This window comes from Limanda limanda, chromosome 13 (genome assembly GCF_963576545.1).
Source record: "Limanda limanda chromosome 13, fLimLim1.1, whole genome shotgun sequence".
NCBI lineage: Eukaryota > Metazoa > Chordata > Actinopteri > Pleuronectiformes > Pleuronectidae > Limanda > Limanda limanda.
In genome coordinates, this window is record NC_083648.1 from 17762620 (window position 1) to 17898153 (window position 135534).

At 42.3% G+C, this 135534-nt stretch overlaps 13 protein-coding genes across 14 annotated transcripts; 6 read left to right on the forward strand and 7 right to left on the reverse strand.

Annotated features, from left to right (window-relative positions):
- The first annotated feature begins 1990 nt into the window (after positions 1-1990).
- bcl6ab (BCL6A transcription repressor b) lies at positions 1991-8165 on the forward strand. Of its 2 annotated transcripts, none has more exons than XM_061083997.1 (9): positions 1991-2031; positions 3742-3913; positions 4477-4698; positions 4790-5668; positions 5776-5900; positions 6031-6198; positions 6318-6448; positions 6537-6674; positions 6809-8164. In XM_061083997.1, the coding sequence occupies exons 1-9, from the start codon at positions 2001-2003 to the stop codon at positions 6950-6952; spliced, it is 2010 nt and encodes a 669-aa protein (XP_060939980.1). In that variant the 5' UTR covers positions 1991-2000; the 3' UTR covers positions 6953-8164. The 2 variants fall into 2 exon arrangements, with proteins under 2 accessions (XP_060939980.1, XP_060939981.1); XM_061083998.1 differs by lacking the exon at positions 1991-2031 and adding an exon at positions 3602-3644 and having other exon boundaries at positions 6809-8165.
- Positions 8166-10931: 2766 nt separating this feature from the next.
- LOC133017526 (transcription initiation factor IIB-like) lies at positions 10932-15877 on the reverse strand. Its single transcript, XM_061083633.1, has 7 exons — positions 15837-15877; positions 14755-14894; positions 13668-13801; positions 13086-13232; positions 12186-12315; positions 11399-11680; positions 10932-11065 (listed from the first exon to the last, which is right to left on the reverse strand). The coding sequence occupies exons 1-7, from the start codon at positions 15875-15877 to the stop codon at positions 10932-10934; spliced, it is 1008 nt and encodes a 335-aa protein (XP_060939616.1).
- Positions 15878-18604: 2727 nt separating this feature from the next.
- Positions 18605-23252, reverse strand: cmpk (cytidylate kinase). The gene is made up of 6 exons (XM_061083883.1): positions 22988-23252; positions 21663-21809; positions 21063-21215; positions 20873-20949; positions 20451-20547; positions 18605-19319 (listed from the first exon to the last, which is right to left on the reverse strand). Exons 1-6 carry the CDS (start codon positions 23129-23131, stop codon positions 19278-19280), a joined length of 660 nt encoding a protein of 219 aa, XP_060939866.1. The 5' UTR covers positions 23132-23252; the 3' UTR covers positions 18605-19277.
- Positions 23253-24491: 1239 nt separating this feature from the next.
- fam78ba (family with sequence similarity 78 member Ba) lies at positions 24492-26770 on the forward strand. The gene is made up of 3 exons (XM_061084994.1): positions 24492-24823; positions 25111-25390; positions 26528-26770. The coding sequence occupies exons 1-3, from the start codon at positions 24492-24494 to the stop codon at positions 26768-26770; spliced, it is 855 nt and encodes a 284-aa protein (XP_060940977.1).
- Positions 26771-29154: 2384 nt separating this feature from the next.
- On the reverse strand, positions 29155-35353 carry LOC133017528 (UDP-N-acetylglucosamine transporter-like). The gene is made up of 7 exons (XM_061083634.1): positions 35149-35353; positions 34911-35065; positions 33921-34043; positions 33617-33791; positions 32337-32455; positions 32045-32178; positions 29155-29275 (listed from the first exon to the last, which is right to left on the reverse strand). The coding sequence occupies exons 1-7, from the start codon at positions 35351-35353 to the stop codon at positions 29155-29157; spliced, it is 1032 nt and encodes a 343-aa protein (XP_060939617.1).
- A 6763-nt stretch (positions 35354-42116) lies between these two features.
- On the forward strand, positions 42117-44922 carry imp3 (IMP U3 small nucleolar ribonucleoprotein 3). Its single transcript, XM_061084027.1, has 7 exons — positions 42117-42330; positions 42854-42961; positions 43517-43591; positions 43694-43773; positions 43950-44001; positions 44152-44224; positions 44427-44922. Exons 1-7 carry the CDS (start codon positions 42194-42196, stop codon positions 44451-44453), a joined length of 552 nt encoding a protein of 183 aa, XP_060940010.1. The 5' UTR covers positions 42117-42193; the 3' UTR covers positions 44454-44922.
- Positions 44843-48074, reverse strand: sec22ba (SEC22 homolog B, vesicle trafficking protein a). Its single transcript, XM_061084025.1, has 5 exons — positions 47900-48074; positions 46495-46604; positions 46168-46328; positions 45933-46079; positions 44843-45418 (listed from the first exon to the last, which is right to left on the reverse strand). Exons 1-5 carry the CDS (start codon positions 47972-47974, stop codon positions 45264-45266), a joined length of 648 nt encoding a protein of 215 aa, XP_060940008.1. The 5' UTR covers positions 47975-48074; the 3' UTR covers positions 44843-45263.
- Positions 48075-48146: 72 nt separating this feature from the next.
- On the forward strand, positions 48147-56136 carry LOC133018622 (uncharacterized protein C1orf21 homolog). The gene is made up of 7 exons (XM_061085029.1): positions 48147-48238; positions 48333-48510; positions 50600-50741; positions 52575-52654; positions 53585-53655; positions 53792-53855; positions 55165-56136. The coding sequence occupies exons 3-7, from the start codon at positions 50651-50653 to the stop codon at positions 55201-55203; spliced, it is 345 nt and encodes a 114-aa protein (XP_060941012.1). The 5' UTR covers positions 48147-48238; positions 48333-48510; positions 50600-50650; the 3' UTR covers positions 55204-56136.
- A 734-nt stretch (positions 56137-56870) lies between these two features.
- On the reverse strand, positions 56871-59120 carry tsen15 (TSEN15 tRNA splicing endonuclease subunit). Its single transcript, XM_061085028.1, has 4 exons — positions 58965-59120; positions 58792-58873; positions 57975-58110; positions 56871-57890 (listed from the first exon to the last, which is right to left on the reverse strand). Exons 1-4 carry the CDS (start codon positions 59022-59024, stop codon positions 57698-57700), a joined length of 471 nt encoding a protein of 156 aa, XP_060941011.1. The 5' UTR covers positions 59025-59120; the 3' UTR covers positions 56871-57697.
- A 550-nt stretch (positions 59121-59670) lies between these two features.
- On the forward strand, positions 59671-65097 carry LOC133017529 (procollagen galactosyltransferase 2-like). Its single transcript, XM_061083635.1, has 13 exons — positions 59671-59689; positions 60101-60251; positions 60796-60906; positions 61028-61145; positions 61736-61870; positions 61961-62165; positions 62395-62514; positions 62821-62894; positions 62985-63091; positions 64000-64132; positions 64240-64367; positions 64468-64674; positions 64812-65097. Exons 1-13 carry the CDS (start codon positions 59671-59673, stop codon positions 65095-65097), a joined length of 1794 nt encoding a protein of 597 aa, XP_060939618.1.
- Positions 65098-70077: 4980 nt separating this feature from the next.
- zgc:153115 (uncharacterized protein LOC768186 homolog) lies at positions 70078-73404 on the reverse strand. Its single transcript, XM_061084954.1, has 2 exons — positions 72639-73404; positions 70078-70959 (listed from the first exon to the last, which is right to left on the reverse strand). The coding sequence occupies exons 1-2, from the start codon at positions 73135-73137 to the stop codon at positions 70715-70717; spliced, it is 744 nt and encodes a 247-aa protein (XP_060940937.1). The 5' UTR covers positions 73138-73404; the 3' UTR covers positions 70078-70714.
- Positions 73405-74974: 1570 nt separating this feature from the next.
- LOC133017530 (serine/threonine-protein kinase pim-2-like) lies at positions 74975-80404 on the reverse strand. Its single transcript, XM_061083636.1, has 8 exons — positions 80362-80404; positions 79721-79815; positions 79559-79606; positions 79231-79452; positions 78496-78676; positions 78212-78385; positions 75105-75162; positions 74975-74984 (listed from the first exon to the last, which is right to left on the reverse strand). Exons 1-8 carry the CDS (start codon positions 80402-80404, stop codon positions 74975-74977), a joined length of 831 nt encoding a protein of 276 aa, XP_060939619.1.
- Positions 80405-100180: 19776 nt separating this feature from the next.
- Positions 100181-103195, forward strand: LOC133017531 (serine/threonine-protein kinase pim-1-like). The gene is made up of 8 exons (XM_061083639.1): positions 100181-100391; positions 100951-101045; positions 101181-101228; positions 101336-101557; positions 102067-102247; positions 102354-102524; positions 102638-102719; positions 102901-103195. Exons 1-8 carry the CDS (start codon positions 100181-100183, stop codon positions 103193-103195), a joined length of 1305 nt encoding a protein of 434 aa, XP_060939622.1.
- The last annotated feature ends 32339 nt before the right edge of the window (positions 103196-135534 follow it).

The window sequence follows — 135534 nt, forward strand, 5'->3', positions numbered from 1 at the left end:
CGAGTCTGATTGTCTTTCTGCCCTGATTGTTTATATTTATGCGACAGAGGCAATCCTCAGTGGAGTCACAATTCTCTCGCTCTAGTTCTCCATTACTGCAGTCCTACTGGATAAAATGTTGTTCTATGTCACTTCATTAAGTCTTTCAAAAAGTAATAATTGATAGAAATACTGCATTAGTAAGCTACACTGTGATCACATGCACAAAGCTGAAAGAAAACTCTCTTCACCATATTCCCAGATATTGTTCAACATAAAGCCTGCATATGAACCCGGTACAGCATAGACTAAGGAAGCATGTTGCATAAGGTACAAATTCCTGAGCAGTTGCCAAGGAGCTGGTGAGGAACAAACCACTTTACATGAAGGAAGACAGAAATAGTCACAGATACATGATAAGGACGTAATAATTAGGTCCTGCATTGAGATATTTAGCAGATGACTCACTGTTAATCACGAGCAAGTCATAAAGAGAGTGATCAGGAATATGTCATTACACACTGTCTGATCTTAATGATCTTTGCATTATTGTGTGCATGCCACTCATTCATGCATATCCAGGCGCTTTTGATTAGGGGGTTATCTCAAAAGGTCTTGTTGGTTGTTGGTTGAAGGGCAGTTTGTTTAGTGATTTGTTGACTCAAACGCAGGGTTGCTACTCAGAGTTTTTTAACAAGATTCATGCACAGCTGGGACGGCGAGACAGGAAGTGGTGGGAACATATATGAGTGCAAGTAAGCCTTTATGGGGGTTGAGGACACAGACACACACACACACACAAGTACACAGACACACAACATTGCACTCCTGAGGACATTCATTGGCATAATGCCTTCCCCAGCCCCTTACACTAACCTTCACAATTAATGCCTTACCCTATCACTAAAAACAAGACTCAACCCTCAAACCGCCCATTGAAAGTGGCCAGACATCACTCTCCCAAAATGTCCCCTCTCAAAATGGTCAAAAATGGTATCTGTACAAGTACACACACACACACACACACACACACACACACACACACACACACACACACACACACACACACACACACACACACACACACACACTCCTATCTTAGTAAGGACACTCATTGATATAATACATTCCCTAGCCCCTTACCCCAACCTTCACCATCCAAATTGAAAGCCTAAACCTAACCCTAAAACCAAGTCTTAACCCTAACAGCACATTGAAATAGTGATGACCAGTCAAAATGTCCTCACTTTCTGAAAATGTCCTCACTCTGGAGGGTCTTTAATGACCCTCACTGAGGTATAAGGACAGGAACACACACACAAGGATGTGAGATCATTGACAGTAACTAGTGTTGCAGGTTTTTCCCAGAAGGCCAGCCAAGTGTTCAGTGCAAACATATCTGACACGTAATTAAAGCACTGACAGAAATAAAGAATTTGCACGACTCAAGGTATCAAATATTGAATGACATTAAATAAACATGAAATGTGTCACTCCCAATAGTTCGTCATCATTTGAACTGGGTGAAACATGGCTCCTGCGTCTGAAGCAGTTTTTCAGAGTAGGGAAGTAAAATAACAAATCAGACTCATGTGTCAGAACTAACCAACTAATATTTTGGATTATTTGAAGATGACTGACTTTTCTCATATGTTCTCTGGATCTCGGGCAGGTTTACAGAGACAACATGTTCTCATGTTCCCCTCAGTATTTATAACTCGGTCAGCTGACCTTGCATTTGGAGCTATCCATTCCACGGGGAAATGAGCATACGTCGAACAAAAAACTCAACAACAGCTAAAATGGCGAGTACACACCGCAACAAACATTGAAACACGTCTCAACAGTGATGTTTATTGCTCGGCTGTGTGTTGTGTGTAATGTTACACGCGGCGAGGCGGCGAACGGAGGCCCGCAGCCGGGAGCGGCTCCCCCGCGCTGTGCAGAATGGTACGGTCCTCTGTTAAATTTCCGAGAATTGAGCTGCTGTGTTTCTTAGAACTGGATTCTCAGAACTGGATATGCACAGAGTTTCGAGGAAACTTTTACAAGGTGACATTTTTTCCTTCCCATTTTCTCAGAATTAGGTCAGAAGTGTAGTGAAGTAGCACGCGGGCTCATGTGGCCGCTCCGGCTGCTCCGGGGAGACTTTGACAGCTTTTAACCTTTAAGTGCTTTGAATAACATGTTTGACTTAGAAGTGAAGTAGCAGATTTGAAAGTTGTGACTTTGTTTTGCTTCTTTTCCTTGACAGCCGGGCTTTCTGTGCTTGTGTTTGAGTCGAAAGTGCGACTTGGGGTTGTGTGAGCTTTTGGATTCAGCTGAACTTTTTTCAGCCACACGTAGTTTTTAAAAGAGCAGCGAAATGGAAACATTTAGCCAACGCAGCTTTAGTTTAGCTTCAGCTTGGAGTCCCTTCGGCTTCATGTATGGATGTTGTGGGTTTTATCTGACGTGTGTTTTGGAAAGTGAGGGCGGGGTGGTGGTAGCGATCGAAAGTGGCGCAACAGGACCTGGTGGGTCTGGTTCACAGTCACTTTGCTGATCTTCAAACAATCTTAACCCTTCTCTTAAAGTCTTCCAATGGCCTAGAAGAGCCGACGACTCCTGCCAATTACCGTAAACCCGAGCGCAGACATGTTGTGGTCGCACTTACAACAGTTGTGCGCACTTTCGCCGTATTCTCAAGAAGTTGCAGCGGGCTCGTGCTCGCTGGCGCTCGGCCGAAGTTACGCAGCAAACAACTAATCGCTCCAGCTAAAGCCACGTCCCGTTTAAACCCCCCCCTCCGCCGCCGTGGTCTTAAATGTTCGAAGGGTTTGGAAATAACTCTCTGCCTGGGCGAGTTGATCTGCAGCGGGGAGTGAATGTTAATGGGTTAAACGGGGATGAGGGAAACAGGAAACCTCGCTGTGCACTGGCAACCTAATCTGAGCGGCCAGGACGGAATGTGCTCAACGTCAAACACGTTTACTACTGCAGCAGCTCCCAGTCTGCTCCCACTCAGGCTGCTGCTGCCTCAGACTCCCAGAGACACAGAACTCTGCTGAAGAACAAACACTCCATCATCTGAAGTCGTCTTTAAATGCTCTTTTATGATCTTGTAGTTTCGTCTTTTTGTTGTTGCCTCTGAAATGAGACTGGACTTTGTTCTAACTTTAAAAGAACAGATTTGAAAAGAAATCGCAGTTTCGGGGTGGGGGGGTAATAATTTTGTGTGAAAAACATTGATCATAGGTAATTACACAGACATTAACGCCCAATAACAAGAAGCAAGGCGTCGCTCCAGGAGTCTGTTCACCTCCCTTTACTTCTCTGTGCGATAGCGCCACCCTCGGGTAAAAAGGAGTCAAGACACGTTGGCTCCAGAGCTTGTTGTGATTTTAAATCCTGAGGGCACGTGGCTTGTGTTAGAGATGAGTATGAGCCGGAAGTTCTAAGACTATAAATTATCTTATATTTAAAAAAGTTATTTATCGATTCTTTTATTTGTCTTTAAGACGATTACGTCAGTGTATTATACACTTTTTCTCCAAATATGTTAGAAAGCCTTAGTTTGTTTTATTGTGTATATAGTATTATTTATAATTTAAGTTATGTCACAAAAACAGAGTTTTGTTCATATTGGCTCCAACATACTCACATTTTTGTCTGCATATTACAGTGTGCGTATGTTTCAGTTGTTTTTATTATTAAGCAGTAGATCCCATTTACAGTCACATGTGATTCACACTTTATTATTGACTTTTTCCCCGGCATCAGATTGTGACAGCATGGCCACAACGGCAGATGGCTGTATCCAATTCACACGCCACGCAGGTGACGTGCTGCTCAACTTCAACCGTCTCCGCAGCAGGAACATCCTGACGGACGTCACCATACAGGTGGACGGGCAGCCCTTCCATGCTCACAAGGCCATCTTGGTGGCCTGCAGGTACGCACCATCATGAAATCTGACACAGGATAAGCAATATGAATACGTATGGTTATTTTGAGCCTGTCAAAGAAATGTGACGACACCGGCGAGCTGCGGTGCGCCAATCATGTGACATACATTACGTGACATACCTCACTCTCCACAGCCATCTATATTACACACCCACCTCATCTGGTGGTCTATTTAACCAGAGAGACATTTCCCATCAACCCCTCTTGCTCGCAATGCTGCTGCAGTATTCCCACCTGTTGCTTCAGCCCCTCCACCACCCCAGCATCCACGTATAGGCTCCAACGGGTCATTCCCATCATTCCTGTGTAATCATATGGGGGAGTGATTAAGTTGGAGCCTAGAAGCCAAACACTAAATCTGTTTTAAAGCTGCAATAAATGTCCGAACGTGAGTTGTCTGACTGAACTAGAATTGTGTTACATTTTCATAAGATTGAGCTCACTGAATAAACGCCCTTGTCACAGTCACACCTTCCTGAAAACTGATCCAGACTTGTGCAATCTATACTTTACAGATGATTAAACATGTTGTCTCTTTCTCTCTTACAGTGGCTTCTTTTATTCCGTATTCATGAACCCAGCGAATGCAGACCTAAGTGCCATCACCTTAGACCCCAAAGTGGACCCCAAGGGTTTCTCCATTCTGCTTGATTTCATGTACTCATCCTGTCTGAACCTCAAAGACAGTCTGGTCCTGGCCACCATGAACACAGCCATCTATCTCCAGATGGAACACGTGGTTGACACCTGCCACAGGTTCATCAACTCCAGGTAAAAGACAGCAGATTATGTAATTCAACACATTCCCTTGACTTGCTCAAACTTGAATGAACCTGACTTGCAGTTGAATGTGTTTCTGCAGGCATCACTCTCTCGATATGCAGCCTGGAGTGGTACAGACCAACTCATTACATCTGGCTGAGGAGATCTCTGGATCGAGGCCTGCCGATGAGAAAGAGCCAGACTTCAGAAACAACCACATACCAACCATCTCCCCTTTCCAGGAGTGCCGGGGCACCGTTCCCAATGTCTTCAGGGGCATCAACACGTCTGGCTCCTATCATGTCTATGGTGACATCCAAGGCCATGATGGGAAGTTTGAAGACCCCCATAAGATTACAACCCTTCCCAGAGGTGGCTCTTTGTCCCAAACACAATGCTCGCAGGTACTCAACACCAACATAGCTCACAGTGAATCCACCACAATGCTCTCTCACCCAGTGCCATCACACCCCAGTTGCCCCAATAATATCATCCAACCAGCAGGAGACCACGAGAGCAATCACAGGCCTGCCGCTCCAATGGAGGAAGAAAACATTCAGCACCCGCAAACCAGTTGCCTGAGGTTGTGTCCGGGCTTTAGCAAAGGTGTGATTTGTAGCCCTCAGAGCCCACTGAGATCTGACTGTCAGCCAAACTCACCTACCGAGTCCAGCAGCAGCAGAAATGCATCCATGAGCCTCAAACTGCCCTCGGACTACCCAACAGACACCAAGGCCCGCAACTGGAAGAAGTACAAGTTCATCGTCATGAACCAAACTCCTGATGAGAATGAAAAAGAGTCTCAGGGAGGCAACGCGGAACCCATATCCCTGTCCCCAATGCTGAGCCCCTGCAGGAGCATCGGAACAGGTGGAGACAGCGAGGTCCATTCAGACGAGGGAGCCAGCGAGCACAGAGAAGACATCCCCAAGTCCCAGAGTGCTGACAGCAGCGGCAGCAGCACATGCAGCAGTATCAGGTAAAACTACATGTCAATGTCGAAACAATAAATTAAACACACTATACATTTGTTTAATATGATACGAGAACTTCATATGAACTTAATGGTCTTCCTTCTGTGTGCAGTCACCGCAGATGCTCCTCCTGTGGCTGTGACAGCCCTCCGCGAATGGAGATGGATCACCTGTCTCCAGACTCCTACAGCAGAGAGGAAACTACCAAACTACACAAGTATTCCTCCTCCAGCTGTGGTACGTGCAGACACAAAGTGCCTTACTGTTGTGGCAATACAGAATCTGTGGGGTCAAAATGGCTGAGTCTACTTTTCCCAATTAGAAAGACTTCGCACAGGATGACTCAGGTGACTTTTTCTTTCCACAGAAAACCACACCTTCTTCTGCAATGGCTGCGACTTCAAGTTCACAGATGAAGATTCCCTCAAAGATCACATGGTCCAGGTCCACAGTGACAAGCCATACAAGTGTGACTGCTGCCAGGCCGCCTTCCGTTACAAGGGCAACCTGGCCAGCCACAAGACGGTTCATACTGGTAAGTAATTTACGGTTAATAATAAAATGAATAAGGAACTGTTAGTTTTTAATGGTACAATTAAGTGGACTTTAGGGATGTGACTGTGTTATTAAAAGCACAACCCTCTGATCTTCCAGGTTCGAAGCCGTACCATTGCAACATCTGTGGTGCTCAGTTCAACCGACCAGCCAACCTCAAAACTCACACCCGCATCCACTCCGGAGAAAAGCCATACAAGTGTGAGACGTGCGGCTCTCGATTTGTTCAGGTGAGAACAGCCCGATCTCTAATAAAGCTTTGCACAATCTCAACCTCCAGTTTGTATATATTTAATGTGTTTTCCATTTTCCTTCCAGGTGGCCCATCTTCGCGCTCACGTGTTAATTCACACCGGAGAGAAGCCGTACCCTTGCGAGATCTGTGGAACACACTTCCGCCACCTGCAGACACTTAAGAGCCACATGCGCATTCACACCGGAGAGAAGCCTTATCATGTAAGCTGCTTTGTCGGTTTCGTCTCCTAAGCCACTGTGTCAGCGATTAACTAAAACTGTTTGTGTGTAGGGGGAGGATTAAAATGTCCACGTGCAAAGTGGTTGAAATTAATTCTTTTCATTTTCCTATTTAGTGTGAAAAATGTGACCTCCACTTCAGACACAAGAGTCAGCTGAGGCTTCATCTCCGACAGAAGCACGGGGCCGTCACCAACACCAAGGCTCAGTATCGCAGGACTCCCAGCAGCATCGCCACAGGCCTGGTGACCTCCTGCTGAGTGGGCCGCAGTCCTCCTATGTGTCATTTCTTTCCCCCCCGTTTAACGTAGGCCACCATGTTGTCAAAAGAGTTTCTATTTTTTTTCGAAACAGAAACATAAACACGTATGCATTTGTAAATGATGCATATTACTTTGTGTAAGCTCTTCAGTATTTGGTAGCTCTTAGTTTAAGATTGTAGAAGTCCTTGCTTCCGTTGTGAATGTGTTAAAGCAGAGTGTACATTTTTGAATGTGATTCTGAGCAGGTATTTCTCTATTTTACAAATTACGTAACTGAATGTCAGCATTGAAGGACAGTCCTCTTTGTCATTCGGATTGAGAATCACTGTTACAGTTCTGCTTTCGATTATGGTATGAATTTCCCCAACTAATGTGGTCAAAGTTCATGCCGTTACTCAGTCTATTTTTGTAAATAAGATAATATATATTTCCACATTGCCATCTGCTGGCAGAGTACGAATATATTGACTTGGTTTGTGTCACGCACAGTGAGCTTCACTGACTTGATAACACAAGGGCTTGTTATTTTGCCATTTCCCAGTTTGCGCTACATGTTGTTCATGCACAGATTGAGAAAATTGCTTTGTACATATTATTTTCTCATTATTTTTAGGCTTTTGTTCATATTTTGCACATACTCATAATGCTGTGATTCATATATATTTTCATACTTTTCAAATATTTCTACTTTAAATGTTGACCCGTTGAAATTGTTTGTTCAAACCCCAATGTCCAGCACCTGCTAAATTCTTATTTATAGTCTATTTTTCTCTTTTCTGTACTTAATTCATTTTGGTGCTGCAATGATCCAACGTTGCCACAGGATCATTAAAGTTAGGTTGTATTTCATCTAACCCTATGTTTTATAGTGCACCTATATGTATAAGTGTATTCATAGTGCCTTACATTCACACTTTTCTATTGTCAGACTAGCTATTCAAGCATTTACAGTTTGGTAATACGAAAGATATAAGCTGCTTTTGTGATGTTGCATTTGGTACTTTGCCTTGTCATTGTTTGTATGCATGTCAGGTACTAATGTTATGAAATCTGACAATCTGTTGTGTATCGTTCATAAGGTGCAGATACACTCAAGCTAAAACGCTCAGGAATATTAGTAATATGTAAGCAAATGTCTTTGCAACTGCAATTTACATACATGTATATGTGTGTACAATATATATATATATAAAAATATATATATATATATTTAAAAAATGAAAATAAACGTTTATCATGTAGCACTGTTTCCAACAGCATTGTTCATTGTTTGAAACAAAAAACCTTTAAGTATTTGTATTGGTCACAGGCTGAACCCTCTCTCTGACTCCCCCTGCTGTTCAATCAGTGTGTTAGCAGACAAAAGGAGGAGATGAGTGAAGTTAGTTGATAGAGTGAATGGATCCCAGATTACATTGAAGTCATCGTTCTGTATTTTAATTGAGGCAGATCATATTTCCATTGATGTGTAATTAATTAGTAGATTTGAATAGATGAGATGTGGTATTGATGGCCTTCCCTGATTTCCAGTTCATCAGGATAGCTCAGCTCACACCAAAAAGCCCTTGAAAAAAGCTCCACTGTTCGAGCCCAGTACAATGACACTTCCTCCTTTGCACCATGGACGCGTGCTGTGGACAATTCAAGAAGCGCAACATCTATGAAGTAGCCACTGTCGCCGAAATAGTATATGGGGTGGTTTCCACCTTGTTGCTATCATCTTTTTAGCTGCAGTTAGGCCAGCCAGAAATACGCACTTTGAGGATTTCGTGAGTTTCAGTTGAGAAATATCATTTAAAATAAAAACAGTTGGGGACAGGGGGATAGGAATGGACAATAGCAATGACAATTCACTCTGCACTATTCTCCAAAAATGTTCAACCCCTAGGCATTCCCAAATCATGTGGAAAAAGGTGCCCACAGTGCCAGTAGTACATAGTGTACAGTTCGGATTATCTTTAATTTTCATGCAGTACAGTTTACGAGGAGTCATGTATGTTCTGTGAATGAAATTTAGATGAATCTGTTGGTGGTCAGGGTTTCTGGATGACTGTATGACTGTCTCCCCAACCCCATCCCAGCTGAAGTCGAGGTCAAGGTCAGGAATATCTGCCCGCCAAGATGCATTCACTGGCAGAGTACAATAAGATTTTTCAAGGAAATAACGATACAGTTTAGATACAATTTTTCTGGATTCCCGGCCCTGATGCAAAAGTTTGATTAAAGAGTGTTCCTCCAGTGGACCTTGCCAGGGTACACCATATGTTTTCATGGCTGTTCTTAGCTGCAAGTAGAAATAAAAAGTGGAATGTTGCAAGTTGAACCGGAATGTGAGCTCTTCAAAAGAGTATAGGCCTCTGTCCCCAAAAATATCACCAAGGGAGTGAATCCCCTTGTCATACCACTGGCGACACTGACCAAACTTAATTGGAGATTTACCCATCAACAGACGATCATTATAAAAAGTAGGTGAATACGGGTTCCAATTAGATAGAATACCACAAATGTTTTCCGCTGCCCTCCAGACTGCTAATACATGAGACACAATGGGACAATAGCTGACTTGAGATTTCTTTAGGGGGAACATTGGAAAATAAGATTTCATTTAGTTTCAATGGACGAACCATATTCTCCTCCAGTGTTCGCCATGATGTCTCGATACCCTCGTCAAACCAGCTGATCAGAGGTCGCAGAGTGAAGGCCCAGTGATATAATTTGGGGTTAGGCAATGAGAGACCCCCGTCAGCTCTATCTCTTTGTGCTGTGGATTATCTGAGACGAGGACGCTTTCTATTCCAGACAAATTTAGAAATGATCTGCTGGGCTTTGACCCAAAAACGTGGGGGTGGTGACAAAGGCAGCATTGCACTCACAAAGTTAATCCGGGGAAGCACATTCATTTTAATAATAGATACACGAGATCTAAGATAATATGGCAGCGCGGACCATTTATCAAGGTCACGGGTTATGTTGGACAGAGTTTCTTCATAATTGGACTTGACAATGGTCTGTACTGATGAGCTAATCTTAATTCCCAAATACTTAAAGTCGTTGACTACTGGTATATTTGTAGGTAAAGCTATGTTTCTCATTTGGTCATTCAGAGGTAAGAAGGCTGACTTTGTCCAATTTATTCTGTACCCTGATATCTCACTAAAACATTGGAAAATAGATAAAACATCAGGCAGAGTCTGCTGTGCGTTCCCTAGATATATGAGGATGTCATCCGCATACAAAGATATGTAATGTGTGGTCCCGAACACAGTGATAGGAGTGATAGCTTTAGACATCCGGATTGACTGAGCGAGAGGCTCCAGAGAGAGTGCAAAATTAAATATTTAATCAATAAAGTTAAAGATTTTATGTAAAAAATTTGTTTTAAAGGAAACATATTATGCCCATTTTACCGCAGTTGATATGGTTCATTCGGGTCTTAAAGAAAAGTCTGAAACATATTTTGATCAAAATATCTAAAGCAGCCCTCCTCAGATTGACCTGTTTTTCCAGAGTTTTTGGGACGGTATGCTAGATACCCAAATTAACGTGTAGAAAGAAGCACTACAAAAGTGGAATTTTATAATATGTCCCCTTTAATGTTATTTAAACCATGAGCGGATGATGATGCTTTACTGAAAATCCTTTTTTTTTATAATATGTTTTATTACAAACTAACAATCTAACTTTTTTACTAACTAACATTTTTTATGTATACAGTATGAAACCAGCCTAAAATTTGCAAGCATCAAGTTACATATTCTCACTTGGACATATATACAAAGTACAGTATATAAGCACAAATGAGTCTGCAAGCTAGTTTCTTTCAGCACTGGAATGTGTCCATCTTATTCCTGTGAGAGTGCCTAGATAAAGGGCCTGAAGTCTTTGGAAGAGACAGAGGAGAAATCGCCCAAATTCAAAACATATAGGATTTATTTTTTTTAAAACATGAGAAAAAATACTGTGCAAAAACAGGTCTTCACAGCTGAGGCAGCTTGTCCAGGGGCGTGTCGAATATGAAGCCTGGAGGGAAAAGTTCCGCAGCTTGCGGGTAGATGAGTCGGTACGACTGTCTGATTGTGACGTCTGCGACCCCGGCGATATCTCCGATTTCTGTGGAAGGTTCAAAGACAAAGCTGAAATGTTTGAACAGCAGTAAATCTACTGACTTCTAATGCATTTCCAACGATAAGTAAGTGGAGAAACATCATTCAGAGCCAGGGTCTGGATCTTCTTATAACCTCATAGTTACCAATGCCCACAACTTTCCATCTGTTTACAAATACATAGATTTACTATAACATGTACTTTACAGTTTTTCCTGAACCTGTTCACCCTTTATTTGGACCCTTCCCACTTTCAAACTGGGAGCAACCTTTTATTTTATCTATGAATTGTACAGATCTGTCTGTTTCACCTCTGGTCTAAACGCAGATCAACAATCACCTTTCTGGTTCTTCTTCTCTGCGGAGGCCTGGGAGGCCATGTAAATAGCTGCCGCGGCCACAGAGACGGGGCTCCTGCCGGGAACCAGGTCCAGCTCCACGGCCTTCCTGGCAATATAGGTGGCTGCCATCTGCACACGCTTAGACAGCCCGAGGTTTGAGCAGAAGCGGGACATGAAGTCTCCCGTGGTGATTAGGTCCACGCTGGTCTCCAGCGCCTTCAGGATCAGCTTGAAGCATCTACCGATCTCCTTCTTGGAGATTCTAGAGACGGCACAGATCTCTGGAGAGAAAACGAGGAGATCAGGGGAAGACATTAATTTGGACTGAGAAAGAAAACTGATTGTCATAATAATATTCGCGTTTTTCGAGGGGCTTTGTCCTTCTGATACTTCCAAGGCAAGGTGAGAGAAAAGAAGAACATACATCCTTTACTTTTATTTAATTGATTTTTTCAAACCATACGGTCATAGTCATATTTAGTCAAAGGAGTAAATTCCTTCCTTATTTCTTTATTAACAACATTTTCTCTTAACTAAGGTGAAATAAGTATTTATAATTTTAAATTAACATAAGTAAATGCAAAATCAAGATGATGGTTTCCCGCCATTAAATATGAATTTAAAGACAGATGCTAATTCTCAAGCATCTTCAAGAATTGTGGAGACGTGTTTGCATAAATGAAGAAGAGGCAGAATTTCTTTCTAGTGTTGAGAAATGGCATTCTTCAAGAGCAGCTGTGACTTTAACAATGTAACCGAACGATCAATCAAAACGATGATTCTGACCTTTAAAAGTTCTCGGTACACCTTCTTGTCTGCAGGCGACATAGAGACAAGCCGAAGCAATGGCATCGTTGGCTCGTCCCCTCAGAGTCCTCTGATCATACACCTGCTTGAATAAGTTGTTGGTTCTGTCCTGCAGAGCAAGAAGATTATTAACAGGAAACTCATTACTAGCTATTATTAGCAAAAGCCACAACAACAATCTTCTTGTATTCAATTGTGTTTTCTTATGAAACCCAAAATAAGAACTTCAATTAACACAATATTACAATTTGCGTCTCTACAAATATCCACTTGTCTTTTTTATTTCAATTTAAAATCACAATATCCTTCACATCATTAATGTATATTTCCTTTACATTATATATGTAAAGCAGGACATTTACATCACAGAACACACACACATATGATGAGAATGAACCCTTCATGAGACACAGACCCCAGATTAAACAGTTTTTGTCACTTCCAGCAGAGACTTCAGTCTCCAGGGTTTGTCTATACACTTATACATTCCTACTAAGAATTACATAATAACCACAAGTTTCTGTTTTGTTTCTCTCGTTCACCATGTTTCTTCCAGGTGGCTTTCGTTTCTCTCACTAGCTGCTTTCTAAGACATACACTTAAGTCGGGGGATTCCCCAGGGGATTCCCCGCTGGAAAACGAAAGCCAAAAGATCCCGGTAAGACACTCAGAAGAAACAGACTTAAATATCAAGAGAGTTGTGATGTGAATGTATAAACTCCAAAGTCGATTCTCCTTATTTTCTCCACAGGTCATGTCTGAAAACGTCTTCTCTATGATTCAGCTGACCTTGAACATGCCTGTCGCTAACAGAGACACATCTGTGTTGTGGTATCGTCTGAACCAAACCAGGCAGAGAGAACAGTGACAGGAACTTACTATGATGTTTCTTGGAAGGTTGATGCGATCTGCCATGGTGCTGATCTCTTTAAAGGTGTTGAGCATGGCCCGGTTGGAGCTGCTCATGGTTTGCCGGTTCCTGTACTTTGATTTTCCAAACTCATCAAAACTAGCTGCACCAGTTCCCTGTGGTGGAAACAAAGAAAGTTTGTTCTTAAAAAATATTGCAACTGTATTTCAAAAGAAGCCCTCATAACTCTGAAGTTGTGTTTTACTGGTTGTTCAATAATCGCCTTTTACTGGCTTTACCTGCATAAACACGCTAAGTATAGAAAAGTTATTACATGCATATAATGCAAGTTGAACAGGAAAAAAATTTATTGAATAATCCAGAAAAACAAGGGATCTGACACATATAAAATACCTTTAATTTTTACATTCTTTTGTATTTCTATACATGGCTTTGGAATTTGAGTCAGTTAAGAAAACTACGCCACAACCTCTAATCTTAACAAAAAATAATTAAGAGTAATTCAAATCACTGAAGGTTTTCTCACATCTTCCCAATGATTAAACTTGCAAACACAGAGGTCATGGAGCGACTGTAACTGTAACTCTCACCTTGCTGATCATGGTGGTGAGGTCTCCTCCACTGAGCAGTGGGTTCTCGGCGTCTCCCACTCTGGAGGGGTCTTTAAGGTCTTTGTCATTAGAAAACGTCCGCCACTCTGAGCCCACATCAATTACACGGTCCGCTGAGGAGGAACCATTTGGTCAGATGAAATAAAAGAATAAGTCCATAAGTTCATAAGTTCATAAGTTCATAAGATCATAAGATCATAAGATCATAAGATTATAAGAATAAGAAAGTTGAACTTTAAGGAGGCCCAAGTTAAATGTTTTACACATGAATTCTAAGCAGCTTTGATTTGCTGAATGATTATAATGAAAGTGTTTACTTCACTCTGGATTAACACGTTTTCCCTTTGCAAACACTATCCAGAGTTTTTAATACATCAGTACTTAACTTTGGGTTAAACACAAAACGTCAGTCTCGTTTGTCCCCTTTCAGTCTTTTGTATTGATCAGGCTAAGTTGTTGATCAGATAGTGATAACTTTGTTTTCCTTGATGAAAACAAGGGATGAGGTTTCAATTTCAAAGATGGAACAAGGTCACTGATGAAAAGAACAGATTGTGTTCAAGTTCCACAAATCACCGGCACAGACAGTCTGTGCAAATAAAAAACACATTCACTCTGTTCTTTAGTTTGGCTCAATTACATCCCTGTGGAATTATTAAGCAGAAGATTGTGCAATACTCAGCACAATTCCCTTCTGTGAATAGGTGAGCCGTTGTTCGAGGTCTCAAGTTCATGCCTTGATGCTAAATGGTATTTTAATTACTTCAAATTCATAACACTTGTTGGATCTCAGTGTTTTTCTGGTCTTAAATGTAGAAAAGTGTTTCTTCATATTATGTGTTAAAATATTCTCGCCTTTGGTTTAAGTGACAAATTGCAGCATCAGGTCACTTATCTTGCTAAAAACGATTTTACTCTAAAGGTGACAGAAGATTAAACAAAATGTCAATAACGATGTGTATTGATTATCCAAAATAGGAGAGAAGACACCACTGTTGACCTCCTCCTTCCTGTCCGTTTTGACGGAGTGCTCTCTGATTCAAACGTGTGTGAGGTAAACACTGACCTACTACGAGGCCGCATTCAGGACATATCATGTCCCCTGCTCTGTAGTCCTCCACCAGGATGGCATCAGGGTGGTTAGGACACTGAACTCTTGTAAGGGCCAGAGAATCTCCGCTGGAGGAGGAACACAAACAAAAATCTCTCAATGTACGAGAAATACAAGAAATGGTGGAAAATGAAAGGTTGGGGTCTATAAAGAGAAAAACTAAATTAAAACAACCATGGTTCTTTTGATTTACCATTAGAGGGTACATTTATACATTAGTGTCAAAATGTCCAGATGTGTTTAACTTTCCTTTCCCCTTTTTCTTACTGATGACAAATGTGTGGATATACCACACCAACCACCCTTTACAAAAAAAACCTGCTTTATAACATAATCAAACATATAAACATTATTTACAACTGTCTAAATCGACTCCTGGTACATACCGATTTTTACATATATTTCAATAGCTTCTATTTCGTGCTTTATCCTTCACTTTATTGCGAAAATTTGTGTGTGTTACCTAATTAAGCATTCATAGGCTTGATCCATATGTCATGAATCGAGATTTACCACCCTGTTTGAGTAAAACAAGTCAGCACATAATGGAGATGCACACTTATACATCTACCTGAAGATCAAGGAGAACAAGGAAAGGATGTCATTTTTTTCTCTTAAGTATTGTGTCCTCATATTGCTTAGTAATTCTGTTTTTTGAACTGCATTTAAATATAAAGTGATATTACTGCTGCATACATGTAGGCTATATTACAGATTCTGCTGTTAAAAAACTTTGAGAACATCATTATTACTTTGTACTGCATTACCATCTGTAGATTTCAGGTATTTCCATATGTATATTGATGTAGCCTATTGTGCATATCTTTATCTGATTCGATATCTGGTCTTTTTCTGCAGATATGCAAATCAGATAGTTGTTTGAATATATTGTTAGTTTCCATTTATCTGCAAAATTTGTAGAAAAGGTCTTTCCTTCACTTGTCTTTAGTCCAGCAGCTTAGGGTTTCGCGGTAGAGACAATTTCAAGGTGTGTTAGCTCATGGTGTTTTATATTACAAATACTAAGTCAGTTTTACTTTCCGATCCACAGAACCGTCTCAGGGGAAACGATGTACATGAATCTGGTACACACGAATGTGGTAGGACAGTGATGTCAATGGAACATGATGCTTAATGATTGAAACTGGAAAACTGCTTTCTTTTCAATGAGTCACATAAAAAGACAGAAATTTGCTATGAATTTACTCCTCTGTCTGAAACGATGTTGGTGAGAAGCTGTTATTATTGTATCATTAGCCAATTAATGTTGTTGCCTTGTTAACTTCAAAGATCTTTTAATATTGAAGTAACTTTAACTCGGTCCTTACTACAATACCTTTGCTATCTTTGACACATGTAAAACCTGCTGTTGATGCGTTACTGCAGCTCTGTCGCCCTTTTTAAGGTTCCATTATTAACATTTACCATCACTGACACCATATGTCATAGCAATAGACAATGTTTATTGTGAACAGCTTCGTTTGTCATTTGTCTATATGCACTGATGCTTTTACACCATAAAAGTTAATAACTCATAAGAAATAGTTTGAAGTTGAAGGAGTAACACTAAGTCTATTTTAAATGTTCTTATGGATGTTAGTGTGTTATGATAGTAAATAAAAGTGTAAATGGTTTATATGCAATTGGAAAGCAACATTTTGTGAGTGTCTCTTTGCTGTCTTGAAAGACAAAAACACTGAATACATTCATTCAGCCTGGAGATCATACATATAAATGGAGAGTGGGCCTTGTCCTACCGTTACTAAAAACGTTGTTCCTTTGTACAGTTATAATAAATTGCTACATGAGCAGTGGCATCTCTGTGCATAATTTCTATCATGGAGATATTCACCATCCTATGTAGAATTTAAGGCAAGGACAAACATCTACAATATTCCTTTTGTTTATCACAGTTTAATCAGGCACAGTATCAGTCACATTGTAACTGATGTCTTTGAGTTCTTACCAATCCATAGACCTCAACATAATGGATCTAATAGATGTGGAGCTTTTCTTGATTCAAACTACCACAAACACTTGTGGCAACTGCTTCCAAACAATGTGGTAACAGAAGCAGCTGCCTTTAAACAATGTGTCATCAAAGGCAGAAGCAGCTGCCTTTAAACAATGTATCATCAAAGGCAGAAGCAGATGCCTTTAAACAATGTATCATCAAAGGCAGAAGCATTAAAAAAGTGTGGAATCGAAGGCAGCTGCGTCCAAACAATGTGTCATCAAAGGGATCTGCATTAAAATAGTAATTATTAATGAAAACCCTGGTACAAGTACATCAAAGTAAAAATGTGGAATATGGCCAAAATGGCCACTAAATGCAAAATAGCAGGCTTCCTGTTGTGTTTTTCCAATTTTACAGACTTTTTTGTTTGTCTGGTCATGATACACCTGTATATCGAATTTTTTGAAGAACGGTCAATGTGAACACGTTCCAGGGGTCTCAGGAGTCTCGGGGGGCACCGTTGAGCCATTTTGCGACACCCATTGAAAATTCCTTCAGAATACGTAAATTTTCACCACTTTCTAACTTTCTGCAAATTTTGGTAAGAAGTTGAGCATGGTAAAGCCCTCAAAAAGCCAATTCATTTGCCTGAATAATAATAATCCTTACAATTTCAATAGGGTCTCACCTGACACCTTTGATGTCAGTGCTCGGGCCCTAATAATTTAAATATAAGTGGCAGTTTCCTCTATTGCCTCCAATGTCAGGATTCAAGCTTTCCCTTACTGGATTTTCGGCAGCATCTCACCAGCAAGCTAAGCGGTCCGTAGAGGAAACTTTCTCCTTTTCTCACTGCAGTCAACCTTTGCTGATGTTGTGCTTGTGCTTGTGTGTTATGTTGGAAAATCTGAAATGTACAGTGATGTAAATTGCTTCTTCAAAGATCCGGCTTTAAACAAACTCCGAACCAGCCTGTGCACTAGCCCGGCACTGGCACAACATGTATGCAGGCTTGTGTCTCCCTTACCTGTACGGATTCGGCTTGGGAAGTCAGAGTGAAGTTATTGAATAAGTTGGATGTGTGGCGTGATTTTGGCGAGAATACATAGTATTAGAGGGAAATTATTGAATTTACAATTCCTGAAAAATATGCAATGAATGTCAAATAATTATGTACAGCACTCACCTCTGTCATAGCCTTCAGTTTTTTTAATTGAACCCCATAAAAAGTGTGAAAGCCTTGAAATTACAGCACCCTTGTAATAACAGTAACCATCTATAATACATTTTAAAGCACTTTCTAAATAAAAAGAGAGTTCATATTTGAATCATTGTATAAATTAATATTAACTGAATACCAGCCATGTGCAATAATATAGGAAATTGTGGATGTGATACATTAGAATACATCCAGATGCACCGTTGTTTCCTTTGTTATCTGCTCATGATAAACCTTATGGATACTAAAGGTCTCAGTTCACAGACTTTATATAACCCGTTGTGAACATTCTCTCCCCCATGTAGTGTGTTTTATTTTGTCTTTATACATTCAGTAATCATCAAGATATTATCTGAGTATTTGTTTACCTTATTTGATAAATGTGTCATCTTCTCTAGATATAAACTCATGGATCCACTTTCTCAGACTGTCCAGTGACGCCACCTGCTGGTCGATCAGGCTGTAGGCTTACGTGTACATGCATGTGGTTTTGTAAAATCTTGTGCAGATGTTGACTTGATAACATTTCCCGATGGCACTATATGTTTATAGTGAATACAGTATATTACAGGGGGAATGTGTACAAGAAAGAAAGCGAATTCTATAAACAAAACAAAAAGGAGAAAAAGTCACAGTTTCACTTTTGAGATTTATCATCCCTCCTTCAAGAAGATACAGTACAGATTTGAGAGAATATGTATTTTGACCTGGCTGTTTTCTCTAAATGATGAGCCAGGATGAATGGCTCTGAAGAAGGAAATAGGGGTGTCAAATATTAAGAGCCACTAATCACACAGATGGAGAGTACCTAATAACTCCACATGTCATACAAGCAGTTTGACTGATGTATGCTTTTTATTTGAATGACCTCTCTACAAAGTCTGAAATTGTCGTCGTGAGCTAAAACAACTATTTGGTCTGAAACAGTACGGCTCCTTCCGATGACATCATTTTGACGAAGTGAAAACACAAATACCATAGAGACCTCCCGCACTGTAAGTGTTCCTCTAAGCTAACGATACATTTTCGTTCCTATGCATAGGCCTCAGACTATGATGAAAGATGAGCTGTGAGATCCCTGAACATGGATCACAAGTAACTGCTAGGCATGTCAACTTCTGACTCACACCAATACAAATTAAACACACACTCAAACAGAGTGCAGCAGATATAAAATACATGGAAAACAAAAAGTAACCAAAGTAAAAAGTCATATGAATGGACATGAACTTGCTATAGTGAACTTGCAGTTGGTTAAAAAGAAAACCAAAAAGGTGAGTGAATGTTGGCAGTTGGGAAGATTCAGTCCTCTTTGTCTAGGATGGCTTTCACATCAGCGAACACCTGCAAGAGAAAAACAGGGGGAGGGTCACAAACAGTAAATGATATTTCAGCTTCAATTGTTCGAGTTCACAAAACACATCTGGAGTCTGAGCAAATTAATTAGTTGACTTCTGAGTCAAGCAGATCGTTAATGGTAAACCAAGATGTTTTTCTGAAAAATGTAATAGATGTTTACTTCTCTGATTGTTTTTTTTCCTCACTACAAAAGGTTCTTAAAACAAATCTACTAATTTGTTGCTTTTTAACTCTTGGATACACAATGATTCTTACTTCACTTTTATGTCCTTTCTCAGTGTGTGTTACCATCACACTGGTGTAAGTTATGCACAGGACCATGACTGGGTTCCAGTTGTAATGTCACGAAATGTGCACAACTTCAATTCACATACAAACTGAGCACAGAATAACAGACTTCTCATATAATGAGGTTGAAAAGTCTAAGACAACTTTCCACCACTTCCAGGATGTAATCCTTGTGCCTCAAGTGACGTGTACTGTATGTTGATTATTATCTACCAGTTCATGAAGTCAGAAAACACTAATTTTGAGGTGAAATTTGCCGTTAGCTGGTGTCTTTTTTTCCAGTGAGAATCTACTTTATTTCCGGAGAGAGGTTTTTCAGTTGGAGTAAGAGCCTCTAGTGGCCACATGATGAACTATCTTTTCACTTAGGCTGCATCATGCACCGAGAGCAGATTTCTCTTCCCTCTGCCTGGTGGATTTTCCTCAGTGCTGCAGTGATGCTGCTTAGCCTGAATTAAGAGTGAGTCCTCTGTCTCCTCCTCTAATTTGACTTCCTGAACTTTGTGTCCAAAATCTTTTGGAATGTTGGACTGATGATGATGAAAACCTGGTAGATTCTGAAATCTAAAAAAAACTAAAATCCTTCATGTAATGTCTCATTGATGAAGTTAAAATAGGACTTCCTTTAGCTACATACGTATTTGGGAAAACCTATCAGATTTCTCAGGAATGTTCAAGTTTAAGGAGAGGCATGTTTATGTTTTGTTGCCCTGAATGACAGATTTGGAAGTAATATGCTCATTTGCTTATTTCCCTCCTATCATCCACATGCCTTTCAGGGATCCATTGTTGCTGTTCATAGATGCTACAGCCACATTATTTACGCACCTCATCCACGGAACGAGAGGCGTCTACTTTGTGCACCTTGCCTTGCTTCTCATACAGTTCAATGATTGGTCGTGTGGACTGTAGGTAGGTTTGGATTCTGCATCAAAGAAAAATGTTCCTGGTTATTGGGGTCAGATGACACAGGGGACTTTGAGGAGACACAAAATAGGTCATAAACACAAGTGCAGGTAGCGACAGTCGGAGACAAGTGGGTCTGAGAAATCCACACTGATCAGATATGATTGTTTTACTTGACACAGACAAAAACAAACGAGTACATGAGACTGATTCTTGAAAGTGGAAGGAAATTATTCGTAAAAACCAGTGTATTTATACTCATGTAGGTATTTGTAGCTTAAATCTTGGATTCAACAGTGATCAGGTCTTCAGTCATGTGTTTTGCTTGTGTCTCAGGACTGCACCTTTTCTCCAGACTTTCTCTGTTGTCATCTGTGCGTCCACTGTTCTTCCCTCTTTCTAGACATCTGTCGATGCAGACCTGTGCACAAACCAGATCATGTCTTCAGTGTAAATTGTCTCCTTGGGATATTAGCGCAGCACTTTGTATGCAACTGAAAACAGATGTGGGGGTTTTAGCTTTCCTCGACCTACCTCGTTACCGCAGTCAAAGAAAAGCACAAATTTGACGTCTGCTTTGCCATCCATGACAGTGTTCCACCCCTGGAGGTTGTCCTCATTGCGGGGGAAACCATCGATGAGGAATCTGAACTTTTCCGCATCATTCTGCATGGTCTCTTCCATCGCCTTAACAAACAGGGACAAAACGAAATTTAGCCCTAATGTCAATTCAACCTAGTCTGCTGGACATGTCTGTTGGACATGTCTGCGCTAGAAACGGACAGTATTACGGTGCTGACAAATTAAAATAAAACTATGGCTACTATGCAGGCCTGAGCCCTTTTGCCAAGCCTATTTCAAAATAGTCTAGAATACATACATTTTCACCACTTTTGAATGTTCTGCAAACTTTGGTGACTTTGAGTGTGTTAAAGCCCTCAAAAAAGGCAATTAATTTGCCTGAAAAAAAATAATAATCATGGTCGGTGCTCAAGCCCTAATTAAAAGCTTTTTTTAAACAAAGTGGAGTTGCATTTGGTTCTGAGTAAATAGTTGGGCCCCAGTGCTCTGGTCTGGATTTATCTCGAATTAAACAAACACAAACTGGATCTGCAGCCAGTATCTGATACATACCTTCCTGAGCAAATTGATGGTGATCTCCACAGGGACGATTTTACCTTCCTTGATGTAGTTGGCAATGAGCTGTCCAAACTCTGACCCCTCTCTGGCTCGCTCTGCTCTCAGCAGGTCCCCAGCTGACAAATGAGTGTAGCTGTAGTTCTAAGAGACAATTTTCACACATTAACTCATGTGAAAAAAAAGCACCTGGACATTATTCATCAAGTGAAAGTAACAGTCATGCTTTTTTATTCATGTTTGCACAATGTCCATTTGTACTAAGACTGAAACTCCACAGTGAAGAGGACAGCTTTTTACACACAGGCTAAATCCTCCCCATTTACAAATCAAGAAAAGTCACTCCTTGTGTGCAGAATGAAAAGAGCCTCTATGCATTGCTGCCATTCAGGCCTAACCACTGTATAGCAAGCACAGCAGCCAACACCCTTGGACGTCTACGGGCACTGGTAGTCTCTCTTATAGGAGCCATGACTCACACATACACACACATACTTTCAGACAAATATCAGAGCAGGATTCTTACGTGCAACCTTTTAAGATGGCTTGATACAAACATGCTGCTTCTCTAGTGTGGTGTGTGATAAAGTGGGGGAAAATGTATGAATGTGAGCAAATTACATCATATTTATACAGTCATACACTCTACATGGGCACTTTTTAAACTCTAATCTTGACTTATGTCTCATCATCACACTCGCTGAAGCTGTGGGTAGAAACTACAACACACACCTCAAGTGTTGATCTGAGGTGTATCCTGCTGACGTGTGTTTGGGCTTTTCCATATACACGCCCATAATGAGGTGAAGGTTCCTCGGCCAATAAACCCTGACCACTGACCATTTCATAATCTCCACAGCGAAGATAAGTCACTGATAAGGTTACAACGGGAGGCAAATGTCAACAAATCCTCATCCTGTTGGCTGTGGGTGTAGCTAGTAGGCACATTCAAGCTATTTACACAGTCACACTGAGCTAACTGGTTTTATTTGTTATTATTTCATGAATTCAGCTGATAAACATGAACTCAGAGAGAGTCTGGATACGATGAATATTTCAAATTGCTCTTACTAGCTTACAGCGGCTTGTAAAGCAGCACACAGAGTCCAGCCTGTGCGGCTAACTAGCTAGCAGGGGAACACTTGTTCATTTTAGAGGACAACCGGAAGTGGGTGAAATTTAGACATTGCCTCGTAAAAGAGCCGCAAAAAACATCAATAACTACCTAAATATGAACCACACACTACTGCCATCGTGCCCCAGTCGTCCCTAACAACGACAACCCACGGTTCACATTGTCCTTTTATCGCCATCTCTCGTACCTCCACGATGTTGGAGCACTGGGTCCCTTTGCCGGCGCCAGGCCCGCCCAGCACGAACACAACCTTCGGCTTCATCACCAGCGACACCGGGGCCAACGAGCTCGGCAGCCTCTGAGACACAGCAGCGAACAGACGGCCGATCATACACCAGCGACCACCGGCAGCAGCGGAGGACTCGAACCGGCGGTAAGGGGCTGAGTGAGTGGGGAGGTGGAGGAGGAGGGACGTGCAGGGACAATCAGGCTGAGCGGACCGGTGAGTGCGTGTCGGGAGGAGGAGGCAGCGGAGCGTCGTGACACCACTTCCGGTGTTGACCCCGGCGACCAATGGGGATCTGACAGAGGCGTGACGCGTCATAACCACGCCCACACAGGCGTGTTGTGTTATTTTTTTTACGCAGCGGCCGGGTGACGCCCCTCCCCTCCCTCTAGCATCAGCACCTCCACTCCCCCACAGGGCGACCCGCCAGGAGCCGGAGGAGGAGGATGCTCTCCGGACCGTGATGCTCTGAACATCCTCCAGGGGGACGACGCAGCGACGCACGGCCGGCGGGTGCACGCTGAGGATCTCGCCGCACGTTCGATGCCGCCTCGCCGACTCCATTCATCCCGCACCATTCATGCTTCCCGGAGAATGGGAGCACACACCGGGCGGACCACATCACCACCAGCAGCAGCAGCAGCAGCCCTTTGTATCGCTCCGCGGTGTCCGCTGTGAGGACCGGCCTCTCTCCTCCTGTGGGTCAAAGTGATGGAGAGCCCGCGGTCCGTGTGTTGAGGTAGCGCCGCGCGGATGTCTGGCTGAGGACCACGCGAAGGAGGAGGAGGAGGAGAAGCCGAGCAAACAAAAGGGCAACCAGCCCCCCCCACCCCATCCTCCCCATCTTCCCCTACCCCCCCCCCCCCCCTGCCTCTGACGCACCTGGCTGCCCTGTCGCCACCTGACATGACAGCGCGGAGCCGGGAGCTGAGCAGCAGGACCGACGTGGGGCACCGACGTGCAGCCGGACGAGTGGACTGGACACGGAGCCGTGGAGCCTCCGGACGCCCCGCGGAGCAGCAGCAGCAGGAGCAGGAGGTGCAGCAGCAGCAGCAGGAGCAGGAGTTGCAGCAGAAGGAGCAGGAGGTGCAGCAGCAGCAGCAGCAGGAGGTGCAGCAGCAGCAGGAGCAGCAGCAGCCCCGGGGAGGCCGGATTGCAGTTTCTGGGGACGAGCGCCAAGGGCAGTGCGGCAGTCAGCAGGCAGACCGGGGGGAGGAGGCTGCGGAGATCTGTGATACTCCCCCCCCCCCCCCCAGACCCCCACTGCGCTCCCACTTCCATACCATCACATCCTGACAATATGATGCTGGGCGCCTCTTATGTTTGATCAATGGTGACTGTGATACCCCTCCCCATCATTGTCTCTCCCTCCCCTACCCCACCACCTCTCCCAACTATCAGTGATGATGGGTATTTGAAATATTAGATCTGCTCTTCAGGCAAGGGTGGAATCCGGAGGGGACTGATGTGCATACTGGCCAGGTACCATTTGCTCCCCTCTCTGGTTTTGCTCCTCCTGCTTGTCGCCTGCACCATGGGCTGTATTCAGAGCATTGCGTGCAAGCCCCGCATCAGGCGGGAGAACATTGTGGTGTATGAGGTGTCAGCCTCCATAGACCAGTGTCCCACCATCATTGAGGAGAACTCCCCCATTGTGCTCCGGTACAAGACGCCTTACTTCCGGGCCTCAGCAGGAGTTGTGATGCCACCAGTGCCCCGCAATGAGACCTGGGTGGTGGGCTGGATCCAAGCCTGCACCCAGATGGAGTTCTACAACACCTATGGCGATATTGGGATGTAAGTGTTAAAGAAAAGGCTGACACACTTTAACTTCTCATATGTTCATGAACTAAGTCAAAGCTGAGCAGAGAACATGAAAAGAACATTCAGTGTTGTGTACCAGTAAGTCGACTCTTTCTTTTTGTAAGTGAACTCATCCTCTCCCTTTTCTCTCTTTTTGCATGTGTCTGAAGTGTGTTTGGATGAGCTCAGCTCTGTTTGTGAGGGTTTGGGTAACATCTTGTCCACAGCTCTGCCCTAAAAAAGCATCTCACCCTCTGTTCCCCCTCCATCCACTGCCGCAGGTCCAGCTGGGAGTTACCTGAGCTGCGAGAGGGTCGAGTCAAGGCCATCAGCGACTCAGATGGCGTCAGCTACCCCTGGTACGGCAACACCACCGAGACGGTCACCCTCACCGGCCCCACGTCCAAACCGTCCCGTCTGACCGTGGGCATGAATGACAACTTCTACCCGAGCGTGACCTGGGCAGTCCCCATCAGCAACAGCAACACGCCCATGCTGACCCACATCACCAGGGACCAGAGCTTCATCACCTGGCTGGTAGCCATGAACTCCGTCACCAAGGTGGGACAGACAACACATCTCAGAGAAAAAGAAGGGGGAAAAAGTTGGTTTTCACATGCATCAAACCAGTATTCTGATCGTTTCAGAAATCACAGTGTCACAAATGCATTTTGTCCAGTTTAAATGAAGAACTCTGACTGTAGACTACATCTGAAACAGCTTTCACAGCACTCACAGACCGACTGTGATGTGATCAGCTCCTTCTGCACTTTTCCTCTCCGGTGTCACGTAATACGGCCTTGAATTTGTCCCTCAAAACTCAGTCAAGGATAAATTGTGTATCAAAAGGGCTTTTAGTGATTTTTGTACTGTCGACTGTTAGATTCTTTTCAGTGTTCTCAATAGTGTTCTCTTTGTTGATGCTTAATAAGTTAGGAGCAGGAAAAGAGCACGCCTGTCTCTTTGTGTGTTCAATACAGAAATCAGTGTTCAGAGGTGAGAAAACTGGCATTAAATCACCTATAATCAAATTATGTCAATGTGTCCACTAAAATTACCTGATGAAGGTAAAGTGATAAATCATTTAGTAGGAAGCACGTTAACTACACATATATGAGCTGTTAAGAACGTTCAATTGAAGCTTTAAATAGAACGGTAGTAGAGTTTAAGGCCCAACCACCCCCTTATGAAACCTGCTTTTAAATTCACTACAGCTACAGATATTTATTTGGATCTGCACCATTAACACACTCATATATAGTTCCTTAAAACTACTATCTGAGAAATCAAGATAAATGTTGAGAAACATTTTATCTCACAATGTTAAAGAAAGGAAAAAACAGGTACTGGATCTGCCCTCTGATCCGGATAGGCACCAAAATTTAATGGGTTCTCCCCTGAGCTATATCGCATCCTTCCACCAAGATTTGTGGTAATCTGTTTTAGAGTTTTTGCGTAAACTTGTCTACAAACAAACCAACCAACACACACACCGACAGGGTTGAAAACAACAAAACACTCTTACCCCTGCTGTGTTCTTAAACGAGACAGCATCATGCAAACACATATACGCAACACAGGCCATATCTGTCTCAGTCATCCAGGTCAAGGAGTTCTGCAAGTGTAAACATAAACACAGGAAACACGGACCATATTAACCCATTCATCTGACCATTTGATATCGCTCTTCTCCTCCAGGAGCGTATTGTGTTGCAGACGGTGCGGTGGCGGATGCGTGTGGACATAGCTGTAGAGCCAGACATGCCTCTGGGCTCCCGGGCCTCACTGATGGGTCGTTCCTTCCAGGAGCAGCCACACATCCTCAACTACCAGGAGCCCATCCCTCCCAACGCACTGGGGAGGCCCAACGCCAACGACGCCCAAGTCCTAATGTGGAGGCCACGGAGAGGGGCTCCACTTGTAGTAATACCTCCAAAATAACAGGGTCATGAAGCTGCACGGACAAAAAAAAGTCTAATTGTTCCCTTTTGCAGAAAAGTGAGGGTCGGGAAGCTTGATTAAGTCTGTCAAAGAGGAGAGAACTGATGGTTTCACTGCGCTCAAGACGCCAGCTGATCATAATACCTGAGAGATTCTGGTGGAACATTGAAGCAAGCTGGAGTGGATATTACTGTTTGGATCTGACACAGAATGGTGCCATGGGGAAAAGGAGGCAGTGAACTAGTATCATGGGCCTGGAGCTGGGCTGAGGCTTGTTTGGTCCCTGGAAAGTTTTGGACTGCTTTGAGAAGACTGTTTCTAGATGTACCGCGGAGGTATAAGTCCACAACCAGAACTGCATCCTGCATCCTTATGTAGATCTTATTGCATGAGAGATTGAGAGACAAAAAAAACTGTTGTTGAGAAGTTTAAGAATAGCATTTGTTTTCTACACCTTGATACGTGAAGACATTTTGATTGAAAAGTCAGCCAAAAAACCCTGCGGCTGGTTAAACCTTGTCAGCGCCAATCAAGGCCTTCAGAACTCTCCAGAGTAACAGGATGTATTCAGACCATTTAAGAGACAAAAGTATTATATTATTATATATGGATCTTTTTAGGTTAAGATTTCAGTCATACATCGATCAGATTGTATTAAGAACATCCACCCCAGGTGATCAAATGTGCTGTAGTTGTCACTGGAGTTTTGCTAACACACCAAACTTATGCACCGACATGTTCCAGCCTCTGTAGTGCAGCTGATGCTGTTGTATTCAGGTGGGTGACACAGCACCAGAGAGATGAGCTGGACCTGTTACCACTTTAAATAAATAATGTCAGCTATGCTCTAAATAAGTGTGGTGTAAATGACTTGGAATAGTGCCATACAGCAGATTTAAAGCAGGACGGTGCTGGCTGCCGCGGCCACATCGTATATATGTCACAGCTGGAACAGGGCCGAGCTGAACTCAGACCAAGGGCAGATTTGATGTGGTGATCGGGTCATGTTGCACTACAAAGTTACATCAATCTTCCTACAATCAGGGAATCTAAATGTACTCTTCAAGTTGATAGTTTCCCTGATGTGGAATTAAACATGACTGAATTTATTAATTTGGATAAGTGCCATTTTCTATCGCTTGCTACGAGGTCGTCTCACAATATCACCCCGCATCGCTGACGTCACTTCTTTTTCAGGTTTGTACAGATAAGCATTGACGTAATCTGTGACACTGTCTGTCCACTGGCTCAGTCCAAGTGTCCCCCTGCCACTCCGCACACAAATCACATGACCCGTCCTCCATCTGTGCCTCTCTCCAGGTTCGCGCCTCACCTTCCCATCTGCTCGCTCTGTTCCTCCTCTTCCTGAAATATGCAACCCTAGAAAGATGACAAAAAACTGTTTTCTTCTGTCTAAAATCTGTTATATCTGTCTGTTTCTGCCACGTTAAAATACACAGAGGTTAAAATAGGTGATATTAATTCAGTGGGTCCACATTTATCGCTGCGCCGCTGCTCATCCAGCCATCTGTTGCTATAGAGACTGCTTTGGTTTTTCTGAGAGCACTGCAACTGGAAAAAAACTGTTCAAAATATTCATGGGTGTGACTTGGTCTGTGTGTGTATGCATGTGATCGTGTGCACCCTCCCTTATGCACACACACACACACACACAAACAATTTCAATCCATCCATTAATTTCACTTTGATGTAAGAAGAAAGGCAGAGCTCGTTGTTTCAGCATAAAAGAGACCTTATAATTTATGCAGTTGTTCCTGCATAAAGACTTTTATTTTGCATTTAAATAACGAGTGCGTTTGATATAAATACACAGACTGTGAGCAGCAAGGTCAAAGCAGTCGTATCCCATCTCATCTCATCTCATCTAAAAAGGGACATTCAGCATCTTTGAACAGAGGTAACCCCTCCTCTTTGCAGCAGGCTTGCTCTTCACTCCACCACTAGATGGAAGCTCTGTCAAGGATTTGTCCCTTTTTCATGGCTGCATCATCAACACCCTTTCCCTTTTGTAAATACATGATCATTTTACTCACATTATACACACTAAAATATTTCCCCTCAGACATGTCCCAACATTCATGTGGCCAAGGTTTCCTCAGTTTGTTCCTGCTGGTCCCTTCACACTGCATGAGTAACTTGTTTTCTGACATCAGAGAAATACATCTACAAAGCAAATGTATTTGACATCATTGACTAAGAGGTGTGATGGGACCCATTTAGTCGCAACAGTCTCCAGTTGTAGGTGTTGGGAAGTAACAGGTTTGATCACCTCCATGTTTTTACTGCATCCTTCATTTCGGAATACTCTTGTATGTCCCATGTCATAGAGTTCCACTCCTTCTATGCTTGGTGGTGATTTTCTTTCAGGTGGGACAGTTCGGTCCGGTCTCTGCCTTGATGACGCTAACACTTTGCGAAGGTTTGCACTGGTAGCTGTACAGAATGGTGGCGGCCATAACCAGCGTGGTCCCAATGAAAAATAGTCTAAGAGGACAAAGAACAAAAAGAAGAGAGACAAATAAGACGCATTAATAATTAATTCAACAAACAAACAAACAGCTGTGCACTCAGTCTACAGCCATGAATGCTAGTGAGGTGGCACCAGAACCTAACCCTTCCTAAAAGTGAAGCCAAAGGGTCTCGATTGCCACCTGGTGGCCAGCTGCCTGAAGCCTGCCTCCTTGTCGTAATTGGATTGGACCTTGACCAAACAAAAAAGTCAAAGTGCACATAAAAGATGGTTTTGGTAATTCACGGTAGTTCTTATCACACTGGTGTTTGTTTCCCTTTAAGTTTGGTTTCACTCAGCTATGTCATGTGATCAAAACTGAGACTGACTTGTGATTGGTCGAGTGGATCTGCAGCACTATCCCCTCATCTCTACTGGGCTGATTTTGGCTCCAAATGCACAAGATGGCAACGTTTATTTCAAGGATATTTTGGCTTAATTTCTAGATAATGAGAGGAAGTGGAGATTTGTCGTCCATCTTTAAATACACTCTATGGCAGTGGTCGTCAACCCGTCCTTCGCGAGCTACCGGGCAATCTCCCAGTTTTCACTGTCGATCCCCCAACTCTCTGGACTCACTGGCTGTCGTCAGATCAGCTGTGTGTCAGTTGTCTGTGTGTCGGTTGTTTGTGTGTCGGTTGTCTGTTTTTCACACGTGCTGTGTCCGCTACTGGCGGTGGAGTTGCAGGTTTATGTCCTGCCTTTCCTTCAAGGACAAGTTGGTTTATCTACTAAAGTAAATGTCAGGACAATACAAACAAGTGGCTTCAGAAGGTGAAACGCTGGAGTGCTTTTACTTTGAAACAGGTTCGGAAAGTGTTGTAAATACATTTGTGTCATAGAGATAAACATTGAGGTTCGCAGCAGAATAAACAGAGAAAATGATCTTTCACCTGAGTTTTAAGGTTTATCTGATGAATTTAAATCGAAAACAAATGGTTGCAACACTTTCTGTATGCCTTTTCAAAATAAAAGCACTCCAGCATTTCTGTTGATGGAATCCATTCCTTTGTTGAAAACAAGTATTTTATAATGAAATATTTGCAGGAGCGGAAGATGCAGGGCCTCATACTGTGTAGTACTGGTATTTATTTGAGTACAAAGGACTTCTTTCATACTGGGCAATATTCATATTTGTGGCCATATTCAAATCGAAGCCTATATGTTAAAACTAGGGCTGGGCAACAATTAAAAGTTTTAATTGCGATAATTTATTTTATACGCAAAATCCAATAATGAATTAAAAAGTAGTGTATAGCGCAATTTTATTTTCAATGTTATGCCATATGAACGAAAGTGCCATAACATTTGTTGTGCAAACACTTTTAACATCAGCATTTAATACAGTAGCAGTTAAATAAAATATTCAGTGTAAATCTCAACTTAACAATGTTATCAAAGCAAATACAAAATTAAAGCTCAATGCCACTGCCAGGGCATTAATGTTATCCTGTTCGTTATGAAAAATCTATACTCCTCCCTGCGTCTAACGTAGTCTGCCGAAGCCTCGCTCCGCTCGCTGTTTCGTTGAGTGATTTGCTGATATCAACTGTGTGTGTTGCATTTAGGTGATATTTTAGACTGGAAGTACTCCGGTGATAAGAAAATTCACCTTGGCAGTGGCTACAAATTACTTTGGTTCTGTCGACTCCGCCGTCTGGAAGAACTTTAAAATTAAAATGGCCATGTAAAAGCTCCGTACCCTTATCCATGGTTATTTATCCGCCAATTATTTTCTTTTTTCCGGTTCCGCAGCAGTCAGCAACAGACTTTCACAAAATAAAAGCCTGACTTTCACAATAAAACCATAAATAATCAAACCTGAGTTAATGCGAGATAAAATAATTGTCTGAGTTAAATAAGTGATGAGTTAACTCGATTAAAACTAGTTAACTTGCCCAGCCCTAGTTAAAACATTCTGCTGCAGTAGCAGCTCCTCTGCAGAACATGCTGTGGAACTCAGAAGCTATATATTGTGCATTGTAAATATGAATAGATATTAATTTATATTTTGTGCATTGAATAGAGAATGTTGCACAAATGCCCTCCTTTGTGTAGATTTATTTCTTGTACATTCAGCCTTTAACAGAAATTGCCAAAAAATTATAAATATGCCCATCCTAAGTGGGTTTTTTGGAAGATATCAGGGTGGTTGATCTCGGCTTACGTTTTGAATTAAAACGTGATCTTGGGCTCGAAAAGGCCTATGGGTTACACTAAGGCAAAACTGTGCTTAGCTAATTGCCAATATTAGCATGCTTACATGCTCATAATGACAATGCTTGCATATATTTAATTGTGTTCAGCAGTTATAACGTTCTAACTAGCTCAAAGTACAGCTAAGATTCATGGGAATATCAGATGTATTTATAGTGAACTAGAATATTGGGCAATTGAAATTTTGACACGAAGATGGTGCTAGAGGATTCAGTCAGTTCCTTATTACAACATATCTTTAAGAAAAACAAAATGTATGGAAATTCTTAGTCAAATATTTCATTCAAAATGCCACATGTAAACCATGGTGCTGGGGGAAAAGTCAGAAGGATTTATCCTCTGGGCGCAATGAATGTCATTGGTAAATTTCTAAAGACATTTCAGTCAGGACCAAAGTGGTTGGTTGACAAATTAACCCACTGACAGACATATCTATCCTCAGATCCGATTGAGAAGTCTGACTGAAAACAGACAAAGAAATGGAACCTGAGCCTTGTGGGAGTGTATGAGAGCATGCTTGTGTTTACCCAGTGGGATTGAAGTCCGTCAACACGAAATATGAAATGAGAGCGGACAGGATGATGGACAGAGATGTGGCAAATCCTTTGAGGATGTTGTCTGCATATTTAATGACCACAGCTACGACCAGCCCGCCCAGAGCCTGCAGACAGAGGAGACATTTTTATGCCAAATTCAGGGAAACAAATGCAACATTCAAACCTGTAAGAGAAGTGTGTGTAAAATTTCAGCAGCAGCTTTACAAACATGAAAATGTAACACAAATGATAATCAGAGATTGAGTAGACTCATTGACTGAACCTGTAAGACGACTACGATGCAGGTTATAGAGTTGTAGCCCTGAAACATTCCTGACTGTATCACCTTCTGGCCGTCATATATCATCATTCCTACAGAGCCAAACAGAAAGCTGAACAAACCTGGAGGAGACAAGAAGCAGGATAAGTTACATTTTGGTTGCTGAAAAATCTATCTACCAACCTATACATCTAGCCATCTAGCCATCAATCCACTTACATACCTAAAAACTCATCCATCCATCCATCCATTCATCCATTCATCCATCTATGACATCTTAATTTAACTTATCAAACAGGACTAAACAAGAGATGACTGCTTTCACTATAAGATGATTGTATTTGATTTGTGAGCCACTCAATAGCAGCCATACAAAAGCCGGCTCTTCCATGTTTGTTTTTTAGTGTAAGAGGAAACCCAGTTACATTGACTGACCTCTCCGCCTCTTTCACTCTTAAAGAAATCTAATTGAGGTCATCTACGTAACATGGCTGCTCCTATCTCTGGCCGGTAGAGCAAGAACAGAGTTTTCCTGACCAGAAAACCTGTCAATCTATTATTTTAATAAATCATTCCTGTGATGACTGACATGGCTTTTCCATTCAGAATTGGATCCTATTAATTTATCAAGTTATCTGAGTGTTAAAGTACATGTCAGCTTCCTAACCGACCTCTGGAAAATATACTTTGAATAATGTGATGGTAAATCTATAATAGTTTTTCATGTCTCCAACGATTTCTATTATTGGTGATTAATGAAGGGCTGCCAAGTTTGTGTGTGTGTGTGTGTGTGTGTCATTATACAAAATAAGTCACATATTGTCAAATGTCTCAAGAGCTCAACCCTCAGTAATGTGAACAGCCTCTGTAGTTGTCTTAATCAAAAAATGTATACATTATGCAGCTCTATCATTATGAAATCTAAATGATCTACTTGGCTTCTGAAGGATGTTTATCGAAGAGGATAAAACGGACTCTTACAGATGCTGTGTTATACAAAAATGTAAGGGAAACAACGTTATCAAACTGTACGTTTCATTTTTTGTAATTCAACAAATGAGGAAATGCAATATGCTTTCAGCTACAGATCTACAGAAAAGAAAGCAGGTTGTGGAAAGTGAAGAGATGCAGAAAGGTAGCTGAGAAAAATAGAACAGGAGACACGAAGGGAAAAGACTCAGAGAAGCTGCTTGACAAATAATTGATGCTTCTGTCCACCGACATGATGTTCTTCAAATGCCCCATTCACACTCCCCAAAGAAATCAAAGTAAACGTCACTCACCCAGCTGTATGTTACGGAGCCACACACTCTGTTTGGTCTCCTTGAGGATTTTTTCAAAGTATACTCCAGCAAAGCCACTGGACACACAGGCCGCCAGCACAGCCATCAGGCCCACAAACTGGGATCCTGCCGTCGGGATCGTCTGCTCCGGGTCACTTCCAGAGTCTGTGGGCAACTGTGGTGGTTCAAACAAACATCTGACGAGTGAGTACAGGCACATTCACACTACAACACTAGAATAATCATACACCTGTGTGTTTGTTAGCTGCTCAGGGACTTCAGGGGTTTCAGTGTCTAATGGTACCTGCACTAGAGCAATGCCAGCCATGAGTAGGACCAGCGAGAGCCACTGGTGGAGGCCCAAACTCTTCCCCAGCATGGAGACAGAGAACAGTGCGGTGGTGAGGATCTTCAACTGGTACGTCACCTTGGGGAAGCACAAAAACCAATGGTAAGGTTACAAAATACAATTTATCAGGGAATACCATTTACATCAAATGGGATCTTAAGTTATCATATAAATATACAGATGACTTGATTCTAAAGGAGGGTTTCTTAATTTTCTGAAAAGCTTAAACATGATGCAGGGGTTTTCCATCCAAAGACATTGGTTTTATTTACTATCTATCCTAATTACTGTCAACACAGGGCGAGTCGGCAGTTGAGAATCATATATAATTTTATTATTTTCCTCCCTCCTATCCTATTCAGAAGTGGAAACTAATTTCATTACTAATATGTAAAGATAACCTCAGTATATCTAAAAAGCCGACTCCACTTTCCCACACCATCCAAATATGAAGCCACAATATTCCTGATATGAAGTGGGCAGTCTGTGCAGTAGCGATTGAGCAGATGGAGCCAGCGTAGTGAGTTTCCTCCAATACACACACTCAACCTATTGTGACTTAGGCTCAGCCGTCAATCATGTTTTTCCCTAATTTATAGCGTGTAATAACTAATTAAAACCAAAATTACTGGAACTTAAACTAACTCAGTATGATAAGAACGACCTAAATTGACTGGAACCATCAGTGTCACCAGTATTATCCAGTAGTAGTTTGTTAGCTCAACTGGTCAAAGCTGTTCACCAGCTCAAACTGAATTTTCAAGTTTGGACAATGTCTGCCAATCAAATTCAGAACAAGACAACAGCCAAAGTGTACTGGAATATCTCTCACACGCACCCGTACACACATCCACACACCCACACCCACACACACACACACACACACACACACACACACACACACGCACCCACGCCACACCCACACACATACACACACACACACACCTGGTAGGTGGCTCCGTCCAGGTTGGATAAGGCCACATAGAGCAGATTGTTCTGCAGTGTGTAGATTCCTGCAGGAATGGCCAACTTCATGGTCTCCATGGGCTTGTTCACAATCTCCTCCTTCAGCAGCTGGATCATAGACTGCACATTGAAACCTGGCAGAGACAGAGAGCGTGTTGTCTGTAGGAGGAGGAGGTTGTCTGAGGACCACCCATGGAATAATGAGAAACACACTCACTGCAATCCTTTAAGACCAACAGGGTGCAGGTGAGGACCTTGAGCACCTCGGCCAGCACCACAGCGGACGAGGCCAGGTAGCGGGGGCCATCTTCCTTCAGGGTGCGGGAGTGGCGCATGGTGAGCACCAGCGACGTGGTCTGCAACACCAGGACCCCCAGAGACACATACTTCAGACTCAAGGAGTGTGCCGAGGAAAGGACCATTTCGGGCGACTCTGTTGTTCACGTTGGCAGACGACGATGGATCCTATAGGAGAGACGGAGAGTGTCAGGTCAGAGTAAGGAGACACACCTGGATGGGCACTCAATGCCTCTCGATCAGGCACAGGAAAAGAAATGCTGCTCGCGTGTGATTGAGCAAGGACCCAACTTCTGCTTTCGCAGGTCTGTGTCGAGTAAAACACAGAAGGACAGTAATAAAGATTCAAAAACGAACAGGGAGGTGACAGTTCAGAGCGAGGGAGGGTAAGGACTCCTCTCTGTAATTAAAGGTTTGTAGGTCCAGCCTGAGGCAGTACACAGCATTCCTGTGACCAGCCTGCATCCTTGGAACAACACACACACACACACACACACGCACGCACGCACGCACGCACGCACGCCACACCCACACGCACGCACGCACGCACGCACGCACCCACGCCACACACACACACACACACACACACACACACACACACACACACACACACACACACACACACACACACACACACACACACACACACACACACACAAGTAATTTTAGTAATGGAGTGAAAACTGGGATACGGTTAAACCAGGTATTTTACAGATTTACTCAAGGTCTACCCAGAACTTGAGCTGTAGGTTTGATTAGCCTTTGTGCTCATATTCTAATTGCTTTCATTGAATACAATGGGTAAACTAATGTAAAATAGAATGAGCAAGTCACTAGGATCAATGACAACAAATCAAAAGCAAATTCTGCCAAAGAAACAAATACCTAAATTGCATGTTTAACCTAGAACACTCAGGTTCAGTTAGTAACACCCCAATATATTAAAGTACAACAATACATGCCAAATTGAAGTACTCTTCTTTCATTTTCCCCTATACAACGTCTCATAAAACCAAAAAAGGGTATAATGGGGGGACCCTATAAAAAGGCTCTAAAATTAGGGGGAATCGTTAATGAAAACTTCCCTGTGTTGTAAGCTGTTGTAAGTGTCTGTGTTACTTGCCTCAATAGTTGATCCAGTCCTACGTTCAAGCTAGTGTTCGTGTCCTCCTCGCATGTATAAGGCGTCAGTATACAAACACGCCCACCCAAATTAACATATGAATCACACCAGAGACCTGCTGAACACGTTGCTGTAAAACCAGTTATGCTGCGGCTGCACCCTAGTTCAAATTTCAAATAAAGTCTTTGCAGTACTTCTAGTCTTGATGAACACTCAAAGCCCTTAACAGTACATTTGAAAGTAAATTCACTTATTCATTGATACAGAGCATCTACTGTATGTGCAGCACTTTCTCTATGAGTAGGGTCCATTTGGGGTTTCAAATTTATATTTGATTTTCAGTCTTTATTTATAACCCCAAAGATAGTCAAATGTTTTGATTCTTGATATTTTTTTTTTACTGTATTTTGCTGCTAATACAAGTAAAATCAGCGCCTTTTGATGCTTGTATGTTATAACAAAAACACAGTTTGACAAAGATACGTTTTACAGATAAAAATAATACAATATACTCATAACCAAGTCAATTGACTTGAGTGTAGTGACGTTTACTTATAAAGAAATATTTGCTCATTGTTCTATTCATCTTTAGCTTCGGTAAAGGATTTAAACACTTCTTTGTCACTGCTGCGACAGAGTGCAAAGGATAGAATACAGCAATAACACACAAGTCTAACGTTTTTTAAATTATTGACCCACATATAAAAATTGCACAGTTATTCATTAACTACCCTGCATGAGTGGTTATGTTGAGAGAAACACTCTTCACCCTTCCCATTGCATTTCCTGACCTCATCCAGGAGCATCTAAATCTTAAACCTGTGTACAGAAGGCAGAATATTCAAAGAAGCAGAACATACTGAACGTCTGCTATAACCCTCTTCATGCTTCACTGTTTGCATTATAGGATTTTTAACTAGTCTCAGTTAACACCCCTGGCACTGTTTTAAGACCAGACCTTGATCTGTCATTTTCCAGTTTATAATTACCCTACAGCAACTCTTCTTATTGCCTTATTTTAGGGTAAAAAAAACAGTAAAAATCTGTTTTCACTTTTCGAGAGTTTCGAGATAAAGTCAGAGCAGTGTGATGATAAAAAATTGTTCAATGTACAATTCCTACTATGTTAAGTATCACACCTTGGTAAATAGACGATGTTAAACAAACCATGAAGGCCAAAGGTGTGGTGCGTTTAACACACTGGTTGCCTTATGCAGCTGCACAATCCCTCCCTGTGTATATGCGTGTGTGAGTGTATCCTTGTACACACCCAACACTCTTCCTCTCCCTCTCTCTCCTCACATTTGAGCCAGCCCGGCCCTTGTTTATGAAATCATCTGGTAAAACTTACGGCTGTAGAAGTTTTGAGAGTTTAAATTCTTAATAAACTGCAGCGTGCTGGAGGCTCAGTCATTCCAAACACAACCTGTGAAACCAAACATTGTTCAAACTGACAGAATGTTGAGTTCTGGTGGAGTAAAGACAATTTCCCGAGACACCAAATATGTGAGAGTTCATTTGGGAGATAATCATGTATAAATGATGCACATTACATTTCAGATATTTCCACACAATATAAAGCAGATACACACAATACTGTCAAGGTTGGGGAACCTTCCTATCCAGGGTCGTTTCCATTTCTAAAACATTCTTTGTGTCCCAAGTTAAATTACTGAACACATATATCACACTGACTTATTTAATGTGATGGCTGACACCACAACTCTTTGGCACCGTGTTTGATTTCAGAGAGTAGTCATGATGATGAAGGTGATGAAGCTGGTCCTCCAGGTTTGGGTCTTGAACAGAACTCTACTCTTCAGACTCTTGGAGGCTTAACAAGACACTGTATTAAAGGTATTAAAGGTGGGATACAAACATCAAAGGCTGTCTCCTCCGAGGGGGTAGGTCCTCAGGGCGTACGTACAGTTTTATGAAAAGGTCATTGTGCTGAGCTTTGAGCTCCTCATTGGTTTACAGCTCAATGATTTCACATTGTAAGTTGTCAGGTACAGGTGGTTTCCAATTAGGCCGAATGATGTTAAGTTTCTTTAGTTGCCTTTATAGTTCGTAGAAGCTCTCACCAAATTCTTGAGGGGAATTGGCAAACTCACCAGCATACTAAGATACCATTGTATTATCTATAGTTTGTTCATAGGGATTTTCCATTTGTGTTGTTCCTTCTAGTCCAGAGAGAAAAACTGTACATTTCTAGCAGTGTTCTTCAAAAATCCTGTTCCAATTCACTCGTGACAGTTCTTCAAGACAAGTTCACACTGGATTCATTTTACTTTGTCGGGTACTAACTTATAAACAGTGTGCTATTTCTTGCACTACCAAGTATCGACAGACAGTGCAATATAATGAGTAACGAACTACAACTAGTAGGAAATTTGCAACGTGACAGCAGCAAGGGGAAAACAAACAATGACACCGGTAAAGTAATGATAAGTAATATGAAATTAAAATGTAAAGAAATAGAAAATATGGAAAAATATAAATGGAATTAAAAAAACTGAAATACATACAGTGTAAGAATATGTACAATGAGAACTGCACTGACAGTAAATTAATACTGCGTTAATTAAATGTTAAATTTGCAAGATGTAAAAATGCATGATGAGCCCTCTGCCTCCGTAAATGTAAATATAAACAGCCATAAATGTTGAGGGATTTTTTAACATCATCACACGTTACTGTATATGCCACTATATGTTATGTATATAGTGTATATTACATTATATCTGTACAAGAGAATAGTGCCTGTCTAATTTCACAGATACTCTCTCCAAGCAGTATACCCAAGGTCAGTTTATAGATAAAGGACCGACCAAGCACATTGTAGTGTCAACGATCAGGGACTTTCATATCTAACGCAGATGCTCCAGACAGGAAGGAACCAACTGTAACTATTTTGCATATTTGGGGGGGGAAAAACTACATAGTAGTATTTACATCTTTGTGGATGTATTTTTACTACTAAGTATTTCCACTTTCTGATACTTCCACTCTATTTTTGCATTTCTGCTCTTTTTCAGCTGTGTTTAGGACTTTTCAGAACAACATTCTAATTATAAAACAAATGAGAAGTTTAGAAAAAGAGATGCAATGCAATAGATTAAGTTATCCAAGTGTGTATAAAGCAGCAATGCATTGTGTTAGCTTATTTCCTTTGAAAGACAGGTACAGTAACACAAAGACTGTCTAGAGCAGTGGTCACCAACCATTCGAGCCCAAGATGCACAATATTCAAATGAATACCAATTCTTATTTACAATGCACAATATGTAGCTTCTCAGTTCCACATCATGTTCTGCAGAGGAGCTGCTACTGCAGCACAATGTTTTTACATATAAGCCTCGATTTGAATGTGGCCACAAATATGATTATTTGACTATAAATGAAAATCTGAAACTTCAGAGTTACAAAAGATTTTTAACATTTCGTTTTGTCCATTTGCTGCAAACTAGTGAACAAAGATCTGACTTCTGAGCAGGTTGTGACATTAAGAGAAGAAAACTAAAGTCTGTCGTGTGAACTCATTCAAACTCTCCCAACATAAACTCTAAACAGCCGTGGCTACGGTTCTGCTTTCTCTTGTGCCGTCCAAGTCACCAGCCGCAGGTTATGAAATAAGTCCCTTGTACTCAAATAATTACCAGTACTACACAGCATGAGGCCGTGCATCTTCTGCTCTTGCAACTATTTCACAATAAAAAAAACCTTTTTAAACAAGAGAATGGATTCCATTAACTGTAAGCTGGCGTGCTTTTATTTTGAAGAGGCAGACAGAAAGTGTTTCAACCACTTGATTGTGACATACATTCATCAGATAAACATTAAAGCTCACATTAAAAGATTATTCAAAAATGTGCAGCATCTTCACAAACCCTGTAAGACTAATTGGTGTAGTCTTTGACAAAGACAGCGGGGGGGGGGGGGGGGTTATGTTTGCTGCTCAATCTTTGGCAAATAAGAGTAAAGTCCAGAGCCTATTCTGGTAAGTCAGAGTCATAAAGGAGAAGAGCGCCAGAGAGAGAAAGTAGATTTCTCAGATCTAAAGGCGAACCGAACAACAACAACAACAACAACCAGGATCTGACAACAACAAGGAATGGACCCGCAGCTGAGGACGTGGACCTGTATCCTGATGGGACCACAACCCTGGGAATCACTTGAACAAATATTGAAATTCACACCATCATCATCATCATCACCATCATCATCACCACCACCATCATCAGGATGTGGATCCGCCACAGGAGATGAAACCAACAGGTTGTGACTCCACAGGTCCACACATTGAATAGTATCAGTCCGACTGTCCGTGTCTCTGGAGAAAGAGGACCACTCACATCTGCTTCTCGTTCACTCATTCAAACACTGACTTGTCCCCTGTCCACGTTGACAGTGTCACAGAAACTCACCTGGAGACGTGGAGCGGAGCTGCGGACGCGGGTGAGGACACTCAGTCGCCGGCTCGTCCTCCCTCTGCTTTCTCTCTCTCCATGTATCATCCACCCTCATGGCGTCAGGACACAGAGGAGCAGTAAAGTGGCTTAAATATAAACTAAAGAATGAGGCGCCCCCCCGCCCCTTCACTCTCCTCCCACACCCCCCCCCCTTGTCCTGACATGTGGACCAACGCACTCTACAGGTCTGGCGCCGCCTGCTGGTGGACGAAGGAAGGTGGCTTATTAACATAGACAATCCAGAAACAAACTCTTCCTAGTGACACCCGTTTTATCAATCAGAAGAAGTGCCCAGTTTCCAAAACAAAGGCGATGTATTGATTTCGTTCGGCAGGGTTTCCACAATAAAAAGAGCAGAACCACTTTCTCTGTGATAATTCTATTGCCCCGAAAACATAGACATTCCGTTCACAGCCATTACCACACGGTTCTTACCAGCAACACATGTGTCAAGTACCCCCCCTGATAATATCAACCTCTTGCCTCATTGACAGCGGCACTACTCCCCCAAGTTGTGGGAGGTTTAACAAAACATGACAATAACAAAATGTCTCTCTCACTCTTTATTTTAGTTTTTACCTAAATTTATATTATGATTAACTAGATCATGTTTAAACAACCATTGTCTGGCAATCAGAAAGTTGAATGTTACTTGGCAGAGCACACACCTCCACCAAGGCCCAGTAGTCTCCTAATGAAAACCACATTTTATTGAACTGGATCCAGATTTATGTTTGGATAAGCTCCAAATCTCACACACTGTTATCATTAACATCATCATCAGTAATATCATTACCCTACATGTGCCTGATCTTTTTAAAATCAAGATCCATGAATTATTCTCTGAGAAATCAATTAAAATGTAGAAAAATGTCCTAACTAGCAATGTTTCAGAAAGCGAAAATAAATTCCTGAATCTGCCCCTGATCCATATTTGCACTATAATGTAAAGGTGGCCTTTACATTTTATGTCATATAATTCATCTGGTGTTTTAATTTAGAGTAAACTTAAAACCCATATAATGTCAAAATAAACGGGTCCTGACCCCAAAATGTTAAGATTATACAAGAACCTTAGTAATTACATATATATCCCATGCTTCTCCGTACACTGATTTATGTTAATATACTTTATAATGTTCTCATATTTTTTTTATATAAAGCTGAGGAGTATTGGAAGTTTGGTTTTCGTGACAGGAGATATTTAACGTTGAAGAGCGCTAGATGGCGCTGCGGTCCGCTTTGACTTGACGTTCGTCCCTCATTTCTACCCAAAGAAGAAAAACACGTGTTTCCGGTGTTTCTCCATTGAGCCGCAGAAGAAGTCAGTCCTGTAAATAAATCCTGGTTATCCCGCATAGGAAGCGAAAATGGTTCGTAAGTTAAAGTATCATGAACAGAAGCTGCTGAAGAAAGTTGACTTCATCAACTGGGAGGTGGACAACAACCTGCACGAGGTCAAAGTGCTGCGGAAGTACCACATCGAGAAGAGGGAGGACTACACCAAGTGAGTGTGTGTGAATGAGAGACAACACTGTGTGTGTGACCATAGGAAATTGTTTTTAGATGAAGAGATTGTGTCTTTGATACAAGAGAAAATAACTGAGTAGCATATAGGTGTTGATTAAAATTCTGAATTTAAATCTACCTGCTGTGGCTGGATTATTGGTTATTCCACAGCCAAAATGATGAGGAAGAGAATCAGTGGAAATTCAGAATATCATGGTTAGAGTAGTAGTAGAGCAAAGTGTAGTGGCGCAGGAGCATTGCATTTTAAGTACTTTTACTCACGGATTGAACTGATATTTATATAGATGATTGATAGAAAGACATATGCAGGTTTAGTATTCAATATTATTTGAATGCCAAAATAGTTTTTCACACATATAGGTATAATTTTACAGTAATTTGGGTCACAAATGGAGTAATATGTGTGGTAAAAGTTCTAAAGATAGAATATACTCAGAATAGAGACAGGAAGTTGGTTACCAGGTTGACCGTATTTTTTCCCCCTCTCTCCGTTGTCTCAGGTACAACAAGCTGAGTCGTAACATTAGAGATCTGGCGCAGAAGATCAGAGACCTGGACGAGAAGGACGGCTTCAGAGCTCAGAGCACTCATCGGATGCTGGAGAAAATGTGAGCCTCTTCGACAAATTGACAGACTCTTAGCAGTTCATTCAAATATCCATCAAATATTCATTGGATTGTGGTGCCTGTCTCCCGCTTCAACGCCAGCCCTCACATCGTTTGAAGGTTTATGTTGTGTGCGTTGTGATTTCATGGAGACGGCCCGACCTTGAATATCTTTGGTTGGCGATCTCAGTTCATTGTGACAGAAAGAGCCAAATAACAAAACCCTCTGCTCAGTTGTGTACATAATTTGATCCCCTCTTCAATGAAGTACAACAGCACAGTGACGTGGGAGACACCTTGTTATAAAGAGGGGTCCTCAAAGGGTATAGAAACTTTATCAAACGTTCCAAATGTTTACCATGTAGTTCTATACATGTTAGGTAATAACCATTTCCACAGATTTTGTCTAATTATAAAATACAATTTTGCAAATGTGCAATGGACTCTGTTACACATAATACTGCTGTATAATTGTCTCTGTTACCCTCAGGTACACTCTTCTGTTCCTGTAAAAAAAATCACAAGGTTTTGACGCAGATTATTGTTTCTTCCCACTAGCTACACTATCGGCCTCATCCCCACCAAACAGAACCTCTCCCTCACAGAGAAGGTCACCGCTTCCTCATTCTGCAGGTAAATAGTCCTGTACTGTCCCAATGTGACTCTCATTCAGTCCACAACACTTCGCCATCTAACTTTTCCTTATCATTCCAATCACCTGTGCGCCCCCTGCAGGAGGAGGCTTCCCAGCATCATGTTGAACCTTCGTATGGCTCAGAATCTGAAGAACGCCATCACCTTCATCGAACAAGGACGTATCCTTCTTTACTGCAGCCGCTTATGCCCATTATATTGTCATGCATTCTCTTTCTTAGGTTGTTTTAGCTTCATTGTTTTTATGTTAAGCTTTTTTTCTTAGAGAGAAATTGCATTTGTCTGCGTCCAAAGGAAGAATTAGTTTTTGCAGTAGTACACCTTGACACAGTCTCAGATGTGCGTGTTGGCCCAGACATTGTCACAGACCCTGCATTTCTGGTCACAAGGTTGGTGTCCACATTTTGTTAACTACATTTCTTTTGATTTGATGTAGCTAATGACTTTTAAAACAAATGTATATTCTGTCAGCAGAGAAAAAATAACAGTCAGAATGTTTTTATCTCAAGTGACCAGTTCTTGAAACATTCATTTTTCAGAAATATGGAAGATTTCGTCACTTGGGTCGACTCATCCAAGATCAAGCAGCACGTCATGAACTATAACGATGAGGTGAGTTCTGTCTTCAGAATTTACTGAACAAATATTATCTTATTTTTTCAGTTGCGGAAGGAAAAAATCTTCAGTTGTATGTTTTGAACAACATACCTAGTATTTAATCTACGTATCCAAACACACTCATACATATTGGTGATAGATTTTATGTGGCCTCAAATAATTATAAAATGATCTGACCTTTGTGTTTGTTTTGCAGAGAGATGACTTCGACCTGGTGGCATAAGTCAGTTTACCAATTTGTTGCTCTGGAGGAGAAGACCGGGACCAAAACCCTGTGACATGAACACATCAACCCAGTATGAATTTCCTATCAGCTGGGATTATGGAGATAAAACAAGTTCTTGTGTGTCCGCAGGAGTCCTGACTTATTTGAACAAAGACTGAAGGAGTTCACATCCGGACTCCAACGTTTTTCAATGAGCATGTTTCCTGATATGATCTATGTTTGTACAGGGCAGCTTGTAGAGGTGTGTATCCGGGTTGTTCTCTCTCGGTAACTCCCTGTTTGCTCTGTATCATGTGTGAACACAACCTGCCTGAGGTTGTGAGGACCGTACCCGGTCGTCATGTTAACAACCTATGTCATACATACAGATGTAGAGTAGAAACTGGTTCCTTGATAAATATTTAATCTTTTCAACAAGACTTTGTTACAATGTAAACTTTATGAACAATAAACTATCTTATCAAAATATTAAGACTTTTCAATTCTGAATCCTACACCAATGTGTAAAAATCTATTTGTCATCACCCTCTCTTAATATTCCAGTCAACAGTTGCATGAACTCCCCATGAAGCATTTGCTTACACACACACACAGACAAAAAAGTCCCATCACAGACCAATGGCTCAGTTTACACTATATGTGACGACATTCAACCCAGAGCTTAATAAAGCAAAGAACATTATCCCTCAACATTTACCGACCTTTAAGGCACCTGCTATTTATCAAATGTAACAGGATCTGTTAAAATGCTAAGTTTTCTCAAGAGAGACACCTCCTTCCTAACATCAGAGTCCTTGTTCGGGTCCATCAGAGCCACCAGAACCGCACGTAGATGATGAGCGTGAAGAAGAACACTGTCACAGCAGCCACCTTGGCGTACGCAGAGCGGGTGTTGAGGTATTTGGCATCGCTGCGGTACTTCTTCGACAGGGTGGTGAGATTGCTGGCTTTTGTGTCCAGAGCTGAGGGAAAATACAAACAGATGAATGAGACAGTGCTTTATCAATACATTTACAATCAACAATACAATAAAATCCAAAACAATGACACATATTTACTGTAAAGCAGAATCCGAGCCCTCTTGACACATGTAGAACATTTTAACATGTTAAATAGCAATTTTCATAAAAGTAAAAGTTATCAGCGGGGAAAACAAAAAGTAGTTTAGAAAAATAAAAGCTAAAATTTCCAAAGATTTATCTGCAAATAACCTAGACCTCATAGGATGGTTATATTTATCATAAAGGTATTCCCCATCGAATGATGTGACGTCATGAAGAAAGAAATCAGAAAAAAACCTAATGTATACTTCAATACATTTCCAGGTATCTCTGCATACTACAGGACTTAAGACACAAGTTAAAGCTTATATAGAAACTATTTTATGAATATATGGTTGGAATGATATCAACTTAAGTCAGAAAATAATGTCATATATAGTAAAGTATAAAGTTGTAACATTATTTCTGTACTCACCAGACAGAGCTTCTCCTCTTTGCAGAACCTCCTCAATATTGGCCACCATGATTCTCTGCACATCCTGCAGCTCTGTGTTGATGCTGCCCAGGTTCCTCCTGGCTCGGCTGTCAGCGTACATCTTCTTTGCTTTCTGGATGTATGTGTCTGGAACAGCGTACGTATGGGCAGAGTCAAGGTTTATGTTCTCCCCACAGAGACAACACATTGCAACGAGATTGCAAAAGCATCTTACCAAACTCGATGAAAGAGTATGGCCTTGTTACTTTGGCCACTTTTTTTCCATACTGGTCATGGAACTCGTTCTGGAGGTCTTCGAGGTAGGTGAAGGCTATCCTTTTGGGGAATGAAGCCTCACAGAGGGTCAGGAAGCACACTCCCTGTGCTATTACGTAGCTTACAACAAGAAACAACACATTTCCACCACAGTTAGTCGTTATCTATAAGGTCTTAAGCACATTAAAATAAACCACACCGAAACAGATAACACAATATATCACAGCAGGGGTACATGGCTTCTGTTTTAAGGTTGATTAATACAAGATGACTTGTATTTTCTTACTGGAAGTTCATATCTCCAGCCTCCAGGGTACAGCGGTCGGGACTCTGGGCATTCAGTTTACGGCACAGCTGCTTGGCCTGGCCCTGGTAATGCTGAAGGTCTCTGCCGGACTGACAAACAAACAAATACAACAAACACAACACAACAAAAAACAAACACAACAAACACAGGACATAGTTAGACTCAGAACTGACATGCAGGACCTTCATTTGTGGAAGATAATTTCACAACCCAAAGGACACAGGGCGGCTCAGGAGGTAGAGAGGGTCGTCCAATAACCCAGAGGGTTGGTGGTTCAACCCCCGGCTCCTCTATTCTGCATGTATGAATGTCGTGTTATAGATGGCGTAATAGACTTTAAAAAAGCGGTGTGTGTAGAAGTGCGGTTTGAACGTGTGTGTGAATGGGTGAATATGACTTTTACTATAAAGCCCTTTGGAAGCAAAGACTGGAAAAGTGCTCTGTAAATATATTAGTTTTACCACTTGATAAGTAATGAAATGAAGACTTTTGTACCTCCCAGGAGGTTATGTTTCCGCCTGCTGTGTTTGTTTGTTACATAGATGGCAGGATTACACAAAAACTATGACCAAAATACTCATGAAATCTTGCAGAGGTGTGGTGCAAGACCCAATAGAGAGACAATTCAATTTGGGTGCAGATCCAGGATTTCCCCCCCCCACTTTCTTAAATGCGAGAGGGCATTTTTCAACATATTCATTGATTCCTCATCTCATCTCATTTCTCCCCATGTTTAGGGGAATGATATTTATGAGTGTGTGCAATTTGGTGCAGATCCACATAATAGTACAGATCTAGTGAATTTAAATATGGTTTCACAAGGGGACTGTTGGAGGGGGGAGGTGTCTTCTTTAATGACTGCAATTGGAGATTGTTTAGGACTTTTTAAACACAAAGTGCTTGACAGAATAAAATAAATCAATAAAAAACTCTGAACAATAAAAACCATACTCCCTCCACCAGTCCCATTGGGCACACAAACAAATGTTAAGTGACTGAGTATTAACTCTCTACATCAATTATAAACATTTTATAACTGATCAAATTTGCAGCAACAGTACAATAATAAACCGTTTTATAGATTTTGTTAAACTTTAATTGTATACCCACAACTCATACATGTACACGTAGAGATGGACAGCAGAACAACTACCCTACGTTCTAGTGAACTGACAAGTATATATCTTGTCGTTTTATTAGACCCATTATAATTATTCCAACGCCGAACTTGGGAATGTCATTCCACCGATCTGAAGCAGTCGATCAGGTTTGTTTTGGGCAGGTCTACTTCACCCTGTGGGGGTGAGCTAGCCGCCTCGGTGATGGTGAACGGGGCTCTGCACAGAGCCAGTGGCTAGGAGGGGAAGCTAACTCTCATTCATACCTGTTCGTCCTCCTGCACGGAGGCAGACAGCGGAAGTCCGTCCGACACCCGAGCGATGATCGTGAGCACAATCATCCCGACGGAGGTCCGCGTTCGGCGGCGTCACCTGCGGCGTAATGTCCGGGTCAAGTGAACTTCAACAACTTTTTCCCCCTGTGTTTTTTAACTGTCAACTCTGACGAGCAGGAAGGAATGAGCTGGACGGAAGTGCGCGGTGCGTCGCTTAACTGGGTCCGGGGGGCAACTGATGGGGGAGAAAAAAAAACGCACATCGCAGGAAAATTCTCCCCCGTCGCATAAAGAGGAAGGATCTGTCTCTCCAACCCCACAGAGAACAATGTAGAGTATTTCGTGCTTTTTGCATAACAGCGAGGAAAACACAACCTGTTGAGTTGGTGGTGATCAGATAGTTGTGTGTGTTTTGTGGCTCCAGGACAGTGGAGAGGCCATGAGCTCCAGCAGGAAGAGCCGGAGCAGACAGCTGGCAGACGGACTGACTGCGGCTCCTCTGCGGCTGCAGCTGCGGGCCGAGCACCTCCTCCACCTGGACTGAAACCTCCCTGAAGTCCCACCACAGGAAGGAGATCTCAAATAATGGACAAACCCAAAAGGTAAATTGCAGGATTTGTTGTTGCGTTTGATTTATTCCCCGGCTCTATTGTTTGTTTATGTGCCTGGTTGTGTCTGAGTGTTAATCTGTCCCCTTGTGTGTCCCCTGCCGGCGGAGGAATGGCTGCTCTCTCATCGCATCTTTTGTTATTGTTTGTATATGAAGCTGCATCGCTGTTATCCCGCTCACTGCCCTGCTACCAGCACAGAAGATGGTTGATGTTTTGCAGCTTTCAAGTGACGCGTTCCCCGTCTTTCTCATGCTTTATTGTTATTATTTATGATGCAGCTGCAGCTTTGCATCTTGATGTGAATGCGCACGTACGGGGTGAGGAGGGTGAGGAGCGGAGGGATGTGTGAGCAGCAGATGACTCTGCAGCTGGACTCAGCTGGGCGCCGGTGATCCACCACACCATGTGGGGATCGATCCCTCCGCGTGTGCACATGCAGCGCAGCTCACGTCTGCAATCACAGCACGTACGCGCGGTGCAACGCGATCCATGTGGGTCACCCGCCGGTGGAGATGGGAGCAGTTCATTTCCCAGTGAAACCATCTCATTCACTGGTGAATTACAACCAGCCCGGCAGCGCGTTGAAAGGCCTTATTGTTGCGGTGCAGCTGGCACCGCCGCGCTCACGGTCAGACCGGCCGGTGCGTGCGTGACTCACGCACCGGCATCACCGTCTATTTTATTGTCTTTTCAGGAATCCACGGAGATGCCCGCGCGTTTTAATGCCAGGGTGGGGCAACTCATGACTAATTGATTATGAAAATTAGTGCTTCGCATGCAGCAGTCCAGGAGATCTCTCCCTTCCACTGGTTCACCTCCTCTACATGAGAGAGGCTCATCCAGGGGATCTCTCCCTTCCACTGGTTCACCTCCTCTACATGAGAGAGGCTCATCCAGGGGATCTCTCCCTTCCACTGGTTCACCTCCTCTACATGAGAGAGGCTCCTCCAGGGGATCTCTCCCTTCCACTGGTTCACCTCCTCTACATGTGAGAGGCTCGTCCTGGGGATCTCTCCCTTCCACTGGTTCACCTCCTCTACATGAGAGAGGCTCGTCCAGGGGATCCCTTCCACTGGTTCACCTCCTCTACATGTGAGAGGCCTGCCTGTGGATCTCTCCCTTCCACTGGTTCACCTCCTCTACATGAGACGCTCGTCCTGGGAATCTCTCCCTTCCACTGGTTCACCTCCTCTACATGTGAGAGGCTCCTCCAGGGGATCTCTCCCTTCGACTGGTTCACCTCCTCCACATGAGAGAGGCTCATCCTGGGGATCTCTCCCTTCCACTGGTTCACCTCCTTTACATGAGAGAGGCTCGTCCTGGGGATCTTTCCCTTCCACTGGTTCACCTCCTCTACATGAGAGAGGCTCATCCTGGGGATCTCTCCCTTCCACTGGTTCACCTCCTTTACATGAGAGAGGCTCGTCCTGGGGATCTTTCCCTTCCACTGGTTCACCTCCTCTACATGAGAGAGGCTCGTCCTGGGGATCTCTCCCTTCCACTGGTTCACCTCCTCTACATGAGAAAGGCTCATCCAGGGGATCTCTCCCTTCCACTGGTTCACCTCCTCTACATGAGAGAGGCTCATCCAGGGGATCTCTCCCTTCCACTGGTTCACCTCCTCTACATGTGAGAGGCTCGTCCTGGGGATCTCTCTCTTCCACTGGTTCACCTCCTCCACATGAGAGAGGCTTGTCCTGGGGATCTCTCCCTTCCACTGGTTCACCTCCTCTACATGAGAGAGGCTCATCCTGGGGATCTCTCCCTTCCACTGGTTCACCTCCTCTACATGTGAGAGGCTCATCCAGGGGATCTCTCCTTTCCACTGGTTCACCTCCTCTACATGTGAGAGGCTCGTCCTGGGGATCTATCCCTTCGACTGGTTCACCTCCTCTACATGAGAGAGGCTCGTCCTGTTGTAGTGATCACAGGGGCAACGCTCTCTCCACAGATGCTCCTCACATGATTTCCCCAGAAACCACCCATCAGCAGGCCTGTCTGATATCTGAATGGGGGTTCAGAATAACTTTAGTGAAGTCCTGGATCTAACCGTGCGCCTTCCTCCCTCACCTGTCCCCAGGTGTGCCTGTGATGCTCAGGGCTGAGGAGGAGAGCAGCTGAAGAGGAGGAGATGGGCTGCACCTCAGCCAAGCAGGTGTCAGCCGTGCCCAGCGGGGAGGAGAGCCAGAATAAAGCCTACAGCAACGGAGACCTCCTCTCAGGTCAGTGGGTCAACGTAGTCCAACACTGCTGACATGGACATTTATAACCGTCTGCAAAATGGACTCTGATAAATAAGGTCACATGGATAAGATAGAGATATATAAAGATGAATCTGCTGTTTAGTTTGATTAATTTCTTCAGGAATTTTGATGCGTCACAAGTGCTGATGTTAAGCTGATGTTGTCAGATAGTGACAGACTTCTTTTGAGTGCTGTCATACCGTTAGAGCTCAATAAGAGACAGCCATCAATCTGAGGAGCATTTTCTCAATTAACTGAGTAATTGTGGGTCATATTTCAAATTTCCATCACAAATTTCCCCAGAGCCTTTCAAGAGTCTAAACCCCAGAGGTGTTACATTTTTAATTAAAGGAGAGAAAAACAACAAATCTTCATAAGACTAAATGTTAAGCATTTTATCCTTGAAATGTCACTTAAATTGTTGCTGATTCATTTTTTTAAGGGATTAGTGCATTATAGGGCCGGGCAAGTTGATTCTGATAATTATCATGATAAATGTAATGATATTATTTTTGGTTAGTTTAAAGAGTTAGGGAAGGGTGTGTTTTTAAACTCTTCTTTATGGACAATGATGTGTTATTCCTCCTCACAGTGCATTCACTAAATCAAAGTATGTCATAAATATGTATTACCCTTTTGTTATATTTCTATGGAAGAAAATTATACTGCAATAAAGACTGTTATTGTCTTATGCCCACGCCTTGGGGATAATTCACTTCAGCTCTTGTTAGTTTATGTGTATGAATGTATTATAAACAAATACTAAAACATAAAGTAGAATAAACATCTATCTCACTAACTCTTGTGAGCAGGTGTACTGTGCTAAAAGCAAAAAAGAGAAACTAAATTCCAAGCTCTGTAGAAATGTAAAAAACATTTATTTTTAGAAGCTGTGAATAAAGAAGTCTTAATGCAATCTTTTTTATAACATTACTAAGAGCTTAGTAGTAATGAACAAGCACTGGATTAACTTTGTTCCAGTTCTCTGGGTCAGGTTGACCCCTTATTACAGCTTTAATAAAAGTGCTGTATGTACTTTTTTGCTCTTGCTACATATCCAACATTAGCATTAATAACTGTTTACTTGCCATCTAGCAGGGACATCATGAGTCTAACCTAATTTCTTTACTGGCCAAGAGCTGTCTCTAGGTTTTCTTCTCTTTCTAAAGCTTTTGTGCCTCTTCTTAAGTTAGCATGCTAAACAGAGGAACTCAATTCCTAGCAAAACAGCATGTTTTGCGGTAGAGAATACGTAGGTATAGCACCTTCAAAGACAGCTGGGCTTACAGTTTGTGATTCTATTATCTATACGAGCAGTTTTACTTATTACACTGGCTTAACAAATGTGGGTCAAATGTATATGAGTATTGTTTTCATAAGAAACTGTAGTTTCAAATATTACAGCTACTGCAGACAAAGAATAACATGTAAACTTCTGTGAACTGCAATAATCGTAAGCCACCATTGCATTAATGTGATGTGTCCATGAGGCCATTAGCATCATATCTGTATTTTAATTTCCTCTCTAAGTGCGTGGGAGTGGGGGGGGGGGGAGGGGGCTGGGCACGGATCAGACCGACAGCTCATGTGCTCGCCGCTTGCCAGCCATTGTTAAGTGGGGCTTTAGTCTGGAGCGTGAGAATTCGAGCACATAATTACCTTGCCAAGTAGTGAACTGTGAGAACTTTTAACTCTGAGAATTGCGGCAGAGAGTGGGTCGTCCTCCGCGTGCCCGCCGCTCGCCTCTGTGGTCGCGTATTCATTAGAGGAGACGTGCTCCTCTCTGCTTCTATGTCTCCCACTCTGTCACAGATGAGTACAAGATGAGAGGAGTGGAGAAGGTCAAGTACATCAGCGGAGAAGAGGGAGGAGTGGACGGCCAGGACAGCACAGTGTGTGATTCTATTCTACTCTACTCTACTCTATTATAATCTATCCTGTTATATTGTATTCTTCTCTATTCTAATCTATTCTATTCCGATCTGTTCTGTTCTATTCTATTCTATTCTTCTCTACTCTACTCTGTCTTCAATATGACATTTATGGTCTTGAATGATGTCTTCTGTTTTAAGTTCCTGTTTATAGAAAAATCCATTTGTAAATAAACTAAGTCGTGACAAACATATCATAGACTGTATAAAAAGACGGAAGACATGACTTCTCCCCAAAAGTGAAGCACAAGTGTCTCGATCGCCACCTGGTGGAGGGCTGAAGAATGGGTCGTAAACTCAGCTTCCTCCATGTTAGTTGAAGGGACATGGACCTGACTAAAGACGGTGTCTGTGCTTTTATGTAGTTCTTATGACACTGATGTTTGTTCAAGTGCTCATTTCTCCTGGTTTAATGCTATTAAAAAGGGTGAAACGTCTTGATGACACCATGAGGCTGACTCGCAATCGGGGGAGCACGTGTATCGGTGGGACCTTGCCACCACGGCTCCATCTCCTGATCACTACGGCACAGACTTTAGCTTCAAATGTGCAACAATGCAGCGTTTGCATGCAGGATATTTTGGCTTTGTTTCTTGATAGTGGGAGGAAGTGTAGTCTCACATCTTTACATACAGTCTATGATTCATATCCCCCCTTAATCTGATTAGTTTGTAGAGCAGTGTGTGTCACACGTTTGCATATAAAGAAAACAAGACACAATTATGCTTTAATATAATTGAGTTTCTATTGACATTTGTAAATTGCAGCACTTTTAAATATATTTAGGTGTAATTAGTTAATATGGTCAAAACATTATGATTTCCATTCTGCTGTATGATGCAATTCAATAAGACAGTTTGTGTTGTTTTGGATTTGTGTGTTGTCCCACAGGAGAAAAGCGCTCTCCTGGGTAAAGGCCAACAAATGGATGAAACAGGATCGGATGGAAATGAAAAGATACTGTAAGCGTCGCCGGCTGATGCAGGAGCTGTTTTTGACCAATTGAAATATCATTACCATACATTTACATACATATTGTGTATTGACAGAGTGTTTGTCTGTGTGGCTCTAACCTGCTGCACCGTGTTTTCCCTGCAGGAGCTTCCACTCCTCCGAGAGTCAGCAGGAGTTCTTCAGGATGTTGGATGAGAAAATTGAAAAGGTGAATGACGGGAACGACAGAATCTTTCATTGGAGGGCCACTGTTTGATTTTTGTGTTTTTGCAGAAAGCCGCTGCTAGAGGACATAATGGAGGTTAATCCTTTCACTGCAGCAAATCTGTAGCAAGTGAGGACACAACAGATGACATAATGATCTCGCAAAAGAGCCTCAAGCTGTCACGTCCAGTGCATTTCGCTAGTGTGGTGGTTTAAAGTGGTGTTGTTGAAAACCAAAAAACATTTTTTTTACTGGCAGCGCTGCACTGCAACAGGATCTGGTCACAGAGAGGAGTGGTTTAGGTAACTTATGGCCTGAGACTCTGCAGAAAGCTCCAGCCACTCTCATAGATCTCACAGACGACAGTGCATATCCCAGCAAAACCCAGACCATAAGGTTGAAGGAGTGGACTGCAGAGCTCAGAGAACAGGCTGCAACAAAATAAATCTGCTGCATTTATGGTTCCCAAAAGGAGCGTCCATAACTCTAACATGTAAGAAGTGTGGCACAGCCAGGACTCTGACTAGAGCGAGAGAAGAGATCTGAAGTATATGTGAGCACAGAGAGGAGGAGAGAAGCTGTATGTGAGGTTTTAACCAGCTTTGTTCATACAGATGTTGAAATGACTAAAGCCCGACAGATTTTTTTGGGCTGACATTTTAACCAAGTAAAAGTACAACTAAATACACACAAATTTGCTGCAGTATAGGCATCACATTGACCTTTTAAAATATATAATATATTAAAAGTAAAAGTACGTAGTGAGAACATATAACACTCGTAAAATGTAGTGGAGTAGATATTTGCAGATATATGAAGTGGTGTAAAACTAAAAAGTACCTGAAAATAAATCAACTTGCGCACAGTAATGAAGTATATGTACCTTGTTATGTCCCACTACTGGGGGCTGATGTTCATACAGATATTAGGGAGAAAGAAATTAAAGTATGAATTGGACGATATGCATATTTAAAAAAAGAATTCTTAAGATGTTAACAAACCCATGTGTAAAAGAAAAGTAATTGAGGTTTAATATTATACAGTTTTAGCTCTAGCTTATTTTTGAAAGCTGTTGGAATGGTTAATTTGCATATATCTATACTGTTTTTATCAATTATATTTTTGTTGAAGTTATTTTTACCACTTTATCTTGTATGCACCCTGTGTCATTTTAGCAAACTGCCTTAAAAGTTTGGTTTTACTGCTTGTTGTTAAGCACTTTATAACATAACTATTCATTATGTAAATAAAGTGCATTATCAAGAAAAGAGCCAAGAACAGATCTAATAACGTGTCTCTGCTCTGTATCTAGGGCCGGGACTACTGCTCAGAGGAGGAGGACATGACATAGCACTGTGGCCGTTCCTCCGTCAGTCCGCAGAATGAAAGGAACTGTCTTTCCAGTGTTAGGGATGGAGCCCATGTGACACCACGTCCAGGGCGAATCTGTCCCGTCTCCACTGTCCCTTGTGTGTATACGCCTGAGAAGAACGGATCACTGACTCGAATCAAGCACCTTTTTTGCCGTCCTGCTCGCCACCAGCTCTGTTAATTAACCCTGAAAGAGACTGAAACCCAACATCCGAGACGGTTCAGTATTTGTACGTCTGCAGAGGGAGAGAAGGCTGTGCTTTACTCCCCCGATGAAGCCAAGGAAATGTTGGGATCCTGAGGAAGCTTCTTTTTTCTGCTTTTTGGAAAACTCTTGAAAGATCAATATACACGGCTGTCATGGAGATATCATGTAGACATTAGAAACACAGACTGTTTATTTAATAATCCAACGGTGGGAATGATCAGCGCTGTTGCGGACGCTGAGTGAAATTGAAAATAATGTCTCTGTCTGCATTATTTTAAATATTTCTTCCTCCTGAAAAGTGGACAGGTTGGAAACTTACATTCCGAGACACAGTATGTACCTCTTTTCTACAGCTTGTTGGCCAGTGCGCTGTGTTAGTCTGTCCCTGTCTGTTTCTGTATAACGAGTATTTATGTTGAATAAGGCTCAGGGCTGAAGTGTTGTAATAATTGTCCCATATAGTCGAGTCCTTCCTCTCATCGAGAGACACACACACATGCACTCTCACGGCGGGGGTCACTGATGAGCCCCGCCTCAGTATCAGCTCCATGTTAACCCTGCAGGGCGGTGGACACTGCGACATCACAGATTAGCCTCATCATGTGTTTTAATCACCGGTGTTTTTCGTTTTTTTTGTTCTGTTTGTGTGTTGAACTTTTGTTTTTCTAGAAAAATTAAAAGCGCTTTCAGTAACTTCTCCACACAGCTGAGGTGTTGTGTTGTTCTAAGTGGAGCTGCAGCCGACACAAACATCCTGCAGGGGGAATCGGTTTGTCAACAATATATTCAGTGAAGCTATAGCAGCAAAAGGTTGGTCAAATCAAAACATAGAAAATCAGAAATCATTACAGAGCTATGAATTGACTTAACCTCTCTTGATACCACTCTGCCTCTTAGTCGTTCTAAAACTAGAGGGGCGCTCTACAACAGTCTCTTAGATCAAATCAAGCTGCAACAAATGTCACACACTCATAGATTGTAATGTGCCTGATTGTTCTTCATTAAGATCCATAAATTACTCCCTTGAAAAACTCCCTCATCTCAATGTGAAAGTGCGTTAAAAAAAAGAAATCCTGGATCCGATCCACAGCAAACTGAATGGGTTCGTCCCTGACCACCCACACTGTATCCTTTCACCAAGATGTGTGGCAATCCATTTGGTCATTGTTGTGTTATCTTGCCTACAAACAAACACACAGTGGGGAAATACACACACACATAACCCTCTTTGTATGGGTAACTTTTCCCTGTTTACATAACCATTACATTACCTATCTGACAATGATCCTCTCAAAGCAGGGAATGTTTGTTTGTAAAGGAAGTAAAATATGATCAAGAAAACTAGGGACAAACTAATCATGTCTGTTGGTTATTACGACTCACAAATACTTCACAGCCTCATCCAAATGTTTTATTTACTTAATTTGTTGTATCTCTTGATTATCATTTGATATCTCTTTCAAATATCAATATGTGTATCCGCCTCAGTTCACCAACAGTTGAACTATGTTGTACTGCAAACAAATCATTAAGTGGATGAACTGGGAGTGAACTTGGGTCATGTGACCAGGGGTTACACACTTTACCAACTGCATCAATAGAGCAATGATTCAACTTTGCAGTTTGTTCACAACACAACAAAAGCTGCTTTCAGACATGCACTGAACTCCAGAGATCCTCGGGACACGTGAATGTGTGAATTCAAATTTCCAAGCCGGAGGCTCCAGAGTTCCTGTGGACTTTCCCTGCCTGGCACTCTGGTATGAAGTCTGCAGACAGTACGTAAGGACAGGATGTGAGAACACACCGAACACAGATTCACTGCGAGCGAATGGGGGGGTTGATGACTCAATGCGCGACAGACACAAAAATATAAAAGACAAAAAGCAAATAAAAAACTCATGGTGAAAAGGCAGAGCCATAAACGTAGAAGACCCAGACGATCATGTGATCTATTTTATTCCGCAGGGGAATAAATAGCCTGCTGCACCAGCCCTCCCCTGAATCCTGCGAAGAAGTGGTTGCTGTTATGAACACCTGAGAGCAGAGAACCTCCAGCTGTGTTGTGCATATGTGAAAGGCAAAGTGTGGAGAAAGTCCAGCTCCAGTTTTCTGTATCTGTTTCTGATCATCTGCAGGACATGTCTGAGAAAAGGGCTTTATTAACAGAGAATCACAGGCTGTAGCCTCATATGTCCCATGGAAGAGTCCAGTCGCACCTGTCTTACACAGACTGAAAATGTCTTTCTGTCCTTTCTTCAGTTCATCACCTCTTCCCTCCAGCTTCTCCGGGCTGCTGCCGTCTCTTCCGGTGCTGCCGGCGCCCGGCGTCCTGATTGGGCCCCACAGGAGGGTCGGGTGTCACCAAACCATCGGTCAGCTTCTGGTAGATTAGGGTGGAGTCAGACGCCACCGCACACAGCACCACGGGAAAGCCTCGGTCCAGCACGTGTCGTATGCTGCATAGCAGAGAGGAGGATAACAGTTAGCACGTGGAAAGGAGGATGAGCTGTGGTAAAAGAAAAAAAAGAAAGTCTCTTCACCTTCTGTGGCACAGAGATTGGTGAACAGGTAGAGGGAGAATGGTCTGGATGGGGGCTCCATCCTTCTCTCTCCCTTCTAACAACACCAACTGCAGCTCAGGACTCTTGAGGCTCGACACGTCCTTCCACCGGCGCACTGAGGAGAACACAAAAGTGTGTGTGTGACTGTGAGAGAGTGTGTGAGACTATGAGAGAGAGAGTGTGTGATACTGTGAGAGAGAGTGTGACACTGTGAGAGAGTGTGTGAGACTGTGAGAGTGAGACTGTGAGAGAGTGTGTGAGGCTGTGAGAGAGTCTGTGAGACTATGAGAGAGTGTGTGAGAGTGGTCTATAGATTGAGCAAAGGTCCTGCAGTGTCAGTAACCTTTAGGCATCATCCCAACATTGGGGATGAAGCCTTATATTGATTTTGTTATTTCTTATGTCGTTATATTAATTGAAAGATGCAAGAGGTCACTTTTAATCCTCATTAGGGAACTTTATCTCCTGTGAATGAACAAATAAATAGTTAACAGTGCACACAATCACATGAACTACACACTGTGTGGAATAAAAAGGATTATTCCACCAACTTTTGTTATTTTCTTTAGAAATAATTTAATTTATAGAATCGAACATTTACATTTACTCATTAGAATTGTTTTACTAGCTAAAACAGGAGTTGGACCACAGTGTTTGCTGGTAAAAGTATTATTCTTGTATTTATTTATTCACTTCAACAGCATACATACATCAATAGAATAAAGAGCAGGATAAGCTGGTTGTGAAATGAAACCTCAGGCTCTGACCCAATGCAACCACACAGAGTTACACTCACCCTCCGTTAGATCCATGTAGACCAGGAAAGCTGCGTGCAGCTGAGCGCTGTCCTCAACCTCCAGGTCCTTCATCTGCAGATACTGAGGACAGAGACAGACAGTGGTAAGTGCGGGTTTTACCAGCGGGAACCTGAACGCAGCACAGACCTGAACCTCTGACATCTGGACTCACCGCTGGATGCTGCAGGATCCAGTTCCGAGGAGGAGGAGCTTCGTCTGACGCCTCAGACATTTGAGCCACGCCGGAGTCTGCGAGGTACTTTACTGACAGGACACACAACGAATAGTACAAATACTACTACAACTAATACTACTGCTGCTGTGCCGACATGTGTGTACTGTGTTTACTGATTATACCGGCGTGCTACACTGAAAGCCGTCCGGGTGGAATGCCTCTATTCTTGTGTTCCGCGTAGCCTGTCAGACAAAACGCCAAAAAAACGAACACATAAACCAGTAATAGCCTAAATATACTAAATACATGTAGTATATTATAAATTTACCGTATTTGACTATTTTTACTTTATTTATCATATTTATTTTTACCTAATTTATCATATTTTACTTTCATTTACTGTATTTACGATATATATTTATACATATATGTGTGTAAATGTAAATATACAGTATATAACATATTTATTTTTTGTCGTTTTGAAAAATATAAAATTAAGTCAGCTCATTTTACATTTCTAAGCTTAAATTATTGATGAAATGTCGCAAAGACGTTGAAAATTCTGTCAAAAGTTATATTCTAATATTTATGAATTCACTTCAACAGCATAAGTAAATAGAAGTAAACAAACTAATAGAAAAAACAGGTTCACCATGTATATCTCTGTTGGCTATATACATGGTTTACAATCTTTGGAGCCAACATGGGAAAGAAGCCCATGAGTAGTTTGGAAATCGTCATGACAACTGTGCAAATTGTGGTCACGAAAGATACGAAGATCACGTTAACAAATAGACTTTGAGGTCTGATTGCCGAGTCGACACGATGGACTTCACTTTCCATTCATCCATGTGAGTCAAAGACTGTAACCATGATGTGAAATATTCACAAAATCAAACAGTAGACGGTTTCTCATCATCTGGGCACCTCTCTCTCTCTCTCTCTCTCTCTCTCTCTGACTGTGTGTGTGTGTGTGTGTGTGTTTTACCATGTGTGTGAGAGTCTCTCCTCTCTCAGTTGCTCCAGTCGGACTCTACAGGGACATGAAGTTGTCCTGCCTGCTGGAAATATGCTTCCTGAATTAGTGGGATTCAGATTATTGATTGTCCTTCTCTTGCTGCTCACTGGCACAGAGGAGACACCGGCCGATGACCTCCCTGAGTCGTCCCTGCTGAAACCCACGGTGCTGATCACCATCCTCGCTCGCAACACACAGCACAGCCTCCCTCACTTCCTGGGATGCATCGACAGACTGGACTATCCGAAGGAGCGAATCGCCATCTGGTACTGTTGACTTTATTTTCTGCATTTATCACTTCATTCAAACATGGGGAATGAAGTTTAGGGAAAGGGATATTGTCAGAGATTTGAGGCATTATGTGAATGTCATTGTTGATATTAGAAAAAAGAAAGAAAGAAGGAAGGAAGGAAGGAACGACAGGCAGACAGCAAGAAAGAAGGAAGGAAGGATAGAATGAAAGACAGGCAGATGGAAAGATGAAAAGAAGGAAGGAAAGACAAAGGAAGAAAGAAAAAAGACAGATAGAAAGAAGGAAGGACAGAATGAAAGAGAGAAAGAAAGATTGAAAGAAAGATGGAAAGATGGAAAGATGGAAGGAAAGACAGGCAGGTGGAAAGAAGAAAAGAAGGAAGGAAGGAAGGAAAGAAAGGAAGACAGCAATCAGGAAGGATAGAAGGATAGACAGGCAGATGGAAAGAAGAAAAAGGAGGAAGGAAAGAAAGTTCTAATGAAAGAAAGAAAGAAAAAAAGAGATAAATAAGTTAATAATGAAGGAAGCAGAGTAATACTGTTACTGTGTGTTGTCAGGGCGGCGTGTGACCACAGTGTGGACAACAGCACAGCCATCCTGCAAGAGTGGCTCGGACGAGTCCAGCACATGTACCACTCAGTGGACTGGACACCAGCAGAACAACCAAGGTGATTCAATGATGAAAATAAGAAATGATCATCCTCCATCTAATGAAATGGTAGTGAGGCAGACCTCCTCTGATCGCCTCATGCTGACGGAGTCATTTCATTATTCTCTTTCTCCTCTCAGCTCTTATGCAGACGAGCAGGGTCCAAAGCACTGGAGCGACTCTCGCTTCATCCATGTGATGAAGCTAAAGCAGGCGGCGCTCGGAGCTGCCAGACGACTGTGGACTGACTACGTACTGGTGAGACATTAGAGACCCCAGGATGTGAACTCCAGAAAATGTCCAGAAAATTGGGTCTGCACATTTTCCGGACTGGGCCTTTCACATATGAGGAACACAGCAGGAGATTGTGTGAGTCGGACGTGCTCATCGAAATATCCTGAACAGTGGGTGATGTTTAAACTCAGCTGCGGAAATCTCAGTGTTTATCACCAGCGTTGGGCCTTATATCCAAAAGCTCTCGAACCACGTCTTTCGTAATGGACATCTTCATCGGTTTCTTCTCAGTTATCTGAGATATTTGTATTCCTTTTGTTTTTAATTTCAGTTTTGCTCCTGCTGCGTGTTAGAACCTTATTCAACATGCCCATTCTGATATTTTCTACACATTGTACCAGGTGGTTGGCAGGAAATTTTTTGGGAAATTTCCGGAGCAGCTGATACACCTTCTACCAAACAGCCCCTCCGGTAAATTTCAGGAAATGTACGGAGTTCAGTGCATGTTTGAAAGCAGCCAAAGAAAAATGTATCAGCCTGTTCAGAGAATTGATCCACTGCCCCAGTGTCTGGTGTTCCTGGCGTCTACAGTGTGTTATGTCTTTGTCCCTCAGTTTGTGGACAGTGACAACTTGCTGACAAACCACCACGTGCTGTCTGACATGATGGAGGAGAATCAAACTATTGTTGCTCCCATGTTGGAATCAAGAAGTCTTTACTCCAACTTCTGGTGTGGCATGACTCCTCAGGTACAAACACACACAACACATGGCTGATTCCACAACACTCAAAGCAAAGACCAAAACTCTAATATGACTTTTTTTATAATACCCACATAGGGATACTACAGACGAACCCCTGAGTACATTCCCATCTGCAAGTGGGAGAGGCAGGGCTGCTTTGCAGTTCCCATGGTGCACTCCACCTACCTGCTGGACTTGAGGCGCAGAGCTAGTGGAGCACTGACCTTCCACCCTCCTCACCCTGAGTACCACTATCATCTAGACGACATCATGGCCTTTGCTTTCTCTGCCAAGCAAGCAGGTCCGACCTTTGTCTAAATGTTTTTTAATTACCTCCAGCGAGGAGGTTATGTTTGGAAGATATTTGGCAGGATTATGAAAAATCTTCTCAATTTCCATGACATTTTGTGGACTGGGACATATAATAGGCCCAATGTAGAAATCCTAGATCACCCTCTGCTGCCACTGCTTTTCAAATGATAAAGAAGATATTTTACACTGACTCCTGATGATATCTGTTTCTGTCGCAGGTGTCCAGATGTACTTGTGCAACAGGGACCATTATGGATATTTACCCGAGCCCCTCCTGCAAGATCAGACCCTGGAGGAGGAAGAGGAGAGTTTTACCCACACGCTGACAGAGGCACTGAGTACGTTCTCTCTAACTGAGAATTGGGGGGGGATCTCCCTCTTCAGTCTTTGCTCATCGTTTCTCTGGTCTGTGTGAGCATATTTGGTCTTTTTCGCTCTCACAGTCCTGACACATGTCTCACTCCTCTGTTAAAGGCCACCGACTCTCATTTCACTCTCCCCTCCTCTTCATTGAGTTTCACATTAGCTAGGTGTTGAACTCAGAAAAACACCCTGAGAAATCCCCTGACAAAGAAATCCCCCCTTGAAACAAAAAGAGAATCATGTGAAGTGGAGCTTAAAGGTCTGTGTGTGTCTCTTTCCAGTTGACTACACCATGGAGCCTTCCCAGTACGTTCACACCGCACCTAAAGAACCAGGAAAGATGGGGTTTGATGAGGTGCAGATTCATTTTCAGTTGAGTAGATGTGTCAGAGTTGTTGCTGTGTAAGTGAACGGTCTCTTCACTCTGCCCCCCCTCCACCTCCAGATCTTTCTGATCAATCTGAAACGTCGCTCGGACCGACGGGACAGGATGTTGAGTTCTCTGGCCGTCCTCGGCATCAATGCCACACTGACAGAGGCCGTGGATGGCAAGTATGACCAAACAGTTACTGCTCTCTGTACGCAGTGTGGTGGAGGTGGGATTCACCAATAAGAGTTAAGACCACGTAGAAATATTCTATTTAAAACTTGTAGGGAGTAAAGTATCGTCATTAAAAAGTGTCAAATACAAAAGTTGTACTACTACTTAGAACGACCTCTCAGACTGTTAAATGTATATGTAACATTTGATTATATTATTATTAATATATACATATGTAATCGATACCGTAGCTTGTTTGGGTGGACCTTATTTATACAATTGTGTATAAAAATGCTGCATATTATATTTTGTACATATATTTTTTAACCTCCAAAGTAACTAGTGACCAGTGGCAAGCTCCAAAATTACGTTCAAGTTTGTACGACTTGCACTTGTACTTTTTATTAATGGTATTTTATGCATCTGTCCACATTCGACAGAGAAATATTTTCGGCAATGCATTGAATTCACAGTCAGAGAGTTACAAGTCACTTTTCACAAGACTCTGAACAAATTCTCAACAGTACAGAAAGTAAAAAATACATGTTCCACCTTGACCAACTTCCACATTAAGATGGTGTTTATATATATGTGATATATATTCAGATAAAAACTACTAATATTCTGCTACTTGATCACCATTTTTAATCCAGGGCTGTTGTAACAGATTCAATATACACTGTGGTCTATCAGTATAATTACTGTTATGGAAAGGATCGGAATGCCTCTCTCACCACTTCTAGAAATGTAAATTATAATTTGAGAATTTAATAATAATTTCTGTTTGTAAAGATGCAAATATCTTTAAAAGTGACATTTTGTGTTATGTGGCTTTATCATGAAATAAACAAGGCTCCACTGGTTAGAAATATTTTCCCTGTCTTAAACTGATGATTATATTTGTGTTGTCCACACACAGAGCCTTGAACTCCTCTCAGCTGCAGGCCATGGGCATCGACATGCTGCCTGGGTACAAAGACCCGTACTCAGAGCGTGTGCTGACCAGAGGAGAGATCGGCTGCTTCCTCAGTCACTACAACATCTGGAAGCAGGTACGAATACACACTGTGCACGACACACTCCTCAGTGTCGGTACTAAAGAGGCAGCATGGACATAATAAGCTGTTGATGATGATTGCTGCTATGTGTTGCCCCCTAGGTGGTGCAGCGGAAACTGCAGCGTGTGCTTCTGCTGGAGGATGATGTGAGATTTGAGGCCAAATTTCGAAGCAGGCTGGTTGCCATTATGGACAATGTGATGACAGTGGGACTGGACTGGGACCTGATGTAAGTGAATTCTTATTCTGCATGCTACTTTTACAGATAATTGTGCAGATAAGGACTTTTGGAATATCTTTTTTTCACTCACTGACCTGTCTCCCTGAAGTTATGTGGGTCGTAAGCGGCTGCAAGTGAAGGAGCCAGAGAGCTGGGTGGAGGGAGTGAGTAACCTTGTGCACCCTGGTTACTCCTACTGGACTCTGGGTTACGTCCTGTCCCTGCAGGGGGCCAAAAACCTCCTGCAGGCCAAGCCTCTGCACAAAATGCTTCCTGTGGATGAGTTCCTACCCATCATGTTCAACAAACACCCCAGGTGAGTCTCATGTACTGTTTGTACGTTCAAATGTTAAACTTTGAATGACAGTAAGAGCCTCTTGTAGGCGAGTCTACAGTGAAGTGAAACTGCCTTTCTCCTCATTTTTAAACATGCCCACTTCCTTCCCTCCTCAGAGATGAGTACAAGCAGCATTTTGAGCGGAGGGAGCTGAGAGCGTTTTCCGTGGAGCCTCTCTTGCTCTTCCCCACACACTACACAGGAGAGCCCGGCTACCTCAGCGACACCGAGACGTCCACCATCTGGGACGACGAGGCAGTGGAGACAGACCGGGACAGGGACAGGGCCAAACACAGGCGTGAGCAGGAAGCTGAGGGGCCTGGGTTTCGACATGTGGCTTCTCAACCTGCTCGTGGTGGCGGGCCTCCCCTCGCTGCCAGTGGAAACAGAGATGAACTCTGAGGGAGACTTGACACATGTCATGGCACAAAGCCAGGCCAGTTGAACAACACCAAAAACATCTGCCCACCCCCTCTCTGTGCAAGTTGCTTGTTTAAAGATAAATAACCATCTGGTACCCAATTGGGTCATTTGATCAAATCAAAAAAAAATTGTTAAGGTTTAAACATTTCCATTTTAGCTACTTGAGGACCCAACTTGAAGTTGTGATCATCTCAGGTGATATTGGACTTAATTGGTGCATATTTACAAACTAACCAGTCGGATTTTTCAGCCCAAGGTAGTCAGTCGCCTTACTCCCCAATACAAGCTGTAAAGACTCTGGCAAACATTTCAATAGATTCTGAATATTATAGAAGTCCAGAAATACATCCGTTTATAATATCTACAGGCAAGTACATCATCATAGTGCTATACCACCATTGACAAAAAGATTCAGATTTTGACAGGATATTTGAAATATCAATCAATCCGTCCATTCATGCAGTGAGAGGTAGTGTAGACGCTGGACAAGTCAACAGTCAATATACAGAAGAACAACCATTCACGCCATACAGGAGATTTAGTGCTGCCAAATAACCTGACCTGCATGTATTTGGACTGTGAGAGGAAGTCGGAGAACCACGTCAGTGAAAGAGGCCTTAATGTAAAAATGTCTGGTTCCATTATGAGAAGGATCTTGTTAAAAATTAAACCTTTCACATTATTATATGAAACCTAGCAATTGTAAGGAAAGAGACAAGCCTTAGATATACATAAATCCAATACTACAGCTCAGCCACCTCTCACCAGTTATAAAGCCTGAGGTGCATCAATGGGTCAGAATGTAAATTTCTGTTACAGTAATGACATTATGCTTCTCAAAAAAATTGTGTTTTAGACTCTTAAGGGAAATCAGCTAATCTATTATTCCTCAAATATATATTCCCGTTCATATGTTGTTATGGCTGATACGTTTAATGTACCTTCAATGACCAGAGGAGACACAGCAGTCAATTTAAGGATTTTTATTTAAAAAAAAAAAAAAAAAAAAAAAGCACTGGAATTTTCATGTCAAGCAAACAATGGAACCTTTTCATATTAGTATTGTTCCACATCACAAAGTGAGTAATGAAAAGAATAATTAAACCACACAAATGATACTTTTTTTGTAATAAATTAATCAGCATAACAAAAGATATAAAACATGCTTGTACTTCGGTGTTGCAAAGGATATTTTGAAAGTCCAATGATCAAAATTTAAGACACCTGAGAATATAAATATCAAAACAGCTTGTTGCAGCAATTATTTAGTTCCACAGCTCCTCCTAGTCACCTTAACTAAAGCTTTGATAAGAGGATTTCTTTTAAAAATTACATAAATGTAAAAATTAGGCATCAATTTAAAAAACATCAGTTTCTGTACAATGTGCATATCGAAATTAGTGTGGTGACGAGAGAAATCATCGTGGGTGTTTTTCTCAGCAAGGCAGCGCAGCAAAAGTAAAATCCAAAGTGGATAATGCTCGTCTGACATCAAGCCACATTCAGTGATATGAACAAATAGATTTGGACTGAGCTTTTTCAATTGATATCTGCAGTGAAGTGACGGTCTACTTTTTACATGTTCAGCCTCTGTCCTGCAGCCGGCAGCGAGTCTTTCCCTTGGCGAATCCAAGCAGCTGCTGAGCTTTACAGACAGAGGCTGCGGTGCAGGATTTATCCAGCAGATTAATTTACCACTGTCTACTAAAAACAGAATGTCACTGAGGCAGGGAGAAGGAAATTCTGCTGCTACACAGGTAGTAGTAATGTTGCATATACAGACAACAGGAAAGACATTGGGCACATTACAGACCATCTAGCTGATAAAAACTCATTTCTGAAACCCAAGGCTCGATGGCTTTATATGAATTTCTGAAAAAGAAGTTGGATGGATGCCGCACAGATACCGCAAAGAAAAGAAAAAAGGAAAAATCAGTGAGGTATGTTGTTCTTGTGATATTGTAGCTTTGAGATCTGGACAGAGTCTGAGTGTAAAGACACTTCCATCTATGAGGAGAGATGGAAGGATAGATTTCCAGTTTGAAAACGTAGAAAGCAAGTAGGTATTCGTTGTGTGATTCTTTGTTAAAGAGTCCGTGTGTTCGTGGTCACTGCCAGCAGCGACCAAAAACCGTCAAGAGATTAAACCTCAGAGGAAATGTGCACACAATGTCGAAGCCTTGTATTCCCTTGGATGAGTACAGCTTGTATTAAAATGAACAGATCAACAGAGAAATGGTGATAAGAGGATGGTTTGAAGTATGAATGAGGAAGACACCTGAAGTTGTTCTTTTTAAATGTGGAGGAAACAAAGTCAACAGATCTGGGAGTGATGATGAAGTCTTATGAAACAAAAATAATTTTAAAAAATCTAATCGAAACAAATTGCTTAACATAAGATGGCCTGGATGACTACGCAAACACCAAAATAAACAAAACAACAACTACTCAGTTATTTTATCACGCTTTCTAAAGCACTTGGACATGAAGGCAGTTTTACACACCATTAGTTATTAGAGACATCAGCAAAGTTCCACAGTGCTTGCTTGCAGAAGCATAGGAACAGTGCAAGCCATTACACTATTCAACCAAATACACCTGTAAGGAAAAAGTGCCATATTGCATAATGAGTATCTGATGAGCCCGCAGGAGGGCATATATATACCTATACAATGATCTAACTGTAAACATGGTGCGAAGTAGTTATGACATAGTTTAAGGCTTTCAGAGTTTTCCTGAAGAATTGTTGTTCACTGAGATAAAGGAATACGTCCACGAGTTGGACAAACAGTGTGGAAACATTAAAAAAGAAAATAAAAAAGATTCAACCTCTCTAGACTCGGACCTGGACAATGCATGTGCTCAAATTGGTTTTAAACGTCTACTTTACTTGAGGTTTACTTGATTTCAGTCAAATGTTACTCCACAAGGAATATTCAATTTAGGTGCCAGGTTTTGTTTGACCCAGTGTAGAACTAAATCTAAAATTTATTACAGTGGCCATTTTAATTTATCTAACACAAATGTAATAGCCACAGACTGTGTATATAGATGAACGAAACATTTCCACCTCCTCTCACTATCCAGAAATGAAGCCAAAATACCCCAGATGTGAATTCTGCAGTCATTTCTCACCGGACTCTGTGCAGTACGGTGGTCAGGGGGGGGAGACGTATTTGCGAAATAACGTAAACACGCATGCTCGACCAACCATGAGTCAGTCTCAGCTATCAATCGAGATGTTTCACCTCATTTCGATTGCATAACATAACGAATTAAAACCAAATTAAATGGAAAAATTTGCATGTGAAAACAAATCAATTTAATAAGAACTATCTAAAATGTCAGAAACAAACTTTGAGAATTTTTTTTTTGTTTGTTTGGTCCATGTGAGACATGGACCACTAAGATGGAGGTGGCGTGCTTAATGACCAATACTGCAGCCAGCCACCAGGTGGGGATCGAGGCACTTTGGCTTCACTTTTGGGCGCGATCATGTCGTCCATCTTTCTGTACAGTCTATGGTAATAACATTATTAACAGCTGCATTCCATTTAGAAGTATTGTATAAGTCTTTTTAACGCTGGTTCACTGCAGAACTGAGCCATTGTTTAAGTTAGTTACACCTGAGCGACAAGTTAAAATGCCCTTCACAATAAAGCTCTAGTGGTATAATCTTTCCCGACTTTGTTTAAATTACTCTTATAATTCTAACACCAGATTTGATTCCCACACACAGGGTTAGAATAGGAAGTACTTGAAGTTATAAACTTTGTTTCAACTGCTGCTGAAACTTACACCGTGTGAAGAAAACCCGGCACACCTGATCCTGAAATATGCTCCCCGCGCCCCTGTTGAGCACGGGGGTGAACGCCTCTACTTGGAAGGTCGAATATCAAGCTCACCTAATGTCATGTTTTTGTCCCTAAATATTTTCACACCATAGCATACACACATTCTCCAGTTCAGTCACTAACAAAAAATACCTACTAAAAAAAATACACACCAACACTCACAGGCAATCTCATCCTATCAAGCGTATACTGTTACCCCTAATATAAGGACTACAATTCATCACATGTATTAATTCTGCTGCTAGTAGCATTACCATGTCTCTACATTAAAAGCTTAAAGCTTATATACATTTGCATCAGTATTAGAGATAATACTACTGTGTATTATGTGTCAGCGTTTCATGAATAACTCATCTAAACTTGAGGATGGCGTGCATACAGCTTTTCTAGAGTGAACTCTGACCCACTTTCTGGAAAAAAAAGGTCATATTTGATCTATTAAACTCAATATACAAGAGAAAAACAATATAGACAAATATCACCTCAATGATGGTTATGCGATTAAAAAAAATTTAAGGAATGTGTCACCACTTAAACTCAAAGCTACAAAAAAAAGCTCAAAAGCTCCTAGTCACTGCCTCGCTAGCTAACATCACAATATTGTGCTACTCATGGTAAATAAATGGTACTTAAAAGCACGACAACCAGGAAATAAACCACAAGAAACAGAAGTTTTGGCTTTTGATGAATGGGTAGATTTGTACAGAAAACGTGAAAAATCCCTGCAATTTGTGAAAGTGTTTCAGTTTGAGAGGTTGGATTTAGGGTCGGTGCTTAATGATTCCAAATCTTATCGAATCCTGATTGAGAATGAAAACCCAAGTATGTTGAAAATAAGGTTTGAACTGCCATAAACCTGTCATAAATGAAGTTATTTTTTCATTTGTTCTTAGCTAAAAGAAAAATGAATTCTGTTGCACCATGTTAATGGTTTTTATGGCTGTAATTTTCACTTTGAGGCTTTAAAGTCCGGCATTACGAGTCAATGAGCACGACAGCTGTGTGGCACAACTGGTTTTACGGAATTTTTGCATCAATGTGATGAAGTACCTTGACTTTACTGGTGTATAATTCAGAGGATAAACCAAAAACGGACTCTCTCATCTAGTTCTTTTCGTATAAAAGGTTTTCACCGTTTAATTTCACTATGTCACAATACAGCATAAGAAACACCCTGCAGCTTTACACCTTTCTGTAGGAAATGTGTCATCATATTCTATTAACTTCCCTCCCCTGCATGTATTTATTACTGAGTAGTTTCATGTCACTTCATTTCAATCTTTTGTGAAGCTACACTTGAAAAACTCGCTCCAGTCTGCCATATTGTAAACATTATACACGTGGTTTGATCCATGTGTAAGCAGCCATGTAAACGAAGTGCAGAAAGTCCAAACTTTGCTCTCAGGAAACGATAAGCGGAATCAAAAAACACATTTCTTAAACAAATCCCTGGTTCTCATAAATGTGGAACATTCGTGAAAACCAACCCTGGTTAAGTTGAGCAGGTGGATAGTGGTCACATGACTCATCTGGGTGGATGGAGAGATGAGGCTACGTGCTCCTCACTTCCAGCTCTGTGTGTTCACTCGTGTACAATGTGTGTATGTGTGCATTTTGGAGTACAACACCGTATTTCTAAATCCTTGTCGGTGGATCTGATTGTAGCTGGTTAAGTTGAAACCACCGCAAGCTTCCGTGCTGCTGCTGATCCCAGTGCACAGGAAACCCAGACACGCACCATCCTAATGGTGCAGGGCCGGACTGGAAGCAGAGGATGTGCCCTTGTTGCGTCCCAACATGGAGGGCTGGAAGTCAGGATGGCGCCGGGCGTGCTTGATCAGGTGGTCGCTGCGCATGAAGCGCTTGTCGCACAGTGGGCACAGGAAGCGCTTTTCTCCTGTGTGGGTACGGGTGTGGCGGGCGAGCTCGTCGGAACGGGCAAACTTTTTCTCACACTCGGGCCAGGTGCAGGGGAAGGGCCTCTCGCCTGCAGCACAGAGAAGGAAAAGAGCCGGGACAACCATTTACTGCCAGTGACCAATAACAAGCCACCAAGTCACCACGACTACAAGCATGCAACAGATGTGTTTGCCTGAAAGCAGGTGAGTATCAGTTGGGAGAAATGCTTAGCAACCCAGTGTAGCACCAATACAGTGCAGAAGTTCATCAATACACACAATTATAGTAAAGTATAAATGTTACAAAAAAATTATGTCGTCTTCAAACCCGTAAAAGACGCAACACAACACAACAAAGTCTGACACTGGGAAATGTTTGGCATTTGAGTTAGAAAAATCAAGTTTCCATTAGCCAATTTATCAATTAATCAGCAAAAATACAAGTTCTAAGAAATCCAAATTCATGCCTATGTAATAGGCTGCCCATTTTATTATTTCATCCTTCATACAATTTAAATATTAGTAGGGCATAGTATTTAACTGTTACCACAATAAAGCAAGATATGTTTTGATATTTGAATAACAGTTTATAGTCTGTTTGTTTAAAGTTGTTCCTCATAGATAATAACCATCTACTTTATAGGACAGAGTGAGGATTGTTTTATGGTCCCTGTATGAATATTTTAATGGATAAAGTTTAACTGACTACATTTAAGATAATGACGAAACTACTGCCTGTATTTCCTAAATGGAAAAAAAAAGTAATCTCGTCATAGTTAAATACGTGTCAAAACATATCTAGACTCTAGATCCTGCAGATTAGTTTTCCTAAACCACTCCTAGCCTTAATCTCCGCCAGGCAACATGAGTCAAGCCACGATGAGCGAGTGGGATGCTGCTCGGTGCCATTTTCAAGATCACAAAGCCGGGGCCACGTTGTTTGTTGCAGGGACACTTTGTGGGCGTTCCCACCACCGCTTCTTTCCTGCCCTTAATCCGTCTGCGCCTGCTCAGTGATCCTGAACACACCGATTCCCCTCGTTTTACAGCAGGGGAGAAAGAAAACCACCAGCAGCACGTTGTACTCTGGGCTGGAGCTGCCATATCAGGCTGATTTGGTTCCAGCTGAAACCAGGCTTTACAACCGGGGGGTTCGGAGACCTTTTTCAGTGACACCTCCACGGCCAACACCACAAACTGGTGAAAAGTAGATAATCATTTGCAGAAGATCTCTTTAAAGAGGTTTTGACAACACACAGAGTCAGTTTCAGCTCCCACCAGCACAGATCGTGAAGTTAAAGCTACACAGCCACTCATCGAGCACTTGCTGCCGCCATCCACGGGACAGGCGGTGTCCGACAATGAACTCTTTGCCACCGACGTTAAAGGTTTCGTCTTACGTTCATTTCATATGCAAATGCGGCCGGGGAGGAAGAACGTCGTCACCGGGTTTAACGTCCAGCCCAGTTCTTTTGTTAGTTTACTTCTTTGTCCCGGTCTCCGAAGGGGAGTTTCTCTATCGTTGCCTCTTTGTTTGGCCACGTTACTGAACCAAGTCGACGGTTAATGGGGGAGAAGAAAAAAAAACTGCCGCCGCCGCCACGCTGCTGTTAGCTAATCCCGGGAAGTACAAAAGAGCCCCCCCGCCCCCCACGATCTGATTTAATGGTCATTACCGATGTGGGTGACAAGGTTTACATATCAAGGGTCAGATGTGTGTGTGTGTGTGTGCACGACATGTGAGCGGATCGTGTTGTTGTGGCCGTACCTGTGTGTGTCCGGATGTGCGCCTTCAGGTGGGACGATTTCCCGTAAACTCGGTCGCATCCGTCAAAAGTGCACTGGTGCCTCTTCACCGGGGACCGGGGGGGGCCCACGCCTCCTCCTCCTCCCCCCCGGACCTGCTGCCCGGGCACCGGGGTGGCGGAGGGGGTCATGGTGGGGGTGGTGGGGTCGGACAACGTGGTGTAGCCGCTCTCGCCGCCGCACGACGAGTTGCTGCTCTCCGAGTAGGCCGACATGGGGCGGAACTTGCCGTGCAGGTCGGTGAGGATGCCGGCCACCGCCATCATGTTGGCCCCCTCCAGCCGCAGCGTCTCCCGCACCTCCCGGTCCTCGATCGTGCCGTCGGGCTCCCCGGGGAGCAGGCCCGCCGGGGTGGGCAGGCCGACGGGGGCCATCGGAGTGGGTCGGTGCAGGACGGGACCGCTGGAGATCGACACCAGACACTCGGCGGCGAAATAGTCAGACGAGGCGGTCAGCGACATGGTTCCCTGCCTGGTTCTGTTGGCTTTAAGCGGGTAAAACGGAGAGATCCACCAGGAGGGGCTCTAACGGTTTGACTGATCCCGACCTCGTTTCGATCAAACTCGACGATCCACCCGTGTCCAGCGGAGCCCTGTTACCGCCATGCAGCGCCTCGGTACTTAGGAAGTGACTCGGTGGGTCAAAGAGAAGGCTCGGGTGTGTGAACGATCGCGGGCTAGAACCGGGTCAGATCCTCCGGGCCAACGTGTGCGCGCCTCGCCGCCTGACGGTTCATTGTGTCTGATGCTCGGAGAGGCGGCTGCCGGTCAAACCCACGCCCCCTGGTCCCGACTGACGGTGCGTTCACAGACAGTCGGGAGCGAATGAGCAGGAGGTGCTCGTGTGTTTACATCTCTGAAAGCACCACACACCGGTGCGCTTATTCAGCCAGTGCAATTACCTCAATGTCGTTTTATTAGTCATGAGTTAAACGTAAGAATCCAAAGGAAAGTCACAAATAAAACAGACATGTAAAGAAAAAGAATAAATAAAATAGATGTTCGACTACTTTTATACGTTGGTGCAAAATACACAAGTACGATCGCCCCAGCCTTCTAGTACACTGGGCATATTATTGCGTGAATGGAACAACAAGCTACACAACCAATACAATGCGGTGACATTAATGTTGGGGTGAAGGCACGTAGGGGTTCTTAAATCCGACTTTTCTCCGCGCGTGAACGCACCGTGAGCCGCCAGAGAGCAGGGGCTGACGTCGGCAGCTCGGGCGTGGACCGCGGCGGAGCGTGCGTGGTGGGAAGTAGGTGGCGAGCAGCTCGGGTAATGATGGGGGAAGGAGAGGAGCCCGGGATGAAATCAAAGGCGTGTCCCACGATAACCCCTCAAATGTCCACTTCTGTCATTAGAGACACAGACGCTAGATGTCTCTCTTCTCTCAGACGAATCCTTCCTTCAACTGTGGTGGCTCGTTGTCCAAGAAAGTCTGTGCTTGAGCTTGGAAGAGAACACAACCCTCCTTGTCTTTAATAGATTATGTTCATATTAACTATCTGCTTATGTGTGGATTGTCATATAATCTCCAAACAAATGCCAGATTACCATGGATAGAGCGTTATCATTTATTACTGCATTTATTCTGTTGTGCTTTTTGGTTTCAAACTAGGCCTGTATTGAAATGTACTGAAATGAAAATCCTCCTCTCTGTCTATTTACTTTTGGCCCCCATGTATTATCTTTATCTCTCTCTCTCATTCTCTGCGTCTCTCTCTGATCTGTTGCTTTCAGGGACCAACACGGAGTTCTTTGTTTAGATCACCATGCAGAACAAAATAAAGCAACAGACTGCCAGGGTTTTACGTGAATCACTACAAGCCAGCATCCGCACCTTGATGGTCCATGGAAGTAAATCAGTCTCATCAGATTTTTACATTTTAAAGTCTTTGAATTTCTATCACAGCATTTTTTTTACGTTGAAATTAATCATTTGCATTTTTTGCCACTGAAATTCAGTCTTCACATTTTCAAAGTCTAATATTCAAATGCAAAAATTCAGATTAAACGTCCAGGATACCAGGAAAAGCAATCGATAGTCTCACATCGAACCATGCTGGTTTGATGCCACGGCCGGTCTAGTAGTAGCTGACAGAATGGTGCTTCTCGCTGTCGCATCACCTGACTTCACATGACCACTGACACATGACCTGATTGGTCGTAGGTTTGATTGTTTATACCGGCTACAGAAGGTCTGAAAGTTAAAGAATGATTTCAACAGTTGGTGATGAGACAACAGATCACTCACCACTTTTTGACGGCGCACAGCCAAGTTGGGGATGTGTTTTATCGCCACCTACAGGACAGATCATGAGCACTTTGGTTAGTTCAAGGGATGAAGTCAGAGTGATGTGAGAATATTATATTAAATTATTTTATCACATTATATGATGTACTTGCTGGTAAATCATCAGACCTTCTGTGGCTGGCACTAACTGAGCCAAAGTGCTCCAAGTACTTGGCCTCAAAGTCAGCTGCACCAAGGACCACAGACACAAAAACCATGGTTTAATATAGTTGTGAAAAAAGGAGCATCACTACCTCTAACTTAATATTTTGTTGTTTTCCAGGACAGACATTTTGATATATCAAATCATAATCCACTTTTTAATATTTCTAAGGCTGTCAACCACCACATTTCAACATATGGAGTCTTTTCAGATGTTGTGGAAATGGCTCAGTGGAGAGAAATCATCAGATAGCATCATGACAACTAAGTAAAATCCGTCTGCCTGACAGGCGGCTGAAAGACAAGTATGTGTTTGTATCATTTAATTTACAAATCATATCTGGTTTGTCTAATCTTTTTCAATATTTACATCTAATCCTCTGGAATAAGTCAATAATGATATCTCTCAGAACCCTTGGCTGAGTGTACTGACCAGAGTGTTTGTACTTATCAGGTATTAGTACCACATTGGTCTTGTTCGTAGTTTTACTACAGTGTACTGCCATTGAGAAATAATTATAACACACAGAGACATCAGAAACTGTGCATGCCACCAAAATAAAACTTGATTGAAAATGTATTTCAAGAAATAAAGCTTGATGTCAGTAGCATTAAATTAACATTAACATAATTTGTACCCAATTGAACATATAAGAATTTTAAAGAAGTGAAATTGATTGTATTTTAGACCCCAACCCTATCATCACCATGTGTGTATTCTAACTGTTAAATTGCTGCTAATACTATGGGGCCATTATTGTACAAAAGTATTCTCTGTGAATGTATAAAAGAACCTCAAAATGTCTAATGAGAATTGTGAATGTGTACATGGATCTGCAAATGTGTATTTAGAATATGTGTGTGTGTAAAAATATCTTCAAATATGTATTCAAATTCTAAAGTGTATTTATATCAGTAAATATACACAAATCAGCAGGTTCTGCTAAAAAAATAGCACACATAACAAGCCTCCATTCTGCTCCTGTGGTGTCGTCCAAGTGTCGAGCCCAGACATTCAAACTCAACTCGAAACCTGTGTCATTTACACCATGTTGTCGTTTTTAGTCTAACACACAAGCTCACGCCCAAGGGCACCTGCGGGGTGGGCATTAGCATTGCTAATTCTGCTAGCATCGCTCCCTCCGGTAGTGGACATTTAGGATTAAAACATGATGTAAATTATGTCTTAAATGGCCAGTTACTTCAATTGTATTGGATTTGGCTGAAATAGTGTTAGGCCTGAAACCTGTGCCCCTTCAAACGGAGTTACAAGGGTTAGTGGTTGAAATCTCCAACGACTTGTGGGGCAGCACTTCAAGGAGCCGTCGCGAGAAACTTCACCATCATCAGCAGTCGTCCTGAGAACCCGGTATGTCATCATTAATCGTCATTATAAATAGACGCGACAAAAAGTAATGCCAGGGAACTCCTTATAATAACATTGTGGAGATCTAAAATAAACCAATGCTATAGCTTCCAGTTACTAAAGTGATAAATGTTTGGTATCCGAATTACATAATGCAGGTGAAAGAAATTACCAGGTAAATGCTCAGCACATGTTTTCCCGCTTCCCCTCCGGACTGTGGCACAATGACATTTGCCATTGGTCAGCAATAACAATGTAGCCTTAGCATGCTAGCTACAAAGACCTCGGCAGGTGTAACAATGGGCTTGGACTGAGGCTGCGTGGTGGAAAGTGTGTGGAATAAGTTTCATTATCAGAAAGTCAAATCAAGCAGTAGAACAACGTTTTTTGTTGGTCTGTAATCTGTAATATTCACATTCTGATATTTGAGTATTTTAAAGAAGAATATGTTACTGTTCTCAGGGTTCAGAGTCAGTTCCATCTGATCTAGCATTTAGTGTTTTATGTGTGAAAAAAGTCAGACTGAGACGAACAGTACTATGAGTTGTAGTTACCACAGTGTGCCAGCAGAGGGAGTAGAGCGTTGTTCAAAAGTGACATGAGCAGGGGAAGATGCAGCAGATGTGCATTTTCATACAACTACTCCCTTTTTCAGGACTTTTACAGGAGCAGCCCCCCCCCCCCCCCATGAATTATTTGTATCTCTCTCTCTCATTATCTCTGTCTCTCTCTGATCTGTTGCCTTCAGGGACCTGATAGAGACAAACATGGAGTTCCTTTGTTAGATAATCATGCAGAACAAAATAAAGCAACAGATTGCCAGGGCTTTATGTGAATTACGACAAGCCAACAGCTGGATAATGTCAGAGTGATCCCATGTGTAAATACAGCAGGAGATCACAATGATGTCAGTTATGTATCTGCATCAATCAACACCCATTTAAATGAATGCAATAGCCCAGAGTTTCACACAGTGTGGTGGAATGAAGACGTGATCGAAAAAAATGAATGAGCTGTTTGACTGCATGTAAAAGAACCAACTAGTAATCCAGTGTGTTTTCTTACAAAGTGAGAGAAAACAAACTGTGATCACTCGTAGGAGAGTGCAAATGATCATCCATCAGTATCAGTGTCCCTTGAGTCAAAGTAAGTGTGTAAATGAGTTATGTCTGTGTCTCAATTCAGGGGCCGAATCCTTTGGAGGATACAGCCTCAGACAGAGGATACCATACGAAATCCGGAAGTGGAGACAAGGAGGAGATTTAAATATTTAATGAAAACAAAATGGTTAATATGATGGACAATAACATGGTGTACAATAAACATATACAAGTTCCTTACAATAGGAAAGCATTAACAGAGGCTGGAAGGCAGGGACCCAAACCATGTGGGATGGTGGTGGGTGGGGATGAAGGAATTGGGGCTGGAGGAATTGGGGAGGGGGTTGTTTGGTTTGGATGACAGTGGGTGGTTGGGGATGGGATGGGGTGGGGCTAGGTACAGGGTTGTTTAACCAGGGGTGCTGCTGCATTTCCTCCAGAGTGGCACGGACCTCAGGATCTAAAGCCAAACACTTTCTCAAGAAGTCTTGGCATTCTGTGAGGAGAGAGGACAGACGACAAAGAAACGATGAGTCTTGAATCTAAGGTGATCGACTTTAACATGGAAGGAACATAATAACTGCACATTGTAACCAGATTTGTCTCACCTTTGGACCACACAGAGCTGATTTGGAGTTCATGTCTGCGGAACCATGTGGTGTGGAACTGCCTGAATCCATCCAGCATTTCAAATAGCAATGATGCCAACTGCCAGACTGTCGTGGGGCCGGCCATGTATTGCCCATTCATTTGAAACTCTGGAGGAGCGTATGCTACGGTTCCTACAATATGTCAGAAAGAAGGAGACAGAAAAAAGCAAAGGATGAGGAACAGGCAGAGATTTAACAGTCAGATGAATGAAAAGCAGGATAACAAGACAGGTTGGCTGTACCAAAATATTGGTTGAAAACGCAGTTTTTCTTCTTAATGCAGCCACATCCGAAATCAATGAAGCGCACTCGCAGGCCATAAGAGCTGAACTCAATGAGGATGTTCTCTGCTTTTATATCTCGGTGGAAGACGCCCTTGGCTTGGAAATCAATGGCACCATCCACCAGCTGCTCCATGATGATCTGAAAGAGATAAAGAGTCACAAATGAGTAAGAGTGGTGAAGAAGGGACTCTGGGTGGGATTGAAAAATACAGTCTATGTTGGAGCTGCTCTGGATCTTTCAACCAGAGCACACTTCACATGAACTTGTAGGGGTTCAAATATCAATCTTCTCCTGAGCACTTTGAGGACTAAGCTGAGGTCAAAGGCCTTTCTTATTATCTGGGACCAGCAATTGAAAAAACGACCTGACACAAGGTCTATTTAATGGCTGTTGTGTAGCTTTTAATCATAGTATGTGATCTGCTGACAACTTCAAAAATGAATTTGTGCTGAAAAAGTCAATGATATATCCAATAATTACAACTCAAGTTCCCTCTTTAAGGTGAAGGTTTCTAGAGTGAATGCCAAATAATTTAATTTACGAATATAAAATGTTAGTTGTGATTGGACCCAAATGAAATATGGGTGTGAGAGCAGCCAAACACTCTCCACTGAAACTGATGATATTCAAAATAATGACCTTTTCAGTAGAAGTCTGGGAAACATCTCACACAAAGAATAAAACAACAGTACCTTTGCAACGTCCTCGGCCATCGGACCACGGTGTTCCTTCATGAAGCGCAGCAGTTCCATAGAGGGTACTGGCCTCTCCATGACCAGTATAACCTCTTGGTCCAGATCGTACCAGTCCAGTAACGACACGGCTGCAGATCTTCCCACAGTCACTGGTTTGCCTGCGGCTTTCTGCATGAGCAGCACCTCCTTGGGAATCCAGCGTGACCTCCCATTTAACTTCTAAAGGAAAAATATGTGTGTATCTCATCAACAACAAGGAAACAACAAAAACATAAAAGTCACAGAATGATTACAACAGTTGGTGCTGAGACAACAGATCACTCACCACTTTCTGACGGCGCACATCCGAGTTGGGGATGTGTTTTATCGCCACCTATAGGACAGATAATGATCACTTTGGTTAGTCCAAGGAATGAAGTCAGAGTATGTATGTGTGATGTGAGAATATTATATTAAATTATTTTATCACATCATATTATTTACTTACTGGTAAATCATCAGATCTTCTGTGGCCGGCATAGACTGAGCCAAAGCCTCCTTGACCAAGTTTTTCAAGCTCCAGGTACTTGGCCTCGAAGTCAGCTGCACCAACAAACAAAGACACAGACACATGGTTTAATAAAGGCATTCAACCACCAATTTTCAACATATGGAGTCTTTTCAGATGTTGTGGAAATAGCTCAGTGGAGAGAAATCATCAGATAGCTTCATGACAACTAAATAAAATCCATCTGCCTGATAGGCGGCTGAAAGCTCTGAAAGATAAGTATTTGTTTGAATCCTTTCATTTACATATCATATCTGGTTATCTTAATCTGTTTCAATATTTACATCTATCCTCTGGAATAAAGTCAATAATTATATTCCTCAAAATGTAGACGTATTTCTTTAAGTTGGACAAGAATGGCCAAATAAGAATGATGATCAATCTCTTGAGGCCTTTCTCACAAAGTTTTACATTGTTGTTGTCAATGGAGGAGGAGAAGTACTAGTATAAGACATGCACCATCAGTGCTGGGGCCCTAATAAAATGATTTGTATTGGAAATAGGGTGACATTTTATGAATGCCTTGCACTGAGCTCCACACAAAAAGACTTGACACATCTGGAGAAGTAGCTGTAACCTACCTGAAAAAGCCTTCAGATGATTGGACACGGTTGTATCTTCCATGTCGTCCAATAATCCAGATCCAAAAGAGATGTAGGTTGAATAATATCCAAACGCAATGTTTATGTTGTCTGAAGTATAGAAAAGTGTGTCAGGCTCTGTTGATTTTGGGAGGACAACTGATTATGTGATCTGATAATCTATGGTTATATTGTAGAAACTTCAAAGGCACATTGCCTTTGATCTTTGAAATTAAAAAAAAATGCAGCTGTCCATGCATTAGACCTTTTGATTGTATTATTTCTGGGCTGTCAAAATTAACACGTTAATCTATGAGATTATTGTGCCCGAGATTAATGCGTTAAAATATTTTAACGCAGTTAGCGCAACTTTGTTTACTTCCGGTGTGCGGAAGAAAATTCAGCTCCTCGAGCAAGCTGCCAGCGTCGCCCTCACCGGTGACCACTGGACGTCAGTCAGCACTCAGCAATGACATTTACCTGGGTTCCTTTCCGTCCTCTCATGTGCACTCTTTTTTATCTTCCTCGAACTGTGTGTGTGTGTGTGCGCATGTTCGTCTGCGCGGCGCTAGCGTTAGCTCCGCGTTAGCGTTAGCTCCGGGGGCTAGCGCTAGCCGGGCTGCTAACCGGAGCTATGGGCAGTGGGAGCTGGAGCTCCAGCTCCCACTGCTCCCAATGCGGGCCTGCGCTGGGGTGCTGGGGCTCTAGCAGCCAGGCTTCGGTCCACCTGACTGGTTCAAAACGATATGGTTGCAAGATTGTATCTTGGTCTCCAGCACTCAAAACAGGTCAATCTGAGGAGGGCTGTTTTAGACAGGGTAAAAAGGCTGCTGTTTTAAATGATCCTTGTGGTAGTTTGACCAAAATATGTTACAGACATTTCATTAAGACCCCAAGGAACCATATCAACTGTGGTAAAATGTGCATACAGTGGGACCTTTGAAGTAGCAGAGATCTTCCTGTTTTTCATTTTCATGTTTGTTTGCACTTTAAGTTTTTGCACTTAACATGACAGATTGAATGTCAGTTAAGTTTACCAAGGCCACTTGTTATGCTGTTCTGTGTGTTGTTCAATGTTAAAGATGACAGTACCAATGGTGTCTCAAATACACCTCTTTTTTTACCTTTTACTAATCTGGATGTTTCAATGAAGAAAGAAGCAGTGTTATTGTTTCCAAGGACATTGGGAATATTTTCAGCTGGTTTTTAAATTTTTTTTTTACACAATTTATCATACATGATATTTAACGACCTGGCTGCCACTTTCTAGGTAGGTTTTATAGGCCTGAGCCTCTTTGAAAACACAACATTGTGTAAAATACAGGCTGTCTGAAGTGATTGCTCGTTAATTTATAAGATTTAGTCTTAAGAAGAAAAACAAACTTTTAATCGCGATTAATGAATTTCAAAATGTGAGATTAATTAGTTAATTCAGCCTCAGAACAAGTTGCTCCACTTTGTTCACCATCTAGACATCTAGTGTTTAAACCAAAACAATGTTTGTGTTTGCCATTATGAGGGACATCTGTCCAATCACATGTGTAACTTATTTTACACATTGTGTTTTGGGTTATTTGAATCACTAAAGCTATTGTGCAAAGTTTATGTTTCTTATTTAGCTGTCTACTTTATAAGGTAAATCATATATTTCATGTGTAACATTTAAGTTGGTGCTGTATTCCCTCGCCAAGGAGTTAATTGGGTCCTACCTTTCAATGTTTTTTACGTAGGACAGGTATGAGTGAAACAAGGGGGAGTAGCCTTGTAGTCCAGGCAAAGTAACTCATTTTGGAGCCAAACATTTTTTTTCAGCATAGATCATTTCTATGAGGTGTCCAGAACAACATACGAAAAGTCTTAAGAAATCCTAGTTGAGGAAATATGAAAATATTCTCATCAATGTGTGCCAATAAGGCCAGGCAACAATACACCCTAATGGGGCAATTTTTTTCCTTTACTCCTATCAAAATGAAACTTTACACAATGAAAGTTACCATGAAAAGTAACATTTTTTGTATTAAAAGTTTCTTTGAAAATGAATTTGAATATGCAAATGAGCTATACACTAATCGAATATGCCCAAAATACACCCAAATAGGCTTAATTTTTTCCTTTACTCCTACCACAATGAAACTTTACATGGCACAAGAATACATGAAAAGTGACTTCTTTTGTATAACAAGTTTCTTTTGAAACGCATTTTAATATGCACATGAGCTCTCCACTTATTGAATATGTCCTAATTTGCTCAGGCAGAATCTGCTAAACAAACAATATACATACTTTTGAACTGTAATCAACAATCAAGCCCTTTCGATGGTAGGCTTTGTGTAGGAACTGTACACTATCCAAAACCGTTCTATTAATTCTAGCTACATGGATGTCTTTCATTTTATTAGGGACAATATGTACGTCACTTCCTGGTCGTTGTTTTAACAGAATCCTGCACGAGCAGCACCTCCTTGGGAATCCTGTGTGTTCTCCCATTTAACATCTAAAGGAAAAATATGTATGTGTATCTCATCAACAACAAGGAAACAACAAAAACATAAAAGTTACAGAATGATTTCAACAGTTGGTGCTGAGACAACAGATCACTCACCACTTTTTGACGGCGCACAGCCGAGTCGGGGATGTGTTTTATTGCCACCTACAGGACAGATCATGAGCACTTTGGTTAGTCCAAGGGGTGAAGTCAGAGTATGTATGTGTGATGTGAGAATATTATATTAAATTATTTTATCACATCATATGATGTACTTACTGGTAAATCATCAGACCTTCTGTGGTCGGCATAGACTGAGCCAAAGTGCTCCAAGTACTTGGCCTCGAAGTCAGCTGCACCAATGAACACAGACACAAAAACATGGTTTAATATAGTTGTGGAAAAAAAGGAGCATCACTACCTTTTGTTTTTTTTCCAGGACTGACATTTTGGTATATTAACTCATCATCCACTTTTTCATATTTCTAAGGCTGTCAACCACCACATTACAACATATATTTTCAGATGATGTGGAAATAGCTCAGTGGAGAGAAATCATCAGATAGCTTCATGACAACTAAATAAAATCCATCTGCCTGACAGGCGGCTGAAAGACAAGTATTTGTTTGAATCATTTCATTGACATATCATATCTAGTTTGTTTAATCTTTTTCAAAATTTACATTTTCTAATCCTCTGGAATAAAGTCAATAATGATATCTCTCAGAACCCTTGGCTGAGTGTACTGATCCGAGTGTTTGTACTTATCAGGTATTAGTTCCACATTGGTCTTGTTTGTAGTTTTACTACAGTGTACTGCCATTGAGAAATAATAATAACACACAGAGACATCAGAAACTGTGCATGCCACCAAAATAAAATTTGATTGAAAATGTATTTCAAGAAATGAAGCTTGATGTCAGTAGCATTAAATTAACATTAACATAATTTGTACCCAATTGAACATATAAGAGTTTTAAAGAAGTGAAATTGATTGTATTTTAGACCCCAACCCTATCATCACCATGTGTGTGTTCCAACTGTTAAATTGCTGCTAATACTATGGGACCATTATTGTACAAAAGTATCTAATGAGAATTGTGAATGTGTACATGGATCTGCAAATGTGTATTTAGAATATGTGTGTGTGTAAAGATATCTTCAAATATGTATTCAAATTCTAACGTGTATTTATATCAGTAAATGTACACAAATCAGCAGTTTCTGGTCAAACAATAAAGAAACATAACAAGCCTCCATCCTGCTCCTGTGGTGTCATCCAAGTGTCGAGCCCAGACATTCAAACTCAACTCCAAACTGCGTCATTTACACCATGTTGTCGTTTTTAGTCTAACACACAAACTCACGCCCAAGGGCACCTGCGGGGAGGGCATTAGCATTGCTAATTCTGCTAGCATCGCTCCCTCCGGTAGTGGACATTTAGGATTAAAACATGATGTAAATTATGTCGTAGCCTGTTAAGCAGCGGGTGAGATTCACCTAAAATGCCTGTCTGAGGAGTACCGAAAGTAAATTGAAAGCTGTTCTTGAACCATTTGGAGTACATGCATGATCTTGGTCTCATTCTGAACTTTCCCCCCAACAGTCAGAATCAGTCTAAGTGCTACTGACATTGAGTAATAGCAGTTGGAACACAGTGAAGTAGAAGGTTTTTATTTCCGCCTGAATATTTTTTGTTAAACAGATGCCTGCAGATGACTCTAGCTGGGACTTATGAGCTGGAAAACACACTGGGACCCTAGCATGAAGCCTTGAGTAGCCCAGGTTCAAATTTGATAACAATACCACAGAAAATTTATATTTCACAGATTTTTTCCTAAGGGCATGTCTAGGTGTTTCCACAAAGGCCATTTGGAACTATGGTAACCAACTAGGCGAAAAAGGCAACTTTTACACTCAAAATCATACTTTTATATAAAGGAGGCAAAACCGGTCATATGGTTTAAAATTTATACAAATAAACATCTTTCATGTTGTTTACATCACCAACATGGAGTTCCTTTGTTATATCATCATGCAGAACAAAAGAAAGCAACAGATTGCCAGGGCTTTATGTGAATTACGACAAGCCAACAGCAGGATAATGTCAGAGTGAGCCCATGTGTAAATCCAGCAGGAGATCACAATGATGTCAGTTATATATCTGCATCAACCAACACCCATTTAAATGAACACAATAGCCCAGAGTTTCACACAGTCTGGTGGAATGAAAAAAATGTAATGAGCTGTTTGACTGCATTTAATAGAACCAACTAGTAATCCAGTGTGTTTTCTTACAAAGTTAAAGAAAACAAACTGTGATCACTAAGGAGAGTCCAAATGATCCTCCATCAGTATCAGTGTCCCTTGAGTCAAAGTAAGTATGTAAATGAGTTATGTCTGTGTCTCAATTCAGGGGCCGAATCCTTTGGAGGATACAGCCTCAGACAGAGGATACCATATGAAACCCGGTAGTGGAGACAAGGAGGAGATTTAAATATTTAATGAAAATAAAATGGGTAATGTGATGGACAATAACATGGTGTACAATAAACATATACAAGTTCCTTACAATAGGAAAGCATTAACAGAGGCTGGAAGGTAGGGGCCCAAACCATGTGGGATGGTGGTGGGTGGGGATGAAGGAATTGGGGCTGGAGGAATTGGGGAGGGGGTTGTTTGGTTGGGATGACAGTGGGTGGTTTGGGATGGGATGGGGTGGGGCTAGGTACAGGGTTGTTTAACCAGGGGTGCTGCTGCATTTCCTGCAGAGTGGCACGGACCTCAGGATCTAAAGCCAAACACTTTCCCAAGAAGTCTTGGCATTCTATGAGGAGAGAGGACAGACGACAAAGAAACGATGAGGCTTGAATCTACGGTGATCGACTGTAACATGGAAGGAACATAATAACTGCACATTGTAACCTGCGGTGTCTCACCTTTGGACCACACAGAGCTGATTCGGAGCTCATTTCTGCAGAACCCTGTGGTGTGGAACCGCCTGAATCCATCCAGCATTTCAAATAGCAATGATGCCAACTGCCAGACTGTCGTGGGGCCGGCCATGTATTGCCCATTCATTTGAAACTCTGGAGGAGCGTATGCTACGGTTCCTACAATATGTCAGAAAGAAGGAGACAGAAAAAAGCAAAGGATGAGGAACAGGCAGAGATTTTACAGTCAGATGAATGAAAAGCAGGATAACAAGACAGGTTGGCTGTACCAAAGAATTGGTTGAAAACGCAGCTTTTCTTCTTAATGCAGCCACATCCAAAATCAATGAAGCGCACTCGAAGGCCATAGGAGCTGAACTCAATGAGGATGTTGTCTGCTTTTATATCTCGGTGGAAGACGCCCTTGGCTTGGAAATCAATGGCACCATCCACCAGCTGCTCCATGATGATCTGAGAAAGAGATAAAGAGTCACAAATTAGTTAGAGTGGTGAAGAAGGGATTCTGGGTAGGATTGACAACTACAGTCTATGTTGGAGCTGCTCTGGATCTTTCAACCAGAGCACACTTCACATGAACTTGTAGGGGTTCAAATATCCATCTTCTCCTGAGCACTTTGAGGAATAAGCTGAGGTCCAAAGGCCTTTCTTATTATCTGGGACCAGCAATTGTAAAAACGACCTGACACAAGGTCTATTTAATTACTGTTGTGTAGCTATAGTTTTCTCAACTTTTCAGCGAATAATATATACCATAATTAATACCTTAAAACTTACTTAATAACTCAAGTTCCCTCAATAAAAGTAAAGGTTTCTAAACAGTGAATCTCAAATAATATATTTTAACAAATTTAAAATGTTAGTTGTGATTGGACCCAAATGAAATATGGGTGTGATAGTAGCCAAACACTCTCCAAAGGCCTTTCTTTTTATCTGGGACCAGCAATTGAAAAAACGACCTGACACAAGGTCTATTTAATGGCTGTTGTGTAGCTTTTAATTATAGTATGTGATCTGCTGACAACTTCAAAAATGAATTTCTGCTGAAAAAGTTGTATCTTTTTTCAGTCAATGATATATCCAATAATTACAACTCAAGTTCCCTCTTTAAGGTGAAGATTTCTAGAGAGTGAATGCCAAATAATTTAATTTACAAATATAAAATGTTAGTTGTGATTGGACCCAAATGAAATATGGGTGTGAGAGCAACCAAACACTCGCCATTGAATCTGATGATATTCAAAATAATGACCTTTTCATAGAAGTCTCGGAAACATCTCTCACAAAGAATAAAATAACAGTACCTTTGCAACGTCCTCGGCCATCGGACCACGGTGTTCCTTCATGAAGCGCAGCAGTTCCATAGAGGGGACTGGCCTCTCCATGACCAGTATAACCTCTTGGTCCAGATCGTACCAGTCCAGTAACGACACGGCTGCAGATCTTCCCGCAGTCACTGGTTTGCCTGCGGCTTTCTGCATGAGCAGCACCTCCTTGGGAATCCAGCGTGACCTCCCATTTAACTTCTAAAGGAAAAATATGTGTGTATCTCATCAACAACAAGGAAACAACAAAAACATAAAAGTCACAGAATGATTACAACAGTTGGTTCTGAGACAACAGATCACTCACCACTTTCTGACGGCGCACATCCGAGTTGGGGATGTGTTTTATCGCCACCTATAGGACAGATAATGATCACTTTGGTTAGTCCAAGGAATGAAGTCAGAGTATATATGTGTGATGTGAGAATATTATATTAAATTATTTTATCACATCATATTATTTACTTACTGGTAAATCATCAGATCTTCTGTGGCCGGCATAGACTGATCCAAAGCCTCCTTGACCAAGTTTTTCAAGCTCCAGGTACTTGGCATCGAAGTCAGCTGAACCAATGAACAAAGACACAGAAACATGGTTTAATAAAGGCATTCAACCACCACATTTCAACATATGGAGTCTTTTCAGATGTTGTGGAAATAGCTCAGTGGAGAGAAATCATCAGATAGCTTCATGACAACTAAATAAAATCCATCTGCCTGACAGGCGGCCGAAAGCTCTGAAAGATAAGTATTTGTTTGAATCCTTTCATTTACATATCATATCTGGTTATCTTAATCTGTTTCAATATTTACATCTATCCTCTGGAATAAAGTCAATAATTATATTCCTCAAAATGTAGACGTATTTCTTTAAGTTGGACAAGAATGGCCAAATAAGAATGATGATCAATCTCTTGAGGCCTTTCTCACGAAGTTTTACATTGTTGTTGTCAATGGAGGAGGAGAAGTACTAGTATAAGACATACAAAACAGCACCATCAGTGCTGGGGCCCTAATAAAATGATTTGTGTTGGAAATAGGGTGAAATATTATGAATGCCTTGCACTGAGCTCCACACAAAAATACTTGACACATCTGGAAAAGTAGCTGTAACCTACCTGAAAAAGCCTTCAGATGATTGGACACGGTTGTATCTTCCATGTCGTCCAATAATCCAGATCCAAAAGAGATGTAGGTTGAATAATATCCAAACGCAATGTTTATGTTGTCTGAAGAATCAAAAAGTGTTTCAGGCTCTGTTGATTTTGGGAGGACAACTGATTATGTGATCTGATACTCTATGGTTATATTGAAGAAACTTCAAAGGCACATTGCCTTTGATCTTTGAAATATAAAAAATGCAGGAGTCCATGCATTAGACCTTTTGATTGTATTAGTTCACAGAGCCTCAGAACAAGTTGCTCCACTTTGTTCACCATCTAGACATCTAGTTTTTAAACCAAAACAATGTTTGTGTTTGCCATTATGAGGGACATTTGTCCAATCAAACATGTAACTTATTTTACACATTGTGTTTTGGGTTATTTGAGCTATTGTGCAAAGTTTACGTTTCTTATTTAGCTGTGTAGTTTACAAAGTAAATTATATATTTCATGTGTAATATTTAAGTTGGGGCAGTATTCCCTCGCCAAGGAGTTAATTGGTACCTACCTTTCAATGTTTTTTACGTAGGACAGGTATGAGTGAAACAAGGGGTAGGAGCCTTGTAGTCCAGGCAAAGTTACTCATTTTGGAGCCAAAAAATTGTAAAATAATTTTTTTCACATAAATTATTTCTATGAGGTGTCCAAAACAACATACTAAAAGTCCTAAGAAATCCTAGTTGAGGAAATATGTTAAATTCTCATCAATGTGTGCCAATAAGGCCAGGCAACAATACACACCAATGGGGCTATTTTTTTCCTTCACTCCTATCAAAATGAAACTTTACACGATGAAAGTACCCATGAAAAGTAACATTTTTTGTATTAACAGTTTCTTTGAAAATGAATTATAATTATATTAATATGCAAATGAGCTATACACTAATCGAATATGCCCAAAATACACCCAAATAGGCTTAATTTTTTCCTTTACTCCTAAATGTTCTCCCATTTAACATCTAAAAATATGTGTGTTTATCTCATAAACAACAAGGAAACAACAAAAATATAAAAGTTACAGAATGATTTCAACAGTTGGTTCTGAGACAACAGATCACTCACCACTTTTGATGTCGCACAGCCAATTTTGGGATGTGTTTTATCGCCACTTACAGGACAGATCATGAGCACTTTGGTTAGTCCAAGGGATGAAGTCAGAGTATGTATGTGTGATGTGAGAATATTATATTATATTATTTAATCACATCATATTATGTTGTCACGACCCGGCTCATGGTCGGACAAATAAAAGGAACTGCGCAGGTAAAAGTAACAAAAGGATAATTTATTTCCCTAACACAAGGGACCAAAATGACGGCAAAGCAAACCAAGAGAACACAATAGAAAACGAGGGGCTGCGGCGGAGCGGCACACCGCTCTCCCTCCGGAGCCAGGCGATGTCAGGAAGAGAGTCAGGCAGGAGGAAGGACCAGCTTAACAGAGGTTTGGGAATTGGCCACGCCCACCAGCTCATCACCTGCAGCTTGACAAAGCATACACACACATTGACAAAGCATACACACATCCACAGGCAGGAGGCCGTCACACCCCCCTCCCTGAAAAACGGGGCCCAACCCCGAACTCGACAATGGCTCCCTCATTATTAAACCAAAACCAAATTTTTTTTTTTTTTTTTTTTTTACTTTGCACATATATAGGCTACACATTCTACCTACTATAAAGTTTATTTTCTTCACAAATATATACATTCTACTTACTTTGAAGTTTTACTTTTTTTTTTTTTTTTTTTTACACGTATAGAGTTTACGATGTTTAAGGCACACACACAAGGGCACACACATCCGAGGACAGGAACACCAGCTGCTGTTGAGAACCACACAGCTCACTACGCGCATCTTCCACACCCCCACCTCAGCAACCTGGTACCAGTGGGAAGCAATTTAAGAGGGAAGGATGACAGAAGAGGGAACAGGAGCGCAACAGGACACCATCATAACAGCAATAAAGTCTTAGCTCAAACCTCAATCCTGAGGAACGCGAGACAGTGCGTCGGCTACGACGTTTTCCGCACCCTTTATGTGTCTAATATCAAGCCAATGTGACTGTAGAAATAACGACCAACGTATCAGACGCTGGTTAGGACATTGCAGCGAGTTCAAAAACAAAAGTGGGTTGTGGTCAGTGTACACCACTACGGGTACCGCTCCAGAGCCCAAGTACACTTCAAAGTTTCTCAGAGCCCAAACTAAGGCCAGTGCCTCCTTTTCAATCGTTGAATAGTTCAATTGATATGAGTTAAATTTCTTGGAAAAGAAACAAACTGGTTTTTCCAAACCCAACTCATCGGCTTGCAACAAAACGCCACCTACTCCGATGTGACTAGCGTCGACTTGAAGCGCAAAAGGTCGGTCAAACCTCGGAGCGGCCAGGACCGGTGCTTCACACAGCAGAGACTTTATCCTCTCAAACGCCTGCTGACAGAGAGGAGACCACACAAATGGGACACGCAATTTAAGTAGATCAGTTAATGGTGCAACGACTTCTGAGAAATTACGGGCAAAACCCCCTGTAATACCCCACCAAACCCAGGAACCTCATCAGTTCCTTCTTAGTAGTGGGCGAAGGATAGAACTGGACAGCTCTTATTTTCTCTGCAACGGGACGGACTTTACCCTGACCCACAACCCGGCCCAGGTACGTCACCGTGGCCCGTGCAAATTCGCACTTGGCGAGGTTGATGGTCAGGCGCGCCTCAGCCAAGCGCAGGAACAACGCACGGACACGCTCCACATGAGACGGCCACGAGTCTGAAACCACCACCACGTCGTCCAAATACACAGTGCACCCCTCTAAGTCCCCCAAGACTCTGGTCATGAGCCTCTGGAACGTGGCAGGAGCGTTTCTTAAACCAAAAGGCATAACATTATACGAGAAGAGACCATTTGGTGTAATAAATGCAGACAGGTCACGTGCACGCTCGGACAGCGGAACCTGCCAATATCCTTTCAACAGGTCAAATTTACTCACAAATGCGGCATGGCCCACTTGGTCAACGCAATCCTCCATACGAGGCAGCGGGAAAGAATCTGGTTTCGTTACAGCATTTAGCTTGCGAAAATCAGTGCAGAACCTGAATGTTTTGTCTGGCTTCGGCACTAAAATGCAGGGAGATGCCCAACTGGAAAAAGAGGGAACAGCAATACAACTATCCAACATATACTTCACTTCCGCATCAAGGGACACACGTTTTTCAGGACTAACGCGGTAAAACCTTTGGCGAATTGGGAGTGCATCACCTACATCTATATCATGTTCAATTACATTTGTTTGAGTAGGAGTGTCACCAAACAGAGATGGGAAGGAACTTATCACTTCAACTAGGTCGGCTTGTTGTGACTCAGACAGATGGCCCAACAGAAGATGTAATTTGTTCAAGGACTCAGAGTTTTTTAAACGACCTTGCTGCACCCCAGCATCAGCGTCGGGCAGACCATCCTCCACCCCGGCAGGCACCGACTGTGGAGGGTAAACCACAGACACTCTACTCACAGAACACACAGGCCGCGCAGGCACAGAGGAGGCGGAGACAGCTTCACCTGGAGGGACACGTTCATAGTAAGGTTTCAATAAGTTGACATGACACATCTGGACACTCCGTCTACGATCAGGCGTAGCAATGATGTAGTTATGTTCAGACTTTTTTTTCTTTATTTCATAAGGACCTCCATACTTCGCCTGAAATGGAGAAGTAATGATGGGAAGTAACGCCAAGACCCGTTCCCCCTCACTGAACACACGCTTCTCAGCCCTCCGGTCATACAGCGTCTTCATCTTACTCTGTGCAGTACCCAAGTTTTTCTTTGCCAATACCCCTGCAGCATACAACCTATGACGGAACCCATTTACATAATCAAGTACATTTTCTGGTGGAGCAGCATCCTTCCATTGCTCGCACAAAAGATCCAGAGGGCCGCGCACAGTGTGCCCAAACACCAAATCGTTGGGACTGAACCCTGTGCTCTCTTGGGACACCTCACTCGCCGCTAACAGTAACCAGGGCAACCCCTCCTCCCAGTCTCTGTCCAGTTTCACACAATATGTACGTAACAACGACTTCAGAGACTGGTGAAAACGCTCCAGGGCCCCCTGACTCTGAGCGTGATATGCCGATGCTTTATTGTGTTTAACCCCCAACTGTTTCAAAACTTGTGAAAACAGGTGAGAGGTGAAGTTTGATCCGCGGTCAGTTTGAATCACCTTCGGGATACCGAATATAGCAATGAACTGTGTCAGGGCGCGCACCACAGAACGCGCTGTGATCGTGCGTAAAGGATACGCTGCCGGCAGTGTTGGGGAGTAACGGAATACATGTAACGGCGTTACGTATTTAGAATACAAATTATGAGTAACTGTATTCCGTTACAGTTACAAAATAAATAGATGGTATTCAGAATACAGTTACATTGTTGAAATCAGTGGATTACATGACGGTACTTCTCGAGTTTATTCACTCTCTCGTAAATCCACCGGCGGCAAAGCCCCCAGGAAGCAGCTGGAGAGCAGGGCTGCCGTAAGAGAGCCCGGACCCCGGCGGCGTGAAGAAGCCTCACCGCTACAGGCCCGGGACCGAGGCTCTGAGAGAGTTCCGTCGCTACCAGAAATCTACGGAGCTGCTGATCCGCAAGCTGCCCTTCCAGCGCCTGGTGACAGAAGACCGACCTGCGCTTCCAGAGCTCCGCTGTCATGGCTCTGCAGGAGACCAGCGAGGCACGCCGGGTTCACACCGGACGCTGAAGCGCCGGACGCTGAATAATATCACCCGTTGACCCAGTAGTATAAAAGCATAAAGTCACTTGTTGCTCCAACATTAACTGCAACAGCGTCCCAATTTAATGTCATCTATCTTCAAGAACTTCTCCGCTGTTTGCTCCGTTCAATGTCGGGTGTCGAGGGTATATTACGTATTCTCCGCCCCCCCCCCCCTCTCTTTTTATCTTTATGACTGCTTGTGTGTCTGTAGTGGATGGGCAGAAGGGGGCATTTAATAATGTGATCGGTAAAATTGGTAAAATTAAAACTCCAGGACAACAGAAGGTGAATACAAACTATTGGATGCATGCTTTTTCATTCATTTATATCATATAAAATGTCATCAATATCGTTTAAAATCATTTTTCAGTGTGTTTCCTGGAGCGATACGCTCGCGTCAAGCGCAAAAAAAATAGACTCGACGCCGAAACGATCGCTGCACTGCAAGGCAGCCTTGGCTCAGGGGGGGGGGGGGGTCCTTCAGCGTCCGGTGGGGCCGGCACAGAGATGGGAGTGGATGGGAGCCGGACCTCCAGCTGCCCCGCCGCATCGGCGGAGAGAGAGTTTAAACTGCTGCTGCTCCACTGACTATAACAACGCCGCAATCATGCACTTAAAAAATGCAATACAAACCGGAAGTATTCCAAGTATTCAGAATACGTTACTCAGATTAGTTAATGTAATGGAATACGTTACAGATTACATTTTTGGGCATGTATTCTGTATTCTGTAACGGAATACGTTTTGAAAGTATCCTTCCCAACACTGGCTGCCGGATAACGGGTGGTTTGACACATGACCGTAAGCAAATAAACAGCACCCGACTTGGAACGTGGCAACGGACCCACACAGTCTATAATAAGGTGTTCAAATGGCTGACCCACAGCCGGAATCGGAAACAGAGGAGCTGGTTTAATCACCTGATTTGGCTTCCCCGCAAGTTGACAGGTATGACAGGTTTTCAGATACTCAGACACATCCCTCTTTAATTTAGGCCAAAAAAAGTGTTTCAGCACTCGGTTGTATGTTTTTCTCACCCCCCAGTGACCCGAGTCATCATGGGCCCGGCGAAGCACCGTCTCCCGGAGCTTCGAAGGCAGGACAATCTGGAGGACGGGATCCCCTACAAAATCGTCCCCGTGAGGCACCCATTTTCTCATGAGCAATCCCTTCAACAGAAAGTAACAGTGAGGGTCGTTCTTTACCTCCGACGCAGGCAACACCATGTCAAACAGTCCCTTCAGGGACGCGTCGGCTCGCTGTTCACTCTCCAACTCTTCCTGCGTAACTGAAAGGGAAACATCAGACAGGGAGAAACACCACCCATCTACTGCCTCACCATCACCCACGCCAGACTCAGGCGGCTCTGGTGGAGAATGTTGGGACATAGACCGCGTCACCGCACACGCTGTGAACACTTCGGGGAAACTTATTTCATCCTCATCAGGCTGCTTCCTCACCAGGGGAACTGAGGAAACCACTGGAGACGGGGCCACATCACCCCACACACGCTCACCTGCAGCACCGTTACCCAGGATCAGAGTGACCCCCTCAACAGGCAGCGCCGGCCTCACACCCACAGCTATCTCGCCCTGGAAGAGATCAGAGTGTAATGTGATTTTGTGCAGAGGGACTTGCAAAACATTCATTTCCATACCTACAACAGGCACCCAACAACCTGTGTGAGTCTCAGCGGAAAAAGGCAGCACAGAAGCCTGAATGAAGGAATCAAAGGCCGCTGTGTCGCGCAGTATTTTAACTGGCACCTTCAACCTGCCCCCCACCAGAGAAACATGGCCACCAGAGATGAACGGCAGAAAAGACGCCAACCCCACAGACACGGATTCACCCCGAGCTGGCACACCCACCTCACTCACCGCTGGTGCGCGAGGCAACGAGACAGCGCAGCAAGCACCTTTTGGCTGCGCCATGGGACCCCCCTGGGGAACCCTGGGTTTAAGTGCGTAACAATCAGCTCTGAAATTACCTCTTTTATGACAATAACTGCAGGTTTTTTCAAAACCCCTCGAGTTACGTTCCCTGGCGTCGGATTTACCTGAACGACCAACATAACTCCCCAGAGCTGCCTCAGCACGCTCTGCAAACGGTCCACCACGGCTGCCACTATGCGCGCGCCACTCACCAAAAGAGCGTTTATGCGTCAACACATAGTCATCTGCCACTGAAGCAGCTTCAGACACACGTCTTACCTTGAGATCGTTAATGTGTTGTGCAATGTTTTCAGGTATGGAATTTTTGAACTGCTCCAACACAATTAACTCGGACAAATCCTCAAACGTCTCCACTTTTAACGCGGCACACCAACGCGCAAAATGACCCGCCAGGTCACGAGCAAACTCGAGGTGCGTCTGCTTCTCCACTCTCTTCCATGAACGAAAGCGCTGACGATAAGCCTCCGGCACGAGCTCGTACACTTTCAATACGGCAGACTTTACACACTCATAATCTTGGCCATCAGCCACCGACAGAGCAGAATACGCCTCCTGCGCACGGCCAGTCAGTGCGCACTGGAGCATCACCGTGCGGGCTGACTCAGGCCACTTCCGTGACTCAGCCATACGTTCAAACAAAGAAAAAAACGACTCTGGATCCCGCTCATTAAACTTCGGAAGTAACTGCAGATTGCCAAGCACATCAAAACACTCACCTCCGCCCCCGGGACGAACGGAGGAACTCTCCTGCGCTCCCGAGGCGGCTCCACCCGGAAATCCAGCCCTCAGCAACTCCAGCCGAGACTGCTCTACCGACAGCTTCGCTTGCTCCGTCTGGTAGCGGAGTTTTTCCACTGCAATCTGCTTCTCTATTTCAACTGACTTCAACGTCTTAGCATGCTCCAACTGCAACAACAGTAACTCTTTCTGCTGCTCAAACGTGAGGTCACTCGCGCTCGCAGCCAGTGGAGCCAAACTCTCCACCCTGGCCTGGGGAGGACGCGCAGCACCCGACAATATACCCAACTCGCATAATGCAGCAAACAAAACATTCTGAATTGTCGCGTCTTTCACTCTTCTATCTGGGATATCGATACGATAATGCTCCGCTATTTTAAACAATTGTTCCCGCGTGCACTTATCCAGCAACTCCTCCGACGGAGCCTGAACAAAAAACGCCACATCCGCCATACTCTACACACAGTAATACAAAACTCCAGGACACTTACTTTTGCTGCTACTTACCAGGTAACTCCCAAACAAGGAGCTACGAAAAAAACACAAGCCGAGACACCCCAACCCCTAACTACCTACCACAATACTTACTAAACCTCACGTAGTCTTCGTCGGCTTGCCGAGCTCGAAGTGACACCAACCGCAGGAAATTACATCTGACCGAGACTGGCCAGCTGCAACAACCCAAAGCCAGCGCACTCCCTCCTCAGGGTTACCGACCAAAACAAAAAAGGCAAAATAATAAAGTGGCGAGATCTGCTCACCCGGCGGCTAACTGATCAGGATGCCCGGACAAAACAATTATCTTCAAGCAGCAACAAAAGCCAAGTGACCCAGAGAAACAACACAACCATGGCCCAAAATTTACTTACGCAGTTCACAGCTAAACCGTGGCGTACAAACCACACACACAAGCCCTCGCGACTTCCGGGTTCCCACGCCACTCAATAGTAACGCCGACAAAACGGTTCCATTCACAAACTCTCGTGAGTTCATTCACAACTCTGGCTTACTAGCGCACACGGACAACGAGACGAGCCCCCACATTTGTCACGACCCGGCTCATGGTCGGACAAATAAAAGGAACTGCGCAGGTAAAAGTAACAAAGGATAATTTATTTCTCTAACACAAGGGACCAAAATGACGGCAAAGCAAACCAAGAGAACACAATAGAAAACGAGGGGCTGCGGCGGAGCGGCACACCGCTCTCCCTCCGGAGCCAGGCGATGTCAGGAAGAGAGTCAGGCAGGAGGAAGGACCAGTTTAACAGAGGTTTGGGGATTGGCCACGCCCACCAGCTCATCACCTGCAGCTTGACAAAGCATACACACACATTGACAAAGCATACACACATCCACAGGCAGGAGGCCGTCACAATGTACTTACTGGTAAATTATCAGACCTTTTGTGGCCGGCATAAACTGAGCCAAAGCCTCCATGACCAAGTACTTGGCCTCGAAGTCAGCTGCACCAATGAACAAAGACACAGACACATGGTTTAAGATATTTGTGAAAAAAAGAAGCATCACTACCTTTTTTCCAAAACTGACATTTTTATATATTAACTCATCATCCACTTTATCATATTTCTAAGGCTTTCAACCACCAGATTTAAACATATGGAGTCTTTTCAGATGTTGTGGAAATAGCTCAGAGAGAAATCATCAGATAACTTCGTGACAGCTAAGTCAAATCCATCTGCCTGACAGGCGGCTGAAACCTTTGAAAGTATTTGTTTGAATCCTTTAATTTTTCATATCATATCTACTTATCTTAATCTCTTTCAATATTTACATCTAATCCTCTGGAATAAAGTATAATTATAATAATTATATTCCTAAAAATGTGGAATTATTCCTTTAAATTGGACTAGAATGGCCAAATAAGAATGATGACATTGGACGACTCTTCAAAGTTCTGTATCACAGTCAACATTGTTTTGTAATTTTAACTGACAACATTTTGAAACAAAGTTTTTACACTATGTGAACATGGCAACTACCAATTGGTGAAGGTGAGTGAAAGTACTGTTAATCATTCAAAATGACTGGCTGAGGGGAGTCTGAGGGGCTGCGTTTTAGGGAGCGCTGTGGAGCCATTTTGCCACACCCATTTCAAATGACTCCTGAAAACTGACTTTTTCAACAGACCTGACATGCCTGCGAATTTTGGACTACGCAAAAAAACCCCGTCATATGTGTCTGGAGAAGTGGCTGTAACCCACCTGAACAATTCATGAAGCTCACATTGGACAAGGTTGGATCGTCCATGTCGTCCACTAATCCAGATTAACAGAAATATAGGTTGAAAAATATCCAAACGCAACGTTTAACGTGTTCGAATAATCGAACAGTTTGTATTGCTCTGTATTTTCCTCTGATGTTTGACATTTAAAAAAGGCAGAATGCATTCTAATGCACTGGAACTCTAGTGCTTAGTAACTAATGTTTGAACCAGGTGTCGCAACAATTATATTTTCCCTCAACGATGAACTGAACAAATCACGTTCATGTTTTGAATCATCATCGTTATCAGGTCATCACGTCAAGTGCAGGAGCGAGAGAAAACGTGCACGCAAAGTCCCGCGGCCCCGCCCCCACTTACTCGCTCAGAGCTCGTTCACGTGAGGCAGCCGGTCGGTATCTATGATGACTCTGATCACCATGAACGTGACTTAGTTAATTTTCATCTGCATGAATTGAACTTCGAACTAGTTCGTTTTAAGTGGGAACTGGCACAACACTGAGTTTAACTACATATACAACTTTATAAGCTGTACTATCAAATATGTTTTGCGGCTCCAAACCAGTTTTATTTGGCGGATGAGGGGGCAAAATGGCTCTTTAATAGAAAAGATTGCCAACCCCTGGTTTAAACCAAAACAGGGTTTGTCAGTATGGACATCTGTACAATCACACATGTAACTTATTTTGGGTTATTTTAATCACTAAAGCTATTATGCAAAGTTAATGTTTCTTATTGAGCTGTGTAGTTTATTGTAAATTATAAATTCCAATAGGAACAATTTCACAGCATTATTGTGCACTTGCAGAAATAAATAAATAATGAATACACAATTGTTTCATTTTCATAGAGCATTTTAATGAGAGTTGCATTTTTATATTTTCATTTGTAACATTTAAGTTGCTGCTGTATATTTCCTTGCCAAGGAGTTAATTGGTTCCTACTTTTCATTGTTTTACAGGTTCATACCTGGTTCATGGATGCCACATAGCTCATAGCGCTCAATATATAATACTAATTAAACATACACAAATTTTATTTTACAACATATACATATATATATATATATGTATATGTTGTAAAATATAATTTGTTATATATATATATATATATGTATATGTTGTAAAATATAATTTGTATATATATATATATATATATATATATATACCACTTCCTCTCGAGCTTCCATCATGTCTGTTTTAAAACTTGTGTTTGAGAATTAGACCATGGAGCCAATCTCCTCGGATTGCTTTCTTCTTTTTCAGGGGGGCAACAGCGTCAAGGGTTGTTTCTAATTATGTTTTTTTCAACAAAGTTACCTGATACATAAAACAATGAAAGGTAGGAACCAATTAACTCCTTGGTGAGTCATCATACAGCAGCAACTTAAAAGTTACATATGATGTCCTTCATACTAGTGACAAACACAAACATTGCTTTGGTTTAAACACTAGATGGCTAGATGATGAACAAAGAAGAAACTTGTACTTAGGTCCTGTTGACCAATAAGATCAGCCGGTCCTTCTTTGATTCAAAGATAAAAGGGAATGTGGCTGTGAACTTGTTACACATAAATACATTAGTAACCATCCTGTGATCTGATGATCAGTTGTCTTCTCACCATCAATAGTTAGATGCACATGCTGATCTGGATGAGTGGACATCATGGCTGATTCAACCTTGTCCAACTATCTGACCTTCAAGAATTAAGGTGATTTTTATGTAAACTCAGTGCACAACAATTTCATTCATGTTATTTCGACCTATTTGCAACACATAATTTTGTAAGGGCTGACACAACACAACAAAGAGACTCAACAACAACAAAGAGACACAATATCCTAAAATAGACATGCAACAACTGCAAAGACACAACACAATCACAAAGAGACCAAAATCAGATAACAAGAGACAAAACAACCACTAAGGGAAATGTGTTTCAGAACAAATCTTGAAAAAATTGCGTAGCTTTTTTTCAAAGGCTTTAATAAAACATAACATCAAATTTTAACACTAATTTTTAAACACTGTGCAGGATAGTAGCCATTCATTGTGAATAATAAACAGTACTCTCACTAACCTTAACCAAACAGTAGTTGCCATGTTCATATAATTACAGAAATACTTAGTTTTAAAATGTTGTCGTTTATAATTCCAAAACAATGTTGAAGGTGACAGAGAACTTTCGTGGAGATGGTTATCACCATCTTGGCGAGTAATCGGTCTATGGATGAGGCCACCAAGAGGAAGGCCACCACTGCAAATGAGCCCCTACTAAAGAGGCAGAGGGGTCGAGAGGGCCCTGATGCCAACATCAACTCTGGACAATCAACCCTGGAGTCAGTGCCCGAGGTCAAAAGCTCCAGTGACAAGAGCACGGTGTTATCAGGCCACACCAGCAGAGGTGACTTACTTTTTTTTTTTAAATGTGCTGCTGTTTTCATGGAAGCAATATGATCATGTTAAAATGGGGATCGATGTTGACTCTAGTTCGGAGGTATCTCAGTTTTTTTTTTGTGATGTTGTTCAGGTTGTTTTAAAAACTTTCCTGTCCAACTAAAAGGAATAATTCTACATTTTGAGGAATATAATGATTGACCTTATCCTGCGGATTAGATGTAAATATTGACTACACAGATTAAACAAACTAGATATGAAATGTAAATGAAATGATTCAAACAAATACTTATCTTTCAGAGCTTTCAGTCTTTTACTTCTTTTACTGAGTTGTCATGAAGCTATCTGATGGTTTCCAACCACTCAGCTATTTCCACAACATCTGAAGAGACTCCATATGTTTAAATATGGTGGTTGAGAGTCTTAGAAATATGAAAAAGTGGATGATAAGTTAATATATCAAAATGTCAGTCAGGGAAAAATAATTAAACATTAAGTTAGAGGTAGTGATGCTTCTTTTTTTCACAACTATATCAAATCATGTGTCTGTGTGGTCATCGGTACAGCTGACTTTGAGGCCAAGTACCTGGAGCTTGAAAAACTTGGTCAAGGAGGCTTTGGCTCAGTTTATGCCGGCCACAGAAGGTCTGATGATTTACCAGTAAGTACATAATCAGAGGTGATAAAATAATTTAATATAATATTCTCACATTTCACAAACATACTCTGACTTCATAACTTGGACTAACCATAGATATATATGGGACTAACCAAGTGCTCCTGATCTGTCCTGTAGGTGGCGATAAAGCACATCCCCAGCTCGACTGTGCCCCGACAAAGAGTGGTGAGTGATCTGTTGTCTCAGCACCAACTGTTGAAATCATTCTGTGACTTGTATGTTTTTGTTGTTTCCTTGTTGTTGATGAGATACACACACATATCTTCCTTTAGATGTTAAATAAGAGGGCACACAGGATTCCCAAGGAGGTGCTGCTCATGCAGAAAGCCGCAGGCGAACCAGTGTCTCTGGGAAAATCTGCAGCCGTGTCGATACTTGACTGGTACGATCTGGACCAAGAGGTTATACTGGTCATGGAGAGGCCAGTCCCCTCTATGGAACTGCTGCACTTTATAAATAATAACTTTGGTCCGTTGTCCGAGCACATTGCACAGGTATTGGATTTTTACTGTATTCCCAGACTACAATTGAAAAGGTCATCATTTTGAATATCATCATTTTCAGTGGAGAGTGTTTGGCTACTATCACACCCATATTTCATTTGGGTCCAATCACAACTAACATTTTAAATTTGTTAAAATATATTATTTGAGATTCACTGTTTAGAAACCTTTACTTTTATTGAGGGAACTTGAGTTGTAATTAAGGTATATATTATTCGCTGAAAAGTTGAGAAAACTATAGCTACACAACAGTCATTAAATAGACCTTGTGTCAGGTCGTTTTTTCAATTGCTGGTCCAAGATAATAAGAAAGGCCTTTGACCTCAGCTTAGTCCTCAAAGTGCTCAGGAGAAGATGGATATTTGAACCCCTACAAGTTCATGTGAAGTGTGCTCTGGTTGAAAGATCCAGAGCAGCTCCAACATAGACTGTATTTTTCAATCCCACCCAGATTCCTTTCTTCACCACTCTAACTCATTTGTGACTTTTATCTCTTTCAGATCATCATGAAGCAGCTGGTGGATGGTGCCATTGATTTCCAAGCCAAGGGCGTCTTCCACCGAGATATAAAAGCAGAGAACATCCTCATTGAGTTCAGCTCCGATGGCCTTAGAGTGCGCTTCATTGATTTTGGATGTGGCTGCATTAAGAAGAAAAACTGCATTTACAGCCAGTTCTCTGGTACAGCCAACCTGTCTTGTTATCCTGCTTTTCATTCATCTGACTGTAAAATCTCTGCCTGTTCCTCATCCTTTGCATCCATCTCCTGCTATCTGACATATTGTAGGAACCTCAGCATACGCTCCTCCAGAGTTTCAAATATATGGGCAATACATGGCCGGCCCCACCACTGTCTGGCAGTTGGTGTCATTGCTTTTTGAAATGCTGGCTGGATCAATGTGGTTCCACACAAAAGACTTTATCAGGAATGACATGCAAATCTGGTTTGGATCCAAAGGTGAGACAACGCTGGTTTTTAATGTACTGTTATTATGTTCCTGCCATGTTACAGTCGATCACTGTAGATTCAAGCCTCATCGTTTCCTTATTGTCTGTCTTCTCTCCTCACAGAATGCCAAGACTTCTTGGTAATGTGTTTGGTTTTAGAGCCTGAGGACCGTGCCACTTTGGAGGAAATGCAGCAGCACCCCTGGTTAAACAACCCTGTCCCACCCCAGCCCCAACTCCCCCATCCCCAATATCACCATCCCCAAACCTTCCATCCCCAACTCCCCCATCCCCAAATCCTCCATCCCCAACTCCCTCATCCCCAACTCCCTCATCTCCAACCTACCCATCCCCAATTCCTCCACCCCCAATTCCTCCATCCCCAGCTCCCCCATCCCCAACTCAGCCATCCCCAATTCCTTCATTCCCAACTCCCCCAACCCGGCCATCCACAAGTCTCCCATCACCAATTCCTCTATCCACAACTCCCCCACCCCCAACCACCCCATCCCCAGTTTCTCCATCCCCAATTCGTCCATCCCCAACTCCCCCATTCCCAATTCCTCCATCCTCAATTCATCCATCCCCAGCTCTCCCCTCCCCCAACGCCCCATCCTCAACTCCTCTATCCCCAACCATTCCATCCCCAATTCCCCCATCCCCACCAACCAACATCCCTAAACTACCACTGGACTTTTGCTCCCTACCTTCCAGCCTCTGTTAACGCTTTCATGTGTTGAACTTAAACCAGGGTATATATGTCTATAAGTCATACTCTTTTACATCATGTCATCCATTTTATTTTCATAAATGTTTTAATCTCCCCCTAAAATTGGGATGGAATAATTGGGGTTGGGATGACTGTAAATTATATATTTCAATGGCAACAACTCCACAGCATGATTGTGCACTTGCAGAAATATATAAATAATAAAAACTATGTTTACATGAGTGTTGCTTTTTTTTTATTTTCATGTGTAACATTTAAGTTGCTTCTGTATTCCCTCGCCAAGGACTTAGTTGGTTCCTACCTGCCATTGTTTTACATAGGACAGGTACGTAGGAGGCTTATTGATACATTCAGTTTTTACTATGGGCCTGATTGGGTAATCACAGCAAAAGGTCTGGAGTCTCTCCCATCCGGGGAATGTCAGGAGATTGTATTGTGTCAACCTGTTCTTAAACCAGAAGCATCACATTTTGCTGCTCTGTCACGCCCCCTGGTGTCTCCTACAGAAAGACAAGGTACCCTTCCACGTCAGCTTTCAATCAGCTCCAATGTAAACCCCCCTGTGTCACATTTCAACGCCATCCACTGCATTCACCTCATTATTCTTCAATGAAACCACTGATTTACAATGTCAACCAACCTGGCTTTGTCTTCCCCCTCACTCATTTTCTCATGAATATAAGTATATTTAAAATTCATAACGTAGGCCTTATACTGGTCTGATACACTACAGCCCATAAAAGACAGAAATAAGGGGACCCCAAACGTTTTTTATTCCATAACAAAGCCTTTAGAGTTGTGTTTTAGTATTGGTTCACTGGTGATGTTAATTTTATATTCGTAGGTAGGAGGCCTGCTGGTCGTTATAGACATGATTGTAAGCCTATCAGCATTTCCCGCTAAACAAACAATATTTGCATACCTTTGAACTGTAATCAGAAATCAAGCCGATCTTTCATTTTCTTTAGGATAATATGTACGTTACTTCCTGGTCGTCGTTTTACCAGACTCCATGAGCCAGACAGAATAGCCTCCATGTGTGTCTACATCGAAATGACGGAGTCATTCTTGAAAACCAAAGTTGCAAACTCCAGACTATGTCAAGTTTATTCTATCTTATGACTTACTTGACTGTTCCTGCTCTCTCTCTCTTTTGTCCGCCTCCCCCTGAATCACCCCCTCCTTTCCATTCACCTTTTCTGTCTAGCTCTTGTACGTCAGTTTTCTCCTCTCACTTTGTGGAGGCGGAATCACACGCTGAATCTAGTTCTGTTAAAGGTTTCCTCCCTGTTGAAAGTAGAGTTTGCAATTTGCTTCGTAAGCACTTTTTATGTTACTTTTTGAAATCCCTTTCATGTCCCGATATCAATGAGTACAGTTGTCTGAAAAAGAAAAAAGGTGGTGTCTGTAATTACCGTAATTAACAGGACCAATAATTTCATTTCGACTGAATGAAATTACCTCTAGCAGTTCTCAGGAAGCGCACGTTCATGTGTTTTGGGGGCGTAGCTTTGGCGAGAAAGCCAATGGGAGGGGGTTGGGCGTATAGGTTGCATTTTGCAAGTGATTATCAAACCTAGCTTTAAAATGGAATTTCTCGTTATATCTTTGTGGGAACAGTTGAGTTTCTGTATAATACTTTAAGGTCCCCAAACCTTACTATCTAAATTGCCTTCAGATCATTAATGTTGTGATTTGGTGCCAGGTAAAAAAAAAAAAGAATTGTTGTTGTCATCCAGCTCGTAATACTCCTATGGTCGTCCCTCCTGTCTGATAAATTTCTCAGGCTGGAAATCACACTGTCTGCCTCTCACTTTCCAACTGTCTAACTTTCCTGAAATAAACTTTTCTAACCATATGTGGCTGTCGTCCTATGTCTGTCCAAGTCAATGGGGGTTTAAGAAAACCTTGTGTGAAGTTGATTGGCCCGGAGGATGTTTGTAGCTCCAGCTTGGAAGGTATTTCCTGATTGGTTGCCGTGAGCGGGATGGTTCACGGTGGAAGCCCACGTACAAGTGTGGTCATTCAGTGGCTGTGAACAGTGCTCCGTTTTCATCTCACATACACGCGTAGGCTCGGAGGCAACCAGACCTGCAGGGACTGGGGATTGCTATGGCTGTGTACTTATTATGGCTTCATTGGCTGCATTTTACACTTATTTTTGTCACACTGCAAGGTGAGTTTTATGGCGCAAAATGAATATTTAATTGTTTATTTATCTCCACTTTATCATGTGAAATAGTTTGTTGTTGTAATTGTTTCTTTTCTTTGCGTTTATTGTTTTTTAAATCTTATGTCTGTCTTATTATCATATTGTCAATCATACGTGAAGCACTTTGAACTGCACCAACCATCATGAAAAGTGCTATATATATATATATATATATATAAAAAGTTTGATTGATTTATCGACTGACTTGTGGCGTGATGACATGAATGTGTGATAGAAGTATATTTGAAAAGCTGTCTTTAAAATCGTTTTACATTTTTGTGAGTGAGAGATTTTTTACACCTGAGTTTCTCTGCAGGAGGTGAATGCTTCCAGGAGGAACCAAATCTCTGTGATTCAAGTTGTACTGGTGAGTTTTTTTTGTAGAACACATATAATCTGAAGCATGCACATTGACAAATACATCCACAGTAATAAAAAATGTAGATTAGTAAATTATTTTGTGTTTTTGAGGAATTTCTTCTATGATTAATTTCGTTATTATAATTTTTTATTATTATTTCACATCCACAGGAATTCCTTCCCCCGATTTGTCCTTTCAGAGAGGGGTGAGGTACACTTACAGGTATAGCACGACCATTACCACCACCCTTCATGGCTCTAATGCTGGCAGAAATGGACTGGCTTTGGACTGTGTGATTGATATCTATGTGGTCTCCAAGTGTCACCTAATGATGCAGGTCAGCTTTATTAAAAATTGTCAATAAACACTGCAAAGGGACGAAGATCCTGTGGTTTCATGCTCATGTTTGTCCGACAGATCAGGAATCCACAGATAAAGCGTCTTTCCCCTCAGAAGGAGCACTCTGTGCAGCGCCTAAAAAGCCTGAGGTAATACGCACACTATTTTGTGCAATTTGGTGTTTTTATAACAAGAGCAAATAAATGAATAAATGCATGATTAATCTTTTATCTGCTCCACACATTTCTGCAGAAATGCAGGTGGTCTCTGCACTACACACAGTTTAAGTCCAGATCGTCTTGGAATGCTACAACTGTTTTCCTTGTGAATGTGATACTCCGTTCAGATGCTCCACTTGTCTGTGTTCTCGGGTCTCGGCGGGGGCTCATCTGGTGTTTTTGTTTCCCAGGGAGTCACTGGAGAGGACGCGCCTCAAGTTCTCCCTCCAGGGGGGAAAGGTCACAGCCCTCTGTGTCCAGGAAGGGGAGCAGGTGTGGGCCCTCAACATTAAAAGAGCTCTACTGAGCATGCTCCAGACCTCCCGCATGGGCGCCAAACAGGAATTAGAAAAGGAGGTGAGGGGCTGATGTGGGTCTACATGCCCAATTAACACAGCAGTATAGAGATTTAAAATACATTTTTATAGAAACACGCTAAAATATAAGAGTAAAAGTGCTTCCTCATATCAGACAAATGCAGTCTTCACACTAACACTAATAATAACTGTCATTAACAGTCTTATGCCATAATATAGTGAATTATCTAGGATCATTTTTCGGCCTCTTTCTCAGACGGATGTGTACGGGACTTGCAGCAGCTTGTATGAGAGGCGAGGACCCCTCCTGCGGAAGACCAGGGATTTAAAACAGTGCCTCGGGTCCAGGCTGGCAAACTTCTGGCCACATTCGGTGGCTCTGAGTGAAGATACGGTGAGTTTACATTTTGTTCTCTGCAGTGTTTCTGGACACTGTATATTTAAATAAATAAATGTATAGATGATTCAAAACAGAAACATACATATAGTTTATACTTTTGGAAACAAAAACATTTAAAGTTTGCATAACTTCGACCCGTAACCTCATCAATTCAAGAATTCTAGCTGACTCCCTTATAGATTTTGCCTGTAGATGTTCTTTTCTCTTGTTGCTATCTGAGTTCAAGAAAAATGTGAATTTGATTGAGGATGATGATGCTGGTTGACAACTGTACCCTGAATAAGTGGTTATGTTTTTTAAACGAATTGGATTTTATTTTTTCACCAGTCAGTTCAGTCCGAACTGCACTGTGTTCAGCGCCATGGATCTACAGTGATGGAGGAGGTTAACTGTACAGAAGCTATTTCCATGGCAACATGGTCCGGGGCCGGAGGGTTGGTGAAGACCCAAACAGTGTCCGTCCTCCTTCTGCTCCGAGCCCAGCCAGGGACTCTGTCAGGAGCAGGTCAGGAACACTCTGAATTGATGACATCTGTGTTTAACCTTAACTCTTGGAGCGCCATGGACCCTGATGCCTGTTCGTCTCCTGCAGATTCTCTGAGTCACGGTGAACTTACCGACCTGCAGTTCGAGGAGGAGGGAGCTGCATGGCCGGGAAAATCCAGGGTGTCAACACCAGAGCAAGCCAGTCAGACTGTCAGGATTTTATGTAGCCTCAGCTCAAAGCCACAACTGGTAGGCCTCAATGACACTGGCTCAAGTCAGCCTTTAAATGTATTTATTCGTAAGGAATACTTCACTTGATGAATACTCTCTATACCACTGTTGCTACAGTGATGAATACAAATCACTTTTAGTTAGCTGGCACCACTGTCAGCTTGTTTATGTTTGTAAGGCCTGGTTTCACTTCCCCTGAGCCTTTGCTGCGTATGAGCCAATTATTTCCCCCCCATACACAGAAGGTTAGTCAAACCCAATCCGGTGCCCTTCATCAGAGTCTATTTACCCTGGATATGTTTAAAAGAGTACCTCAGAGGCTGAGACAGTGTGATTAAATAACTGTGTGGGGACCGGCTGATTGATGGGATACAACCTTACGTTCACAGTCCTGTCGGAGGTTATCGGTTCTTGATGAGAAGAAATAGTTTTGAAAGCGTGTAGTGCAAATTACTTATGTTTTATACTTAAAAAACAGTGTGATGTGTGTGTGTGTGTGTGTGTGTGTGTGCATTTTTTTTGCTCCTAGGTGTCACAACAGTTCCTAAAACTGGCTTTTCAGCTGAGAGATCTCACTCTCCCTCAACTCAGGACGCTCTGGCAGGAGGCGTCTTTCAAGTGCCGCAATGACTGGTCAGTATTCCCCTGGTGTATTATGATGGAGTAAATTTCTACTAGTCCTTCACCGATAACATATAACAAATATGAGACGTTTTGATTTTTTCATATTTACACACCACTCAATTATTTTGTGCTTAGCTACCAGATTAATGATAAAAAGGACTGCTGCTTATGGATTATTATGAGGAAACTACACAGTGCCTAAGACCGAAAATGCCGGAGCATGACAGTGTCCCCACTTTAGACCTGAATATAATTTTCCACTGAATATACAAATTAGAAAATTGGAATCTGGACGACATTTTAAACAAAGGTACTACACCTTTGTTTAAAATTTTGTCCAGATTCCAATCAGCTGTGACAGTCCCTCATATTGTGCTCTCTGGTTCTGTGGTTAGATTAACTGGCTCTGAACTAAATGGAATGGAGGTTGTGATTTGAAAGAGTTTGAATTAGAAAACTTTATTGTCATTGGACAAATCTGTAATGCAGCGCCTAAAACATACACACATTCCTGCACACATATGTCCTAATTCATAATGATTAAATAAGTAATGGAAGAAAGATAGAAGCCTCCTATCCTACACATGGGCACTGTAAAAACAACAAAAATTGCGCTCTTGTAAAAAAGTGGATTGAAACAGGTTGTATCCACACAGCAGAGATTGAGACTGACGTTGATTAACTTCTTGGACAGGCAGCCGTTGTTGGATGCATTACCAGCGTGTGGGTCTGAAAACTGCATCGTGCTACTGACTGACCTGATGAGGAACAAGGAGCTGGAGGAGGAGCAGGCTCATTCTTTCCTCACAACCATAGCCCTCATCCCTCATCCATCCCCACAGATCATCGACTCCATCAACGTAGGAACCTCTGGGTGACATTAAAAATCACCTCAGTCTCTCATCGAGGCCTTATCCTGTATGCACTCATCTCATGTTGCTGTCAGTGGAGCTCTCCCATAGAAATCTGTATGATCAGCCCTGCAGTGTGTGCTGAGTGTGCTGCTCTGCTCCTGTTGGTGTAGGCCTTACTGGAGGTCCCAGAGGTGCGGTCCAAAGCCTTGTTGGCGGGATCATCTTTGGTCTACCAGCTGTGCCAGAGGTCCCCCACCTCCTGCAGCGAACTTCCCCCCGTGCAGACACTAATGCAGACGCTGGAGGAAACACTCAGGAACGGCTGCGAGGGAGATGAACCCAGCCGAGTGAAAGATGTAAAGAGCTGACAAAGCATCAGGCTAAACCATTAATAATTTATAGTAAAACAGTTAAAAGTATTACTCAGTTTGTGTTTATTATGTCACATGGCAGGTTTTTTATGCTCTGAAGTCAGTGGGAAACACAGGTCTGTCAGCTCCAGCCTTCACTCCTCTGCTAAATCACTGTGCGCTCGGCCACTCAACGGCGCTCGAGCTGAGACTTGCCGCCATTCAGGCCTTCAGACGCTTCCCCTGCTCAGCTGATGTAAGTAAATGATGGCACTGCTATTTTATACAGTAGTGAAATATGTCCAGCATTAAAACCGGGAATGTCAACTACACTATCAGAATATAAGCAAATCTAAATGTTTGAAGGACATGGTCATTGATTCATGATGGGATTAGGTAGAGGTGAAAAGGTTAGCGGGGGTCTGACAACAGTGACTGACAGCAGTTTCCTTCCCTCAGAGGTCTGTGCTGTTGCAGCTGTACCGCTCCTCCCATGAGGATCCCGAGGTCAGAATCGCTGCATACCAGCAGCTCATGCGCTGCCCCGACCAGCACGTGTGCGAGGCGGTGAAGACGACGCTGAGGAACGAGACCTCCAGCCAAGGTCTGATTGAGACTGTGGTTTGTAGAGAGGGTGTCCATAACCCCCCCCTCAGTAGCAATTCAAGCAAACTGTTCTGGGCACCTGAGATAATGTGAACACTTCATGAAAATCGATCAACCCGCTCTATAATGTAAATGTCTTTTCTGAGTAACAAGCTGACAAAGTCTTTTGTTTTGTTTATTACCTGCTTGTCTCTCGGAGCCATGTTTGATTCGGTCATTTCAGACAAAAACACGTGATATTTCAGAACCATGATTTGAATTGGCTGATTGCAGTTTGTAGAGTTACTGACAGTGAATATTAATAAATATTGCTTTCTAGTTCTGTCTCTTAAAATTTTTATGAAATTGTAGTATAGTATATTGAAAGTCTAATGAGTGTAATGTTTGACCGTTTCCATGATTTTGATTGTCAAGTGTTTTTTTAACTTTATTAGCGTTTGCCTTTCTGTTTTTCTAGTGGGCTCCTTTGTGTGGAGTCACCTGACGAACGTCCTGCGGAGCGAGGACCCCATGAAGCAGAACCTGATCGACTCACTTCCTGACGACATCATCAGCAGAGAGTTTGAATCAGAATTGTTAAAATACTCTTCATATTCAGATTATACTGCTGCCTCAGGTACTGAAAGACTCAAATGAAGCAAAATAGCAATATTTCAATGATTTTTAAAAAAGGATATTAACATGAATATACATAAATGCATTTTTTTGGTTGCAGGTATGGGAATCACAAATTTGGAAACATCTTTGATTTTCTCCCCTGAATCGTTTCTGCCGAGATCCGCCTCCACCAACCTCACTATGTATTTTCACGGCCGAGCCCACAACCTTATGGAAGTGAGTTTTACGTCCTTTCAGTTGTTATATTAAATTATCAATGCGAGAAGAGCCTTCCTATTAATATGACAAAATTATGTTGAATGCATGCATTCTGTTTCCCAAATTTAGGTGGACCTTCATGTTGAAAATGTAGAACCACTTTTGAAGAACATTTTCGGTCACAACACACACAACTCTGAAGACGGAGGGTCCACTGCTCACAATCAAAAACGTGAGACGACAAGAGGAAAAACAGATGACGGCCAAAGAGAAGGAAAAGAAAAGTGTTTATCCAGCACCAGCAGTTATCTGAACCAGGCCAGGGCCATGGTGAGGTCACTGCGATGGTCATAAGACACTCCTCTGGTCTGGGCTGTTATCTCATGGCTCATTTCTTAATTTATTTATTCATCAACTTATAGAAAATCACCAAATAGTAAAAAAAAAAATTCCCTGTGATGTCTTCAAAATGCTTTTTTGGTCTGAATCAACCCAAAGACATGAACTTTACCATAATGTAAGAAATAGCAACAAATTCTTTCATTTGAGAAGCTGGAATCAAAATATAGCTGCAGATGAATTTCCTGTCGATGGACAAGCTGATTAATTGATAATTGGACTAACTCTATCTTGGATAACTAGCATCATTATCCACAAAAGCACTTATACTGGTAACGATGCAGTCTTCAGTAAAGCACATTCGCAGTTCATGTGCCATGTTCCACCAATTCATCATCATCTTTCATCATCAACATTGTGCCTACAAAAATAGGCACAATTAGAGTACAGATTTTTATGAATGTGCCCAATGTGGTGTAGCTTGATGGAATTGAAGGGGAGTGTTGGGCCTCTTCTCAGTGCTATTCTATTTGTTTGTATTTATTATGCAGTCAACTTGTTTTGTTGTGGTCATACTGCTCCACTTGTCTGTTCCAGTTGTTTGGGAGAAGGAGAACTGAGGAGAACAGACCAAAGTGTTGGGTCGGTGTGAAGGTGTTTGGGAACGAGATCAGCGTCTTCACATGTGACGATCTCTATGATCGAGTCAACCAGCTGTCATTGAGCGTGGCGGGACTGGCTGTCAAACTGCTAAAGGTATTTGTCACAGAAACCAGAGGCTCCCAAACTTTTCAGCCTCCGACCATCAAAATACATCTTACATATACTGTTGCGACCTACATTATGCCCCGGTTGAAGCAAACAAAATACTTTTATTCGAGCCAAAGTAATAAAATCACCAATACACACGTCTAAATTGCCTTGCTACAACTGATGAACTCATGCAACATTTTTGTATTCTAAATGTATCTACTCATTGCCTCATTCCCCTCTAAAAGTACTTTCCCCTCCATAAGAGTTATCCAAATTAGTATTCTTGCATGGTTCCTAAAGCTCTTATGACATTTGTTTTGTCAAAGCGTGCCGAGTAGTTTAAAAACTGGTTTAAAGGTATTTAAAGTCTCAGTCTGCGGCCTTTATTATGCCTAAAATACATTATTTCTAATAGCTTTTTTAAATTTTACTTGAGTTTTGGAAATGCCCTCTCAATGGATTCCAACTCCTAGTTTGGGAACCACTGCTCTGTCTTATTGCTGTCATACTTTCTCTTATTAATCTCTTAATTTCTTAAGAGATTAAAGCCATTGAAAAAAGCTACGCAATTTTCTCAAGATTCGTTCTGATACACATTTTGTGTCCCTTTGTGGTTGTTTTGTCTGTATCCTCCAGGGTCAGGAGGTTCAGTTGAACCACAGAGCTGTGCTGATGACAGAGGAGCTGCTGTTACCGTCACTGTCTGGTCTGCCCGTCAAACTGGGCATCAACATGACCTCCCTTGTTTCACTGCGTCTGAAGGGCAACGTCAACTACAGGGACACGTCTCACTTCTCCCTGACTGGATACATCAAACCGAAGTATTTCCCACATCACCTCATGTAACGGTGGCTTCAACATTTTGTTGGCAAAAACTGTGTGTGACTGGTCTATGTCTCCTCAGTGCCTATGTGGGACTGTCAGCCAGAATGGGTGTAGACGGTGCCCTCGGTCAGGCTGCAGTGGACTGGGTCTCCGAGCTGACCAGCTCCACCAGTCTGGATGGCAGTGTTCAGCTGCAGGAGGGCAGGGATGTCAGGGTCATGCTGAACACTCCTGAGGACGTCATGGACATCTTCTCTTTCAGGTTAGTGTGGGCATTTAAATATAAACTTTAGTACTGAATGTGTAGACTAATATTCATCCATCCATTATCTAAATGGGTTATTTAAAAAAAAGTTGTGGAGTGAGCTAGAGCAAATCCCAGCTGACACAGGGCCAACATACAAAGACAAACAATCCTTCATACTCACTTTCACACCAACGGTCAATTTAGTGTCTCCAATAAACTTAACTATGATCTGCATGTCTTTGCACCGTGGGAGGAGGTTGGAGTATCTGGAGAAAACCCACACAGACACGGGGAGAACATGCAAACTCCAAACAGAATGACCCTGGCACAGTGCAGCCCCCATAGTGTTATATACAACATTGTAAAGAACATGTGTGTTTAATTGTTGTGTGCACCAGCTCCAGAGTGTTTCAGCTCAGTGGAGACCACAGAGAGGAGCTGAAGGGGCCAAAGAGTCGGATCCAGAAGACCACCTGCACTCCAAAGACTTGTAAGTCGTTCAGTAACCTATGACCTGCAGATTATTTCATTATTTACGGATCACATTTGGCCACAATGTCATTGTAAACTGTATTACAGAGATAGTTGCTGGCTTTTACCAAACACTGATTTCTTCCTTTGCAGGGTCCAAAATGGTTGGCTGGCAGTTGTGCTCCAATGCTTCTTATCCATTACCTGCTGCAGGGATTTCACTCCCTGCTGCTGGACCCGTCCACCTTTCTCTCAGGCTGCTGAAGCTGGACAGAGGACTCCATCACTACCTTCTGGAGGCCGCCTACTCACTGCTCGCTCAGGTGCAAAGGAAATTGAAGATTTTCCAAATTCATTTCCAAAAAGCTGTAAGACTTGAGACTTGCTTCTGAAATTATCCAGAGGGGCTGTAGGTACAGACGTTTTCCTATGTTATTCCTGGGCTTTAAAAATCGATCTCTTGATCTTCGTTCACAGGGGCTAACACCTAAACCTGTCACACCTTGTGTTACAGAGGGGCACGTGGCTCCCCAGAGAGGCCTCCATCCACCTTCTCCTGGCCACTCCTCAGTCCTCCATCCCCAGAGACATGTCTGTGGACTTGGCCTTCAACCCTCACAGACTGCTGCTGAGGATCACTCATCCTCTGAAAATCATCCACATACAAGGTTTGTCCCCCACGAACACCTTCACAGAAATAATAATAACCTCTATACGAGTTTCTTGATGAGAATGTTGTTGTTTCCTCAGGGCAACTTGAACAAGAGAGGAGTGTGAAGTCAGGAAAGCTGGAGCTGATAATTGATGGTGTTCATTATTATATTATGGTATGTACCAGCTGGAGTTTTTCTGCTATGTGATTTTGTGATGTTTCTCGTTAGATTATTATGTTGCTCACCATGAGTAATGCAGGCAGATGACACAAGATCCTCTAGTGCTTGTGTGTGTGTGAGCGTGAGACTTGTAGCTTCTCCAAACATGACACCTTCAAAATGGTTGCTTTGTCCACAGGGTTTAGTGGACACTCAGTCCCTCCTGTCAGAGCAGAGGACACGCTACCACCTTGAGGCCAAGATGGCCGGCGATGGACATCCTATGATCCTCTCTGCTAACGTAACTCGTGGACTGGGTAGGAAGACCAGCCTCTCTGCTATGTTGAAGAATGTGCTGAGAGAAACGGCATCACTGTCAGGTATCTTATTATAATTTACTTTTTAAATCATCTCTAAAACCCATAGTTATAAACTTAACATTTAAATATTAATTTGAATTGTTTTGCCATAATCATCATAGCCATATTTAATTGTAAGCACAACACCTGCTGACATGGTTTGTGGCAGTAGATGTAGTTCAAGTGATGTCTGTGTTCAGTGGCCCTGGAGCGCAGGCGTGACAGCAGCAGCAGGCAGTACTCGCTGGAGGCGGAGCTTCTGTTACCTGGTGTGGTCGGCAGCAGGATGCTGGGACTGATGGAGCAGAAGGGCTCACTGTGGAGCTCTGCCCTACGGCTCAAGTATGGTCTGGGAGGTGAGTGAAGGCACGCACTGCAGATGAAGTCTCTGATGGTGGGAGTAAAGAAGCAGTCCACCAAAAAACACAAACAGACTGACTTCATAGAGCTGCTCTGTTCATTCAGAGTGTTACAGTGTAAGACATATTTGCAATGGCTCACTCTGTAATGATGCATTTAGAGAAAGGAATCAACAACATTTGAACTTTATATCAAGATATGCCAAACAACTGTCGATATCAGAGACTATATAAAACATAAACTGAGTAACACAATTTACTTTTAAAGGCAGAGATTTTGCTGTTTAGTGTGTAAAATGCATCAGTGTTCTGCCCATTGAGCACCACAAAAATGCATTTCAGCCCAACTGTATTGAAACACTGCAGTTAGCTCCAGCTGACATCAAATTACAACATCATTCATTGAAAACTTTCTTTTCAAATGATAGCTGAGGCCTTATTGTAGAGGTTTGGTTGAAGACAAGAACGTCTAAAAGTGTATATGATGTGCCTGGGATGGTGCTGAAGGTTTTGCACTTATGTGATACTAAAACATTTAATCGAATCCAATCGAAACATTGAACATTATTATTCGATGTTTTGCTTCTCTGGTCTCTTTGGTGTTGCTCAGTTTTTAATAGTCGGGTTTATAATTGTCCAGCCAATGCCTCCCCTCCCAGGAGATATGTATTTCAGATCATCATCATATCTCCACATCATCAGATTGTGTTGACTGTCCTTCAGGTGATGCCCGACACCTTCGTCAGGAGTGCTACACATCTCAGAGACTGAGGAGAGAGAGGGACTCGAACTTCACCTACGTCATGAGAGCGGATCATGAATTCTTCTGCTCCAACACTGCTCCCATAAACCACAAGGTAACTTCACATGTATGACACAGAAGTTGTGTTGTATCAGATATGAAGCATAATATAATACTTATGCTTATCCTGCTGATTTCCAGAGGGTGTTAACTGTTAACTGGGCTGTAACAGAGGGTCCGATTACTCTGACTGTAAGCTTGATATTTTCTTTTTACTTTACGCAGATTCACCTCAGGCATGCAGAAAGCGCCAGCCACATTAATTCAGCTCTGCACATGAGCTACGGCAAACACTGGGATGAGATTAATAACAAACGCACGGTCCTTTTGAGCCAGTCCTTCAAAAACCAGTCCACACAAAACCACACCAGCTACACTCTGGAGGTAAATAGAACACACTGTGATCCACGATGCTATATTTCCTTCGGCTCAAATGATTCATGTTATTTAATAAATTAGTTTTTTTGTCTTCGACAACCACCGCATCATGTGTTTGGATTGTTTGTCCATCTGTCCAATTCTTGTGAACATGATATCTCAAGAACACTTTGAGGGAGTTTCTTTAAATTTGGTACAGATGTTCAGGCATTTTTTGCCTTTTAAACGCATTACCATTAGATTACCTCGAAAAGACTCTCGGATTTAGACTCACGGATTAACTAATTCAATTTGGGTGGTCAAAAGTTGAAGGTCAAGGTCACAATGATCTCACAAAACATGTGTTTGGCCTTTTATAAATTATATCATTCAATCAAGTCTGCCTCAAACATTTTTTTATAAATTTTGACGACTTGTCACTTACATTAAAAGATTAACTGATTTCATTTCAGTGGTCAAAGGTCATGATCTTTACCACAACCCTAAACATTCATTGTGAGATGATTTTTTTATTTACATTTCTCAATGTTTTATTAACTTAATGAATAAATCTCTCACATTATTCCAGTTCAGTCTCAAGGTACCAGAGAAAAATCTTAACTACAGGACCCAGCTTCTGCACTCTCACCTGAGACACGTTGGATCTGAGAGCAGCACTCACTTAAAGATCAACTACAACAACCTGATGCCACTGGTGGCTGGCTTACACTGGAAAAGCCCTTCTCAAGATGGTGTGCAGAAGAAGTGGGAAGGTAAATTTCCCTGACGTTTAAAAAATAGATTTCATTTACGTAATATGAGGGGCCTACACCTCCAGTAAGACACTGACCAGCGTTGTGTCTTTCTTATTTGATATAGGCACATTTAACATGGACTCACCCTGGCTGTACATCTATACTGCCCACAAGCTGAGTCACCTCCAGCGTCACACTCTCCAGCTCACATCTGAGCTGACAGCCAGTAAGTGGCTGACGATCCCTAACCTAACCCTGGAGGGTTTCTACAGAGACAGAGGCAGAGAGAGAGAGGCCCGTCTGGAGCTGTACACATCGTCTGCCACTTACCTTCACGTAAGAAGAGAAGAGGCTGCGCCTTCTTTTAGTATTTGACTCAGGGAAATCATAGTTTGTTTGCTTACTGGATTTGTATTTGTTGTTAGTGATGCACAACATCATTCAAATGTTACTGGACAAGATTTTGAGGTAGAAAATTAACTTATATGTACCTGAGCATGACCCAAAGCCTAAATAAATGTACTGCTAATCATTCAACTACAAGACAGTTCAAGGTTAAAACAGTATCAAGACATCACAATTAACTGTCAACAAATTGTCCTTGTCAAGAGAAATGTTTACATCCTTAATATCTGACCAACTCTAACTCCGCCTCTCCCCAGGCAGAAGGATGGGGTGTGGTGGGGAAGCGAAGTGTGAAGGCCTCCTGCTCATTGAGCTCATTGTGGACTCCTCCCCTGAGAGGAGATATCTCTCTGGAGGCCTCTAAATTTAGCCATACCCTGCAAATGACCTCCATCTATGACAAAAACAACATCAGCCTCTCTGCTGGGCTGAACACTATAGACAAGGTGGGCGGAGGCACAGATGGCTGTGACCTGTGAAGTCTTATTCTTATGCTATGTGTTCAATTTGTGATGCTCTAAAAAATTGTTATTGACTTGTTTAAGAATTTGAAAAAGAGGCAAGCAACGCTGAAGATGACGTTCTCAAGGCCCAAGAGTCCGTCCACAGAGCTGGAGTTTGAGGGGGCTGTGGAGGAGCTGCGGAAGGACAAAAGGATGTATCAGAAAACTGCAGTGCTCCATCTCAGGTCTCAATCTGATTCACTGATAATGAAGCTGTTTGGGATATTGATTGCTTCCTGTTTTATTTGTATCTGCACCAAATTACACACACTCAGATTGAAATATCATTACACTAAACATGCCTGAATTCTACTTAATAATTTAAAATGCAGATTAAAAACATTACCTCTTTAGTGGAGGTAAAAACAATTGCTGACTTTTAAACCAAACCTTCTCTCACAGACAGCCCTTCCAGACCTTTCCTCAGGCTCTCCTGCTCAGAGAGACGTTCACCGTTGACCTCCTCAAAGGCCTCTACATCCTGGAATCTAAAGCTGGTTTCCATGGCGACGGAGAGGTCATCCACACCCTTACTATGGGCTATCAACCGCCAAGTCCTTTTGTGCGTTGAACACAGGTTGATTTATTGACTCAACACATAATGCTCAAAGTGAAACTGCGGGGCAGTGTTTTATTGCTGTATTCAGTGATTTTCATTTGTGTCTCTCTTTATATTCAGGTTTGTTCTGCACTGATCCATCCTTTCAGTTCTGACACTATTCCTTCCAACTCAGAGATCTGTGTGACTGTCTCAAGCAACCAGGTGAACAGCTTGCCTCCGTGACGCACAACACTGACCCCAAAGATCTGCAAAGAATCTGAAAGAAACAGCAAAATTCTGTCTATTATAAGGATTTTTACATATTAATGCTCGAAACATTTAGAACCCTTACCAAAAAGTTCACAGGTCATTAAGCCTCTCAGCTGCAGCTAAATCTCTCTGTATTTTGACTAAGTATAAAGATGGAGGATGTGACAGCTCCCCAAAAATTAAGCTAAATCATCTTGATACAAATCTACAAATCTACAAATAATCCAAGAATAGTGTTTGACACTTCAGATAAATGAGAAATGATTCACTCAGAGGAAGGATCACAGTCATTGGAGAGCGCTGTTTGTGTAGTTACTCTCGCTGTCGGAAGGGTTAGACAACAATTTAGCATAAAAGATGACTCCTCTACTTATAACTACATAAGTGTATATTCAACAGAAATGTTTAAAACTTTCATGTAGCCGGTACTTTCTTTTTCAGACCCAGAAGAATGTGCAGGGGCGGTTTCGGGTCGGCAGCAAAGAGCGACTGACTTTCTTTGGACAAGTTCTGCTGAGTCCTTTGCATTCAAGCCATCAAGTTATAAAGATCAGAGCCAACTTTACGCATCAGCTGCAGGTAAACCAGCTTCTCCACTCAATTACAACACAAGTATTCCACACTGTCCTGCTCTCCACTGACTGTACACAGGGCAGCTTTGTGTGTTGAATTCTTGGGTCAGCAGTGCAAGGAGTGTTAGAAGTTCACCTCCAGCAGTGTACAGTATAGTTTACAGTAAATGAGGCCAAACTTATGACCGGTGAAACTGTTATTGCTGTCACAGCTGCAGCTCCCCTCGTCTGCTTTAATGGAGGGAGACGTGAGTTGGAACCCCAAAAACAACACAGACTTTGACTATCAGGCCAGAGGGAAATTGAGAATTGAGCGACAAGAGTGCAAAGTGAGTAAAGATAAATCTGTTTTTTTAAATAGGGCGTGTTTAATCAGCAGTTTTTCTAATTTATTTGTGGTACCCTGGTGTTTTTCTTGCCAGCTCTCTGTGCAGCTCAATGGAACATCTGACAGAGTGGGACTGTACTCGTCCATCAGTCATCCGTTCAAATCAAAGCTTCCCAAAACCCTAGAGGTAGGCTGCTTCTCAGATCTGTCAGAGTACTTTATTGTGAAGTTATATGCAGTGATTTCTGATAAATATGGGGGTCTTTTATAATTTTGCTGTTTTTGTCCTGTGAAGGTAAAGGCCACCACAGACATGTCCACACACGCTGGTAAAGGAAGCAGCTCAGTACATGTGAGGGCTGATGGGAAAGAAAGGGTGAAGCTGGACGTCCTCATCTCCCACTCTCTCCAGGGGGAACACAGAGCCGTTGGATTGAGGATGAACTTATCTCAAAGTTTGCTGCCTACGGCTGTTGACCTACTCTTAGACATGGCTGCCAACATGTCCTCAGACAGGTGTGTGCATGTATTTTTACACCTAGCAAACAATGCTGGCTGCCTCTTTATGGAAGTTTGATCCGACTTGTGTGTTTTCTACTTGTCTCTCACTCTGCTAGTGGGTCTTTACATGGCTCCTACACTCAGGGGAATGAGCACCTGCTGCTCAAGGTTAAAAGCTTTGTAGAAAACACTCATGGTCGACAGCTGGCTGTGTCCGGGGACCTGAGGCACTCCATGGCCAGCCTCGCTATTCTTCCTCCAGCCCTGGGGTTGGATGGGGCCCTGGGACAGTCTGACACCCTCATCGAAGGTGGAAATTTAAAATGTTGTCATGTCAATCTTAAAATCTATTTTTCAGCAATAAAACAAATACATGCATTTTTTTTTTTTAAACTGAATTTTCCATGTTGTTTTAAATATATTTAGTTACTTTAGACATGAAGTCTTAGAACTTAATCTGATAAGCTCTTAAGTGAGTTCAGGATACTGGGAATTAATTGAATTTTATATCGTGAGTTGTCTTCGTGACATAAATTATAGAGTATAGGTTTGTTGAAGCATTATTGATTTGCCAAGAATCTCATGTTTGTGTGTCTGTTTTGCAGGACAGCTGAGAGTTAGAGTGATGGAGAAGTTGTACAGTGTAGAGCTGAGACATCAGGAGGACCCTGGAGAAGCTTTGGACAGTGAAGATGAAGAAGGCATGATGGGAAAAAAGTCCAGCAGGGCCCGTGATTGGCTGTCTGTTCGTTCAGGGGAGGAGAATCTTTTTTTTAACGTGAGCCGCCAAGTGGGGAATCAAGGATGGGGTGAGGTCTCCACCCAGCTCTCTCACTCTTTCCACCTGCTTAATCTCACAGGTAACCATTACGTGAACGTACGTTATATTGTTGTAGTTTTGTTCCTCCCTGTCTCTCAGTCTCTTGGTCTTCTCGATACAGGTGTACCCGCCAACAGTAGTGCCCAGGTGAAGTGGGCCCAGGGTGGTGGTCAAATGTCGCTTCTGGCAGAGCTGCAGACTGGACCTGAATATCTAAAGGCTGAATTTAATAGTGGAAAAACAGACCATGTTATCCCACGATGGGAATACTATTCTGAGCTGCGGCATCAAGTCAAAGCTCTGCTGAAAAGAGGCTTATCAAGCTCCATACAAGCCAAAGCGCACTACCAGGTGAAGCTCAATCATCACAATATATTAAACTTCAACTACTGTGTATTAGGAATCTCAAATTTCCTTATGAATTATACTATTTCCAATGTTTTCCCCTTCTTAGCTTGAAACCGAAGGGCTAGATACAGGTTTGACCTTACACATGGAAGAGCAGAGAATGGCTGACATCGTTTTCAATGTTGGATCAAAAAACGGCACAGCTGTATTGGCAGTGTCTCTCTGGCAACAGATGAAACTTCTGCAGGGACTCTTACCGGCCTCTTTACAGGTGAATATGACCTAATATACTCATGTTCATTTGCATATTTCTGTCTATGACTAACAATTAGGGCTGGGCAAGTTAACTCGTTTCAATCGAGTTAACTCAAGTGATGAGTTAACTCGATTAATTATTTTATCTCGCATTAACTCAGGTTTGATTATTTATTGTTTTATTGTGAAAGTCAGGCTTTTATTTTGTGAAAGTCTGTTGCTGACTGCTGCAGAACAGGAAAAAAGAAAATAATTGGCGGATAAACAATCGAGTTAACTCATCACTTGAGTTAACTCGATTAAAACGAGTTAACTTGCCCAGCCCTACTAACAATGTGAAGTTTGATTGGGTCTTTATTTACTGTATCGATGATCTTAATTTGCTGTGGCACATTCAAGTCAATGTTTAAGTGATAAGTGCTAAATGAATCTACATCATGAAGATCTGTTATTTGCATAATTAAAGCAAATAAAAATTCGAGAAAACATGCTTGTTCACCGTTTTGCACATTATATCTTTATTTAATCTGTAGAAAGAAGCTTGATAGAAGCTGGTGATAAAAAAAAAAAAAAAAGAGCGTATTAAACCCTCTAACTCTCAGCTAGTCAAACAAGTATTTTCAAACATGTTTTCATTATGAAATACAGCAGTTTCATTTTAACATTTGCTGTTTTATAATAAGGGCCTAGATTAGCATGTTGGTGCGCCACGATATTGTATGGGGTCGGTTTAAAGTTCAGGATTTCCTTAGAGATTCTTCCATCCCCTCCCTCAGCTTCTCCTTTGAAAAACAAGCTTTACCAGCAGGGGGTTCTGTTTTCACAGATGAACTGCTCAGGGGACGCCGCCGCAGATCGAATCTCCGCCCAGTGCTATGGAAATGTGGAAGGTCGCCCTGTGGAGGTACAAGCCTTTCGCTCCCATAGACCACACGACAGGCTGTGTTATGGTCTGATGGTCGCTCACTATAGCCTCAGTGCTCAAGCTAAAGGCTGCTACAGTTCCAATGGTCAGAGGGAGCTCAGAGCTAACCTCACTCATTCTTCAATGCTACTCATGACATATTTTGGCATACCCACCAAATCTGGACTCAGGATCCTGGTCCGCCCAGGGCCCCAGAGGTGGGCCTTGGGGATGGGGTTGTTGGTTGGCCCCTGGAGAACAGACTTGAATGTGGCACTGAGGTTGGAGAGACCTGGGCTGTATGGCTGCCATGGGCTGCTTGAGTATGGGAGCAGCAGTGTTACACACAAAGCTGAGGTGACTGGTCGGATGAGGTTGGAAAGCTGGTGTCACATCTGGGCAGATGTCACTGTAGCGTGGAACTCAATCAGCTCCAGTCTGTTGGTGTCTCTGAGATGTAAAGGGGTGGGGCGGCTGGTGTGGGTGTTGGTTAGGGATATTGAGGGGGATGCACCACATAAAACCTCTTTAACCGTACATGGACAAGCAGAGAGAGATGGATTCAAAGGGTCGCTGGGTTTAGAAAACCAACAAGACTCCCTCCAGTGCCTCATGTCTGCACTGCTAAAGGACCAAAAGGCTGAAGTCAGCTGGACCATGCAGCACTACTGGACTTCTCTTGTGTCCATCATCCCAAACAGGGTGCATTTCCAGGGGTCAGGTCAGCTCCATGATACCTCCCTCTCCGGAAGCGCTCGATACTCTTTCAACACCCGCTCTGCTCAGATGGACATGACTGCTGCCTGGAAGCCCTCCCCGTCTTTTAGGATCGTACTGCAGCAAAACATGGCCTCTGCTGGTTTACCAGGGGGGCTCGCTGTTAGCATGTCGACCACGGCTAGTCACGCTCGGTTTGAGGTGGAAAGTGATGCGTGCTCAGTGCTTCTCCTGGCAAGTCAACACAGGGGAGGAGAGGACAGGAGGACCAGCTGGAATGTTTTTGTCAAGCAGCAATGTGGCCCACTGAAGGTTAGAGAGGAAACAAGAAAACAACAGGAAACTTGTTTCCAAGCAGAGGGAAAGCAAAAGAAACATCTTCATCCTGGAGATGACTCTTATCTTTTCCCTATAGCAAACACATTTCATTGATAAAAACAACACTATCTGTAAACAGTAATAATACCATGGTTGAAATGAATGATAACCTCAGAGTTTGACTCCTGTGGTGTGCCAGTCTGTCTGTTGTTGCATCTTATATTTTAGTCCAGACTGAGGTACATCAATATATATTTGGTGGATTTCAGTGGAATGCTGTGCAGCTGTTCAAGCAGCTCTTATGCAGCTGTTCCTGGTCCCCACAGGATGAACTGCAATAACTTTACTGATTCCTAAACATTACTGCTAACATTCCACAAAACAATCCAGATTTATCCTGGATTTAAATCTGCTAAATCCACATATCCAAAGCAAATATCTAAAATCTCCACTGAATCTCAGGAAACCTCCACAATAACAACCTCTATGGTAGATTATGTGAAGGGTATTCGAGTAGAGGCTAGCAATCCTGTCAGTCATTTAATTTCACTGATACCAGATGGCTTAATAAGGTGAAAAAGCTGTATACTTATAATATTATACTAATATTCATTAGATTTAACATCTTTCTGACGTTAGAATATATACAGCTAATTTGTCTGAAGGAGTCAAAATAATTGAATAAAATGAAAATAGAAATAAAATCTTTTTTTCTTTCTTTTTGTCTGTACAGGCTTTCCTGCCCCCACAGGCCTCAGTCAATGTCTCCATCGCTCGTTCTGGCTGTTCCACAAACCTCAGTACTGTTCTCCACTTTGTGCAGGCTGAGGGCAAACAGGAGGGAAGTCTTGATCTAAACATAACTTGTCTCCCCCGCTTTAATCTAAAAGCATCTGTCCAGCACTCTATAGAATCAGTACAGACACTGGGATTTCCGTCCCTAGCGACATTAGTCCTGAATGTCTCACCTGCACGTCTGCCTAGTGTGGAGGTTGGTCTGGAGCTGGGACGCTGTCGTTTCAGGGGTAAATTAGGGAAGAGCAAAGAAACAGAAGGGGAACAGGCTTCTTACACTGTCAATGTCACCAACTACTGTCCTGCTCTACAGGTAAGCACACACATAGGTTTTTTTACCATACTGCTTATGAAAACCCGAAAATGTTCCAGATGTAAATATTGATGTTATTTCTAACTGTGACAGAACCACATCAGTGCGTTCCTCACAGTTAGAAGCAGTGGGATTTCCTACATGATTCACCCCCTGTTCATTTGAGCAAAAGTCTCTTTGAACTACAGTTTTGCCTGTTAGAAGGTCAAGCTACAGCTCATTTATCACAAACAGCAGGACAGAAATGTGCCACTGATGATACAGCTGTACTGTACATGATCGATATTGAACCCCTAAAGCAGCTGGTAGAGTTGAGTTTATTTTCCATAAGATGCAGTAATGCTATACAATACTATACGACAGGCGGAGATGTGATACGATGAAAAATGTGACAATGAGATATGTTATGCTATACAATAAGATACAATATAATATGGTGCGATACAATATTCTAGAATTTGCCACATTAAAGCAACAAGGGGGTAAGTAAAATAAGAAACACAAAAAAGTAATATATAAGTAAACATAAGACATATGACAAAATGAAATGTAAAAAGTAATATATACTATCTAAACAGAATATATACAGCTGGTTATTATAAGGAAGGGATCTTTGTATGTTCATACATTTTTCTTTCATAGGGAACGGCCTTCCCGGTGTCCCTGGATCTCCATGGTCTCCTGTCAGTCTCCTCCTGCCAGCTGAGGGTGACCTCTGCTCTGAAAGTAGACAACCAAGACCTCACCTTGGACCTGGCACAGTCCTGCAGTCCTCAGCGTGTCTCTGGGACGCTAGCTCACTCCTTTCCTGAGCTGAGGAGTCGAGGTTTTCCACAGATGATCTCCATAGAGGCCTCTGCTCCTGGAGGCGCCGGACAGAGCGGAACTCTATTCATTAAAGCCGGGACATGTCACATTAGAGCCAGTAGAGTTTCAGAGGCCAAAGGACAAGCACAGTGGCTCTGGGCTCTGGAGTCAAAGTGCCCGATCTTAGCGGTAGGGTCTGGATGATTACTGTCAAATTTGACATGGATATATGTTGAAAGATAAAACTGTTACTCAGTTAATCCATCAGTCAGTCAATCAGAACACGTTTCTACAAGGTCATGAACCCTGATTTTAAGCTTCCTTCACCCTACAGGATAAACATATTTCAATGAAAGACAGTTTTGATTTTGGATAAAGCTTCATTAGTTACACTAACTGTGTTTGTCTTATACGTAACTGTGTGGGTTTTCAGAGACATAAATGCATAAACTAAAGACAGAAGTGCTCCATAGGTATGACTAATTTAAATGTGCTAATTTCACTTAAAATCGTATTATAAAACTAGAATGACATTCATTGGACTGTATACCTCCACCAAGGCCCAACAGTCCACTACCGACTCTACTCCGACATAGAGTATCAATTAGATCTTCTAATTTCCTCTCCTAGAATCTACTGATATGTCAGACGATGTTCAGTGTCTGTGAATGTATTTTCCATCATCAGTCAAATTGATCACAGTCTTCTCATCCTCTCCAGACACAATTGAACGGGTCAGTGTGGCAGGGCCCTGAGGGAATCTGGACAGCCACAGTGGACACTGACCTGGAGGGCAGAAGGGGTTTCCTGAGGATCAATGTGAGGCCGTGGCCGGAGCTGAGTATAGAGGGTGAGCTCAGTCACAACCTTCCTACTCTGGCAGGTTTACCTGAACACAGCAGGCTGAGAGTAACCAGCAGGGCTGGGAAACAGAGATATGACACAGAAGGCTTCATTCAGATGGATGAGTGTGCTGTTAGTGCCAGTGGAGCTGTGATGTCACAGTCAGGCCTGCAGGGGTCTGTGGAGTATCACAACAACTGCACAGTGATTAAGGTACAGATATGACTGACTGAATTTTTAATCATACACACAAATTATCAATGGTCAAGAGTGATTGACTGTATCATTAACTGGGCCTGTTTCCAGGGGTGGGGCAGTCCAGACAGGATTCATGCTTCTGGGATGTTGGTTATCTCACCAGCTCTTACTGAGTCCCAGGTCTCCATGGCGATAGATGATGCAGCGTTACAGGCTAAACTGGCTCTTCAGAAAACAAAGGTGAAGTATATTTTAATATATTCTTTACATTTAAGGGATGTTAATAAATTGTCTTTATAGTGCAATACATATCTATTATATCTACTATATATCTACTAAGAACAAGACAATAATGTGTAGGATTACAAACTTGGTGGATGTGTTTGACTTAAATATGCTGCCTTCCTTTTTTCAGTTTTAAATCTGTTGTTGCTTTAATGCTGTTGTTGTTGTTGCAGGATAAAAAAGAAGCATCAGTGTATCTAAATCACACCGTGCCTGTGTTGAAGAAACTCGGTCTCCCTGCAAATGCTGCATTGACAATTAATTCGGGGAGTCATGGAAATGGCTCATTCTTTTACATATTCAACAGCAGCGCAGGAAATCAAAAGGTAAGAGCAGTAATTAGCAAAAACGCACATTCAAACCACAAAAGTCTAAAGATGAGGACCATAATAACATACTGTACATATGATTCGATAATCACACCCCAGCTGACATTTCACCTTTGCTGGCTTAAACAGCCAGACAGATGCAAAATGCAGAGAAATCTACTTCCATTTGTTTTGGGCACGTTTCAAATTCACTATAAAAGCTGTTGCATTAGATGTTTGTCTTACAGCTAAGTCAAGAGATGACGGTGTCAAAGATATTCGGAGCAGTGAGAGTGAAGAGTCATTTCAGACACACAGTGAACTATCTGAAGACGCTCGGAGTCCCTGGAAACAACAGCATACAGGTAAGGGGCACAAGTAGTATCGTGTTGTTAACAACTGAGTGACGATTAGATGATTGTTCCCATAATGACTGGGTGCAGGTGGAGCTGGGTTCCTCTGAAGGGAAGGCTTTAATCTTGCAGTCCCAGTTTGGAGGTCAGCATTCAGGACTGAGAGTGAAGATGAAAAGTTTGCCCATGACCAAAGAGATAAGTGGAAACATGTGGCACAGCTGGTCATGGCTACAGGACAGAGGCCTTCCACTCAATGTAGAGGTAAGTGAATGATGTTCAAACATCCTGCATAATCATCAAATATACTTGTTTACATTATTGATTTATTGTTTAATAATAATTAATTAAATTGATTGATTTTCTGTAGTTTAAATATGTCCTGGTTGTTTCTTGGGATTTTTGTTTCTCCAAGGGTCTCTGTTCCATCCAGGGAGTCTTCTCTCAGTTTCAGTCCAGGGCTCAGCTCACCGTGGACGGACACAAGCTGCTCGCCTCTGGCTTTAACGTCAGTGCGGTTGATGGACGTCTGGCCCTGCAGCTTTCCTACTCTCCACTAGCCTCTAATCAAACAAGGCCACGAGTCGGCCTGGGCACTGCACTAACTGCTCAGTTCAAAGGTCAGATCATAATAATTGTTGCCTTTGTATGTGTTGTATGTTTTGCTTTAACCTCTTTCAACATTGTTCCCTGACATTTAGGATTTCCAAATATTTCTGCTGTAAAAAAGAATATATGTATATATATATTTGCACGATTTGAGTATTAGGGCCATTTTGAAGAAAAAAATATCTGATATTTCAGGAATTAGAATTTTTTCTCCTCATATTACTTTGCTCTCCTAATATAAGGACTTTTTTTTTTCCCAATACTTCTTTGTACTGTTGAGAGGACAACTTGTGGTGAAGTTGCATGTTGCATCTGAATACCCCTCACCTCACCTCCCTACCAAACTTGAAGGAGAACCTGTGGTAGCCTTCAAAAGGTGTATATTTTGTCCAGTCTAGGCTACTGTAAAAAAAGCATGGCGGTCGCCATAGAGAGGACCCACTCCCAATTTATGTATATAGTTTTTAAATATAAAGGGCCTATTCTAGGGTAAGAAAACAACAATTTGTACAATTGAGATGAAACACACTAGTGAAAACGTCATTAGGATTATTTTAGATTCAATTTCTGCTAGTTAACCCCTTTCACCTAAATCTTACACACTTACACCTTTATTTCTTACTATGCAAATGCAATATTAAAGTATGGCCAGCAGGTGTCAACAGTTGGCTTCATAAACTACCAAAGCACACTCACTTTAAATAGTTTTGTAAAATACAAAACAAAAGTCATGCTTAATTAATTTTTTATATTCAAGATTCTCATGATGTGATGAGAGGCTTTTACCTGTGTCATCTTGGCTCTGGTCCTATGTGCAGGTCCTCTGCGCAGCGCCTCAGTAGACGTCCAGTGTCAAGACTGGAGGCTCCGAGTGATGGGGGATGTCGGAGCCTGGAGGGCGCATGGAGGGTCCAAGGAGGCCAGAGTTACACTTAAACATAACGTACACGGACAAAGCAGCCCTGCTTTACAGGTGAAGATCAAATGCACTTAAATGTTCCTACAGCCTTGTTCCTCTGTGCTAAAAATCCCTGTGACTGTTGTTGTAGCTCGAAGCCTGGGGAAGACTCACCGGGTCACAGCTGAGGTGCTCCATGGCTGTGAACCCTGAACTCAGCAAATCACTGGCACTCATCATCCAGGGACACCATCTCCCTCATAGGTATATACACACAACACAAACACACACACAAACACACTCACTCACTCTCACGCACACAGACACACACACTTCTTTAAGTGAAAGTTGTTCTCATGTCTAGCAAGGACCTGATGGTGAAGGTCGTCCAGAACATCCCCAAGCTCTTGGTGTACCTTCCTTCTCAGCTCAATGTTCGCTCTCAGGTGGGTTTTATTCATCAGACGCATTCAATCATTTATTTGTTCATTTGTAATGTATTTTGGTTTATAAGCATGACATGTATACAATATCACCATCCCTCTCCACTGTCTCCAGCTAAACCAGTCTGAGGCCAGTGTGTCGGGTCTGCTGGAGGTGTTGTCGGGCAGGAGAAGGCTCTGGGCTCTGGGGGGTCTGGCAGCAATTGAGAGTGGATACAGACAGGCCCTGGAGATCAAACACTCTTACCCACAGGTACATTTAGACAAGCAGCTCCGTGATTCCGGTGTCAAACATCACAAGAACATAAATCAAATAATAAAGATACCTCCACCATATCCATATGCATGTTCCCTCTAATCCATGACATAGTAAATGTGTATGTGATTGGTCCTTGTTCTTGTAGTTAAAGCCGTTCCCCAGGAATATAGCAGTGAGGACAGTGTATGAAGCCAGAAACTGGAGCTACCAGGTTCAACACGGAGCTGTGTGGGGGAATCAGGAGTTCAGCATGACTGGTCTCTACTCTGCTCCTCCAGCAGTGGAGTTGGGGAACCAGACGCTGAAGGGTAAACCATTGCAAACCAACTCTGCAGAGCTACACAACTATTCAATCAATGATTAGCTCTCGATTGTGAACTGCTATCCACCTAATCTCAGATTAAAGATAGATACAGATTGTTCATGTCATGTAAATTTGTCCTGGATCTTAGTTCAGATCAAATGCATCCCACGCTGGACCAGTTTGGAGATGACACTGGAGCGCTCCCTGCAGAGCCGACTGGACAGTGTGTCACTGGGCTGGATGAGGCATGGGCGAGTGGAGCAGGTCAGAGTCTACATAGGGTGCCACGACCATGATAAACTTGAATTATTGTCATTCGGATATCGTTTGATCAGAAGCTCAGATTAAGCAAAGAAAGAGAGAGAAAAACACACATGAAACTTTAGAACTGTACGGCAGAATGTATCCCCTGATCTGTAAACAGATCCTTGACCACACCACTAAGCCGCAGCTGCGATTATTTAAATTTCTGAAAACGTTTCGTGGAAAGGCACCTTTTGCCTGTTTATTAAAAAATCCCTGCTTTTTATTACACGTTAAGTGTGAGCATCTGTTTGGTTTTCTGTTGTGTTTTCTCTGGTCGTGAACCGCAGATCAGAGCTCTCAGCACTTGGAGTCGGTCAGAGGAGATTAACGAGACCAAGCTGGAGCTGAAACAGCCGTTCTCCATCACACTGAGGCAGCTGTCGCTCCACACACTGTCGCACGGCTCACAGAGGGAACAACGCAGCAGCCACCAGGTACAAAAGATGTTCATACATATTTATTTTACAGAACGGTCCATGTACCTCATCGTTACACCTAGAAAACCATCTCAGCACTTTTGTTATTTTTAACTCTTTGTGAAAAAATGTTTTGAAACAGACATCACCATTTTTTATATAGATTATCAAATGAAACCTTAATTCTATTATCTGTAGTGGAACAGGTCCATGTTTCTCTTTTATTTAAACTTCATGAAATTTTTACATTTCATAGCAAAAGCCAACATGACCAAAAGTTTTTCTTATATTTGTTACCCACAATGAAGGACTCCAGGCAACTATAGTTTAATGTTGTTTATTTAAATCATATTACACTTTTATGTATACTTTGCAGTACACACATGATAAGCTTCATTCTATTTTTAAAAACATTTCAAAGATACATAGAATAATAGGGACCAATTATGGTCTTTTTATAAACATTTTGATTTTGATTTGATCACAGAAAGCTGCTTTAAAAATGTCCATATGTTTTATTTTTATCTTTTCACTGATCTACCTTGTGTGGGATAAAATATTTCCTGATGTGCATAATGCATATCAGCACATTCTTAATTTGTTATTCATAGATCAGGACATCATACAAAGTTTATTTCTAAAGTAAATTTAACAAAACACAGTTTAGCAACGTGCTGTACATTAAATAAAAACAGAGAAACACAAGAATAAAATACTTTAAGATAAAATATAATAAAATATGTGAGATAAAAGGCCAAACAGTGAATAAAAACCACAAATTACAGTCAAAATCCTGAGAGAAAAAACTTAAAATACATTAATGGAGACATATTTGTAACTATAAAAGTTAAACTGTTAAACTATTCCAAAGCTTCAGAGCGGCAAAAGTAAATCCACAATCACCTTTCAGATAATTTTGTAAAATATTGTTTTTTAGAGCTTAATCGTGCGTTTTTGTGTTTGCACAGACTCATCTGACGTGGGACAGTGAGGTCCCTGTCAATGTCTCCTTCAGCCTGAATAAACAGTGGCAGACCAACTCCAGCAGGGGGCAGGCATGTGCTGTGTTCTCAACACAACAGGTTGGTGGATCCCTCAGTTTAAAAACTACAAGGATTTTGATGACCATATTCTGTGTGAGCACGGCCCAATAATGGTTCAATAACATAATTGTGAGGACATTTTGACGTGGGGACGTTTTGGCTGGTTCTCACAAATTCAAAGGGCTGTTTGAAGGTTGAGACTTTCTTATAGGATTAGGGTTAGAACTAGGTTAAGGTAAGGGTTAGGGTTAGGCATTTAGTTTGGAGGGTTATGGTAAGGGACTCTGGTATACATTACGTCAATGAGTGTCCTCACAACTATAGACAGACAAGTGTGCGTGTGTATGTGTGTTTTTTTTCATCATTGCATTATAAGGTGAAGACATGGTTTAACATTAGGGTATGGGTTAGGTTTAGATTTAGGCAAGGTGTAAGTATGATTAAGTAATAAGTCTGCAGGAAATCAATTTAAGTCAATGCAATGTTCTCCGAATGGATTCATGACTCTGAGTTTGTGTGTGTGTGTGTGTGTGTGTGTGTGTGTGTGTGTGTGTGTGTGTGTGTGTGTGTGTGTGTATGTGTGTGTGTGTGTGTGTGTGCAGATTACGATGTCTAATGTTAAAGGTTGTGTGTCAGTGGGTCAGGAGGGAAACACATACTCACAGAATGCAGAGCTGCGATGGGACAACAGGAGCGTCAGACAAGGCATGAAGTACCAGGTATTCCTCTCAATCATACTTCAGCCCGACATGGAATGTACTTATGCTGCCTGTCAGTGCATGTCTGTTGTTCGGTATATAAAAGTCTATTTGTGTTGTTTGTAGAAGGGTTCACGGGGCGTGCACAGCCTTCAGGTCAATGTAGGATTGGAGAAAGTTTCTCCTGCACCCTGTCCCTCACACACACTGCTGGCCAAAGTCCAAACCAACCTCATGGATCGGTTGGAGCACACAGTGCTGCTGGGCCTCTGCCCCTCCCAACCTGTGAGTCCACACTCATCGATGATGCTGACGGGCGATAAATAGTTTGTATTTAAAAAATGAGTCATGGTCTTTCCGTCTGTTTTTCTTGTCAAGGACTTGTAACACAATCAAGGCATGCAGGGAGAATCTCCAGGCTGAATGAATGATTTGATGAAGCATTCAATAAACATTACAACGTGTGTGTGTGTGTGTGTGTGTGTGTGTGTGTCAGACTCTTTCATGGTCAGGATCCCACAGAGTGAACTCAGGAGAGGAGCTGTTTTACTCACAGTCTCGTCTCTCGGTGACGGGACGTCCACACCAGTGCAGCCTCACCCTCTCGCTCATCAACTCCTCCAGCACTCAGGGCACCAACATGTCTCTTTACTCTGAGGTAAACAAGTAGAAACACCTGCCGGTGAATAATCAACAATGACGTGTCTCTGTAAACTTAGTAAAACAGGGCATGTTATGTTTATTTTTTTTTATATTGGGTATAATCCATTCGTTACATTGTTATAATGTGTTACGGTTTTAAAGTAATTTGGGTTTAAAGATATCAAATGAGAACTTTAATACCTGTGTTATATATTTTGTTGACTTGTGTACTTACAAAATCCAAAATGTTTCGAACAGTGTTCAAACTCACACACTGCTAGCCAGTTAGCCCGTTACCTTTTTTTTATTGGTTATTCATAATACATCATGATTATTCATTGCCGTTTGCTGAATAACGTGAATTAAACTTTATCACATTATCTCATCCCGTGAACATGATTTGCACCTGAATACCATTGGGTTGATTTTCATCAACAATAGTAGTGAAGACAACAACTCCCATGATTCATCACTGGATCATCAATCCTCAAACTAAGTTTTTTGTTTTTGTTTTGATTGAGAGACCCCTAGTGGTCAAAGTTACATGCCCATGTTTACATAGCACACCAAACCTAGTGGCTGTTTACGCTCCCGTCTTTTGGAGAACCCGTTAAACTTTTAAACCATTAAAACATTTAAGTTGATTCCCACTTCAAGGTTTAGATAGATATAATTCGAATTTGAGTAATGCATGTTTTGATAGCTTAAAGCAACATAATGGCATTTGTTTGCTTTCTTGTTGGGATGTTTTATCAGTGAGGGTCCTCATAAGTGTACAAACAACCAATGTGTGCATGTACTTCACAGTCTAAAATAGGTAACTGGAGTGTGGAGGTAGGGGGTAGCGCCCTTTCGTGGCCCCAGGGCTCCAGTCTCCAGGTGCAGGCCAGACTGGACGGCGCTGAGCGGATCTGGCTGAACGGGACGGCAGAGGGACGTTGTCTTCAGACCACAGCTGGACACACCAACGGTAAATACAGAATAACCTCTGTGATATTTAACAAAATATTTCAACTCAGATAATGATTAAATCCACTTGCTTCATGTCCAGGTCCCGGCCTCTGTGAAGACGTCACTGTGATGGCTTGTGTGGGAACAAATCACAGTTTGATGGTGGATGTACAGAAAAGAGACAGCTGCAGTAAATCTGAAACACTCGGTCGTTTGTCTGTGGGAACAGCCAATCAGAAGCTGATGCTGCGAGCGAGTGGCTGTTTGGAGAGTCTAACTGCAATGGAGGTATCACATGATAAAAAAGTGTCATAATTTCTGTGTCAATACAACATCAAATTATCAAATTACGTACGCTTTTGTTTTTTCACAACAGGCACGGATTGACTATTTGAGTTCTCAGATGTGGAATAAACTGTCAGACAGAATCAAGACGTTACAGCATCTTCTCACTGAATTCAGACGACAGGTAAACATGACACAACAAAACTAGTTCACTAGCAAAGACCACACCACAACTTTATGTGAGTTAAAGGTTTGAATTAAAAATTGATATTTTGGATGTTGGGGAGAAATTAATGAATATTAAGTGAAAGGGTCGAGGTGAAAATGCGTCTCATAGGCTGGTCTGGGAGGATGCACTGGTGACCGGGTGGAGGGAGACCCAGAGTGGGGGTGGGATGTGGGAAGGAAGATGAAGTAGGGCGGGTAAAAAGGATGAAGGGATGTTGGAAGGGATAAGGGAAGAGAGAAGAACCTATATAGGGAGAGGATTACGGGATGAGGAAAGAGGGATGAAGGGATGCGGGAAGACAGAATAAAGGGATGAGGGAGGTAAGATGAAGAAATGAGGGATTGAGGATGAAAGGATGTGGGTAGAGAGAAAGAAGGGATGAGGGAAGGAGGGTGGGGTGATGTGGCAAGACAGAATAAGGGGATAAGGGAGGATGAAGGGATGCGGGGAGAGAGGAGGAAGGGGATACGGGTTGTTTCCGTTGTTTGTTTTGTTCTTTTCTCTCTTCTTTTTCTTCTCTTCTTTTCTTTTTCTTTAGGGAAAGGGTGTGTTGAAGAATCTGAGACATTCAGATTGTGATGGATTGACAGATGTTTAGAGGTGTGGTTGAGGTTGAGGTGGAGGTTGAGGTGGAGGTTGATTTTGAGTTGCAGCCCCACCCCTGAACCTCCATTAACCAGGAAACTTCAAGAGCCCTAATGTAGACAAGAGCATGTTGTGACTTAAGCTCAGCCAATAAAGTTGTAGAAGGCTCAAACTTGGGTTTTAATGTGGACGTCTGCTTCTCTTCTCATCATTCTCCGCAGTCCAGAGACAGCAAGTTGCTCCAGGAGTTGAGCGCCATGCTCCTTGATGTTTCCCCGCGATCCGTGGGTCTCCTGGGTCAGAGAGACAGAGGTTTATTGGCTCTGTGGCAGAAGAGCCGCCTTC

Coding starts and splice junctions, on each gene's coding strand:
- cmpk (XM_061083883.1), bottom strand. CDS start 23,131: ATGATCGGCCGTCTGTTCGCTGCTGTGTCTCAGAGGCTGCCGAGCTCG. Junction 21,216..21,662: donor CCATCAATTTGCTCAGGAAG/GTATGTATCAGA, acceptor CTGTTTGTTAAG/GCGATGGAAGAGACCATGCA. Junction 20,548..20,872: donor AGAGAAAGTCTGGAGAAAAG/GTGCAGTCCTGA, acceptor TCTTTGATGCAG/AATCCAAACCTACCTACAGT.
- LOC133017526 (XM_061083633.1), bottom strand. CDS start 15,877: ATGTACATCGTTTCCCCTGAGACGGTTCTGTGGATCGGAAA. Junction 13,802..14,754: donor TGAATGCGGCCTCGTAGTAG/GTCAGTGTTTAC, acceptor GTTCCTCCTCAG/CGGACCGTGTAATTGATGTG. Junction 13,233..13,667: donor TCACCACCATGATCAGCAAG/GTGAGAGTTACA, acceptor TTTCCACCACAG/GGAACTGGTGCAGCTAGTTT.
- bcl6ab (XM_061083997.1), top strand. CDS start 2,001: ATGCACAGAGTTTCGAGGAAACTTTTACAAG. Junction 5,901..6,030: donor GTATTCCTCCTCCAGCTGTG/GTACGTGCAGAC, acceptor TTCTTTCCACAG/AAAACCACACCTTCTTCTGC. Junction 6,199..6,317: donor CCACAAGACGGTTCATACTG/GTAAGTAATTTA, acceptor CTGATCTTCCAG/GTTCGAAGCCGTACCATTGC.
- zgc:153115 (XM_061084954.1), bottom strand. CDS start 73,137: ATGTCGCTGACCGCCTCGTCTGACTATTTCGCCGCCGAGTGTCTGGTG. Junction 70,960..72,638: donor GCACATCCGGACACACACAG/GTACGGCCACAA, acceptor TCTGTGCTGCAG/GCGAGAGGCCCTTCCCCTGC.
- LOC133017531 (XM_061083639.1), top strand. CDS start 100,181: ATGGTTATCACCATCTTGGCGAGTAATCGGTCTATGGATGAGGCCACC. Junction 101,558..102,066: donor TGTCCGAGCACATTGCACAG/GTATTGGATTTT, acceptor TATCTCTTTCAG/ATCATCATGAAGCAGCTGGT. Junction 102,248..102,353: donor CATTTACAGCCAGTTCTCTG/GTACAGCCAACC, acceptor GACATATTGTAG/GAACCTCAGCATACGCTCCT.
- tsen15 (XM_061085028.1), bottom strand. CDS start 59,024: ATGTCTGAGGCGTCAGACGAAGCTCCTCCTCCTCGGAACTGGATCCTG. Junction 58,874..58,964: donor GGATCCTGCAGCATCCAGCG/GTGAGTCCAGAT, acceptor CTCTGTCCTCAG/TATCTGCAGATGAAGGACCT. Junction 58,111..58,791: donor CTACATGGATCTAACGGAGG/GTGAGTGTAACT, acceptor TGTTCTCCTCAG/TGCGCCGGTGGAAGGACGTG.
- LOC133017528 (XM_061083634.1), bottom strand. CDS start 35,353: ATGGTCCTTTCCTCGGCACACTCCTTGAGTCTGAAGTATGTGTCTCTG. Junction 32,456..33,616: donor GCTCCGTAACATACAGCTGG/GTGAGTGACGTT, acceptor TGTCTCCTCCAG/GTTTGTTCAGCTTTCTGTTT. Junction 29,276..32,044: donor ACGGACTTCAATCCCACTGG/GTAAACACAAGC, acceptor TTGTCCTCTTAG/ACTATTTTTCATTGGGACCA.
- fam78ba (XM_061084994.1), top strand. CDS start 24,492: ATGTGCATACTGGCCAGGTACCATTTGCTCCCCTCTCTGGTTTTGCTC. Junction 24,824..25,110: donor ACCTATGGCGATATTGGGAT/GTAAGTGTTAAA, acceptor CCACTGCCGCAG/GTCCAGCTGGGAGTTACCTG. Junction 25,391..26,527: donor CCATGAACTCCGTCACCAAG/GTGGGACAGACA, acceptor CTTCTCCTCCAG/GAGCGTATTGTGTTGCAGAC.
- LOC133017530 (XM_061083636.1), bottom strand. CDS start 80,404: ATGGAAGATACAACCGTGTCCAATCATCTGAAGGCTTTTTCAG. Junction 79,607..79,720: donor GAAGATCTGATGATTTACCA/GTAAGTAAATAA, acceptor TCTGTCCTATAG/GTGGCGATAAAACACATCCC. Junction 78,386..78,495: donor CGTTTTCAACCAATATTTTG/GTACAGCCAACC, acceptor GACATATTGTAG/GAACCGTAGCATACGCTCCT.
- sec22ba (XM_061084025.1), bottom strand. CDS start 47,974: ATGATTGTGCTCACGATCATCGCTCGGGTGTCGGACGGACTTCCGCTG. Junction 46,329..46,494: donor GCTGGAGATATGAACTTCCA/GTAAGAAAATAC, acceptor TCTTGTTGTAAG/CTACGTAATAGCACAGGGAG. Junction 46,080..46,167: donor ATACTCTTTCATCGAGTTTG/GTAAGATGCTTT, acceptor ACGCTGTTCCAG/ACACATACATCCAGAAAGCA.
- imp3 (XM_061084027.1), top strand. CDS start 42,194: ATGGTTCGTAAGTTAAAGTATCATGAACAGAAGCTGCTGAAGAAAGTT. Junction 42,331..42,853: donor AAGAGGGAGGACTACACCAA/GTGAGTGTGTGT, acceptor CCGTTGTCTCAG/GTACAACAAGCTGAGTCGTA. Junction 43,774..43,949: donor CACCTTCATCGAACAAGGAC/GTATCCTTCTTT, acceptor ACACAGTCTCAG/ATGTGCGTGTTGGCCCAGAC.
- LOC133018622 (XM_061085029.1), top strand. CDS start 50,651: ATGGGCTGCACCTCAGCCAAGCAGGTGTCAGCCGTGCCCAGCGGGGAG. Junction 52,655..53,584: donor TGGACGGCCAGGACAGCACA/GTGTGTGATTCT, acceptor GTTGTCCCACAG/GAGAAAAGCGCTCTCCTGGG. Junction 53,656..53,791: donor GATGGAAATGAAAAGATACT/GTAAGCGTCGCC, acceptor TTTTCCCTGCAG/GAGCTTCCACTCCTCCGAGA.
- LOC133017529 (XM_061083635.1), top strand. Junction 61,871..61,960: donor GGTGTGGCATGACTCCTCAG/GTACAAACACAC, acceptor ATACCCACATAG/GGATACTACAGACGAACCCC. Junction 63,092..63,999: donor ACAGAGGCCGTGGATGGCAA/GTATGACCAAAC, acceptor GTCCACACACAG/AGCCTTGAACTCCTCTCAGC.